We start from the raw sequence: 144,179 nt of genomic DNA, 5'->3' as shown, positions 1-144,179 counted from the left end.
TACATTGTTGGAGAAGCATGACTTTTGCACACAAAACAGTGACAGAAACTTAAAATCTTCTTCCAAATACAGTATAGAGGACACCGCTTGATAGTTAATCATCACATGCAATGTGACAGGAATAGAATCGCGAGAAACTCTTTCATTGTACTGTAGTATTTGGCGATTTATCGATCGGTTTGGGTGGTACATTTAATATCACTTCTTCTCATGACACAAATTGCATTGATTTCCATGGTTCTAAATATCAGGCGCAATATTCCTCAAATAAGATAATGAACAGCAAATGAAAAGTTTTATTGCAAAACGAGCTAACACCATTCTTGTAAAAAAGAATTGAAGTTTTTTTTTATAAAGTTGCTAAAAAAAGAAAATAATACGAAAATGTGGGATATTTTTAATCAAAACCTCTATAATATTTTTTGTAATGTTACAAGTGAGGTATCACCGGAAAGATTTTATTTTGCTCTATCTGACGATGAACATACTTGAAAATATTTTCAAATAGCGCCTAGCCCATTTTGCAATGAAACTCGTCAAATGTAGAAGCAATCCAATCAAAATTGGTTTGTTTAATTTCATGTCATTTTATAAAGTAAGTTTATTGAGTTTTCTACCAATTACATAATGTAAAATACATTTGCAGATAAAACAGTAGTGATAAGAAATTTGAAAATCTCGCGTATTCAGAGGCAACTTTGAATAGTAATTCAATTCCAGAATACACCTTAATCAGTTTGCAGTATGTAATATCCATACTTGAAGTAACAGGTGTGGAAACAGACAAACAAAAAGATACCTATAACAGTAGGTACCAAGAATAAAAGTTGGCACACACACACACACACCCCCCCCCCCCCCACAAACATACGTACACAGTTCGAACACGAAAGTGCATACCAACACATAGCATAGAAGAATTAAAGAGAGAGAAAAAAGGCAGCATTCAAAAATCATAAGGGCACCCACGCAAATGATAATAATGTGGGTAGTTTGGCTTTGAAGAAAACATGAAAAACTAGGAAATGGAGAAGAGACCAAAATGTACCTATTCAACAGCCATGTGAGGAGTATCTAAAGCATGTGATGGTTGCTTATTTTTTCTTGAATCGTTTGTCAATACAATATTCCCTCACTATAGACCGATTCGGGTTCGTTGAGGGCAGCAGACAATTTGTGGCACTTGGCGCAGCCATAAGCTCATTTTGAGGTGTATTAGCAGACCCCCCCCCCCCCTCCTTCCTCTCCCCCACCCCACGGGCAACATGTTTATCGCGCACTTGTAACAAAGGTTCGCGCACTAAGTAAGCATTCGCGCACTCAGTATGAGACGCACATTGGCTAAAACAACCATGCATTTTCGGTATATATATATGTAATTTACAATGTATTAATGTATTAATTAACTGATTTTATCTGTTACGGTGTTTATTTTTAATTTTCTTCAATACCCTGACGTTGGGTGACATAAAAAAAAAAAAAAAAACATTGTCAAACCATTGTCATTGTCATTGTCATCAGTTTTTCACTCCGCGCGCGTGAGAGGGGCGGGGAGAGAGGAGGGGGGGGGGGTCGGATGATACACCGCAGGTGGCGCTGCCCATGCCAAAAATACACATTGCGCGTCACAGAATCGGTCTATAGAGTACTGAGAAAGTATTTAATTTTGAAGCTCAAGTTATTGTGTGTATTCAATCTGGAAGCGTCTTTAATTCAATATTTCAAGTATTCCAGAGTTTGTACTCACAATATTTAAAATCATCTTACCATATACGTTCTCTATGTTTGTATACAATACACGGAAATTGTCTAATTGAATATTTATGTACTTTATAATTTTCTTGAATAAAGGTTGCAAAATTTCAGCACTTTAGAATCATTAGTTTTGAGAATCAATTTCAATAATTTGTTTGTTACTAAAACCTTTGTCCAAACTATCCGGTATCGCCTTAAAAGTGCGTTAGAAGCATGCGTGCGTACATTGCCACACCTTTTTCATTAATAGCAGAAGTAAAGATATATAATTACACTAATTATGATAATAGTAATGAATCAAAAGGAGAAAAAAATGAAATGATGACAGTTGAAATTATACAAGAAGAAGAATTATATAAGAAGATTGAAAATAAATAAGTAAAATGAAGAACGTAAAAGATAAGGGGGAAAAATAATGAACAAAATACACAAGAAGAGAACCATTTGAAGAAAAATCAGAAGCAAAAGAAAAAATGTTTATTTCGTATAATATTTTGAGTTTCTCTGAACTGCTTGAGCTCTTCGGGGTTTTTTCTAAATCATAATCTCAAATACTAGTACTATTATTACGTTGTTGTTGTTGTTATCTGCGCTGCTACTATTGCTGTTATTAACAATATTAAACAACAAAACATGTAAGCTGGCACTCTCCAAGAGCACTTGGGCGCGCAGACTCCTTTTCGAAGAATAAGGTCTTTTCGCAACTAAAATGGCCTGTAAAATTTTATTGATACCACAATTTGGAATCACATACTACCTAGGGGTGTTCCAGAGGGTCCAACCGACCACCCCGTGCAGTCAAACCTTTTCTGCGGGGTGGGTTGAACGAAGTCATTTTTTCTGGGTCCCTGCGCCTTGATTAGAGTGGGAGGATAGTGTGGGAGCCTTTGGCAAAGCAATGCTGCCTTTTGCAAAGGCAGCTCGCAATGGACTGGCACACAGCGAGCGGTTGTGGACTCGCACGCACACAGCGATGGGATCGGAGATCAGCACTCTCGCACCTCGGCGCTCGCGCGATGTGCGTGCGAGTCCACTGCTCTCTGTGTGCGTGTGCTGAAATTGTTATAGCGAGCTGCCTTTGCAAAAGGCTACAAGGCTAGGTGGGAGGGGGAGATTTTGCACTTTCAGGCCTGAAATTCAGTGATCTGGTGCAGACTTGTGGTGTATTTTGGTTTTTTTTTCTTATAAAAAAGGGGGAAATCAGCATTTACAGATATGTGAATGACTAAATTGGGGGATCTAAGCTCTTATTCCGCGTGTGCGACATCACTGTGCACGCCAACTAAGTATATGGAAGTTGACGGGGGGGGGGGGGGTAGCAAACTCCCACACGAGATTTTGCATTTTTAGAATTGAAATAGATAGATATAAAGGGAAACTTTTGAATTTATTTGAATTGAAGTGACAGCTCTGATGCACACTTTTTGATGAAATATTCTGAAATTTGTTAATCTCCCAAGTGAATTAAGTGTATGGAAGGTGTCCTTAAACGGTGGAGGGTGTGGACGGGGGCGAGAGAAATTTTGCATTTTCAGAATTGAAATATAACGATCTGGTGCGCAATCTATGGGTGAAAGTTTTGGCCAGGATTCCATCGAAAAAGGAAAAATATTTTCCTCACTTCGAGAATTATGCGGGAGACAAAGTGACATGTTTGCCTCCTTACTCTCCAGGATCAACGCCCCTGGATAAGAGGGAGCTTTTGCATTTTTAGAATTCATATGAAAATATCTCGAAAACATAATTTTGATGGAATTTGGGAAATTGTCAATCCCATAAATGTACTGAATCTATAGAGGAAACTAAGGGTATGATTGAAAGAAGATATTCCTCCCGTCAGACGAAACTGTTGCATTTTTTTTTTTATGAATTGACAGATTTGGTGCAACTTTTGATGAAATATTCGAAAATCTGAATATAAAAGACATGTAACTAGTGTACTAAGTCTATTGGGTAAAGGTTCGAACAAGGGAGAGTATGGGAGGGGAAGGAGATTTTGTATTTTTGGAATTCAGCAATCTGGTGCACACTTGTGCCGAATATTTGGACAGTTTTCTATCAAAAAAGGGAAAAAATTCCACATTATGGGAGGGGGGAGCAAAATTATATCTTTTCCTCCCCTCCCCCCATCGACGCTCAGAGTTCCCCCATGTGATGAACGAAAATAAAACAAAACAAAAGAAAAACAGACACGAATGCGCGCGTGAAGACAGATCCACAGCATACGCACGCACGCTCACAGACCCAAAAAAAAAAGAAAAAGAAAAGAAAAGAAAATTTTACATGCCATCTATGGGTGTAGTAACATTAGTGTTTTTCTCGTGTGTGTGTGTGTGTGTATGTGTGTGTGTAGTGTGTGTAAAAAGTCCTTGTGCCATTAATAAAGGAAACACCTAAATACCTCTGAGCTACCTTCAACGGGACGGACGGCTTTAAAACCCCTCCGGTGGACAAGGCCATGAAAATAAATTGCCTTGGAATCGGCTACCCACCGTCAGCGCACCCGAACCCAGAACCTTGCGGTTTCGATTCCGTCGCCGTATCAACTGCACCACATTCCTTCTTCATAATTATCTTGTTTGGTTTTTTTTTAAGCAAACGTGGGAAAAGCTGACATGTTGAGAGCTTTTTTGTCGCCCTATGTCCCTGTGTGACATTGTTTATCGCATTCAATACACAACAAAAGAACATTATTTCATGAAAATAAATACACAAGGTGTTGAATGGATATCCTCTGACTTTCAAAGTAGATAAACCTGCCATCTTGTCGTCACACATGGAATCTCGACGCTGACTCTCTCAACCCTTTCGTAGTTACACTTATGGTGACACGGCATTTGCTCCTGCGACAATTGCTCCGGTCTTATTTTCTCCATGGACTTGGGTTATCAGGGTTAGGGTTGTGACAGGATTTGAGGTTTAGTTTGAAGTGACAGAGTAAGGAGAGTAATAGACTTATGTTTGTTGGCAGAATTTATGTTTGGCTTAGCGTGCAAGTATTTCATTGCAGCAATTGTTGCAGGAGTAAATATCATAAAACCTACATTTATACAGTCCTCCTTTCTCTCCAACGTCGTCTTTCCCTTGGAATTTCGTTAAAGGGATCGTATAGTGTTGGTTGAGACCTACACTGTAACTTCAGGTTTCTAACATTTTTTGCTGAGATAATGAGAAACCTCTTGCAAAAATATGAAAGAGCATGTAACTCCAAGAGGAATTCAATGTTTTAGGCCTATTTGATGAAAATTGGTTTTGTAATGGTTTAGATATCAAAAACAGAGCGATCCTAATAAAAGGTGGGACCCACTTTTTATGAGGATCACTTTGTTTTACTTAGTTTTTGAATGTCTCAGCCATTCTAAATCCGATTTTCATCAAATAAACTTTGGATTCCTCCTAGAATGGTATGCTCTGTACTATTTCAAAAATGATTTCTTGGTATTTCGCAAAAAGTTAAAAGCCCAATCCTTATCTCCACCTTTATACCATCCCTTTAAACCCAAACATTGCAAATGGAATACTTCCTGCTTTCTGCACATCTGTGCATTGTACGAACGTAATTTACGCTCCCTGTGTTTTCCTTTCAGCCTCTTTAAAAGACCCTTTTTTTGGCTTAATAGGGATGTTTCTAGACTGAGGAAAAAAAAAACCCAAAGAAATAGAAGAACATAATACTACACCCACGTTATCAGATTAAAGGAACACTCTGCGTGCACACAGAAATAGGCATGATTCATTGAAACCCAGACCGAGCACGCAGAATGACAAGACTAAAGAGGTCAATGTACCTGTCAAACAATAATGGCATAACCTGTGATTTCAGTTAGTCCTTCAGTTTCTGTAATTATTCTGCTTTCATTGCCTTGGATGCCTGGTATCTCATATACATAAATAGGGCCTACTTGAAAACACTTTAAGTGTATTCTCTGGTGTAGCCAATCAACGAATTTCATACGCGATAATTGCAAACCCGTCCTCGCAATTTGAATTATAGTCTTTCGGTTTCTGTAATTCATTTGGCATAATCCTCTTGGCACTGTGGTATCACATACTTCAGGCAGACGATTTCAAACAAAGAGGTGCTTAATCAAATTTAACATGGACACTGTGCATCCAAGCAATGCAGTTTTCTTGTAACAAAATTCTTTAAAACCACGTAGGCAACCTTGCCTGTGGCATTTCATACGCAGCCTTCCTTGTCAACACACATGGTAAGTTCACATTGCCTTGATTGTGAATTAGCTGACTGTGCATTGCAAATACGAGTAAGTCATGTCGGGTACTATAATAGTTTTTTATAGTTTTCATGCTGAACGGAACTGAGAAAACTGCTTTTAACGTTTATGACATATTTCATAGATGTTTGTACTTGTCTGCTTGTCACAGCTCAATCGATTCAACAGTGCGACTAAACAGAATCTACCAGGGACATTCATAAAACCCAATTAAACTAGTTTATTGGAAATGAGCCTGTAATTAGTGTTGAAAAAACGAGCTCTATCCAAAGCTAAAACCGACGTTTGCCAAAACAGTTTGTTTTTAAAGAAAGTTCGAACTATATTATGTCCACCAATTCCAAATGAATGAAGAAAAGTAGCGTTCAAGTAGAACGACTTCTGCATTTCTGTATGCTGCATTTATAGTGTTTTATAGCCATATCACACCTTTTCCCCGCACAGTACATCTAGCTTTAGTGCTGTGGAGACTTGGATCAGGGAGTCTCTATACCCACACCTCCCTGCTTCGATAAAGTTTGTAAATGAAAAATGGTCATTCATGTCTTTCCCGAAGACGTGATTTCCAAGCGCTTATTGAAAGAACACCTGAAGGAGAGTTTTATACGGTGTTCTTTGTTGCAGCATGAATTTGAGTGTACAGGGCCGGAGGAACTGGAGGGGCTCGCCCCACCCCCACTTTTTTTTGCACCCGTACATAGGAATACATAGGGTGTCACCACTTTGGGCCCCCACCACTTTTTTTTTCTGGCTTGTTGGCAGAAGAAACACGGAAGTGGCACCAGAGAGGTTGCGCTGAAGGCTTTCTCTTTTCTTGTTAACTCATGAGACCCGGAAGTGCCCCCCACTTTTGAAAACGTGGCGCTGGCCACTTATATAGCAAACATTCGTCTTCACTGATCATTATCTTCTGACCATGTTGGAGGATTTCTTGTTATGTGGTGGCAACGTATAATATAAAATTGTATGTATGTCCCAGTATTGTTTGTATGTATTAAGCAGGAAGAGATAATTTATGTCGTCAGATATTACGACCTTCGTAATGAAACACCTGAGTGCACTCGTCCTGTCCGCCTGTCTCCTGGGCGTGTTCGGAGCCTTCGAGGAGGAATGGACGGCTTGGAAGCTGAAGTACGGCAAGATCTACGCTGACGACTTTGAGGAGTCGAAGAGATCTTCGATCTGGCGAGAGAACCTCGAGTTCATCACCAAGCACAACGTCCGATACGACCTCGGCGAATTCACGTACAAGCTTGGCATCAACGAATACTCTGACTTGGTGAGCTGTAGGGCCCCTTCAGTATTCAGTTCTGTCGCTTTTGATCGAATGTGAACACTTCGTGTAAAAGTCACGATTATTATGTAATTAACCTACACCAGATGCTCGAATGCAACTTCAAAGACAAGAATTCTGATTGAATTTTTCTACAAATATTTTTGGACTTATAACAAAAACTTCAAAATTTCCTTGAAATCACGGTATCGCCAATACCTAGGTGCCGTGCGCAGAGCAGCAATTAGATGAATTATGGGTTAGCTCAAGGGGGCAAACTTGTCCCGGTTTTGGCTGCATATGCACTCCGGTATCCAGATGTATTTTTTGATGAAGATTTCTTCACTTTCTATCATTTGACCAGCGCATTGAAGCATTGCAGTAGCGATCCATTACCTACTACTTTTTGACAAATCAAGTAGTTCGAATAATATTTGTACTGAAAATATCAGCCCTTGAGCGTTTCAAAACCTATGCCTGACCAGAACCGAAGACGTGAGTTGGTCTTCTTCTTTTATCACAGCATATTGTTAACTCTCACATTATACCCCCGAAAAATTCAAACAATTGCTGTTGTATTTGTTTCTGATAACATTTTGATTCAGTTTAATATTATCAAAAACAGTACTCTCCTCAGTAGTGGTGTTGCTGTTGGTTTTTCGAGTTTTCCGATCTTCGAGCAATGTGAAGACAGACTGCATTTTTAAACCAGCAATAACTGGTCAACAGAAGCAGGCCAGATTGTTTAGTGCCATGGACATCTCCGCCGAAACATTGTCATTGAAATCACTGAACAAATGGTGGAATCAAAGATCCCTGTGACAATAAACATTAAAATTCATGCAAATCAAGCCCCTGAAATTCCGTGTCTATGACCTTATCGTGTCAGTGTGGTGAAGGGAAAAACAACAACAACAACAACTCACTAACTCACTAAACTTGGGTCGTTTTGACACATTTCCCTTTTGGCCTTATCCATGGCATTTTGAAGTACTGCGCCTTTGCAAGCTCGTTCCATGGCATTTGCTCCAGTGCAGCAATGCTGCCATAATACATACACGCTAAGCCAAACAACCCACAAACATAACACTAACCCTTATCCTTATCCTCACATCAATCTAAACTTAAAGGGTGCTGTTCGTTATTCCGAAGGTTCGTTAATCCGAAACACACAAATTCCCTATGCCTAGAGGTTCGTTAATCCGAAAATGAAAAAGGGTTCGTTAATCCGAACATTTGTGGCGTTATTCCGAAGGTTCGTTATTCCGAAGATTTGTTAATCCGAAAATGAAATTCGGAAAAACGAACCTTCGGAATAACTAATCTTCGGACTGAAGAGCCTTCGGAATAACAAACCTTCGGAATAACGAGTTGTAACCAAACTTAAAGCCCTATGACAACCCTAACCCTAACCTTGGGGGAAACAAGACGAGAGCAATTGTCGCAAGAGCAAAATATGTCGTGTCACCATGTAAGCTATGATCAACACAAGTGGGGTAATATTTCACAGAATATTTGATAATACGTATTTCTGTTGGTAACAAACATGCGTCAAATGTTACTGAGATTAGAGAGAAATAATCGAGTAAACTCAGATTTGTCAACTTTTTTTTGGCGATGTGTATTCATATTTTCTTTTCTCCTCTCGGAGGTGATTGACACATGAATACAAACAACGACGTATATTGTATATTTGCTGACGTGGACTTTACGGCCTAGGCCCTACGTGTATGACAACGCTACTAATATTTTTCATAGCATGCTATTTCAAGCTTAGCGACATCAAATAACAAGAAACAAAGCATTATTTGATACTATGACCACTTCACTGCTTTAATTGCATGTGTGCTTAGATCATTTCAGATATCACAACGATTGCTTTGACCAAGATATCCATTTTGACAAGCAAGTTTTTAGCATTTGTTTTCCTTGTCCTCACATATAATGTGTAACAATTTTATTAACACACGGTGCCGCAGCTGTTCACCATAAACGTGTTCATGTTTTCACAGCAAAATAACGAATTTGTGGGACTGATGACTGGATACCGACGTAACATTTCCAGCAAGGCAACATCTGGTTCCGTTTTTCTGGCCCCAGAGAATGTTCACATTCCAGACTCCGTTGATTGGCGCACTAAAGGATACGTCACAGCCGTGAAGAACCAGGCAAGTTTTAGAGGCTTGTGTGTTGATGTAGGCCTATCATGTCTATTTGTCTATTTGTGTACGCGGTTAGATTGTTTTGGGATGTTCAGCCATTTCAAACGTTTTGTTTTGTTTTGTTTTGTTTTTTTGTTTTTTTTTTAAAATCAAAATACACTTTGAATTCCTCTTTGAATGGCATGCTCTGTACTATTTCATAAGTGGTTTCTTGGTAACTCGCTAAAGGTTAAAAGCCCAATCCTCATCTCCACCAATACTCTACCATCCCTAAAGATCTCTTTAATCTTTTGCTCATTACTTTGTCCTTGGATGAAATCTTTCTTTTCCATACCTCTCTTCACCTGGGTGTTCAAAAATGCGATGGAACGGTACTGGTGGTTACAACGACAGGGCCATACTTAGTTGGAGAGCATCGCTTGCACTGCAAATGCTCAACCCTGTAGCATGCCTATAGTAACATAATTATGATCATATTCATAGAATACTGGTATCATTTGTTCTGAGGTCTGTATCTTGCTGATTCTCTTTCTCTTCCTCTCTCTCTTCTTCTGTCTCCCACCCCCTTCTCTCTCTATGCATCTATCCATCTATCTCCTTATCAACGAGAAAACAAATTGTACTAGAAAAGCATTCGGAAAGACCAGACCTCCGCCAAGCGGCTCATTTCTACCCATACTCGCATGCTGAAAATCGCCCAATTTCCCAATATTGCAGCCTTTTGTTTTCCGTCATCAGCTTCAAGCTACCGTAAAGCCCCGGTCACACAGCACTCCACGTCCAAATCACGTACAAAAAGTTATGAAAATCTGGACGTGGTCGTAAGTGGTAATTTTTTGGTCAATTTTGGTTTGGCCGTGCTTTGTACGGGGTATGGCCGTTGGCGGCTGTTCCACTGCTGAAGCACTGCCCAAGCACGGCTAACCACGTCCAGCCACATGTGTGTACGCGGAAAAATCCATTTGTCAGCGATAAGCCGCTAAACACACGCTATTTCCCGTGATACCAACGCGTAACACGCGTCAGATGACCGTGCTCTGCCCGTGACAGACCGCTAAACTTTCCCATCTTTATCGCGTCTTCCCAAGTTTTAATCACTGCCGGAACACGGATTATCACGTGTGTTTCACGTGTGTTGCACGTCTTTATTACGTGTGCCGCCCGTGGTTGTTCGCGGAATAAAATTTTGAGCAGTTCAAAACTTTTTACCGCGTCCTGCCACGTCTATAAATCGACCGTAGCTCGTCTTAAACTCGACATCAACGCGAACAACATCGTCTGCTTCACGGGAGACCACTTTTTGACGTGTTTTGGCCGTGATTTAGCCGTAAAGAGCTGTGGGACCGAGGTTTTACCTGGTGCCTCCCCCGAGCAGAGCATGCGCTTTTATGCAAACCTCAAGCACGCGCAGCTCAAACTCACAATTTCATTGACCCTATCTGGCAGAAATTTTGGAAAATCCTTCAAAAATCCGTAAAAAGTCCTGTATCACTATCAAAATGTAATCATCTGTTCCTCGTGTCATTATCAATTTATCATTTATTTTCCTGCAAGTTTCATTCAAATCCATTCACATTTTTTTTTTCGAGCTGTTGTGCAAACAGACAACCAACCAACCAACCCTGATGATAACATAGCTTCCTCCCGGAGGTAATGAGGACTCAAAAAAGAAGAAGAATTGCTCTGGCTAGAAGTGACAGTGAAATGTCTCATTGCAATTCAAGTTGCCCGTCGAGAATCGAAAGTTGGTACTACAAAATAGGTCTTTATTCATGTGGTGAACAGAATACCAGGCCTGTTAAACACAACTAGAATCCACTGAGAAGAACAATACACAGGACAACAATAATCAATCGCCATAGTCATCAAGTGTCAAAGAAATTCAGGAACAATGGTCTAATATAAAGCACAAAGGGTTGTAATGTGGCAACAGATGTCAGTTATCAACAAACCATTTCAGTAGACCATTTTTTTCCACATTGGTGCTTGTGAATTAGAAAAGAAAAGATATGAGTGTGGTCATCGACCGTGGTAATCAGTGATGGCCTCCACCACAAAGGATTATAACAATGAACAGCTTTTCTTGTTAATTCCCTTCCAGCAACTTTGTGGGTCCTGTTGGGCATTCAGCGCCACCGGGTCCCTGGAGGGTCAGCAGTTCAGGAAGACTGGTAAGCTGGTCAGTCTCAGCGAGCAGAACCTGGTGGACTGTTCTAGCACCGAGGGCAACCACGGGTGCAATGGTGGTTTGCCGGTCCGCGCCTTTAAATACGTTATCGATAGCAATGGTATCGACACCGAGGAGAGTTACCCGTACGAGGGCCAGGTGAGCGCTACCCAGTCAGGTAACTGGGGGTGGGGGGGGGGGGGTCAGGGGGTTCCACGGAATCCCTCCCCTCCCCCGTTTGTCAGCAGCAAAAAATAAATAAATAAATAAAAGATAAGAGAAATAAAAATGAAATATGATAAGGGGCGTGTACGTCCCCTTTATTATTTGTTAAAGAAACCGTCTTTGTTTGTGAGGCCATTGTAGTTACCCTAGAAAACACTTTCATGGAGGAGCCTTTTTTTTTCTTTTTTTTGGCTTGTCACCTGATTAAACCCGGAAGTGGCGCATTTGCGCCCCAAATGTGTAGTATAACGGAACTGAACATAAACTCGAACTTTAAAGGTTCACTTTTTCTAATTCTGAACCCTTCCATAAAAAATAAAAAAAATCCTAGTTACGTGCCCTTCGTATTAGCCTGTCCCCATATCCTTTATCCCCACTCGTGAAAATGGGTAAGAATAGTTTAAAAAAAGGGTTTCTCATCTGTTTTATCAGTTTGTCCTTTTTTTTTCTCTCCATTAAAGTAATACTGAACGTGGAGTGCATCATTTCGTACACCAAAACACCTCTTTTTGTTTGTTTGTTTCTTTCTTTCTTCCCCCCCCCCCCCCCCACGCCTGCATTCTCCTTACAATAGGATGGTCAATGCCGCTTCAGCAAGTCGGGCGTGGGTGCGACTTGTACTGGCTACACACACATTGCATCTGGTAATGAGAGCGCACTGAAGGAGGCTGTCTCTACGGTGGGACCCATCTCAGTTGCCATTGATGCCAGTCAGGACTCTTTCCGGCATTACGAATCAGGTGCGGTTCCCGTAGGGTGATATTTTACACCAGTGACATCAATTTCGTCGTTAACCTGTGACATCAGTTTTTAGTATAATTATAATCTATTATATTCTAACTGATTAGTACCAAAGACAGTAAATTAATTTGTAAAAGTAGAGGTGGCAGTGATGCAAAAAGAGTGTTGCAAACTGTGTACGAAAAAAAAGCATTATCCTCCCGAATTAACACCATTCAGAGCCTTGAAACTGCATTGTTAGCTTCAATGTTCATGTTGTGGCATAGCACTCAAGCAAAATGCAAATGATTTTAAGACGCAGAATAAAAAGAACGTTTAATGTCTGCAGAATTTGAAAAAAAAAAGAAGATATACATTGTATGAATATCCACTGCGATCTCCATGGGCGGACGTCTTCAACCAAGTTCACTTACCGAGACTGTGCACATAAAGCAGATTATTGAACATTTTGATATGGCAAAGTGAAAGGAGTACAACTGAAATGCTTTATCGTTGTCATACCGTGTTTCTTGCGTTCTGATTGGTTAAAGCCTGACAGCCATCCCATGGCCGATGGCTGTACAGTTTGCAGCATCACTGTGTTATTTATGACACATTTTACCCGCCATATACCGTCTCCGTTGGTGGCGCAGAGCATTGAGACTAGACAAAGCCAGCCCATACCAACGTTCAGGTTCTAGATCTTTCGTAGGAAAAGTAGGCCGTGACGGATGATAATCTGTTGTAAAAGTATTTTGAGGAAAAAAAAAAACCCAGAAATTCAGAATGATCTGAGCTGACTTTGTCCTCATGACCACAGGCATTTACAACGAACCCGACTGCAGCTCAGAGACGCTTCATCACGCCGTGCTCGCCGTTGGTTACTCCTCCGACAGCGGCAATGACTACTGGATTGTCAAGAACAGGTGACGTCACGTCTTGACACCAGGGCTGAATTATTAATACCGCCGTTTCATCATGGGCAATCAATAATATAATTTTCTCTGTTGGTGGAAAGTAGCGCTGTTCTGAAAATCATGTAGTTAGTAATTTAATCACTAACTATATACATGATGAGGTTATGTCATGTATTGTACACTGGTACGTTTTCAGTCAGCAAAGAAAAGGGAAAAATGCTTTGGTAAAGAGCACATTGGTCATTCTCCTTCTTATTTAAAGGGATGGTATAGGATTTGGTTGAGATGGGGATTCAGGTCTTACATGTAACTTTTTGTGAGATAATAAGAAACTACTCATGTGAAATATTATAGAGCATACAATTTTAAGAGGAATTCAAAACTTATTTGACGATAATTGGTCTTGCAATGGCCAAGATATATAAAAACAGAGAGGTCCTAATAAAAGATGGGTATTAGGAACATTTGGTTCTACTTTGGTTTTAGATATCTCAGCCATTTCAAGCCCGATTTTCATCGAATAAACTTTTTCTTCTTCATTGTATGTTCTTCATTAAAGTGGTTTCTAATTATCTCACAAAAAAGAGTTATAATCTGAATCTCCCATCTCAACGAAACTAAACCATCTTTTTTTGAAAGGGTGTTGGTGTCGTTGTTCTTTATTTTTACCTACAACTTAACAGGCTTCTTTTTTTAGGTTCCATTAACTTTCTCTATTTCAAATAATAAGCAAGTGTAATCTTGAAGTTAAAGGACAAGTCCACCTTCATAGAAATTTGAATTGAGAGAATGCAGCAATATTAGTAGAACACATAGGTGACAGCTTGAGGAATATTGGACGATCCGTTTAAAAGTTATGAATTTTTCAAGTTTCAGTTCTGCGATCGCTGGATGTGAAGACTACTACAGCTTGTGATGTCATATTTATACAACGATATAAGGAAAATATAAGAAAATTCAACATATTTTCACTTTTCTCGCACAATAGAAGAGCACATGACTTGCCTCTTTCAGAAGGCAGGGGGGAGTAATAATATCTTTAACATATGTCAGTAACAAGTTGAGGGAATGTGTACTTTTTTCAAAAAAAAATACATTTTGTGGAATTCTCTTTATGTTTTCCTTATGTCGTTCTCCGCATGTGACATCATCCACTGCAGTAATCTTCTCATCCAGCAGTGACTGCACAGAAACATTAAAAATTCATAACTTTTGAATGGATTTTCCAATTTTCCTCAAACTTTCCCTGATGTGTTCCACCTATATTGCTGCATTATCTCAATCCACATGTATATGAAGGTGAACTTGTCCTTTAATCTTACTCCTTACATATCAAGCTATGTGTGGGTGTTGTTATTTTTTTGGGGGCCTATCACTGCATACTTCAGAAATATGAAAAAATATTAAAATTGAATACAAAACAAAATCGAAATGGCAACTGAGCTTTAAGGACTTCCTGTCATCAGGGAGCACAGTGGTGTGGTCTTTATTTTTTTCTCTGTATCACTTCACAACAAATTCTAGGTTCAAAATTTCCAGTGAGGTTACCTTTGGACAAGATTTCTTAATCATTATTTTATTATCCCTATAGTGACCTTTTCCGCTCAGGCGAATAGAAATGTGTGTATCTGGCAGTCCTGGAGTAAAACATGATGACTGACTCCTCTGGTGGACCAGTAGAAACACTGGTTTTGTATAAAAGTTTTATAGGTGATTCAAGGACAGCGTTTTCATTCATTATTCTCCGTCACAGCTGGGGCACAAGCTGGGGAATGGACGGTTACATCTTGATGTCAAGGAACAAGCATAACCAGTGTGGTATAGCCACCGACGCCACCTACCCCCTTGTGTAATAAAGAATGAAAGACCCTCCGTCTCGCCTCCGTGATGAATGCCGATAAAGATGACTTCTCCAACTTTTTAATATGTCTCATTTCACCGTGGTTAAGTAGAGGGAAGAAAGATTGATTGAAAGATTATAGATGGAGAGGACTTGACACTGTTCATCGCATTGTGGTACTGATTTCCTGACATCTGTGTATACGAGTGTTTCATTGTATTTCTAATTATTTGTTTGTTTGAAATGAAATAAATCAACTTGAAACTTGAAACTTGACATGAAATAGAGAACTGTCCATGTTGATGTTTACCTGTCACTTGCACACACCAATACTTCTATCTAATAGTAATCAATGGTGCTGCGTGTGTTTTTCCCCTTTAAAACTGGTTTTGTTTTGTTTTGTTTTTAGGAATGCTAGTCAGTGGTGCTGCATGTGTTTTTTCCCCTTTAAAACTGGTTTTGTTTTGTTTTGTTTTTAGGAATGCATGTTCGGTATGCAGCGTTTGGATTAAGATTTTTTTTTATATATATATGTAGGTTTATTGGTGTTGTAACAGTAATGTATGATGGGGTCGCCTGTACGTCAAGCTCTGCTTATGATGACGGTCCATTGGGGTACTGATTTCTTTTTTGTTCACATAATGATTTAACATGTTAATTCATATGTTATTGATAGATATAATGTTGTTACGAAATTGACAATTCTCGTATAGATTTGTGTGTTTTACTCTCCTTTTTTTTTTTTTTTTGCATGCTTGGTCTGTTTCATTTTATTTTCATTTTTTTTTTTTTTGTTGTATTTGGAGAAAAAATGCAGAAATAAAACCAAACCCATACAAACCCAACCAAAATCGCATCCAATAGGCAAAATTTACGCAATTCATATCTTGGTAAAAAGAAAGGCCGTTGTCATCTAAACGTTCATTTCTTAAATTTTTGTTTCCACCAATCTGATTTTTTTCCATAATGTTTACAGCAGTCAGGAGAATGTGAAACTCTGTGACATTGAAAGAACAATTCAATGTTGTTTGGCTTATATCCGTGTTTATGTAATTTATGTCATTTTCATTCTATGAATTTTATGTTAGTGCGATACTTCAGGAAGGCTTGAATTATTTTTGTTTTCGTACAGTAGCTTTGTTCAATTAATATTGTCTTGTTTACATTATTTCTATCACTTGAAGTGAGATGTAAATTCTCCTCGAATAAAGGAAATAATCTTGAACATGAACTGGAAATCGAGAAAGAGTAGTTCAATGTGGAGTTAAAATGGCATTTTGTTGTCTTGTTGCGTAAATAAACGTGTACGGTTGTATAAATGCATAACACATTATCTATGATTACATGTGTTACGGCACATTTTGGTAAATCGGCACATTTTGGTAATTTACCAAAATGTGCCGATAGTCCACCTATACCTGACGGGATCAACTGTTACCAAACTGTGCAGTTAAAAGTGGATTTGTCTGCACATTTTGGACAATCTGCACATTTTGGTACCCGAACTAAAAACCCATGGATGCGCTTGACAGTTATTATACGGTCAAGGAGTTAAGGTGATAATTCCTATGGTCCTACAGTAAAGACAGGCAAGACACTTATTTAGCTCACCCGAGCCGAAGGCTCGAGTGAGCTATTGCGACTGCTTTTCGTCTGTCGTCAGTCGTGCGTCGTGCGTCGTGCGTCGTGCGTCGTGCATAAACTGTTTACATTTTCATCTTCTCTTACACAACCAGTGGGCAGATTTCAATCAAACTTGCTGGGAATCATCCTTACGGGGTAAGGACCCACAGTTGTTCATGTAAAATACGTGGGGCCCAGGGAGGCCAGGGGGAGGGCTCCCAAGGGAAAGGGGGTAAATTCTAAAAATCTTCTTCTCCAAACCCCAAAGCAGTACAGTCTAGGTAATATCTTATGTTGTATGTAGATACTTTTATATAATGAAGAATTTAGTTTGTTTATGGCAAGACCCAAGATGGCCCCTTGGGTCCTAGAGGGGGTGAAAGTTTGAGGGATGGGGGCCAAGGGGGGAAAACACGTTTTTAACTTCTTCTTCAGAACCAGTGAGCGAATTTCAATCAAACTTGGTGGGGATCATCCTTAGGGGGTAGGGTCCTAAGGTTGTTCATGTAGGGCATGTGGCCTCCATGCGGAGCCCCCCCCCCCCCCCCCATCATGATAGATATCTAGAAATAAATAGATATAAAAATAGATAGATAGAAATGTGTGCTCCAGACCAAAAAGCATAACACTCAAGATATGTTGTACGTGGACATCTTTATAGCTGAAGAATATAAGTTGTTTATGGGAATACCTAGGGTATCTCCCTTGCAGACTGGGGGGGGGGGAACACATTCTCATCTTCAGAACCAGTTGGCCGATTTCATACAATCAAACTTGGTGAGAATCATTATAAGGGGGTAGGGGCCAAAGTTGTAAGTGTGGGTCAAGTGCCCCCCTTCCCCCTGCCCCCTCCCCCCACCGGGGGGGGGGTGGGGGGCAAGGGAAGAGGTACATATCTTATACATGTAGATACCTTAATAGATGAGGAATATAATCAGTTCATGGCAATATTTAGGATGGGCCCCTTGGGTTCCTATAGAGGGGTGAAAGTTTGGAGGGGGAACAAACAAGGGGGAGGGGAAGAGAATCACATTTCCATATTCTTCAGAACCAATGGACAGATTTGCGGACCAACGGCGGAGAGCTCAGGGTAGCAAATTTGCTTCCCCGCAAGTCAAACTTCCCCAGATACGGTATGGCAAGGACTTGAGCATGTTCAAAATATGTGAGTCGCGGGAGTACACGCAGAACACCAGTAGGAAAAAACTTACCGGCAGCACCTTGCAGACAACTCCAACGCAGGTACTTCGCAGTACCCGTAAGTCGCTCGTCACAGAAAACGGATCGGTTTCAAAGTTTCAAAGGTCAAACGGAATACACGCAAGTAGAAGGTAAGTAGCACGCGTCTAGCAAATAAGACACAAGTGCGAAACTCGCAAACATTCTTGTCGGCTCGCAGAAAATTTTCCTGCGTGCTGAAAAATCCCTACTCGCAACAAGCCCGCGTAGCTTGTCCGGAAAGGTGTGATACGGCCTTACAGGCCGTGTCACATCTTTCCAGGCAAGCCTCTCGTGCGACTTGCGAAGAACAATTTTTACTACCCGGAGGTCCCCGCAGATGACCTGCACATAACAGTACCTAGCACGAATCTCACCCGTAGTCCCCCATACCGGACAATATTATTTCTGAGGGCGGACAAGGATTTGGGCGAGTTGTGCATGTGTCTTACTTGCTGGATGCGTGCTACTTATGTTCTTCTTGCGGGTATTCTGTGTGACCTGCGTGCCAGGCGCGTGGGGGCTGACAACTCAGAAATCCATCTGAAGGAATGGCAGAAATCCAACAGAAATGACGGAATGTCATTATCTTGGCCGCGCTGATCGCATACGGGGACTGCGAAGTACCTGCGTTGGAGTTGCCGGCGAGGTGCAGCTCAAAACTTGGCGTAGCTTGCGCGGAAAGGTGTGACACGGCCTTTAGGCTACCGAACTCATTCGGTGGGTACAAAAACCAACAGCACTTACAATTGTTTTTGTGATGATTGTGGAGGTTCCTTAATCCCTTGCTGGTTCCTGAGAACAAAAGAAAGTTGACAGTCTTTCCTTTCAGACTCACTGATTTAGTTCTTAATTTCCATATCAAAATATACTTTTTCTTCATTAATATGTCACATTTTTTTCTGATTTTTGGTGCAACAGATTACTAAAATACATCTCTTTCACATATCAAAAAATATTTTTTTGACCAAAGATACACTTTAATAGAGCGTATGTATTACAGTGCAGCAATTGTCGCAGGAGCAAATGTCATGGAAACTATACATTAAGTGCTCCTTTCCCTCCGTTCAGTTCCTTTTTTGAAAACCAACGTCGGCTTTCCCTTGGAATTTCGTAACCCAAACATTGTCAAACGAAATATATATTTTTTTTTAAATCTGCGCTCTTTGTATTTCACTTTCTGCCTTGCTGAAATACTCTTTTTGGCTTGATAGGGACGTTTATAGATTAAAGGGACGGGGATAGTGTTGGTGGAGATGAGGATTGGGGTTTTAACTTTCTGCGAGATATCAAGAAACCACTTATGAAATAGTACAGAGCATGCCATTCTAAGAGGAATTCAAAGTTTATAGTGATGAATATATGTTTGGGAATTAATGGCTGAGACAGTCAAAAACAAAGCAAAACAAAGCGATTCTAATAAAAGGTGGGTCCCTCCTTTTATTAGAATTGCTCTGTTTTGGATATCTCAGCCATTTAAAAACCAAGTTCCGTCACATAAACATTGAATCCCTCTTGGAATTATATACATGCTCTTTATTTCATAATAATAAGGTTTCTCATTATCTCACCAAAAACGTAAGAAACCTGAAGTTAGGTCTCAACCAAAACAACACGATCCCTTCAAGGAAAAAAAACAAAAAACAGAAGAACATACTTTTACCACGCCCTCGTTATATATCAGATCAAAGGAACATTCGGAGTGTACACAGAAATAAGCATGATTCATTGAAACTTAGACCAAACACCGCCAAACAGAATAACAAGACTATTAGGTCGTCTCTTTACGCGTCAAAAGATAATTATGGCAAAACCCGTGATCGCAATTAGTCCTTCAGTTTCTGTAATCCATCTGCTTTCATTGCCTCGGATGCCTGGTATCTCATACACACAAATAGGGCCTACTTGAAAACACTTTAAGTGTATTCTCTGGTGTAGCCAATCAACGAATTTCATACGCGATAATTGCAAACCCGTCCCAGCAATTATAGTCTCTCAGTTTCTGTAATTCATTTGGCATAATCCTCTTGGCACTGTGGTATCACATACTTCAGGCAGACGATTTCAAACAAAGAGGTGCTTAATCAAACTTAACATGGACATTGTGTAGCCAAGCAATGCAGTTGTCTTGTAACAAAATTCGTTAAAACCACGTAGGCAACCTTGCCTGTGCCATTTCATACGCAGCCTTCCTTGTCAACACACACGGTAAGTTCACTAGCTGACTGTGCATTACAAATAAGTCATGTCGGGTACTATAATATTTTTTTTTAATAGTTTTCATGCTGAACGGAACTGAGAAAACTGCTTTTAACGTTTTGTTTGTTTAATAGATACTTTATTTTCTGCAAATCATAAAATCAATCAACATATCAAGATACATAAGGCTGTAAGGTACATAATCATGAACATGTGGGAAATATACAAAGTAAATTCAAAACAGGGTCGTTTGACTTGCATAAACAAAGATATAAAAGGAAATTAATGATATAATATACTGTATGCATGTCTATGCAGCGGGGATTACAACAACAATTGTAGTTAAGAAGCGATTATGCAGAGGGCCGCCATTGTAAACATAGCTTGAAAAGATGGCCGGCCCGAGGAAAAGGTAGGGACGTACTAGATTCGTAACAGTACAAATTCTGCTGCGAAGATAGCAGGGGAAAATAAACTCTATGTGTGATGGTGGTGAATGTGCGTGCAAGTGCTTGAAAGTGCACAAGGGCAGATAGGCTGGAATTTAGAATAATAGAAATGGTTTGCTGGAAGAGGGAACGATATGCGATGTTGCTATCGGGAGACCAACATTAGTCATATGAATTATTTGTTTTTAGTTCGTATTTGAAGTATACTGTAATAAAATGTGCTTCTTTAAGTTTGCTTTGAATGAAAACAAGGAGGCAAACTGTTTCAACTCCTCACGAAGAGTGTTCCATGTATCCGGACCGTGATGTCTGATCGACTTTTGAGCAAGTTAAAGCTTTGGATTACTTAAATGAAAATCTTGGGAACGACGGGTTGGGTATGAGTGAATATGGTCATTGGTTACTAAGACATTATGAAAAAATGGTAATAAATTTCGAGTGTGTTTATACATAAATATGGCAGGTAGATATAAATGTATTTCATGGGCCTCTAGAGTTTTTAAGCGATAAAATATGGGATCAGTGTGAGCCAAGAAATTTGAGTGTGTGCATATACGAAGATTATTCACATAATACGTTTTATGACATATGACATTATAGTAACGTTTATGATTATTTCATAGATGTTTGTACTTGTCATAAACTCAATCGATTCAACAGTGCGACTAAACAGAATCTACCAGTGACACTCATAAAACCCAATTAAACTAGTTTATTGGAGATTAAAAAAAAAATAAAAAACGAGCTCTATCCAATGCCATAACCGACGTTTGTCAAAACAGTTTGTTTTTAAAGAAAGTTCGAACTATATCATGTCCACCAATTCTAAATGAATGAAGAAAAGTAGCGTTCAAGTAGAACGACTTCTGCATTTCTGTATGCTGCATTTAAAGGCCTAGTGTTAGAGCCATATCACATGTACCTTTTCCCCGCATAGTACGTCTATAAGCTTTAGTGCTGTGGAGACTTGGATCAGTGAGTCTCTACCCACCCCCCTGCTTGGATAAAGTTTGTAAAGGGGTCATTCACGTCCTCCTCGACGACGTGATTTACAAGCGCTTAGTGAAAGAACACCTGAAGGAGAGTTTTATACGGTGTTTTGTTGAAGCATGAATTTGAGTACCCTGTATACTCAAATTCAGTGCACCCGTACATAGGAATACATAGGGTGTCACCACTTTGGGCCCCCATCACTTTTGTTGTTTGTTTTTTATTTTTGTTTTTGTTTTTGTTTTTGTTTTCTGCTTGTCAGCTGAAGAAACCCGAAAGTGGCACCAGAGAAGTTGCGCTGAAGGCTTTTCTTTTTTCTTGTTAACTCATGAGACCCGGAAGTGCCCCCCACTTTTGAAAACGTGGCGCTGGCCACTTATATAGCAAACATTCGTCTTCACTGATCATTATCTCCTGACCATGTTTACGTTGTTAGAGGATTTCTTGTTATGTGGTGGCAACGTATAATATAAAAATGTATGTATGTCCCAGTATTATTTGTATGTATTAAGCATGAAGAGATAATTTATGTCGTCAGATATTACGGCCTTCGTAATGAAATACCTGTGTGCACTCGTCCTGTCCGCCTGTCTCCTGGGCGTGTTCGGAGCCTTCGAGGAGGAATGGACGGCTTGGAAGCTGAAGTACGGCAAGATATACGCTGACGACTTTGAGGAGTCGAAGAGATCTTCGATCTGGCGAGAGAACCTCGAGTTCATCACCAAGCACAACGTCCGATACGACCTCGGCGAATTCACGTACAAGCTTGGCATCAACGAATACTCTGACTTGGTGAGCTAGGGCCCCTTCAGTATTCAGTTCTGTCGCTTTTGATCGAATGTGAACACTTTGTGTAAAAGTCACGATTATTATATAATTAACCTACACCAGATGCTCGAATGCAACTTTAAAGACAAGAATTTTTATTGAACTTTTCTACAAATATTTTGGACTTATAACAAAAACTTCAAAATTTCCTTGAATTCACGGTATCGCCAATACCTAGGTGCCGTGCGCAGAGCAGCATTTAGATGAATTATGGGTTAGCTCAAGGGGGCAAACTTGTCCCGGTTTTGGCTGCATATGCACTCCGGTATCCAGAGGTATTTTTTGATGAAGATTTCTTCACTTTCTATCATTTGACCAGCACATTGAAGCATTGCAATAGTGATCCATTACCTACTACTTTTTGACAGATCAAGTAGTTCGAATAATTTTTGTACTGAAAATATCAGCCCTTGAGCGTTTCAAAACCTATACCTGCCCAGAAGACGTGAGTTGGTCTTTTTCTTTTATCACAGCATATTGTTAACACTCACATTATACCCCCGAAAAATTCAAACAATTGCTGTTGTATTTGTTTCTGATAACATTTTGATTCAGTTTAATATTGTCAAAAACAGTGCTCTCCTCAGTAGTGGGGATGCTGTTGGTTTTCGAGTTTTCCGATCTTCGAGCAATGCGAGGACAGACTGCATTTTTAAACCAGCAATAACTGGTCAACAGAAGCAGGCCAGATTGTTTAGTGCCATGGACATTTCCGCCGAAACATTGTCATTGAAATCACTGAACAAATGGTGGAATCAAAGATCCCTGTGACAATAAACATTAAAATTCATGCAAATCAAGCCCCTGAAATTCCGTGTCTATGACCTTATCGTGTCAGTGTGGTGAAGGGAAAAAAAAACAACAACAACAACTCACTAACTCACTAAACTTGGGTCGTTTTGACACATTTCCCTTTTGGCATTATCCATGGCATTTTGAAGTACTGCGCCTTTGCAAGCTCGTTCCATGGCATTTGCTCCTGCAGCAATGCTGCGATAATACATGCACGCTAAGCCAAACAACCCACAAACATAACACTAACCCTTATCCTTATCCTCACATCAATCTAAACTTAAGGGGTGCTGTTCGTTATTCCGAAGGTTCGATATTCCGAAGGTTCGTTATTCCGAAGGTTCGTTAATCCGAAACACACAAATTCCCTATAACTAGAGGTTCGTTAATCCGAAAATGAAAAAGGGTTCGTTAATCCGAACATTTGTGGCGTTATTCCGAAGGTTCGTTACTCCGAAGATTTGTTAATCCGAAAATGAAATTCGGAAAAACGAACCTCTCGGAATAACTAATCTTCGGACTGAAGAGCCTTCGGAATAACAAACCTTCGGAATAACGAGCTGTAACCAAACTTAAAGCCCTATGACAACCCTAACCCTAACCTTGGGGGAAACAAGACGAGAGCAATTGTCGCAGGAGCAAAATATGTCGTGTCACCATGTAAGCTATGATCAACACAAGTGGGGTAATATTTCACAGAATATTTGATAATACGTATTTCTGTCGATAACAAACATGCGTCAAATGTTACTGAGATTAGAGAGAAATAGTCGAATAAACTCAGATTTGTCAACTTTTTTTGGCGATGTGTATTCATATTTTCTTTTCTCCTCTCAGAGGTGATTGACACATGACTATAAACAACGACGTGTATTATATATTTGCTGACGTGGACTTTACGGCCTACCCATAGGCCCTACGTGTATGACAACGCTACTAATATTCTTGATAGCATGCTATTTCAAGCTTAACGACATCAAAAACAAGAACCAAAGCATTATTTGATACTATGACCACTTCACTGCTTTAATTGCATGTGTGCTTAGATCATTTCAGATATCACAACGATTGCTTTGACCAAGATGTCCATTTTGACAAGCAAGTTTTTAGCATTTGCTTTATAGACCGGGGGCCCAGAGCATTTATTCAGCTGAAAAGGGTCACACTTTTTGATGGTCTCATCATGTAAGGATGTGGCCAAGGGTCAATAAAATGAATTGCTGGCAAGTCACATCCTGTACCGTAAGCCTAGGGACCACAAAAAGGGACCCCGAACGATTGATTTATTCAGCCAAAGGGGGTCACGGACAAAAGTTGGTGGATATTGTTCCTTTGGGTGTACTTATCATCAAAACAGCAATGCCAGCTATTTTATCCTGTACGGGGCCCCAGACAGTAGCCCCAAAGGGCCCCAGAAATATGGTGTTATTCAGCTGAAAAGGGTCACGGCTAATTTCTTTTGCAATGGAAGTAGTTCCCATCAGAGATATCCAAAACACCAATGCCAGCTATTTTATCCCGTACGGGGCCCTAGACAGTAGCCCCAAAGGGCCCCACCCCCCATAGGCCTACGTATAAACACACACAAACATTGATTTTATTCAATTAAAAAGAGTCAGGGCTAATTTCTTTTGCAATGGAAGGAGTACCAATCAGAGATATCCAAAACACCGAAGCCAGCTATTTTATTCTGCACGGGGCCCCAGACAGTAGCCCCAAAGTGCCCCACCCCCTATAAGCCCTACGTACAAACACACACACACACACACACATTGACTTTATTTAGCTGATAAGAGTAACGGCTAATTTCATTTGCAATGGAAGTAGTACCCATCAGAGACATACAAAACACCAAATCCAGTTATTTTGTCCTGTACGGGGCCCTAGACAGTAGCCCCAAAGTGCCCCCCCCCCCCAACACACATACTCACACAATAGTTTCATTCACCTGAAAAAGGGTCACGGCTAATTTCTTTTGCAATGGAATTAGTACCCATAAGAGAAATCCAAAATACCAAAGCCAGTTATTTTATCCTGCATGGGGCCCCAGACAGTAGCCCCAAATTGCCCCCTTACCCCCTCCCCTCCCCCCCCCCCCCCCCCACACACACACATTGATTTTATTCTGCTGAAAAGGGTCACGGCTACTTGCTTTTGCAATCGGAAGTAGTACTCATCAGAGATATCCAAAAATCACTAAAGCCAGTTATTTCTTCCTGTACGGCCGGGCCCCAGACAGTAGCCCCAAAGTGCCCCCTTACACACACACACACACACACACACACACACACACACACACACACACACACACACACACACACACACATATATTGGTTTCATTCAGCCGAAAAGGGTCACGGCTAATTTCTTTTGCAATGGAAGTAAAATACCAAAGTCAGATATATCTTATCCTGCACAGGGTCCCGTACAGTAGCTCCAAAGTGTTTTGCTTTATTATCTTTATTGTGTGCATCTCTTCTTCTTAAATATGCGCTCTCTTCGTCTTCATTTTCGCGACAACGACAACGCGTCCTCCTCATCATCATCAGTTTTGCTGTTCTGGCAAACATTTTCCAGCGTATCGGCTACGTTCGATTTTAGAGCGGCGAGAGCGGAAGACGTGCATAATTGAGTCTGGGAAAGCGTAGGAACAGCGTAGCTAAAGCGGCCAACAGCGTTATCGAAGCAGGAATGAAGCGTCGTAGGAACAGGCCTTGATTTTATACGAGAGTAGAGAACTTAGTGAGAGCGTCGTTAAAGGGGGAAGGTCGTGCTTTGATCAAGAAAGCGGCGCAGCAGCGGGACCATGTCGTCGGTGTCTAGTTTAGACTATATTTCCCGTTCTTGTGCCGCTGTTACTACGGTCAGAAAAACCTGGAATTGTTACGCTCATCCCGCGGTATTTACACTGTCACTGCCCTCTCCCCGTTTGAGCTACGATTCAAAATAGGTCAATCTTGATGGGGAGATGAGGAAGAAATTTTGAACCAGTTCAAAATTTCTTCCCGATCTGTAAAATTGCCAGATCCAACCCCATCACCCAAACGCTGCTGCTACGATGCTCCCGGTCTCCGTACACTTTTGCCGCTCTCTCCCGATCTGACAGATTGAATAGATCGGGATGCAGATCTTGATAGTGGAATTACATGTGGGGACACTTTAGGAACACTCCGTGGGGCCCCGTACAGCTACATAACTGGTTTCGGTGTTTTTGATACCTCCTTGAGTACTACTTCCATTGCAAAAGAAATTATAGCAATGATTCTTTTCACTTAGAATAAAATAATGCGGGAGCACTTTCCAGCTACTGGCTGGGGGCCCCTTAACTGGATGGGTTTGTGTTTTACGTATCTCAGCTGTTAATTCCACTGCCAAGGAAAATAGGCATACATGACTGTTTTCACCTAAAAACAATTAATTCATATGGGGTGGGAATACCTTTGGGCTATACCTGTCAAGGGCCCTGCATCCGGGCCAATATCGCACCTCTTTTAATCGAATTCTTTAATGTTGAATTAAATTTAGCAAAAATTTCGCCTAGATGACATGGTAGTTCAATGTCATATTAATCTCTTCATTCAAATTTATTTTGAAACATTCACATTAACTCTAACCTTATTCTAAATAACACTTTTTCAACTGAAATCCATATATAAGACAAGTACCATTCCACTATCCGTTCATTCATATATTCATAATGATATAGTCACGTGATTACATGCCGCGCTCGTTCATTCAAATTGATTTCTGGCCATCTAATTTAACATGTTCTGCAGTCAATTAAACAGATATGTTCATGCTTGGCCTCTTTCCTTATTTTCTTTCGTCGTAGTTATTGTTTTGTAAGCATCATAGCATTTCATGTTTTCGTATTCGTTTAAGAGACTTTGACACCATTTTTTAACGTGCTTTTTGAATCCAAAGAAGTAAGAAGCCACAAATTATCTGGCCGTTACGAGCGCTTTATTACGAGTGGTCGGCCAGTTATTCAAGAAGTCAAGGTTATGATCCTCAAATGATTGTTTTTTTTTAAATAATTCTTTCTATGTCTTCTAGAGATATACGTCTGTATATATTGTGCTGTCATGACTATAAAAAATGAAGTTAAGCTGCATTACTGGTACACGTATAGGCCTATAATGACATGTATATGAAAGAGAAGGAGCGTTACCAGTCTGGTTACAGAACAACCAAATCCAGTTATACTAGATAAGAAATATGACACTTTTACTGCCTTATAACAGTAATTTATAGATGAAACGAAAACACACATAGAAAGACATGTTAAAAAGATCTGAAACAAAGAAATAGCATGATTTGAATTTGAATGAACACGTTTGGAATTTGACTGTCTTTCGCGAAATTTAATGACTGAAATAGACTTTTCGGCAAGTCAAGGCGAATTCGAATGAACGTAGGGTACCAGCCAATTTGAATACCCATTTTACGAATTCGAACCTTCTATCAAAATTGATGAACCAACAAAAGTGCGAAATTGGCTGGGAAAACCTAACTGGCTTTGATGTTTTGGGTATGATGTAAACTAAGGCCTACTTCGATTGTAAAAGAAAAACAACTATGACTCTTTTCAGCTAAATGATGTCATAATAATTATGTGGGGGAGGGGCACTTTATGGCTACTGTAACCTGGGCCCAGTACAAGATGAAATGACTGGTTTTCGTAATATGGTCATCTTGGTTGTGCACTATACAGAAGTATGCTTCCTTTGCAAATTTCTTGAGTGTTTTGCTACTGTAACCTATGGGACCCCGTATACAGGATAAGATGACTTGCTTTAGTGTTTGTGATATCTCTGTTCAGTAGGCCCTGATATTAACGTTACAAAAGAATTTGTAAGACCATTTTCAGCGGATTCACAGTACATGTATAATGGATGGGACACTGTGGAGCTACTGTCTAGGGCTCTGTGCAGGATGAAATAACTAGCCTTGGTGTGTTGAATATCTCTGATAGGTACTTCTTCCAGTGTAAAAGAAATTACCCATGTTTGGGGCTATACTGTGCGGGGCCCCATACAGGATAAAATAACTGGCTTTGGTATTTTGGATAATATTTTGGATATCTCTGATGGGTACTACTTCCATTGCAAAAGAAATTAGCCGTGACCATTTTCAGCTGAATGAAACTAGTGTGTGTGTGCGTGTGTGTGTGTGAGGGTGTGTGTGTGTGTGTATGTGTGTGTATGTGGAGAGGGGGGGGGGCACTTTGGGGCTACTGTCTGGGGCCCCGTTCAGGATAAAATAACTGGCTTTGGTGCTTTGGATATCTTTGATGGGAATACTTCCATTGCAAAAGAAATAAGCCGTGACCCATTTTGGCTGAATGAAACTAATGTGTGTGTGTGTGTGTGTGTGTGTGTGTGTGTGTGTGTGTGTGTGTGTATGAGTGTGTGTGTGTGTGAGTGTGTGTGTGTGTGTGTGTGTGTGTGTGTGTGTGTGTGTGTGTGTGTGTGCGTGCGTGTGTGTGTGTGTGTGTGTGTGGGGTGCACTTCGGGGCTACTGTCTGGGACCCCGTACAGGATAAAATAACTGGCTTTAGTATTTTGGATATCTCTGATGAGTATGCCTACTACCAATTGCAAAAGAAAGTAGCCATGACCCTTTTCAGCTGAACAAAATCAATGTGTGTGTGGGGGGGGGAGCAATTTGGGGCTACTGACTGGAGCCCCGTGCAGGATAAAATAGCTGGCTTTGGTATTTTGGATATCTCTGATGGGTACTACTTCCATTGCAAAAGAAATTAGCCGTGACTCTTTTCAGCTGAATGAAACTAGTGTGGGTGTGTGTGTCGGGGGGGGGGGGGGGAGCTCCTTTGGGGTTATTGTCCGGGGCCCCGTACTGGATAACATAGCTGACTTTGGTGTTTTTGATATCTCTGATGGGTAATCCTTCCATTGCAAATGAAATTAGCCGTGACTCTTCTCAGCTGCACGAATGAAATCAATGTTTGTGTGTGTTTGTACGTATGGCCTATGGGGGGTGGGGCACTTTGGGGCTACTGTCTGGGGCCCCGTACAGGATAAAATAGCTGGTATTGGTGTTTTGAATATCTCTGATGGGAACTACTTCAATTGCAAAAGAAATTAGCCCTGACTCTTTTCAACTGAATAAAATCAATGTTTGTGTGTGTTTGTACGTAGGCCTATGGGGGGTGGGGCCCTTTGGGGCTACTGTCTAGGGCCCCGTACAGGATAAAATAGCTGGCATTGGTGTTTTGGATATCTCTGATGAACGACTTCCATTGCAAAAGAAATTAGCCGTGACCCTTTTCAGCTGAATAACACCATATTTCTGGGGCCCTTTGGGGCTACTGTCTGGGGCCCCGTACAGGATAAAATAGCTGGCATTGCTGTTTTGATGATAAGTACACCCAAAGGAACAATATCCACCAACTTTTGTCCGTGACCCCCTTTGGCTGAATAAATCCATTTTTCGGGGTCCCTTTTTGTGGTCCCTAGGCTTACGGTACAGGATGTGACTTGCCAGCAATGCATTTTATTGACCCTTGGACACATCCCTATATGATGAGACCATTAAAAAGTGTGACCCTTTTCAGCTGAATAAATCTTCTGGGCCCCCGGTCTATTACTTGTCCTCACATAATAATGATGAATATTGTGTAACAATTTTATCAACACATGGTGCCGCAGCTGTTTACCATAAACGTGTTCATGTTTTCACAGCAAAATAACGAATTTGTGGGACTGATGACTGGATACCGACGTAACATTTCCAGCAAGGCAACATCTGGTTCCGTTTTTCTGGCCCCAGAGAATGTTCACATTCCAGACTCCGTTGATTGGCGCACTAAAGGTTACGTCACAGCCGTGAAGAACCAGGCAAGTTTTAGAGGCTTGTGTGTTGATGTAGGCCTATCATGTCTATTTATTGTCTATTTGTGTACGCGGCTGAATTGTTTTTTCATGTCTCAGCCATTCCCAAACGGATTTTTATCAAATACACTTTGATTCCCTCGTAGAATGGCATGCTCTGTACTCTTTCGTAAGTGGTCTCTTGGTATCTCGCTCAAGGTTAAATACCTAATCCTTATCTCCACCAATACTAATACCATCCCTTTAATCTTTGCTCATTACTTTGTCCTTGGATAAAATGTTTATTTCCCATACCTCTCTTCACCTGGGTGTTCAAAAAATGCAATGGAAAGGTACTCGTGGTTATAACGACAGGGCCATACCTAGTTGGAGAGCATCGCTTGAAATGCAAAGGCTCACCCCAATAGCATGCCTATAGTAACATAATTATGATCATGTTCAAAGAATATTGGAATCATTTGTTCTGAGGTCTGTATCTTGCTGATTCTCTTTCTCTTCTTCTCTGTCTTCCTCTGTCTCCCACCCCTTCTCTCTCTATCCATTTATCCATCTATCTCCTTATCAACGAGAATACAAATTGTACTAGAAAAGCATTCGGAGAGAGCAGACCTCCGCCAAGCGGCTCATTTCTACCCATACGCGCATGCCGAAGATCGCCCAATTTCCCAATATTGAAGCCTTTTGTTTTACGTCATCAGTTTCAAGCTACCGTAAAGTGGCGCCTCGCCCGAGCAGAGCATGCGCTTTTATGCAAACCTCAAGCACGCGCAGCTCAAGCTCACGATTTCATTGACCCTGACAGAAATTTTGGAAAATCCTTCAAAAATCCATAAAAATTCCCGTATCACTATCAAAATGTAATTATCTGCTCCTCGTGTCATCATCAACTTTTACCTGCAAGTTTCGTTTAAGTCCGTTCACAGCTTTTCGCGCTGTTGTGCAAACAGACAAACCAACCAACCAACCAACCCTGATGATAACATAACTTCCTCCCTTGGCGGAGGTAATCAGAGCTCAAAAAAGAAGAAGAAGAATTGCTCTGGTTAGGGGTGATAGTGAAATGTCTCATTGCAATTTAAGTTGCCCGTCGAAAATCGAAAGTTGCTACTACAAAATAGGCCTTTATCAACGTGGTGAACAGAACACCAGGCCTATTACACACAACTAGAATCCACTGAGAAGGACAATGCACAGGACAACAATAATCAATCGCCATAATTATCAAGTGTCAAAGAAATTCAGGAACAGTGGTCTAATATAAAGCACAAAGGGCTGCAATGTGGCAACAGATGTCAGTTATCAACAAACCATTTCAGTAGACCATTTTTTCCACATTGGTGCTTGTGAATTACAAAAGAAAAGATATGAGTTTGGTCATTGACCGTGGTAATCAGTGATGGCCTCCACCACAAAGGATTATAACAATGAACAGCTTTTCATGTTAATTCCCTTCCAGCAACATTGTGGGTCCTGTTGGGCATTTAGTGCCACCGGGTCCCTGGAGGGGCAACACTTCAAGAAGACTGGTAAGCTGGTCAGTCTCAGCGAGCAGAACCTAGTGGACTGTTCTGACCCCGAGGGCAACCACGGGTGCAATGGTGGTTTGCCGGACTGGGCCTTTCAATACGTTATCGATAGCAATGGTATCGACACCGAGGAGAGTTACCCGTACGAGGGCCAGGTGAGCGCTACTCAGGGAGGTAAGGGGGGGGGGGGGGGGAAGGGGGTGTCAGGGGTTTCCCCGGAAACATAAAAAAAAAATGAAAGGGGCGTGTGCGTCCCCCTTGAATTTTTGTTAAAGAAACCATCTTTGTTTGTGAGGCCATTGTAGTTGCCCCATTGCGCTGAAGCTTGAAACCCGGAAGTGGCACCAAAACAAAAAGAGAAACAAAAAACTCTCACAGAGGAGCCTTTCACTTTTTTTTTTTTTTTTTTTTTTTTGCTTGTCAGCTGATTAAGCCCGGAAGTGTCACCATTTTAATTTGTCACCAATGTTTAAAATAAATAAACTGAACATAAACTTGAACTTTTAAGGTCAATTTTTTTTCTTATTCTGAACGCTCCAATTAAAATTGTAGTTACGGGTCTGCTACCATTCATATTTGCAAGTTCCTCTATCCTTCATCCCCTCTCTTAAAAATGGGCCAGAATAGTAAAAAAAAAAAAAAAAAGACTTTCTTGTGTGTTCGTTTGTTGTTGTTGTTTTTTTTTTTGGGGGGGTCTGATTTTATCGAAACTGTTTTTGATCAGTTTGTTCCGTTTTCTCTGTCCATTATTGAATATGGAGTGGATATTAACTTTGCAACAATTCTGAAAAAAAAAATTAACTCTCAAATTGGAACGTCATCAGTTTCAAGCTACCGTAACGTGGCGCCTCGCCCGAGCAGAGCATGCGCTTTTATGCAAACCTCAAGCACGCGCAGCTCAAGCTCACGATTTCATTGACCCTGACAGAAATTTTGGAAAATCCTTCAAAAATCCATAAAAATTCCCGTATCACTATCAAAATGTAATTATCTGCTCCTCGTGTCATCATCAACTTTTACCTGCAAGTTTCGTTTAAGTCCGTTCACAGCTTTTCGCGCTGTTGTGCAAACAGACAAACCAACCAACCAACCCTGATGATAACATAACTTCCTCCCTTGGCGGAGGTAATCAGAGCTCAAAAAAGAAGAAGAAGAATTGCTCTGGTTAGGGGTGATAGTGAAATGTCTCATTGCAATTTAAGTTGCCCGTCGAAAATCGAAAGTTGCTACTACAAAATAGGCCTTTATCAACGTGGTGAACAGAACACCAAAAATGAAAAGGGGTTTTTGATCAGTTTGTTCCGTTTTCTCTGTCCATTATTGAATATGGAGTGGATATTAACTTTGCAACAATTCTGAAAAAAAAAATTAACTCTCAAATTGGAACAAACTTCTTGTTTTTGTTTTGTTTTGTTTTTTCCCAACGCCTGCATTCTCCTTACAATAGGATGGTCCATGCCGCTTCAACAAGTCGGGCGTGGGTGCGACTTGTACTGGCTACACAAAAATTGCATCTGGTAATGAGAGCGCACTGAAGGAGGCTGTCGCTACGGTGGGACCCATCTCAGTTGCCATTGATGCCAGTCATGACTCTTTCCGGCATTACGAATCAGGTGCGGTTCCCTCCGCATGATAATCTGCCCCAGTAACATCAATTTGGTCGTAAACCTGTGATATCAAATTTTAGTGCAGTCTATTCTAACAGAATAGTACCACAGACAGTATGTTAACTTGTAAAAAGAGAGGTGGCAGTGAAGGAAAAGAGTTATAAGCCATGTAAGCTTTGCACGAAAGGATACATATTCTCCAGAACGAATCCCATCCAGAGCCTTGAGTTCCAATTTCTATGTTCCGGCATACTCAAGCAAAACACAAAATAAGTTCGAGCTGATTTAGCTAAAACACGCATTTCCCATAGACACATGCCCGAGTATACTCGGGACTCGTCTTCAACGGGTTAAGAAAAAGACTACAAGAACGTGGTCTGTCTGGAAATTTAAAGAATATGTGTATATAGGCGGACGTCCATTTACCAAGACAGTCACTGTCTTGGTACACTGTGTACACAAGGCATATCGAACATTTGTGTATGTCTTATTTGTGTATGTCTTATGTATGTGTATGTCTTATGTACATTTGTGTATGTCTTATGTATGTGTACATTTGTGTATGTACATTTATTTATGTACATTTGTGTATGTCTTATGTACATTTGTGTATGTACATTTGTGTATGTGTATGTCTTATGTACATTTGTGTATGTCTTATGTATGTGTATGTCTTATGTACATTTGTGTATGTCTTATTTGTGTATGTCTTATGTATGTGTATGTCTTATGTACATTTGTGTATGTCTTATTTGTGTATGTCTTATGTATGTGTATGTCTTATGTACACTGTGTACATAAGGCATATCGAACATTTTAATATCAGAAGATGACAAGATACAACTGAAATGTCTGAACGTTGTCAATGTTCGTCATACCATCGTCGCTGGTGGCGCATGTAGCATGAAACTAGATGAAGCCAGTGCATAGTCCCCTTCAGGTACTAGGTGCGGAAAGATCTTTATTTGTTTGTTTGTTTGTTTTTATTTCCGAAACAATAAATTCATATGCAGACAAACAGTGTTAAATATGATATAATTGAAACCTGAATCAAGGTTGAAGTATCAAAATACAATGAAAACAAATTGACTTGTGACAATGATGATAACATGTAACGGGGGATAGCCCATTTCAGATCTACCAACATGATAGATCTGTTCTTTCATGGGGTCCAAGATTATAAACCTTTATAACATGTCTTTAATTCATACCAAACATAATATCTACAATGATATCACAAAGCAAACAGTCAAAACACCCCCCCCCCCATTCGTCTTAAATCTCTGATGGTATATAGGGTAATATACATGTAAATTCGAGTACATACATAAAACATGTATTCATCGATTCATTTTGAATATTCTACTAATTAACGGTTCAAAAACTACATACACATTTTTTTTTATTTCTTTGTTGAAATCAGTAAGGCTGCTGGACTGTCTAATAGACAAAGGCAGATCATTGTATAATTTACTACCACGATCTTTCGTATATAGGAAAAGTAGGTCGTGGCGAAGATGTAAACTAGAATGACAGTGACGAATGCTGTAAAAGCATTTGGGGAAAAAACACAGAAATTTAGAATGATCTGAGCTAACCTTGTTCTCATGACGATAGGCATTTACAACGAACCCAACTGCAGTTCATTGATGCTAAGACATGCCGTGCTCGCCGTTGGCTACTCCTCTGACAAGGGCGACGACTATTGGATTGTCAAGAACAGGTGACGTCACTTTTTATACCATACCCCTCGATATCTCTTTTAGTATCTGTACACAGAAATTTAGTTTTCTGACAGTGTAGGTTATTGTACTGGTAATATCCCCATGAAATATAAGAGTGCAACGCTACTGTCATACAGAGATATAGCAATGTATAGAGAGACATAGAGCAATCTCTAAAATGCCAGAAATGATACACGCGCCTTGATCTAAGAGTCAAATCGTGTTAGTCGTCTGGCGTTATCGACTGCATTCGATTGCGTAGTTCGATAATTTTCTGTACGATCAGTGCACTACGATACTCTCAAAACACGCAAACCAAACGCACGCAAACCAAACGCACGCAAAATGTCCTCGTACGCAGCCAGACCAGTTAGGCAGCCGCGGCAGAATCTACTCATGCGGATGCATATGGCTCGATGAGGCGATACCGATAGACAGTATTCGATATAGCTGTGTGCAGACGGAGTCGAACGAAAGAAACGTGCACACACCGATGGTCTACGGGTGGCTACTATTTTCAGATCTGGCTACTATTGCAGCGTGCACTAGTGCGTGCTGATTTATGAAGATTAATATTTCACAGTTTTGAGCATTTTTTGTGATGGGATAGAATTTTCTCTAGAGTTCTTAGGACATGCTCTCACACCTCTCAAATTTAAATTCTAGGGGAGAGTACTGGTTGAGGTGGGGATTCATGTTTTGAACATTCCTAAGTGAGACAATGAGAAACCTCTTAAGAAATATGAAAGAGCATGTAATTTTAAGAAGGATTCAATGTTTGTTTGATGAAAATTGGTTTTCAAATGGCTGAGATATTCAAAAAAGTTATAATAATAAAAGGCGACAGACCACGCCTTTTATTAGGATCTCTTTGTTTCACCTTGTTTTTGGATATCTCAGCCATTTCAAAACCGATTTTCATCAAATAAACTTTTGATACCCCTTAGAATTGCATGCTCTTTTACATCTCATAGAGTGGTTTCTGAATATCTCCCAAAACATTAAAAGCTAAATCCTCACCTCAACCACAACTGTACACACCCTTTTAAGGGCTGAATTATTAATACTGCCTCTTCATTATGGACAATCAATAATACAATTTTCTCTGCTGGTGGAAAGTAGCGCTGTTCTGAAAATTACTACATTATTAACTACATGATGAAGTTATAGCATGTATTGTGCACTTGTACGTTTTCAGTCAGCAAAGAAAAGGGAAATGCTTTGATCAAGAGCACATTGTTCATTCTCCCTCCTATTCAAATGGATGATAGTTTTGGTTGAGATGGGGATTCAGGTTTTAACTTTTTGCGAAATGCGAGATAAGAAACTACTTATGGGAAATATAGAGCATACATTCTAAGAGGAATTCAAAACTTATTTTATGATAATTGGTTTTGAAATGGCAGAGATATGTAAAAAAAAAAAATAGAGAGGTCCTAATAAAAGATGGGTATCACGAACACTTTGTTCTACTTTTTTTTGATATCTCAGCCACTTAAAACCCGAATTTCATCGAATAAACTTTGAATTCTCCTTCATTGAATGCTCTTTAAAATTTCATAAGTGATTTCTATTTATCTCGCAAAAAAGGGTGTTTTATGTTGTTGTTGTTTATTTTTACCTGCAACTCAACAAGATACCTTTCTTTAGGTTCCATTATCTTGCTCTATTTCAAATGATAAGCAAATATAATCCTGAAGTTCGTACCACTTACATATTAAGCAATGTGTGGTGTTTGTGTGTGTGTGTGTTTGTGTTGTTGTGTTGCTGTTGTTGTTTTTTTGCTTATCATTGCATACTTCAGAAATCTGAAACAAATCTTGAAATTGAATTCAAAACGAAATCGAAATTGCAACTGAGCTTTCGTATGAGACTTCTAGTCATCAGGGAGCACAGTGGTATGGTGATTATTTTTCCTGCATCTCCTAACAGTAAATTCTAGGTCCAAAATTTCCCGATGAGGTTACCTTTGGACAAGATTTATTTATCATTAGTTCATTATCCCTAGTGACCATTTCCACTCAGCCGCATAGAAATGTGTGTCTTGCAGTTCTGGAGAAAAAAAAAAGAAGTGATTGCTGAGCCCTCCATGCCAGTGGATCAGTAGAAACGCTGGTATTTTATAAAAGCTTTACAGTTTATCTATTCATTATGTTTTCTTCATTTCAGCTGGGGCACAAGCTGGGGAATGGACGGTTACATCTGGATGTCAAGGAACAAGCACAACCAGTGTGGTATAGCCACCGAAGCCGTCTACCCCCTTGTGTAAAAAAGAATGAAAGGCCCTCCGTCTCGCCTCCGTGATGAATGCCGATAAAGATGACTTTTCCAACTTTTTGATATGTCTCATTTTACCGTGATTGACTAGGGGGAAGCGCATGGCTTGAAAGATTGTAGATGGAGAGGATTTGAAATGAGAGTGAGAACTGTCAATTTTATCCATGTTAAACTGTCACTTGCACACACAAACACTTCTATTTACCGGTAGTTAGTGGTGCTGCGCTTTCATTGTCTTTAAAACACGTAGTCACTGTTTTTTGAAAGGAATACGTGGTCGGTATACAACGTGCAAATCAAGAGTTTTATCGGTAGGTTAATTTGTGTTATAGTATATTCGTCTATGATGGGGCTTCATCCACGTCAAGCTCTACTTATGATGACGGTCCCCCGATGTACTGATTTCTCTTTTGTTTGTTTGTTCAATTCATATGTTATACAGAAGATGATGTTACGAAATTGACAATGGTTTATTCTCGTATTGATTTTTGTCTTTTACTCTCCTTTCTTTTTTTGTTGCATGCATGCTCTGTTTCATGCACTTTATTTCAATTTGCTAATTTAAACCACTATTTGGAGAAGAAAAAATGCAGAAATAAAACCAAACTCATACAAACCAAACCAAAGCGCATCCCATTGGCAAAAAGCAGACTGTAATCCTCACATACTATACGCAATCGATATCTTGGTAAAAAAAAAAAATGTCGTTATCATCTTACGTTTTTACCTTTGTATCCACCAATCAGAAATTTCTTCAGTAGGTTTCTATGGTCAGAAGAACTCGGAAAGAACAATTCAGTGCTGTAAAGCGTATTTTTGTGTTTATATTTGTTTTTGTAACATATGCAATTTGTATCTCATGCAATTTTAATACTTCACGAGGTTTTAAATAATTGTTGTTTAGTCTGTTCAACTCACATTGTCTTGTTGACACTTCTGTCACAAAACAAAAATGGTATGTTCTTGTCGAAAAAATGGAAATAAACTTAAACTGGAACTGGAACTTTCAGAAATAGCTCGATGTGAAGTTTTTCAATGAATAAAGGATACAGTTGTATAAGTATAAACGCATCAGACATATTTATAACTACATGCATGCTTGATCGCTGATTTTGTAGGGCAATTCTTCGTAACTGTTATTACGTGTACCAGCATCTTCACTGGAAAAAGATAATACATGTATTCAGTACATAGCCTACATCACATGTGTATGCTTCTGAAACTCGTTACGTCAGCGATTAATGATTCAATCCTCCACTAAAAAGTAACTCCTCGTTAATTAATGTGATAGTAAAGTAAGAACAACAACCTGTTCTTGTTTGTGTGTGTGTGTATAGTATATAAGATATGTATAAGATACATGACATTGATTTATATATAGATTTGATCCCGATTTAACATTCAGATATGATTTGCTATGATTCCATTTATCATGACCGAGAAATTCGGAAAGAGTGATAAAAAGGAAAAACAATAGAATCGGGGAAGTCACGTCATCGCATGTAGCGCCCATTATTCACCAACTACGAACGACATCCACCTTCTCACACTTGTATCATCATTACACTAAAAAATCTCGCATTCTTTTAAAATAGCTAACGATCGGGGCTCCTCGAAGACAGTCCTCCGTTCAGACGGTGATCATTGTCGCACGGTCGATTTTGTCGACGAAATGATTAATCATAGTTGACAATAGAAATATCCTACTGCAATTCAAGGTGATACATGAAGAACATTACTACGGTGATCCACTAGCGAAAATTCTAATGAGAGTCCAAGTAAAGCGCTAAGCGCGTAGCTCTGCCTAGTGTTTCCCCTACGTCCGCATTAAGTCAATAAGTTGTGCAGACTTTTCGGAATCTGGGGGAGACTCTTAAGATCCCTATATAAGTCGAAACATAGGAACAAAAAACTCGTAAGAATACCTTTTTTTCCAACCTTATAATAACAAAATTCTGTAGGCCTTTATAAGTTATAAGAACATGAAGTGTAACGGTGAATATGGAAATGGCCTTCGATGTAATAGTGCCGAAATAGAAACTCTGTGTGATTGTGAAAATTTAACTTGGATTTTTGCTTTTCCCTGAACTTGAAATCTTTCTTATGAAAAAAAAAAACACACACACCAAAAAACAAACAAACAAACTAATTAACTAACGTGTGTCCTTTTGTTTCTGTACAACTGGCATATATATATATATATATATATATATATATGCCCCTACCACTTAGATTCCATCTAACTTCCATTGTCATGTATTTTAACCAAAAGAACTCTTCCCCGGGTCAAGACTAAATGTTCCTGAACTAATACTTAATCTTGCACTGTTTCACCGCTCGGACTTTGGGTTCAGCTGAACACCTCGCCCACAATTAAGTCCAATTCAATTCAGTTCAATTCCATATGTCATTTACTTCCATCGAACCAAAGCTGTAACAAAATACAAAGCATACATTTCTCAAGTAGTATCGTTAGGTTATTTTGTAAGAAAACAACTTGTAAGGATCATAAAGTATATATAGTAAGATATGCTAACTTTTATGCAACTGCGTAAAATGACCAAGAATAACAATGCACATTTTGAAAGGCTGATAGAAAGTAAGTATAACAATGGAAAGAATGTGGTCCACTAGAAAATAAATCTTATGTAACGTGAATCAAACACGTAATATGTAACTTAATATTATCTAGAGCTGATTCATGTATAATACAGACATCATCATTTATACAACATGTCATTTTGGGGTAAAAGAAAAATACAATTAAGACTATAATAACAGTGCTACCACCTACAGACACTACAGGAATTGAGCCATGTGTACCCAGAAAAGACAAACTGATTAGGAAATTGATGGCAATCTAGGTTCACGTCTACCTGATGATTCATATCAGGAGGTTGTTGTTTTTTTTGACAAATGAATGTTTACTTCAGAAAAGCAATTATGTTTCATTGTTTAAATAAAAGTTTCCACGACGATATCATCAATATCAATATCATTAAGACTAGTGCTAAGAGTCTGGTCTTGCCTTTTTATTTACAAAATGATAAAAACTTGAGCATGGACTAGAAGATTATTTGAACCATACTCCATTACAAATACTATCATAATCATCATTCCATGAACATTGTGAGGTAACTAGAACGGCACGTGGATGACACTGCTTCGAAGTAGTTGAGCGCATCTCAATAGTGTACTGCCATCTACTTCTCCGTGACTGTAAAGGATCCAGGCAAGACAGGCTCCTTAACTCAAAATGGCAGCTCCCTTGCGCGGCCGCCTCCACCTTGGACTCCTTCCATTTGTGCCTATAAAATCTCTTCGCTTTACATCACGTTTGCGCGGGGCCGTCACACTTTTATCACGTTGGTGATATCATCAATATTGCATGTTTGCTGTAATAAAGCGTGAATTAATCTCTTGATTTACTTAAGTTATGATGGCCCAACGTTTCAGATAATTCCTGTTTATTATCATTCTGGCAATATAAATGAATAATGATATTCAAACGTGCATATTGTCCCTAGTAAAGCGTATAATCCAAGAAACCCTGTGATATATTGTGTGCTAATTTTCACGGAAGCATTGGCACCGCTGTCGCCGAACAGAACTACCAGGAACATAGTTATGTTGGCACCTAAGTTCCTGTCTATTGTGTGCCTTTGCGGTAAGAACATAATACCTGACAAAATGCCTGAAGACAATCGTCGGTACAACGTCGTGATACACGTAGTTGACCTGACATTTGTTAAGTTAACTTACAGAAGATTACGGTGTTAATCGGAAGTTTAGCATTTGTATTTGTGCATCACAGGAGTCCAAATACAATAATACAGCGTTCTTCTGAATTGTTTACCTTTCATATCTCTTTCCTTTTGGAGGGGGGGGGAACACAAATTGTCATAACATACGAACAAATTCATCTCGATTGCCGTATTCCGGAAACTAATGCAAATGTCTGGAAAGATTCATGGTACGCTCTTTACTGTTAGGCGGCCTTTATCAGATCAAGTTCTTCCAAGTACAGTTTGTACTTACATGAATGGACATTGCGTTTTTACCCATGATGTCCATCTTAAAGGAGGTTTTCGCATGATCGATCTTACAAGCATTTGAACATCTATAGCTTCGTCATGCAGTGTACAGAGTTTGAGAATTTGCAGTGTTTGGAATGAGGAATAGGAATGTTTTCAAAATATATTACAAATCACAATGAACGAGGATGATGATGAAACAGTGTTCTCGATGAACCTCCTTAAATTATGTATAGTTATTGCCCTTCGAGACTTTCCTTACAAATAGGCCTAAATGAAATAAAAATCAATATAAAAATGATATAGAATTCAAGAAAGCTTCAGGAAGGTTTTCTTTCATTGTCATTTTTGTTAACCTTTGGTCATGACCATCAAATATAATAGGATCTTGAATGGAAACATTGAATTGTGTGATTAAAACCTATGATCTACTAGGATTTAGCAAAAGTGGATGGAGACAATTTTGCAAGAAAACTCTCTATGCCTTTTTTTCCTGCATTGCACGTCTTGCGAAGTCGTCACTTCGGTGGCCGGCAGCACGCAGAGCTTCACACGTTTGACAGTCTGGACTGAGTTTGCACACGCTGAAGTTCAACCGGTTCAGACAACTACAACGTCGACCGTCCCAGCGGCGATGCTGCGATCTTTCAACCTGACGACGTCACCAGAAGCGATAGCTTGTGTGAAACCCTGTACGTAGGGGGACTTCGAATCGATAGATTTTACAAAACAGGAATAGACAGAAAGTAGCGCTGAAAGGAAGTTAATATACAAATTAAAGAATAATCATAGTTATGATTGTTAATCATCACTGACGAGAATGGAAATTCGTATTCAGCAAAGAAGACATTATCATAGAAGTATGGGGGTAGGATAACTTTCCTGAGGTTTTTACCAACAATTTTACCCACTGCATTTGGAAATTTTGTTACTTTCGTATTTCGTAAAACAGGAAATACGTGTAAATGATATAACCTTATCCGTCTGTCGGTCTGTCGAATGAGTTCTTTGTTGCTAACAAGCTTGAAGGCACTGAATCAGTCAGGAATCAATAATGCTAACAAGTGGATAGTGTGGCACGTTAATCATAAGTTTCAGTTTTGCTAAAATGCTTCTTCTGTGTCTCAAGATCCTTGCCACCTTGGAGGAACACGGCCTGCAGACGACCGAGTTTACCGCTTCATTTGTACCTCTCCCTACACAGGAAGGTATTACCAGTGTGAGTTGAACAGCTGATCAGTTGACTAAAACGAACAACATGACAACAAGAACAATTATTAATCAGATGCAGGGGATTAACGAATTGTTTTTAGCAAAACACAACAACTCCCACATAGCAAACATAAATGATTTCCACCGTTTACTTTTCGAATATTATCATGGCACACTGCTCCTGCTAAGGGCATCATTTTGATTGTTTTGCTTTAATGATATGCATTTTTGAGACATCATTGTCATTTGAAGAAATGCTCTTAGTAAAACATGTAGAGAAAATGTGACAACTTATTTAATTTGTAAATCCTCCTCCTGATCAATTCTAACCTTCACTGATCTCGTGAGTTTAACTGTGCAAGAGAAGGGCAAATAATATTAGGGTAGGCCTAATTAGAGGCTAAAATCGTCACTATTACAATTTGTTCGTTTGTATCTTTTTTGAACAATACACTGATCCATAAGTACATGATGGATATACTGAACATTTCACTTTACTTGAATTTATATACTCGTTTGTGTAGGCTATTTTCCCATTATACTCTATTCTACACAAATATACTTTGCCTTGATAGTTTCTGATTAAAGCAATGGGAGGAAGTGACTCCAAGAATATAATTTTTGGATGCACGGGAGACCCAAAGGCAGTGATAGGTTTAATAAGAAGCTCCCAAGTTAGGCATTGTAGGCCTATACGCCCTATTTGTTTTACATTCAGGTACAACAATTTAAACAAAAGAGGAAGATGATATGACGAGAGGCAAGAAGTGGTGCGGTGGATGCGACGTTGTGGACGGACACTTTACAGTGACCGCTTGAAGCCGGTTGCAATGCCACAATTGCTTTGACGAAGCAGAATACAAATTATTGCTTTGTGATGTCCCAAATTTTATGATATACACTCCGCAAGATTATAGGTTTGTGAACGGTCACTTAATAGGGACTTTTCTATTTCACCTCGTGGACGTGGCCGTCGAGGAATTGACGTCATTTTAAGGAACTCCGCACGCTAAAGGTTCTCCAGCACGTCCAACGCCGGAATCGCTAAAATGTGTTCGAGGGATTTCACGGCCACAGCGGATTCATGACGTGATGACGTCATTGCGTGGCGCAACCAATCGCCAGCCCGCTGGCGTGTTTTTTTTAGACGGCACAGATTGGGGAAACTAAAAATTTATCGGGGACCCTATCCCTAAACCTAACCCTAATCCTAACCCTAACCATCAAACCCTAACCCTAACCCTAACCCTAACCATAACCCCAACCCTAACCCTAACCATAACCATAACCATAACCAAAAACCCTAACCCAACGTTTTTCCCATAGGTTTAACACGCGCCATGCCCCAATCTGTGCCGTCTTTTAAAAAAAACGCAGCCCGCTGGAGGCCTGGGAAGGGGGCCATGACGTCATAGCAGTACGGCGCCAACGGCGTGCACTGAAAATCGGGTTATAACACGGCGGACGTGAAGAATGGACTGCAGCCATTTAGAGCCGCTCTCGTACGAGACTGGCGGCCACGTCCACACAATCTAAAAGTGCTTAGCGACCGTACGAGGAGGCGCGCTATGTTAGAATTGCTTTGTGACATCATTCCACCAATAGTGCGCTCTTTGGAAAATGCCGTCATAAACAATGACGAGATTTTCAAGTTTTTGAAACAGTATACCCCGGAGTGTCAAGTAGGCCAACATTCTGAAATAGTTAAACGTACATACAACCAGGTGAAACTTTTTCACCCAGTCACTAGGGCATTATTTTTTTTAATCCAAAGTACAATGTATAAATGCAAAAAAAAAAAAAATAATAATAATCATTATGCTTCTATCATCATATTTGTACTCGTTTTGCAAGGTTCCTTGTCACTATCACTTAGCCATTGTTAATCATTGGCCTTTCTTCCATTTCATTCAATTACAAACAGTCTGCCAGGTTTTTACCTCTCGGGGACCAATGACCAGTAGAATGAATAATGCTCTTGCTCATGTACCCGGCACAGTACGTCGCTTGAGATTCAGTGTGATGGGACGATGCTTTGCTGTGATGATGGATGTTGCACGACGACTTATTCTTCGTGCTAGTAAGATTTTGTCCCCAATGAACCCTAGTCCAGGGGTCCGTTTCATGAAAGTCTGATGACAGCCTGGTATACCAGGTTCCTAAGATGAAGACAAGAGTGCCTGCTTTCGTGGCCTAAATTCATGTTTATTTGTGTTAAAATGCCCAGAAAAGTGGGTTTGATTTGTTTATTCTATCAGCATTTAGGATTTTGTTCTCCTTCTGTTTGAAAAATGCGTATTTCACAGTATTATTTACCTTTTTCCTGATTTAGTTTGCGCTTGTACTACTGTAAACTCGTACGAACTTGCACATAGCGATCAAGGCAGCTGAGCTCAGTTAGATTTCTGCGTTCGCTGACCCCAGTCACCCCATTCAGGCGCCTGGTTTTGTGTAGAACAAAGGATTCTGTGAGCTCATCAGCGCACGCTCTATTCATACCTCGGACCCGATCGATATTTCCATTGTTCACTAGCATATTAAATGTAGTTGACCGTGGAAAGGGGGATACAATGTACCGCTTGACTGCCTTCACACAGGTCTGCCCGTCTGCCCGTCTGCCTCTGTCGACGGGCGAAAAGAATCTCGTTTGGGGGCACTAAAGGCGCTCAGAGAATTGCGGAAGGAAGGGGCTACTTACATGCTGGTTACGGACGACATAAGGGGACCGCGAAGTACCTGCGTTACTACTGTGCGTTACCTGCGTGGGAGTTACCTGCGAGGTGCGGCCGCTACGATCGAGCCTCCTACTGGTGTTTTGCGTGGACCTTTCCCAGCAATTCCCGCGGCACTTACCCGGAACAGGTTTATAGCATGCTCAAGGGTCTGTCACATCTCTCCGGGCAAGCCTTGCTTGTGACTTGCGGGGACAATTTTTGATACCAGCAGGACTGGTACCCGCAGATGACACGCAACCGACAGCACCTGCACGTATCTCACCCCTTGTGGCCAGGAGGTGCAAGTCGCAAGTCCGATTTACCCGCAGCGAAGTTTTGAGCATTCTCAAAACTTCTTCCGGTGGAGTCGCGGGGATTGCCCGCAGATCGAGGTCCACGCAGAACACCAGTAGGAAGCCCGTAGCTGCCGCAAGTCACAGGCTCGTGGATCTGTTCCTATGCTTCGGACGCGCGCGTAATCTGCGGGCATTCTACGAGCATAATTCCGGTGTTTTACTGGCAAGGAATAGTGTCGATACTGAAAACATCCGTGTAGTTGGTCAGTTCTGTGGGAGTAGAACGAGTTATACGAGCAGCATGCTGCATGGGGGTCAGTTACTGCTTTTCTGCTGGTTAGTTGTAATCTTATACCAAATTTTTACAGAAAGGGACAACTGATGAAATATCTCTCATGGCAAGTATTTACACTGCTACCCACGCGTCTGCCATGACATAACATGCTCACTTCTTTGAACAGATTCATACCGTGATCTCATCAGCTTGTATATGGTCATCCGTTCAATGATTTCCGAATGTGAATAAGCTGTTATTAAGCTTGGTATTGTGTCAGCAAATATAGGTAGTCTTTTCAACCAATGTGTACCCTCTGACAAGTCGTTAATATCCATGCTTAGTTTCTAATGTGTGACTTTGCAGCAGTTTAATGAAGATAACTTTTTTTATTCCAATCATAGACGCACGTGTACAGCAAATTAATGTGCAGAGAGATGGGGGTGGATACGTATGGAAAATCAGCTTCTTGACAACTTTTAAGGATTTAAGGGAAATCAACCAAATTTTCATTCTGGACAGATAAGTACTGAATTCACTATTGAAATAAGAACACAAAATTTTGACAGGCCGTCAGTAGACGTTTTCACATCAGCTCGATGTTTCGAAATAGAGCGCTATTTTCTGACTTGGGGAATTAACCCGATCACGAAATAGCGCGCTATTTGATAATGTGAACACAAATTAGCACGCTAATTGTATCGCTCTGCTCGAGAAAATTTCTCGAGTCCAACTCGGGAAATTTCTGAAATAGCGGGATGGTAGCGCGCTATTTGATAATGTGAAAACGACTCGAGAAATTAGCGCGATGCATCCCATCATGCCTAGCGTGTGTGACCCGATCGATCGAGGCAAACTGCACACAAATCATGAAGAATTTTTGAGAGGGCACACACATTACTGATGCTGTTTGCACATACTCAGCTGTCGAATTAGCTCGACAAAAATTCGGGCTAATTCTCTTCGGGCTGATGTGAATAAGAAATGAAATAGCGCGCTAATTCGCAATCGCGAAAAATATCTCGAGCTTGGATTTTTATCGGACTGATGTGAAAACGCCTAGTATGGAATATGCCACAATGTGCGTTCTGATGTTAAAATCTCCCGTATTTTAAATGAATAAACCGAATCAGGCTGTGGAACTGACAATGACTGACGGAAATGTCTTACAACATGTGAATTCTGCCTAGGCATCTGCGTCTCACAATCGTCGGTGGGGTCGGATAGGCATATCTTGTGGGAGTGGCCCTACGTGTGTCCCACTGGAAACAGAAATTGCGGCCGGAAACACTGGTTTGATCATCCCAACGTGTGCAGTGAGTCGAGCTTCGTCCACTTTTGGCTCGATTTTGAAGACCGCCGTTTGGTGTTGGGAATACAAGAGCGGCAGCGGCCAGTTCTGAGCCTTACGTATCAAATGGAAGTCGATCCGACGGCAGTCATAAATGTGCAACCTCTAAAGAAGTATGACTGCGCGGCTGAGTGGTTGTGGGAATGGTCATGTGGAAAGAGTATAAACTAGGTCCTATGATACCCGTTAAAGTTCAATTCTATAACATGTTAAAGGAGACTTCGATGAACAGACAGAATGTTTGTAATCCAAGGGAGCAATGGTGTTTTAAAGATTCACTTGTTTCATCTTCAATAGCGGCAAAATATGCAACCAAATGTCATCACATCAAAACCTTCCCTTCAGAAGTTGCGATTTTTTAAAAGTTTGGTGTTTACCCGTTTGCATTCATTGCTGGATTAAGCCAAATCGGTCCATAAAGTGAACCTAGGCATTCGATGGAATGACAATATACATAACAAATGTAAAGAATGTTATTGTCATTTCATCAAGAAAAATGCATATTCCATGATCGTTTTGTCACTGATACATGCTAATTTTGACATTGTTCCCCCGCCCTGTGAATTTTCTGTATACTGTTTCCCTACTACGACATCACATATTCAAAGTTTGCCCGGCCCGAATATTCTAAACTGAAGCTCAGATGCTTTGATTAACGTCTGGGTAAAATCCCTCAAGATTAAAGGTATCAAAAAATCACTGAAAGTGTAGCAAAAGTAGAGTTTTTCAGTTGTGAATTTATCTAGAAATTTCCAGTGACGTTACAAGTAGCTAGAAATGGTAATACAAATCGTGTGTTTAAAATAATGGTGGTGAAAAGTAAATGAACATAGAGGCCCGAATTCACGAAGGTGGTACAAAATAATGAAACCATGGTTTAAACCATGGACAAAAACCACGGAGCGCCAAGTGTCGCGCGGAATATTTCGTTACGAAATTGGTCATTTCGTCGACAAAATGACCGTTTCGTTAACGAAATTATCATTTCGTGGACGAAATGGTGTCATTTCGTTACAAGATAATAATTTTATCGACAAAATGACTGATTTCGTAAAGAAATATTGCATGCGACAATTGGCGCTCCATGGTTTTTGTCCATGGTTTAAACCATGGTTTCATTTGTACCACCTTCGTGAATTCGGGCCAAAAAGAAAAAGAAAAAAATTGGACCAAGACATAGCTGAGAATGATGAGTGCACAAGCAAACTTTACGGCATAATAAGAAAATAGAAGAGACTCTCTGTTGTAACTATATACAAGTCCATTATGCCTGTAAACTTACAGTAGTTAGAAGATCTAAAAAAAAAAACAAAAAAAAAACAGTTGTCGTAACATAAGGAAGCCAGATCCCATGTTTTATCTTCAGGGGTACATAAGGTAAGTAGGCTATGTAATTTGTTAGTGATAGTTGGGAAATCCTACATTTTTTATGAATTCAAAATTAATTTGACATCTTACTGAGAAATTGGATTCCATTCCCTGATAAGCATATAGGCCTACCTGTACATACATTCACTTAAATATCAGGCATTTTTAAACACATATTTTGTTTTTCTTGTAAAATTTGAATGGCAAAGGTTGTTTGTTTGTTGTTGTTGTTGTTTTTTCACTTGCAAAGGCTGTAAGAATGATGACGCAGTCTGCAGATTATTTTTGTTTCAACTTGATGTCAATCTAAACGTGCCAAATTGAGATGTCTCTATACAACTAATAAAAGCCTTTACACTGTCTCCCGCTTCAAACTACCTTCACTTTATATGGTTATATTCTGTGCCCATAATTTGTCGATCTGCGCTAACGTCTTTTTTTATTGACTCGTTTGAGACTTTTTGACGGTTTGACGACACGGTCTTATTCCTTCACTTTACTGCTTCGGTCCCATTGCAAGTGTTCAGTGCGAGAAAAATACCAACGAATATAAGTAGAATCGTATTTTTTTTCTGCTTGTTGTTGATAGAGTGGGCGGCATTGAGTGAGAGACATAAATTTCAGGATATGATGAAATTGTTCTGCCCCTGAGATACTGGTAAATAGCCTCCGCGGCTGAAGCCACTTTTGTTTTCAAATCATCGAAAGTCACGTTCCACGTTTGATTACGAGCGCCCTCTTACGTTCCTGTTCCGGCATGTTCGTGTCTGGACGGAGCCACACTGATCTCTTGAATGCAACCATCTTATGTAGATAGTAACATAGAATCAGTCGTGGTCGAGGCGTATGGAAATTCAAGGTTAGAAGCAATTAAAATTGGAAGTTCGCACAGACTTTTGAGAAGCTGTTAATGATTTGATTCTATATATTTATCACTGTCTATCTTCTGTTAATCTGTCTATCTCTCTATCTTTAGTCTATATCCAAGACTATAATCTTCTACCTATCTTTCTGTTTGTATAGTTTGTTTGTGTAATCTAAAAATATTTTCTCTTTGATAGGCAGTGTACTGGTAGACGTGGGGTTCCTGTTTGAAGGATACACCATTGGTATTTATGTTTTGTGCTGCCCAGACGGGCCAATGCTAGGGATCTCTTTTTAAAAGGATAAAGCAACGCATTAAACATAATTACTAACTGCATGGACGCGTGGAAAAAAAAAGCGGAAGAAAGGACTGGTCGGAAAGAACATTTATTAAAGAAAATATAATATATTCAAATTCTAGTGAAAAAAAATGAAATCTTGAGAATGGCATTTAACAAGATTTGCAGTCAAACTCTTTATTTATTATGTATGCATTATATATATATATATATATATATATATATATATATTATTTGAACGTGTATATATGAATATTGCAATTGAGCTAAGCGCCATTTTTAAACATTTCAAAATAATTCCATCGTCAGACAGAGGAAAAACGTTTCCAGTAACACCTCACTCGTAACATAACGTTAAATATTCTAGAAGTTATGAGTAAAAAATATCCTGTATTTTCTTATTATTTTCATTGTTTTCAGCAGCTTTAATCACAAATATCTCAACTTTTAATAACAAGAAAGGATTTATCTCGTTTTTGCGATAAAACTCTTCTTATTATAATAGGTTATAATAGCTAGCGATAAACTTTTGAGGTCGTATAGTAGGCCTACTTATGTGATCCTACTAAATAAGTAACCATTGATTGCCACAGAATTGCCCTAATTACCCATTGTTTCGTACAGCGTTACCCCAAACACCTATTTTTTTTTTTATTTAATACAACCTGGACTTATATGACTTGTTGAGATATGCCATGATTCAAACTTTGTTACCGTATATTATGAATATTTTGAAATACTTTGTATTCAGACGATCATGTTGTGTTTATGACTGAGTCAAATTTTTGTTAGAAATAAGAAAAATAAATGAAATGACATGAAACGAAATCATTCATGTATGATAGTTCATTTTTACAAAATCCTATTAATTCCTTCATTCATTCAAAGTTTATTTCATTTTTCGACAAAACATATGTTTCACTTCCTTTGATAACAGAGAATAAGGTAAATAGAACATTGTGAAATGAAAAGACTATACAACAATGGAGGACCTATAGTAATTATACATTGTATAGCAAAAGAGAAACAGAAGTAATCGAAGTGAAGTACATGTATACAGTTGCTTAAAGTGCGAAAAATGGAGGGATCCACTAAAAAGACAGAGCTGGTAGTATTTGGGCCCCTCTGGAAAAGAACATCGGTGGACAGAATAAATTGAAGCATCGTAGGTACAAAAATAAAGAAGAGGAAGCAGTCTGGATTTAATTGAATTGATTGATTCGTCAATGAGTGCGAGATGAATATTCATGAGCTTCTATGAACGGAAAATGTATTTCCTGTCTCTCACTGTTGTGCGTGTATGTGTACAGTTTATTTACATGGTATGTCCAATTGGTATACCACCATGTGATATTTTTTTTTTCTGAAGTGCAGTGCAATAGTAATATGATACCAATGATATATAGTGCTGAAAGTTGATTTGATATCAGGTTAGTAGATTGTCTGTTTGCTTGTTTTGTGAAGGATATGAACTGTTGTATTTTCGTTTTTTAAAACTGATTTTTAATACATGGTATTATACATCGGCTGATTTAACGTTGTTTTTTATTCGTTATGCTGCATGTGGAAATTTATTCTGCTCTAGCTATAGTACATGTATATTGTGTATTTTTGAATGTCTACATCTACATGTTGTATATGTATGTTTTCAGCAATATCACCACAGGTGTATCCAGTTTTGACCTTGTGTAAATGTAATGTTTAATTATAGGACTGTAAGGAATATGATATTGGTATGGCTGAATAATTTGATAGGTTTTTAATTATTTTTTTTATTTAAATGTGATTAATGTTCTGTAATCACGCATATAATGTACTTTTATTTTGTACGCATGACACTATTAGTCTGCGAACTTACTGTTATGCCTCTTTTGGATTTGAAATAAAATCGAATTGAATTGAATTGAATTGAATTGAATTGAAAAAAAAAAAAAACTCTGCTGGATGGTTGTGAGTTTTGCTGCCCGGCACTACAACACATACTTTGGGAAGCTCTCAAAACTGAAGAAGCCCTCTCTATATAACTCTGTCCTCTTCCTTCTAATTTTTACTACATCGAGGGGGAGATTTATACCGGAACAAATCCTGATCATTATAATTTTTTAATTTTAAGTCTGCAATTCCTCAAGCGTGCCGCTTGCCGTGTGATGTGTAGATGCAGCGAAATGGCTACAGATAAAACATAGCCTCTTCATATAATTAATTAGCTTTGCATGCCTTAAAAATACATATCTATTCACAGAGTCATGATACGGAGTGAGAGATAGAGGAGAAGAGAAGGGAGAGATAGGGTGAGAGAGAGATAGAGGGAGAGAGAGGGAGAGAGAGAGAAAGAGAGAGACGAGAACCCACAGAATACATCTCTGTTGAGCACGTGTACTCATTTTCCAGTTTTTCTCACTTTTTTCGGGGTGGGGGAGGTACAGCTGCTCTTTAAAACTTTCCATCTTCTATTTTAGTACTTCCTTTGTCGTGCTAGCAACCCAAACGTGATGCGACATAGTTTCTCTAGAACCTTGCCAAATGCTTGCCTGACATAACAACGACGAATGCATTAAAAAACTATGTCCATATGAGAAGTATCCATGAAAATACAATGAGCATATACCTTGAAAAAAATACAATAATGTTGTTACTCATGATCACATGTATTTTATTAATTGACATTTTTGAAATTATCACAAATATGTTTTGCTAATGCATTTTATTTAATGGAAATGAAAATAAAGTTTAATTGAATTGAATCGAACATATAAATTGGTGGCATATTTGGCACGCGTTTACAAACATGTATAAAATCACCACAATACTTCAGTTTCCAAAGGCACCACTCTCCTATATATCCACTGACACCCCACAAACATATATATATATATATATATATATATATATATATATATATATATATATATATATATATATGTGTGTGTGTGTGTGTGTGTGTGTGTGTGTGTGTGTGTGTGTGTGTGTGTGTGTGTATACAGGTCTAGAAGAAGTAATTAGAGAGTGATCACATAATTTGCAACCTTTCCTGAAGAAGTCTTGTGAAGGTCCGCGAGTAGAATATATATATTTTTAATAGCAATTACATTATTTCCACCATTTCCCATACAAAATGCACGTTATCTGCATCTGAGGTAAAAAGCGATGACAGATTCTGAAGATCACCAGATGCTTTGGGCATGCGCAATTCCTCGCGGTCTCCGGATGGATATAAATTACCCTCACAAAATGTAACGTTGCTGATGAACGTCGGACTGAGTGTACCGTGGCTACATTGTGCTTGGAAGTATCATTAAAACCCATCATCCGTGCTGAACATCGAGAGCTCCTGCTATACCTTCCCGGCAGACTTACCGGAGGCCGTGCGTCCAGAGAGGGTTTTACACCTGAACCCTGGCGACTTAAAGTAAGAAATGCTATCAATTACTCGAATGCATTCAAATACGTTCGTACAGATTTATTCCGTTAAATTATCATCGTCGGCAGCTTATTTTTATACCTTGTCATCTGCTTGTTGATGACATTTTGAGTTGGTGGTCCTGAAAAGGGGGATATTATTTCCAAATGGCACCCTACATCTAAAAATGTGCATCGTATTTCCTCGTCCTAAGTATTAACAGATATTTTTTTTTTGTCTTTATACTGGTTTACTGTTTTTTTCATAGTTCATAGTCCCCTAATCGAGCTTGTTTAAACACGTTTGATCATTTTGTAAAATAAATTTCATTTTTGACAAACCAATGCATATCAATATATCACGCAAGTATAGGCCTATCGATTTTAGAAGCTTAATAGTATCTTCAGATCTTTTTGAACACCACAGCTACCATTTTCTCACAGTTTATAAAACTTCCGAAAACGTGAATCTACATCATTATCATTGATTATGTAATCAGCTATTGTTCAGAAAATGATGAATCTTGACTATGCGTTTTGAATCTTGGAAAGTGTTGTAGGTCATGTAAAAAAAAAAAAAAAAAAATCGGTCATGAGAACGTAATCAGTCATTGGTCAGAAACTGTTGAATCTTGAATTTGAATTTGAAATCTTGCGAAGTGTTGCTCGCTCCGTTTTTTTTTTCCCTTTTTGTTCTTTAATCAGACTAGGTTTCATTGTCGACGGCGATTAAACGCCGCATGGTTTCACTTTGATTTGATCACGGACCTACTGCACATTACATGGACATTTATCAATCTATGCAACTTTTTTGTCAAAAGCGTCACAATATTTCAAGTAGGCGATTCTGTATTGATCTCAACATCACCGTCAATCCTACAGCCAGCCTAAAAACAAGATTGCGCTTTGAGAAATCTAATAACTACATTGTGCAGAAGATAATAAATCTATTAAATCAAGAAAATGCATAAACCATGTGCAGTTGAAGTGTATGTTGGAAGATTATTGCTCAGGCAATTTCATTTGCGAAATGCACGTACTTTACCAGAAAATGGTATTTTGGAAGGTTGATTGTGATTTGTTATTTGATTTTCCCCTTTTTTGAGAATTGTTTCAGAGTAATCATGGATAGAAACAGTAAGACGACATGTATGTCTAAGACTTACCATTAGGCAACGTTAAATGCGTGTCCATACACAAGTGTTCACTTCAGTAACTACCAATTTTGTGACACAAAATTTGTCACTTTGAGGTTTGCTGCTCCCCATCATTAGTATTTATTCAAAGGCAGTTGAGTTTGAATAGGCACCTCGGCCAAATAAGACCGAAATGAGGGAATCGGTTCTTTTGACAGTGACGATGCACGATTACACGATCATCACTGTCCAACATTGAATGCATTCATTATCAAGATGAACATAATCAGGTGGCGACGGTGACGATGGGATGAAATAAAGACCTGCCTTAATAGTCCATACTTATGTGTTGTACGTCCATGATTTGATAAACTGATAGCATGACAGGTTATTGATAGCGAGAGATGACTAATATGATTAACTCTCCCTGCGCTGTTCATGAGAGGTCATCGAATGAACATCCAAATTATTAACTTAGAGCAGCACTACATAATGCGCTGTTAGAGTGGGAAGCGACGAACGCAGATAAATGAAGCTTAGTGCCTAGTGTGGACCATTACCATACTACATTAACTGTATGCTTGGTAAAAATCCGGGGAGCTTCCCCCCCCCCCCCCCTTGTAACAGACTTTCTTTCGTTCTTTATTCTTAGATCTCCTCAGACATTATAAGGTGGCCGAATGAAATAGAACATCGATAATTTCTCCACGACCATGGTGTGCGCACACCACCACTCACTAACGTTTACGGAAGATCTTTTTGAATTATAATCTTCAGTATCAATAGACTGACATCCGCAGGTGATATTTTTCATCAGGCTGTATTTTTTGATTGGTCATCGGTCTTCATCAAATTTTGCTCTACAATGAGAAATACATCTTTTAAGGCTTGAACTGGAGAAATGTGTGCGCCAGGGATGCCCTGCATTGAGTAGAAATCGAAAGGAAGATAATTACACTTTCATGCGTTGTTTATATTCTGATTTGAAGCATCAGATCATTAATTATGCTACCCTACAGCATGCACTCTCAGACACGGACACTCACGCAGACAAGTGAAAGGTTCATGAATGATTCCTTTCCGTGCCGACGAGTAAATTGTCCACAGCATAACACACATGCCTATGAACAGGAAAAATGAAATTCGGCACACAGGGTTAAAGCGACATTAGATAACGGGACGCATACAGTCAACGCAATTGATATTGACTCGCCAATAAAGGAGACAGGTCAATAGATAATGTATGAGCATTTGTGTGCGCATGTCTTTGTCGTTCGTACATTACTGCTCGTTAGTAACCCATCCCAACGGACCATTACAAAATAATGGTCTGTCATCGCGAGATCCTATGTCTGTCAAATCAATGAATGGTGTTTGACTAGTCCATATGATTCATTATATCTACATGTACCTTGGTAAACTATGTAAATATCGGCACGAGGGAGCTCTTGGATGTCATACACTTTCACGCGAATTTCATGTACACAAACACAACTTTGAATGTAATGTTTTGCCCTTCGCAGTGGTTAGGAGGAAGGTTTGTATTCTTAGCAATTTATGGCTATTCAGTTACCATGACAAAGTAGTGACGGAAATTGCTTTGTACAATATACTCTGTTTTTGAAGCATGGCCATGAAAAGCCATCAGCCGTCAGAACACCAATGATGATCAGTGGCGTATCTAGGGGGGGGGGGGCAAGGGGGGCACGTGCCCAGGGCGCCACTCCTTGGGGGCGCAAAAAAAAAGAGAAAAAAACGAAGAAGAAGAAAAAAAAGAAAAAAGAAAAGAAGAAGAAGAAGAAGAAGAAGAAGAAGAAGAAGAAGAAGAAGAAATCGCCCGGAAAGGGGGGGGGGTGGGGGGGGGGGAGGAGGGAGAATGGTGGGGGGGGAGGGGCAGAAAACCAAATAAAAGAAGATAAAAACAAAACATGATGACGCGGACAAAATGACAAAGTTTATTGCGTTCACACAAGAATTCCATGTTCTGTAAGCTGATATACAAAAATTTTCGGCTCCCTCCCTGCGCTCGCTCGCCAAAATTTATATATACATAAAAAAACAAGAAGATAAGAACAAAACGTGATGATGACGCGGACAAAATGACACTCTCTATTGTGTTCACACATGTCATTTTATATTTAGCAGACAAAATGTTTCACGGAGCAGCGACTGCAATTTCATTCGTTCTGAAGCGATCGCCGATTGGATGAAAAGAGGACGCCAACGGTGGGGGGGGGGGCAAATTAAAAACAAATAAAAAAAAAGATAAGAACAAAAACGTAATGATGACGCGGAACTATACAAATTTCGGCTCACTCGCTCGTACTAATTTAGAGTATTTTTTCGAGTCCTCAGTTTGTTGGTATAAATCGTTATCTATAAGGTCGTCACTATATCTTAGTTAGAATTGTAAGATTTCATAAGCAAAAAATGAAAAAAAAAATCCATTTTTGTAAGCTGAAATACAAAAATTTTCGGCTCGCTCTCTGCGCTCGCTCGCCAAAATTTATCAAATAAAAAAAGAGATAAGAACAAAACGTCATGATGACGCGGAAGTAAACAAATTTCGGCTCACTCGCGCGTACTAATCTAGAGTACTAGTATTTTTTAAAGTCCTCAGTTTTTTGGTATAAATCGTTATCTATAAGGCCGTCACTATATCTTAATTAGAATTCTAAGATTTGATAAGCAAAATATGACAAGAATTCCATGTTTTGTAAGCTGAAATACAAAAATTTTCGGCTCGCTCGCTGCGCTCGCTCGCAAAAGTTTATCAAAATTCATTATACATTTAAATCACCCTTCGAAAGACCCCTTTTAAGGGCTTGGATAAGCATATTATGTGGACTTTGTTTAAAATCCCTACCGGGATGGGGTTGGGGTTGAACGTTTGCCCCGGGCTTGCCCCGGACGCCGTTTTCCTTATAAACAGATACGCCACTGATGATGATCGAAACGTTTTAATCAGATTATCGTTGTTTGGATCGCTTGAAGATACATTATACACCACTCTAGAGATATCCTGGCCGATGACACACACACACGCACACACCCATCCACACACACACGCACACACACGCACGCACACACACACACACACACACACACACACACACAAGTTACTTTATCCATTTCTGTGAGTTCTCAGACGATGTGTAAGAACCATGTTCATCTATTTAAGCAGCACAACGGAAGAAAGATGAGAGTGCCCATGACATTTGTATATATGTGACCGTGCATCACAAAAACGAACAAAGAGTCGCACCCCTTCATTTTACGTGAGGACTCAAAAAAGGTGAAATGGTCGGGTCAACCAAGTCAATATTGGGTTTTTCATATTTTCTGAAAGAACCACCCTTCTTCTACATTATTCTTAAGTTTGGGATCATAAAATGAATGGAAAATGGCATTTTCAGTAATTTTTGTATGACCCTTTTTTGTAGAGTAGTGAGATCAGATATGTCTTACAGTCTTAGAGGCCCCTTTTCATTTCTTAAAAACCATTTGCACAATCTTCACTTTCAAGTCTAATAACTTTTGAAGGGATAATGATAATGCTTTGAAAGTTAGCATTAATCATGGACAGAATGTGTTAATAGAGCATTTTTAATTTCAGCCTAATGTGATAATCTCTTCATTGTTGTTGCTCCAGTGGTTTACATCCTGTTGTTGTCCCATTCATCGCACAGCTAGCGCGGTTTGGTAAGGATTAAACGCTTAAATAGACCCTGTACTTCTGAGCCTCTTTTCTCCGTTCACACTTTTCCAGAGTGTGCGCTTTCTTTCCAATATTTAGATAGGTTAGGAGAGTCCATTTCAATTGAGCTATACATCATTTTAAAGCTTAGAGTCTGTTCTTTCAGAAACTACTCTTAACTAAAAATCTATACCTGGCGACTTTTTGTTGGTTTTGTGATGCAGGGTCACATATACTGAAGAGATACTTGTGTGTTCTAATTCGGTGTAATGTCATGCATTTTCTTTCATAATTATGTTTTCTATTTCAATGACACCCCTTCCATAGCGACACTGTAAATATTGCATCTCTGTTACCTCAATCTATAAAAATGTTATCCCGCTGCAGCTTTATGCAAACTCTCTTACTCCTCCTCCCATTCGTGTAGAAAGGCGGCAAATGCGTGTACAGGTAAAAAAAAAAAAAAATGGCAGGGCAAGTTGCTATGTAATCGAATCCACAACCCAATAACGAGACATCATCCTTCAGTGTCTCTGCTGTGATAAAGATCGCAAATCAGAGACCGGACAGGGAAAGAACGTTGATGCTTCTGTCCTTGGATGGTTCATTTCGGAAAGGATGAGACTTCAACAAGGCGTCACTTTAGTCACCATCATTATCGGCGCTGCGCTGGGCTTGGGGCTGAACAGCGCCGCTGCCTCGACAACACTCGAGCGATGGCGGAACTGCACACTTTACAAGGACATCTGGCCCGACGCAGCCCGCTGGTCCGATGACGCGGGCGATGGGCGCGAAGAAAGTGCCGGCAAAATTCCGCTGTACATTGCCGGATTCCTCCCGTTCTCTGCCACGTACTATGACAAGCTGGTGTGTACGGTTCTCCTTGCCGTCGAACACGTAAACGCTGAACCAAATCTCCTGGAGGACTACGAGCTACGAATTATTTGGAACTGGACTCAGGTATTAGGGCTTGTTTGCCATTTTATGTTTGACTTTGATAAGCAATTATCGTAAAGAATAATTATTCCTTTAAATAAGTTGCATGCAAAAGAGGTTTTAACGAATTACAAATAATGACAGACAACTTCGTAGATCGCTGGAAATTATGTCCTCAAAGCATTATTTATCTGAACATAGACTCCCAAAGACAATGAAATAAAAGCCCTCTTGTTTCCTCTTTTCTGACATGGATTAGGTGTGGGGTCATTTCACCAAACTTGATTGACTCCACAGAAATTATGCTTAATAAAATGCTGACGCTTTATTAAGTGATAACAATGACATCCACATGACAAGACCAGTCCCCTTTCAAGTCTTCTAGAGATATGGCATTACATGACTATCCGTTTACCATTTACTCATGGCTTAAAATTCCGTTCGAGATGGCTTTATCAGGGCATTCATATCTTCTTTTGATTACGGTATCTGAGACTGCTTAAACCGTTCATCAGTGCAATCTTTTGAATAAGAAGCTACAGTTCATTGTTACCAACGCCTTCACTTTACAAACGGGAAAATGATATTGAACATTGCATACTCTATTGGGCATCCCATGTAGGCTCGGCCAGGCCCTGCTCTCCGATATCTTTATGACGTCATCTATAATTCTCCCCAAGTTGTGATGGCTTGGGGACCGACCTACTCTAGCGTGGGGGAGGTGATCAACAGGGTGGCGGCTCAGTACCATCTCGTGCAGGTGAGCACTGTGTTGTTTTTCTTTTTCTCACTATTATAGCTACTGCTTCGTCTATTGTCTTTACCATACTTCCAATTATAATCATAGTTCTCATTGTTATCATTATGTGGGGGAAATAGTGAAAATTACATCCTGAGCCTGAAGTCTAGCATAATGAACATAATGAAAACTGTCCAGTATCTACATCGGTTTATTGACGTGAAAAAAAAAAAGCAAGAGGCCTCAAATGTCCATGATTTCATCTCCATCAAACATCAATATTAACTTTCGTCACCATCATCACCGGCGAGCGACAAATTTGCATTTCTCCTCACTTTGTAAATAGCACCTACCATCATGAACGTGCAGATTTGAAAGTGATAGAGCACTTACGCGACATCAAATTGACAGTTAATCAATGCATCTGTCAATAGGTTGGAATAGCTCAGTTCCAAGCAGACGACAGGCTGCTGGAATATTACCCCTACACGGTGCAGATCTACCCGGCCAACTCGGTCTTCAACCCAGCCAGGGTGGCCCTCCTGAAGGCCATGGATTGGAAAAAGGCTGCGATCGTCTACCAAGACGTCAACCTTTTTAGAGACGTATGTATGATTAGACATGATTACTAAAATACTGTATATTTTATTTTATGTTTTTGTCTATGTATACTGCTCAATGCAATCACTTATGTGTATTTATTTGTGTACTGTTATCGATTTATTTCACTGCACTTGCTATTCTTTGTCTTTGTACTTTTGAAATTTGTATCTAATTTGTATCTGATTGAATGCAGAAATAAATCAAATCAAACAAATTGTGATGGCAAAGAGAGTTTATTCCTCCTGTCCACGAGATTAATGCACCTGACATGACCTCTGACCTCACTGTAGTCAGTAAGAATCGCGCTTGCAGGTGACTGGTACAATCCAAGGAGCTTGCGCAACACACATCGTACCATGTGACATACAATCTCCCCGCAAAGAACAAGACAACATTCCATAACCATGAAGCCAAGATACAGAATAATATGAGTGAGTGAATGGGAGAGAGGAGGGGATGAGATGGGAGAGATAGGGACATATGATGGGAATCGACTGTCGAGACGTCAACCTCTTTCATGTCTTTTGATACATCATATTCCAGTGGACCAGTGTTAAATTTGAAATTTGTTTAAAGAGGAGACTTCAAAAAAAAAAAAAGATTTTTAGAATTGTGCATCTAAACACCTATGAAGTGGTTATACTTAATCACTGTTAATAGGCCTACAGAGTTTTAGAATTTATAGTGATTAGAATGAGGAATACAAATGTTTTCAAAATTTATAACATACCACAATGAACGGGGATGATGATATGGAGCTTCACATATTACAGTAGAATGCATGATTGGGTGATCAAGGAAGCAGAGCAAAAGAAGAAAACATTCATAAATTCTACACAAGTGAACTTGTTAAGGAAGTGGTATTATAATGGAATGGCTTTGCCACATTACTGGAATATGTGAGCCTCCTATGTCATCAGCCTTGTTCCGGGTATTATGATTTGTGTTTTTTTAAGTATTGGCTTATCTGCTCAAGGACTACAATAGAGTCAACAAACCTTTACATGACACTGTCCCTGGATTTATGTACTACATGATATGAAAAGATTTAAGTCATCCGGAATGCCCCTTTAATAATGTCCAAATCAAACGTCGTGCATCATTATGTATTCAAACAAGTCTTCCTTTTGTATTTGATTACCTATCAAGGGCCTTCATTCATCAAACAACACCCAACACGCTATACAGCGGCTGTTCCATTAGAGTCCATTGTGTGTCAATCACACGCCCAAATCTTAATACGCTTTTAGGTATACAGATACATGTATGCTAACACCATGATGAAGTTCTAATGATGAAGGTCTAATAAAGTTAAACTCTAGCTCATTAGTGAGTTGTTTTATCACATGTCTTAACTTGCCTTTTCAGGGGTCTTGTTATACAAGCTTGCTTTTCTAAGACCCCTCCACTTTACATATATAATGCATCTACATGCGTTGTCAATTTATATTCAAATATTCTGCAAATTGTTTTAATCGCATAATTATATTCAGCAATGTATTCCTTGTTACATATTATTGTTTTTATGTAAATTTTTGTATTGTGGAAACTTTGAATAAACTTGAAACTTGAAACTTGAAACTCTCTAATGTTCCAGAGCTGAAAAGGAACTTCGTTCAAAGAGAAATCTAAAATTCCGCAGTCTGCGTTTGCCATGTATATCAAATGCCACATTTTCATGGAACGTAGACAATTACGTATGTGTGTACATTTTATATATATGTTTGTTTTGGCGTGTGTGTTATTATTGTGTGTTTTCGCCGTGTTTCAGCTCTGACATAATGATGATTGGTTGTCAATTATGCCAAATGACAGGTCTGGCCTCGTCGTTCTTTTTTTTTAAATATATTTCGCATTACGGAGTAGAGAAGACGGTATATGCACTCGCTCCTGCGGGCAATTACGTTAATCATTCAGAACTTAATGCACAATTATACCCCCAAATAGATCAAAATTACATTGGACGTTAGAGCAGCGGAGAGTGTTACCTTGCGGTAACAGTGAGACCTTCCACACTTCCGCTATATACAATTTCCCCCTGTCAGTTATTGCTTTCCGCTAGAGGGTCACATATTATACCCCAACCACTTTGACAAACAGGCTCTTTTTATTATAGCAGCGTGCATACACCGTGGGCTTATATTTATACTGCGTTCATGAATTCCTGATCGCCACTTCGCTGGTGTATACCAGAACCAAGGATGATCGGAGGGGGCAGGATCATCACGTTGGGAGTAGGTGGTGCCATTCAACTTTGCCTCCCAGCGCACCCCCCCCCCCCCCCCCCACGGAAAACGTTCCGCGGCCCCTGATCAAAGTCTTGATAAATACTTATACTCCGCTATTTCAACTTTCTGAATTCTAATCCAGGAGATGATAGAGTTTGCTACGATGATGAAAGAGGAAGGAATGCACACCATTGCCATAGAAACCATTAATGATGACCCGCGCACCAATATCGAGAGTCTAAAGGTAAAGTCCAGACAAACCTGTAACGATGGCAACGCAGAGATATCAGCATTTTCCCAGGTCACAAATTGCTTTCTAATTGACAATTAAGGAAATGGCTTACTGATTGTGTCAACAGGAAATTGAAATATATATATATATATATATATATACATATGATCTAAAATAACTTATGATTATGCTGGAACTGTTCATGACAATATATTACACACGAATGATGAATGATATGACTTTCTCTAAGAATTATGGATGTATGTGATATTTTGGCTCAATGTGCTTTTTTTTTTCATTTTAGTCTCTACAGTCTATCGGATTATTGTGTTCTTGTTTGACAGGTGCATTAGTGTGCTGTGATTTCTTTTTCATTTAAAATCTTTATATGATGTGCTCTCTTTGTGCCAATGAAGTTGCTTTTAGGAAGAATATTAGATGAACGCTGAGAGGTATTGCATCAATACATTTAAATTTTATGTAGTGATAAAGAACTTCACTCCTGATCAATATTTGTTACGGGGAACTTTTGCATGCGTTTATCCGCGCTGCATTGCTCTGAGCCTTGGCCAGATATGAGGGTTTTTTTTTCCTTCAGACAAGGTTGCACATGCGGAAAAAAAAAAACTCTGAATACATTTGTGATTTCGCGTTCTACTTACATCTAATTCCGACTGACAAAGACGAAGGCAGAAATATCTGAGGTCCGTCTAAACTTACTTTCATCTCTGCAATATATATATATATATATATATATATATATATATATATATATATATATATGTGTGTGTGTGTGTGTGTGTGTGTGTGTGTGTGTTAAAACGTTCCGACGTTAAACGTTACATATATACATATATATATATATATATATATATATATATATATATATATATAAGAAAATTGGTCTGCTCGGCATCTTGATGATAATATGTTAAGGAATCAGTAGAAGAAGAACGCCGTAAAAAATAAATAAATAAATAAATAAAAAATAAATAAATAAATCCTAGATCTTGAAGATCTTAAAAACGGAGCATAGCTCTCAAATACTGAAAGGCAAGGTCACACTCTTCATCAGTGCCCATGGTGTGACAAAAGATCTTAATCAAACCCGTTTTCAGAAACGGGTTTTATTTTTTTATTTTTTACGGCGTTCTATATATATATATATATATATATATATATATATACATGTACATATTAAAACGCCACCTCAAATTGCCACTCGCACATAGCACAGAGATAAGGTGACAAATAGTAGTGAAAGAATTGATTGGTGCTGAAAGAGTTAATCGGGGCTACGGAGTGTAATCGAAATAGCACTTATAACCCTTCGACGAAGATGATAACTAGTCAATTGCACGCGACAAACAAGACAATGAAAACGCAAACATGTTATATAACTAAGAATAACGTTACGTCGTAGACAGGTAGATATCAGCGGCTTATAAAAGAAATCAGAAAAGGAGAATTAAAGCAACATAGACAGACAGATGGACAGTTGGACGGACAGACAGAATTACATGATTACCTCTCTCTATTTTTTGTCTATATATATTATATATCCTATACGTCATCACAAATGGTATGTTTTAATCTAAATGAATGTAATAATGTATTAATGTATATCGATTAGGGTACTATTCAAAATATAACATAAAATCAATTTGATGCATGCTCACAAACTATGTATGCACGGCACTCAGGAGAGAGAGAAAAAATGGAAGCTTTTAATGCTTGTAATTATTTTAGAGATATCTATTTACACCAAAAGTGTTATCCATAAATTCAGCACTGTACACCCTTCAATAGGAAGGATTTCAGGGTTCATGAAAGTAGCTGCTATTATAAAGCATTATCATTGTAACTAATTAAGCTATCTAGCGATATTGAATATGTAAACAAATCTAAACGAACCAGTTCAAACTTTTCGACGTACTCATTTTTTGTGTGTGCGTGTGTGAATTACCCAATTTTATGATTGTGTTTAAATATTGATCGATATATCAGAAATTGAAAAAAGATTCGTTGTTCTCCATGTCGCCTGCCTGATATCACATTTTGATTTAGAGAAGACGATGTTTTCATATATATATATATATATATATATATATATATATATATATACATATGTATACAAATATATATATATATACATATATATATATATGTTATATATATATATATATATATATATATAATTTCATATACATATATTCATATAATTGTATATATATATATATATATATATATATATATACATATATATTAATTTATAATTGAGCGGTGCGGTGACAGTCAACACTTTAGATCCTGTGGATATTCCCGCACAAAGTATGATGCCTACTTCAAATTGAATTTGAAAAAAGAAATCATAATATTAGTAGTAGTAGTAATAATAATTATGATAATGATAATATTTATAATAATAATGATAAAATAATAATGATAAACAAAAATGATAAAGCATGAGACAAAAAACGAAATTACAAATCTCGTTTTAAGTGAAATATGATTCATATGAGATACTTCAGCAATATTTAGTTGGTACATTAAAAGTGATCCTTTGCTTTTGAATTTTACGTTTCATTCTAATAAGATGCGTTTCCATTTATCAGCTCAAATCCTTTTTTCATCGAGAAGAAAATGTTTGATTTCGATTTTCTTTTACTTTCTAAATCAATAAAATCAGTCGAACTGACGTTTTCTTGAGAAACCTTGCTAATTCAGCCTACACTATATTCCAATCACTATACGTTAACTGCATAACAAATCGATGTCCATTACATGCTTATAAGAAGCTAGTACTTCTTTGTAGCATTGATAATGGACCTACTGTGGGTTAAACAAGAATCAAACATTTACAGCAAGATTTTTACCTGAAAAAAAAATGATATCCCTTCCCCCACAATATTAGCCTTGATTTCTGTCTGTGTCAAAATGAAAAAAAAAAAAAACTGGTGAAAATTATTTTAATCGTAGCATCCATGGCGGTGTTTCTTTAATCTATCTAAAAATACCTTTTTAAAAGTATGCAGTCCAATGTTGTTTACACATTCATTTATTCATACCGTCTTGTATACGTATATATATATATACAACTTGCATTATATGCGTAATTGTGTTTAAGACCGCTCAACTTCCCTTCGTATTATCCTTTCGTTCCTATCAAATGAATCAGTAGCTTTTTGACAACAAAAAATGAGAAAGAAACAACCTACACTTACTAGGAAATACCATGACAGACCAAATGTTTTGAGAAAAGAGAAAGAAGACATGAGACTCATAAAATATAGAAGATATACAGTCAGAGCAGGGGCAGTAGAAAGGGTTTCCTGTTTTCCCCCTTTTTTCAAATCGATAATTTCTTCAATGACGCCTATTTCTCAATAAAAAAAAAAAAACACCCGCTGTCATTTTTGTTACATAAAAGTCTGGCGGCCCTATCTAACGAAGCTTTCCCCTGAAGAAATACTACAAAAATCGATTTTTAGGAAAAAGAAATATGAAGTGAATAGACTGGCGATCTTTTACCTGCATGAACCAACGAATCTCTCCATAAGTCTTAGAATTGCTTCTAGTTGCTTAAGTTATTGAATTGAAACTAGAAACACAAATCTCAAGTTAAAATGTAAAGGATATTTGTCTTTGTTGTCGTTGTGCCTTAAATCTTTGAGTCCCGTCGGAATTATGTTTATGTACAAAGTCCATAGAATAACAAGCTTGTGGTATACTGTGAGAGGGCTTATTTTGTATAGATGGCACGCGACGTCGAACTTTGCGCTTGTAATGCACTCTGCATACATAGAGAGACAATTATTCGAATTGAAAGTAGCTTTGAAATATACTCGTTAAATTCTGGTCTTCCGAAAACATCATGAGGAATAAGCTTCTAAGATGGTCATAATCTTTCAAACAATCTTATCGAGTTTCTCTTAATTCAAGTTTAAAGAATTCTGTCACCAGTCTCCGTTATCAAGACCTTTAAGAAGTTTCGCCTGTCTAAAACTGTCATTTTAAAAAGAACATTTCATGATATCTGCCTTAGATAATCTAAGTTCATCTCTGTAGAAACTTCCATAGCGTTCATGTCAAACTTGTGTGTACTCATAAGTCCATATTAAAGTGCACCCACTGACAGACATGGAACGTAGATTTAGAACTGCAATGATTTTGATGTTTTCAGTTTACACATGACAGTGTTCGAATATCGCTATTTCATAGGGAGGTAAATGTGATACTGTTCTACCCCAAAGTCTAAAATATAGTAAATGTTGCGACACAGTCACTTATGCTCAATTGGGAGTTACGTGTACACCCCACAGTCTACAATAATATACCTATTCATACAGGGTGCGGGACTTCAAACAAACTTTCTGAAATAGCATTTTGAAGCAAATGTCCGTCCTCCTGAAAGTGAGATTCAAATAGTTGTATTTCCCAAAGAAAATAATGATGCTAAAAATGATGATATAAGATGTTCTTTCGATGAAACTACTTATATGACTCCTTCAAAAAAGAAAGGAACCCTCAAAATCTATTCAGCTCACAAACTTATTCAGAGGTGAAGATTACAGATATAGGCCTATTTGTCATCTATTGCAGAAGATATGCCGTTAAACTTTATTACAATGATTACATCATCTCTATTGGTACTTCTGATAAATCAGAAATTCTTCAAAAAGCTAATCACATGAAATTTCAAAATGTTAATCTCCCTTTCGATTTTTTTTTTTACTTATATACAGCGGCACGATGCGCGGATCATATTTCTCAGTGTGTACACCGACACCGCCACACGAGTCTTCTGCGAGGTATATAACAATGATAATAATTATGGTATATCACAAGGGATAGGGAAGAGGATGCCTCGTTATTAATCCGTTGCTGAATTGTTACAATTTCCCGAGGATTTGATACATGGAAGAACGAATGAAACATCCTTTATTCTGTCTTGTCATGAATCATCAAATCATTCATTTATTCATAGTAATATAATGAATTATTGTCGCAATTAATAGAGACAGATGCCCTATTATTTTTACTATCTTTATGGTTTTATGTCTCGAGGAAGGCGTGTGAGTGCTTTTACTCCTAAAGTTTTCTTAATACACGTACACTTCTTAAAAGCATATCGAATCCAATCTGAACTCAGAGTTTGCTATAATTTAATTACCCCAACCTCAACAAATGTCTATACATTAATCAATTAATAAATGAAATTATTAATTCATTCTTCATTCATTCATCCAATCACTTGATAGAGTATCTATTTGTTTCATTGACTTTTGATTTCTTTGCTTAAAAAATGTCTTGTTTTGTTTGAATATCACTTGATTATAGTTAAATGATTTGGGACTTGGCAATTGGTGGAAAAGGTACATGAGGGGACGAAATTATCAGTCGCTTCAGATGTCAGCTGAAATCAGTCATTAACGAATATACTAGTATTATCACTATTGTATATCAGAATATCATCACAGGATAAGATGAATCTGAGTTTAATTGGTAACGTGGATTCTGATTTACAGTGTTTTGGTCTCATGTAGCAAACTTCTTGAAAGATACGAGCCGTCCATAATTACATTTAGTATGCGATGAGGAATGCTATGGGAAAACTTTTGATTATATAGATTATGCTGAATCATATGGTATTATTTCAAGTCAAGTCAAGTTGTTTTATTTCATCTCCAACAAAGTCAGGATACACTGAAATGTTTGAGTATACTTTCTCTAATCAACATTGGTTTTTTTTTTCCAATCAACAGGTTTACAGGCAGGGTTTGTATGGTAAAAAGTATGTCTGGGTGTTGATGGGTTGGTACCACGCCAACTGGTGGGTGATAGAGACCAATAAAATTCTGGCCAGAGGTGAAGATTTCTGCTTGGTGGAAGAAGTGGGCGAAGCCATCGACGGATATCTGAGCATGCGCGGCTTTGAGGTTCAGGAAGACCTATCAACGATCAACTTCAATGGAATAGTAGGTCCTTCTAGTCTGTCTGATTATTAATTACAGTAAATAGGTCAACTATGATATGGGTTGTGATTGGTTAGACTGCATCACGTGATCATGTAAAAATTTCGGTATATGACCTTGTAGGTCTAGTAGGGCCTAGACCTATGGAAAATGCATGTAGGTAGAGGAGTCTATTTATTATAAAAGTTAGCGCATATTCTATTGATGCACAAGCACTGGACTATAGAACTTCAAAAAACTAAATTATTCAGTTGTATTTCACCATGGCCTGCAGCCTCGGTGAAACAAAACGGGACTCGGGATAATTTATTACTTGTCGTTCTATAATCCACTTTAATATATTAATTGCATGAACAAATTGTATAATGGTATATTCCTTAACCTTAATAGTCAAATTGTAGTTCGGACTACATAGAGATAAGTGTAGCTTTCAAAAAATGAAAATAGAAGTTATTTTGAGGATCGTTATATATGGAACATAAATGATATCTAACATCTACTTTGATGGAACACGTCGAAAATTCGGGCCTTGAGTGTGACTTTACAATCCAGGATTTGTTTGTCGGTAGAAATAATGATGTAAATATAATGATAATAATCATGTAAACTGAGTATTATCAATAATTTGGTATTGGTATCTTCCTATGCTCTGATCTTGTGCTTCAGTTTTTTACTGTATACTTATTTCATTTCTCGATATCGTGAACAAAATTAATGACTTTTTGATTTTTGTTCCCGTCTATTATTTTTCAAACTCAAAGTACCCGGACGAGGATCGCTTGGAGTTTTTCGAGTTTCTTCAGGGGCAGCTCGTCACCACTGGTGCATGCGACTCCTATGGTTACGATCAGGTATGAAAATAATATATACAAGTCAGGATTATGATACTTAATATTATTTAGAAGATATGAATTGCAAATGTTTTCATCTAATCCATCCCTTAAAGTAATTGCTTGATAAGAATAGCATTACAATCAATACAATTTCCCGCCTTCTGAAGGAGGAGATAAGTCAAGTGCTCTTTCATTATCCTAGAAACATATATTCTTTCAGTGCCCTGCCACTTCTATGACGTCATCGGCTGTTTTAGCATTCTCGTCAAACGATGACGGCACAATAACTTTATATTTTCTTTTTGGGAACAGATTGCCCAATATTTCCTCAAACTTCTTTGATGTGTCCTTTTCATACAGTATTACTCTATTCATTGAATCCATGCATACATCTGGGATAAATTTCCCCTTTAAGTTTTCCTCTTGTAACTAACATTAAACTGTTATAATGGTACACATTTATTGGACGCCGACTTATATCTGCCAATCCTACTTTGCTTCCCGTCCGTATACATAAAATACAAAATCTAGACACTCGTTTCGTTCTGTGCATTGATTTCCTGGCCTAGATCATGACCATAGCCCTGGCCCTGAACGCTTCTAGTCACGTGATATCCTCTCAGTATCCCGGCCTCTCACTGGCTGACTTTACTTACGACAACAAGATCCTAGCAGACATCATGGTGGAGGAGACCAAGAAAACACGATTTGTCGGTCTGACGGTGAGTCTAGCTGAGTGACAAGGCCATGATTGTTGACATGATAACACAAACTACACATATGTCATTTCATATCCGACAAAGGTGTAGAGTACAATATGACAATAAACGGTGATTGCATATTCAAAGAATAGATGTAGAAGTTCAATTACATTATAGAAAATTAAAGATGCTCAAAATTATTCTAATTTCAAATAGTATTATCTCAACAGTATCGAACCTACATTAAATTATTGCAGACATCTTCATCAACTTCATTGTTCTTTATTGTAGACATTTTTGTCAAACTTTATCATTTCTGCCATCGCTATCAAAATTTGTGAGAAGTCCCATTAGATTATAGGTTTATCGGCATCCTAATTCAAACATTTTGTCCTCAAGTTTGACCCGTTATCTGTTAGTCCTTGTTCATATGATCGCAACCCTTTATTCGTGTTTCCCGTTCAGGGACCAGGGACTTTCGATGAGTATGGGAGTAGGGAGAGTGACGCAGTAATCCAACAAATACAAGGTAAAAAACAACAACAATGTAATTGTTTGGTGGTGGACTGTGGACGTTTGTTTGTTTCGTCTGTTTGTTTGTTTGTTTGTTTGTTTGTTCATTTGGGGTTTTTTATATTTGAATGAATTTGAAAAGTAATAAAAGAGTATAGTATCTTAGGATTTCCAAACGAATTATACGTCTGGATAAATTGTAATTGACTCAAGTTTCATCTTAAAAGTTTTGCTTAAAATTTGTTGAGACAGATCGTCTATATATTTGCAATCGCAATAGAAAAAAAAAACAACGTACGCTTACAGGTTAATCTTGTAGAAAGACTATTGAAAGACGTTGGAATCAAGATGGTTTTTTGATTGTTACTGAACTATTTATTATGCTGTTATGATTAGAATGATATACTCTGCATCACAAAATTAACAGAAAGTCCCGCGCCCTTATTTCAGATGAAGACTCAAAATAAGTGAAATGGGTCAACCCTGTCAACTTCAGTGTTTTATATGTTCTGAAAGAGCATTTTGTCTTATACATATAATTGTAACGTTTCTGATCAAGATACAAATATAGAGCACCTTTTTCGACAATAATGTGATGGGTATAGTCTGAGAGGCCCCTTTTTATTTCCTAAAAACTATATACACACTCCTAACTTTTAACTCTGATAACGTTTGAAAAGATAACACTATTCCATTTGAAACTAGTATTAATCATAAATAGAATGTGTTGAATAAAATGTAGAAAATTATGCCTAAATTTGATAACCCCTTTATTGTGGCTGCTACGGAGATTTACATCCTCTTTTTTTTTTTCTTTTTTTTTAGGGGGGGGGGGGGCATTCGTTGCCCAGAGCACAGCCTGGTATGATCGATGATTAAGCACTTGAATAGACCCTGAAGCTCTTTTCCTTACAAAGATTTTTTCCAGGATGCGTTATTTCCGTTGTGTGTGTGTGTTTGTGTGTGTGTGTGTGTGTGTTTTAGATAAGTTATAGTAAAGTTCATATGTATTGACTCATACGTCATTATACAGCTTAGACTCGAGCCTACTCTTTACGAATCTCCCCTTTAACTAAAAGTCATTTTCTGGCGACGTTTTGGTATTTTTGTAATCTCATATCATGAACAAAACACCTTGATGTATTTCAAGTTACTTACATGAAATTGTGGTTTCACTTTTTTTTTTTAATCTCATCATTCCCCGAACACAGACGGCGTGGTGTGGCAAATCTTTGTCTATGATCGCAAGACGGATGGCATTCGATGGAAACAAGAATTTAAGTGGGAAGGTATTACTATTTCATCGACAATTTCGAATGAATGTTTCCTGCTAATTTTACATCTAAAGATATAAACAATCATTTGACCATAAAATTGGTAAAGGGCCGTTTTTAAACATTTTAAATTAATTTCATCATCAACTATAGTAAAATGAAATATTTCCAAGGATATCTCACTGTCTTGCTGCATAACAAGGAGCGTTCTTCAAGTTATGGTAAAAGATGCACTATTTTTTATTATTTCATCTGTTTGTTACTAGGTTTAGTCGTTTATATCTTTAATTGACAACAATGTGAATAAATCGTTTTGCGATCAAGCTCTTCATCTTAATGAATCACGAAGGTCAAATAAGATATATATAAGAAGATGTCACTCCGAAATGCACTGCGTTATTAACCGTCACCTTACATGCTTGAAACGGACTTTGGAAAGTATCCTTTACAAACGAAAACTTATCCAGTGCAGATCTTTTCCCCTCTTTTTCATTGGTGTTGATGATATTTCAAATATTTCGAAGTGCATTAAGGGTGATTTGTTATCTATATACATCACTGTGTTAGCGACTTAGTAATGATAAGCTGGTGGATCATATATATATATATATATATATATATATATATATATATATATATATATATATATATATATATATATATATATATATAAAACATTTGTTCTTAATTGCTATGCCAAAATACGCGGACAGAAACATTCCAGATTTATTATGATGCGCATCATGCAAGAAATGTCGGGAAAAAAGCCCGAATCAAAACAGAACAATACCAAAAAACAAAACAAAACGAAGATTCTTTGTTGCGTTAATCGACCTAGCTTTCAGGTTTGTTTTTTTTTTCAACATGGATCTTCCATGCATCTTTTTAAATCTCGAGTGTGTGTTTGTCGCTCTTTTCCATTCAAGGTTCCTTCGTACCAGTGGATGGTCCAACAGAGATCAAAGTCGATGTTGCTATTGGCAACACCAATAAAATCATCATCCTAACCGCTGCTTCACTTGGAATTCTACTTGCCATTGCCTTCTTGGCCATTAACGTTTGCCACAGGAACAAGAAGTAAATGTTTACTTTGTAATTTTGTCAGAGTTCGTTAGATAATTTGTTAAAACCGTTAGCTAAGAAAGGTTATGCCCTTCCTTCCATATACTTTCTAATTGTAAAACTAAAGAGATCAATATTGTTAAGTGGTCAAAGAAACATCAAGCTAGAAAAATCAATTTGTAATATTTTTGATCACGCAAGTCCCACCTTTGTTAGATTGTGTTATGAGTGCAATACATACAGCGGGGTTCTGTAACTCTCGTTTCTTTGGTATACTCCACGCAATTCGCCGTTAAAAGCAATGTCATATGAAATACTAATTAATTACCAAAACTGCATCAAAGTGGTGACCTAATTTAGAATATCAAATTAGAAAGCTTTAACTTGAAATACCTCTGTCCGCCTTTTACGCTTGAAAACACCTATCTATCTAATCAACACATTTCGTGGATGGATGAGCGCTTGATAGGCCTATTTATAATCTAGTAGGATGTCAAGGTCACGACTTTTTGTTCTGTTTTGAATCATTGTACTTCTCTTGAAACGTTTGCGCGATTTGGCAGACTTTACTTCACATTTTGAGCAACCTTTGTGACTTTATGAAAAAAAAAAAAACAACAACAACAAAGCCACTCTCAACAAGACTTCTTAATCCTGATTCGAAGCAGCGGTTGTGCTCAAAGGCAAGGCCCACTCCATCTTCCTTGCATTCCCCATGATCCTTTGGAAGAGACTTGAAAGTTCACCCAAATATATCGCTGATTTGAGTAAAATTGATTTTTACTCATTTATTCATGTCATACGCTTGAATGAATGAGAAAAAAATAAATGCATGATAATTGGCCAATCAGATTGCAGAGATTTTGTAGCCCATTTAATAATACATTGTACCTTTCACGTTGGGTAACAAACGTCCGTCTACCTCTTCTCCTAGAGCCCTGAAGATATCGAGTCCCATGTTGAACAACGTGATCGCCGCTGGTGGCGTGCTTCTCTACTCCTCCATATTTTTAACCAGCGAAGCCCTCCAAGTCACAGACGGAGGCGACCCAATCGCCCTTGCACTGCGATGCCAGGTAAGCCGTCAGAAACGGGGTCATTCCATTGTATTGAGATCGACACCCACGAGTCATACGGCCCACGAGTTCAACACTATAGGCAAATAAGGCCTATGAGTTCTATAGCATTGACAGTAGGCAAACAAGGTTCACGACCCGACACTACGCAAAAAAAGGCCCACGATTAGGACACTATTGAAAGCAAAGAAGGCCCACGAGACTGACACATTTAAGCCCCGTGATGTAATGTCCGTCTCGTGGGCCTTGTTTGCCTTGTCAAAGGTCCTCTGAACAATGATAATTTCACTGTCATGGCAGTCAAAAGGTAACATCCGGGCTCCTGCCACAAGGTACCTAGCGATCGATCACGGTACCCTTTAACTCATTCCTTGTTTACTATTTCGTAATGCCCTAATACATTGTACTCAATTTAGATTATTGAAGAGTTTGTTCGCAAAAACCGATAAGTCCATTTTTGAAGATTTTGAAGTATGGTCTCTGTCATAAAGTACAAAATAATACCTTTCAAATGATATATTGGTCACTACATATAAAGGTATATTTTTGAAGTTATGGTCAAAATAAGCAAAAAATTTCTTATTATTCTCTTTATTTTTCTTGACCTTTAATCGCAAATATCTCCATTTGGCAAATATTTGACTTCATTTGTTAATATCACACAGATTCTGATGCGATGTTTCTGTGTATATTTTGAATTATATTATTCAGGATAGCATCCTTTTAATTCTTTTCATTTTGCCTTTGTGTTTCTTGAAAAGATACTGAAATAATCCTTGTTTGAAATATCAATGATTTTGTGCAACCCTTTCCAGTTATCTAGCTGAATCAAATAAAAGACGACAGCTTAGTTTTAACATTTATTGAATTGATAATTTGTACACGTCTCGACGTAAAATGATATCGCACTGATATCAATATCATTCGCGACTTTTGCCGAAATTCAGACTAATATTTGTCTCTCCTTTAGTTAATAATTACTAATTTTGTCTCTCCTTTCCTTACTATATGTCTATTTCTCTATATATTATACATCTGTTTATCCTATTCATTGAATTCATCCCATTTAAGCCATCCGTCTATCTTTTAACCAATTAATTTATCAATAAATCCATCCCTCAGCCCATCACGTATATCTAGTTATCTACCTATACATCTGTCTGTCAGTAGAGTCATCTATCTTTTTGTCTCCTTTCCAATTCATTTACCAATTTCTCTTCCCTATCCAGAGTGTTCTCTTAGTCGTCAGTGTGGGACTCTCTTTATCATTTGGGGCCCTTTTCATGAAGACTTATCGTATTCATCAAATCTACACCAGTGCCATGAAAGCAAGGAAAGTGCTGGTAAAGAGACTAAAAATAAGACACTCCCCCTTGAAACTTGATCTACATGGCAATATTGTGTTATTATAAAATGCAGTAAATGCTTTACATTCTACATTATAACAATAGAGATTTTTTTCTTGCTTGAGTAGGTATTATAGTGTACGTGCGCAATCATCATTTTGGACATTTGCATATTGGGTGTGAGTTAATTGTTATGTAATTTTGTAATTAAGTGGATAAGACATTTTCTTTGAAAGGAGAATAAGTATAAAATAAAATAAAATGAAATCACTTTTTTTTTCTAAACCTTGTGTGAAGTGCTCTTACAGATTACATTTTCGGTCGGTACAGCTGCACGTTTGTGAAATTGTGTAAAATGTCGTAGAACAGTGTCGATTAATAGTCCTAGATTGATTTAATTAATTCAGACAAGTGCAAGTGATTGAGCAAGTTCCTGACCAAAAAGAAAGATGGCAGAACTGCGAGGCTTTCGGTGGAAACGAATACTACTTTATAGTGTATAAGATTAACTTTTCCTTTTATGTAAGATCTTTTCTATCAATGATGTAATAATTCAATTGATGAAAAACATGCATGACTTATCATTTTTATCATTCTTTTTAATAAAGAAGGAGTAAGGTTAGATAAGTTCAGTTTAAAATGTCATTTCATTTATTTCTTTTTTGTTTTCAACAAAGAATTTGAGTGTACAAAATTCTACTTTCGTTTTGTATCTGTCATTCCATCTCCTTCGCATTTTGCTTATCATCATTGCTTTTCTAGAAAGGTTTAACAGACTCTCGTCTCCTGATGACGATCTTCTGCTTCGTGGTCATCGACCTCGTTTTCTTTGCCCTCTGGCTGAGTTACGACCCGATGACGATACGGACGGTGACTTTCACACCAATCGTGAGCATGTAGTAATTTTCCTATGTGATGATAAGCCACGAAGTATGGATTAAAATTTTGGTTCCATCTTATATATTTTGCGACATACATTATCATAATTGTATTTACGATTTCCAAAAAATATAAAAGTGACAGAATATCCTTTAATACTGCTAGTAAATCTACCATGACTGGAAACTTCCCCCTTAATCAAATAATTGTGTTTATGATAGTGGTGCTGATGATGATGTTGGTGGTGATGACAGTGATAATGAATGGTGATAATGACGGTGATGATGCTGAAGATAGCAGTGATGATGACATTGATAATGATTATGATAATGATGCTGATGATGACAGTAATGATGATGTTGATAATGATGATGGTGATTATAATGTTTATGATGTCGATGTTGATGTTGATAAAAATGTTGATGTTGATGTTGAAGTTGAGGTTGATAATGATGATGGTGTTGATATTATATGATGGTAGTGGTGATAGTTTTGATGATGTTCATGTTCATGTTCATGTTGAGGTTGATAGCGATGATGACCAAGATAGTGATGATTGTAATGTTCAAATTATAAGTGATTATAGGTATTGTTGTTGTTCCTGCCATCACAATCGATATCATGTACCGCTGTAGTGATCAGAATGATTATATTATAACCATCGTTACTTATTGCGATAGTAGTCGCAGTGCTAGTATCGTCGTTGTCACCACCACCGCCACCATCAATATTGTTTTTACTTCCGCTGGAATACTCATTTTAGCAAGAACATCTATCAATTTATTCTCAATAAATATATGCAGCTAAACATTTCGAAAATGCAAAATGATGCAACGAACAGTCTCATAATGCTTTTGCAAATGTTTCAAAATGACCAGATTTAATGTTATTCTCCAGTACTAACTACACAAAATAGCATCATGTATATCGTGATGATGATGATGATGATGACCATTTATTTTCATCTTTGATAGTGCAAATTAAAAAACACACATATAAATTCAGGATCTTTGCAGAAATGATCTACTGTTCTGAGTACCAAATTCCTTTTATTTCGCAGTTTGACGAGACGGAGCCCGAAAAAGAGATTTTTAAGGTGCCAACTCTTAACACGTGTACTTCAGACCACATGATTCCCTTCTTGGGAGCTCTAGGAGTGTACAAGGGTGGATTGCTTGTGTTTGGCGTCTTTCTAGCCTGGTCTGTGAGGAACATTCGCATCATGGAACTCAATGACAGTATGTAATCAACCAAAGATATCTTCTAACCTAACCTTTTGATATTGCCTTTTGATATTACACATGCGTTAAAAGAGTTGAAGATGGATCTTTGGATAGGTTCAGATACGCCTAATTGACTTGCTATGAATATCTTTACGCTCTCACTGACGAAGCCCATGAATTGCAAAAACAGCTGTATTATCTTACGTGTATATCTCTCTTTGCCAGGTAAATTTATTGCTCTGTCGGTGTATACTGTCTGTTTGACGTGTGTGATCAGCGTCCCCTTCGCCTACGTACACTACAGCCAAGGAAACATCAACTTTGTCTTCACGTTTGTTGGATGCGCCATCTCCATAGCGACCACTGTCGTCCTTTGCCTGGTTTTCGTACCGAAGGTAAAGAAGCACTCTGGAATCTTGGTATCCTGCCCACAGGGGCTGGGATTGGGGGAGGAACTTACGGGGTTGTTGCACCTGGTTCTTCAACTAGCAGCATATCGTAGTAGTAGTAACACAGCAGTAGTAACTATGCTACAGTAATCGCAGCAGTAGAAGCAACGAGAGTTTATAATGCTGTAATAATTTTTACAAGGGTAGCATCACACTATCCAGAAATATTGACGCAAGATAGCAATCCGAAAATGAAATTTTCAGTTTTATGAGAAGTTCGCCCATCAAACTTGGTTAAAATCCAATCAACAGCCGAATCAGGTACAGTGCCCATAGAAGGTCAAACGACGGGGCCACAAACGAAGACTCATACACTATGTACACGAAGATGGGAATCCTTATTAAGAAGTTTTCCAGAAGGAAACAAGAAGGAAGCACAACGGCCGCACGAAGATGTTGCCACCACTCACGAGGTTGTTGCTGGAGCCTGAGAAACTCCATCATGATGGCATAAGATGCCCTCATGGATGACCCGATGTTAATACAATCAGAGCAGAATTTGAACACTTCTTTTATCTTGTGTCCATTTCTGCTCAATTTCGAAACAGTGTGATGCCTGTAATCGAGATTACCTACCCAGCTCGTGAAAGGGTTTCCTTTTGCTCAATCGTTTTATTGACCATTTTACCATGCATTTTTTTTTAATTCTAAAGACATGGTAAGCATGGAAAATTTATTGCAAAACTTCTTTTTGCTGATCTCAGATTATAGCTCTTAGTAACCCGGATGACGTGGGTACACAGCAACGCGTTGGCATGGGAACTTCGACGGACGACACTTTCAAGGATAAGGACGCCGTGTTGGTGCATCTTCATAGCAAGCTGCAACAGGTATCACAGAGGCTTCATAGGCTACAGTAGATACACTACCCCTCTGAATTTAGATAGCGCCCCCCCCCCCCACACACACACACAATCAGGTGCCGCGGAGCTATTTTTTAAAGTTTTGTTTTGTTTTGTTTTGTTTCTTAAAAGGTGGGGTGGAGGATGGGTCGGGAAAGGGGGAGTTGGATGGGCTGCAGCGGATCAATAGTAACCCCCCCCCCCCCCCCATTAGACGGGAAGAATCTATGGACGGATCCTTCAAAAAATTGGGTGTTGTAATTTTTTTCAGTTTTTTGTTTTCTATAGGGGGATTTTGTTTTCATGTAATCATTTTTCTTTTACAAGCCAAAATGCCTTCCTCCCCCCCCCCCCAGTTCCTGCCCTGCCATTATCATTACCCCCAGCGTTGCCAGGTATCCATTTATACACCTGGGTCGAGAGGGACATGTTAAGTACAATGTAGTGGGTAAAAACATCTTGTTCAAGGACGCATGGACCTTAGGTCCATGAAGGACGTAAGCATTGCGAGGGAATCAAACTCGGGTCCTCCGATTGGGAGTCGGGAGTCTTATCCCCCATGCCACAGCGCCCCCACAGCTCTCTTCAAGAGAGAGAGAGAGAGAGAGAGAGAGAGAGAGAGAATCTTTCCCAGTAAGCAGAATAATTGATTAGTCGAGTAAAATTTAATGTATCGTTGTTTTCAGTGAAAAGAAACAAAAGCAAGGGGGAAATCGACAAAGAAATTATGGACCTGTTGTCTCTGATAGAGGTGTATCTATTACTCAAAATCGCTGAAAAATCGATAGTATGTATTTACTTCAATGAAGGTCGATGTGTCAATCAGTCGTAATTTAGCGCTTAACGCTTAATGTAACGATTAATGGCGTTTTGCCTCGTTTCTCTTTATTCTCTTTTTTTTTTCGTCGTAGAAACTACAAGAACGGAAGGAGCTGGAGGAGGAGTTGGCAACACTTGATCGACTCTGTCTCCTTGGTGATTAATAGATGACATCCGTTTCATTCTCGATGACATCCGGGTCATCCTCAGAAATGACGCAAGTTGTCATTCTTGCCTTACATTTTTACCTCGGAGTCTGCAATTATCTTCAGGAATTTAATATGTTCACGTATACAAATTGCAGCTGCACATAAGTGACAAAAAGAAGATGAGCACAAGTTACTCATTTTTTTTTTCACTATGGCTTTCCATACACCAAACAAACACAAGATGATATTTTGCTGTTTGCATTTCACTCTTTTAGTTTAATTTCATTCATTTCATAAGCTCTCGAAGACCAGTCATCTCTAACGCTCGCCCATTGAAATAATTGATTAACAGATGGATGTACAGTCATTTACTTACATAGATATGAAGATACCTGCATACATGAGTACAGCAATATAATAATGAATCATTAAAAGACCCTGCAATCAAACACTGTCCACTGAAACGCTAAGTTTTATTTTGCCATCTTTAGAAACAGTGTCGAGGATTTTTACCATCATAGGTCCTTTTCGCCATATCATTTTGTCTTGGTCATCCTTGTCTGTAAAATACTCGCAAAAGTGGCAATGATTACACGCTATTCATTTGTCTTACTTTTGTATTACTTAATGTATTACCCTTTAAAGGGAAGGTAAACCCAAAGAGCAATGTGGATTGAGTGAAAGCAGCAACATTAGTAGAACACATCAGTGAAAGTTTGAGGAAAATCGGACAATCGATGCAAAAGTTATGAATTTTTAAAGTTTTGGTGTTGAAACCGCTGGATGAGGAGACTACTAGAGGATATGACGTGTGAGTGGACAACAATACAAAGAAAATATAAAGGAAATTCAACAAAAATTCACTTTTCTAGAATTATGAAAGAGCAATGGACCAACCTCTTTCAGAAAGCAGGGGGAATAATTGCTATCCCTAACATATGTCAATATCAAGTTGATGGAATTTGTAATTTTCATGAAAAATTGATTTTTGTAGAATTTTCTTTATATTTTCTTGGTATTGTTGTCCACTCATACGTCATAACCTCTAGCAGTCTCCTCGTCCAGCGGTTCCAACACCAAAACTTTAAAAATTCATAACTTTTGCATCGATTGTCCGATTTTCTTCAAACTTTCACTGATGTGTTCTACTAATGTTGCTGCTTTCACTCAATCCACATTGCTCTTGGGGTTTATCTTCCCTTTAAATAACTATGTTTTGTCCGGGTCATTCATCAATTAGCACCTTAAAATGTTGATATAGTTATGATACAGTTTTGTTATTATCGTTGCTACCATTTTCTCTTATACAATGACTCTGACGGAGTTTGATGATATTCTTATCCTTATGACACATGGGAAGAGTCATCAATTTCAGAATGAATTCTGGAGAAAAAGTGTTTCATGGTAAGCAGGCTGTATCATGAGTTACGAAATGCAAAGCAAATAACGGAATCTGAAAATAGGGAAATTTCAACTTTCCTCTTTTGTTTATACAGTACTTCATAGTGAGATCGAGCAAAGGTCATATTAAACATGTCATACGCATTGTCACAACTGGCTAGAAGCAAGTTTTTTTCACTATATTCTATGCATCCACCTTAAGATAGTTTGTTACAAGTTGCATTACAAGTGATGTGATTTTTTTCGCCGCAATCTGTCAATAATGCACGGGACTCGAATAGTACCATCATAGTATACAACGATATCAAAGCTTTAAAACGTGAAAAGGCCCCGTATTGTCATTGAAAAAATTGAGAATTAGTTCTTGCTCTCAGCGTATAGAAAAATAATGTGACCTCAATTTCACAGCTTATTACTCTCGGGTAATCGTATTCTAATATTCGTCTATGATGTACCGTCATTCAAGGCTGAATTACTACGAAGTCCTAATTGGGTCAATTAGATGTATTCAGTATATTCAGGGTCATTTCGCTGTTATATGACGAATAAAAGCACGGTTAGTTTTGCATTTGATTATTGCCTTGGATACGACTCCGACCTTATGGAGAGCAGATTATACTCTGAGTGATGAGTGGTCAAGTTTCCCTATGCTTGTCAATGAAAACATCAGTTGATGGTATACACACACACACACACACGAATATACTATTATATATTATGTTACATATTATATATCATATATTATATATTATGTATTTTATATTATATATTATATATTATATATCATACATTATATAATATATATTATATATTATGTATTAAATATTATATATTATATATTACATATCATATATTATATATTATATATTATATATTATATATTATATATTACATATCATATATTATATATTATATATTATATATTATATATTACATATCATATATTATATATTATATATTATATATTATATATTATATATTATATATTATATATTATATATTATATATATGTATATAGTATTATTATTCGCTATGATAATACACGTAGATGTAAATATGTTATGCGTGATTCTGTATATGTGTACGTGTACCTGTATGTGTCAGTGAATATCTGACTCCGGACCAGAATTTTTATGAGGTTTCTTCGGAAATTATTGCTCTTGGGGTGGCAAGTTACCTGTCCTGTTTCATATTTTTCCAGTGAGAAAAAGGATTGAACTGATGAATCTCGGAGCATCGCTAAATCGACCTTCAGAAAAAATTTGGACATTTAAAGGCTTCGACGCATTGTATGTTTTGTTATATCATGCATAGAGGGATAATAAATTATAGATTGTTTTGCGGACAGACTTTTTTTATTCTCTTCATTGTCTGCTACAAAACATGATTGTTATTACTTTCTTCTTTATGAAGACGGGTCAGAAGTCTGATACCCTCTTTATATTCAAATTGTTGCATTTTATTTGTTACAGATATTTTGGCATGTAATCTACTCCAAATTTTGTATGACCTCCCTGAAAAGCAGTTTAAAAGCTGAAATCAGGCTTTTTACCGTATCGAAATGAATACAAATCAAGTCAAATTACATCAAATCGTTTGTTCAATCTAATCAATCAACATTGTACACTTTTTCTGTGAATCTATACAGCATTTAGGTAAATTTAATAATTTTCACTATATTGCATTTGAAGATCATCAAAATATATGCACAATACCGCACAGAATGAATGCAACAAACTATACAGGTACATATTATATAAAGAGTTTTATCACAAAAACAAGTTAACTTTATTCATGTCAATTCGAGACATTTGCTGTTAAAACTGCTATAAAAAAGAAATATATGGGACTTTTATCGTATCTTATATTCCTCGAAAAGCAACAAGTGGGTACTGATGTTCGATTTTGCTCTATCTGATAATGGACTTATTTTAAAATGTTTAAAGATGGCGCTCAATCCCGTTTGAGGCAAAACTCTTCATAATATAGACCACTCTACATGCCAATAATTACACTACGACTGAATGCAGAAGGAATAATAGCTGAGTTCCGAATAATGACTGCAGTGAAATCGTGCAGCTTTACTCTCCGTTAATGCAGATTCGATCCAAGCGGGTCAATTCTTCTTGCAGAGTCTGCCTCTCCTGCAATTTCTTTTCAACGAAAAACACAAAATGAACCAAACCAAATAAACAGGATACAAGGAGCCATGCGACATTAATAAACACCATTGTTGCTGTCGTTGCTAATAATCTTGCGATGATATAGGGGCAGAAAAAGATAGGAGAGAGAGCGAGCTGAGAATTAAAAAAGAAAAAGCTGAGGAAGAAGATGACAGGCTTGAGAATTTATTGTACTTCGGCTTACAAAAGATTTTGCTTCAACATGAAGAACGTGATATCCAAGATAATTCATTGTACTTCAGCTAACAAAAGATTTTGCTTCAACATCATGACATGAAGAATATAGTGTATAACAACAAATAGAATGCACAAAGTGTATGGAATGATATCTTCTATTTATTATATTATAAGCACGTCAACATGATGGACAAAAAATGAGACAGTCTGGTATAAATTGCAAGTGAAATTCAGATGAATGGAGACCACTATTATGAGTCTGAAACATCGTCATCGAAAGTGCCTTACCTGTTGCAAAGTGTTCTGCAGGCGTTGAATAACGGCTTCTTTGTCGTCAAATATGGTATCGGTCCCCGTTGCCATGGGAACGTGATGTTGCTTTCGGTCACTCTGGGGTTGATTCAGTGCAACCAACTGATAAAGAGACAACAGAAAAATAAATTTTGCCACTGAAGATATAGTCGACATAATGCAAAATGCAATTCAAGAAGTATAAAGAAATTAACGTCGTTAATCAGCAACTGAACTACAAAACTGGACGATAAAAGCAAGCTATAAAATAAAGTATATTTTGCTGATGGATTGGACGCATTTCTTTTTAACCTAAGGTAGGGATAAAGTGTACGAATTTCTTAATAGGATAAGATGGCATTTGAAGGCCAATACGACTGCGTCTTGCAGTTTTCACCGAAATAATGGTATTAACTTTAAGTTGCATTTCTAATAATAACTTCGACCCCAAACAATAAATTAGACTATTATACTGTTATTAGTTCTTACGAAAAAAAAAAAAAATCTAGTTCAGTCTGATACACATCTGGTCTTTCAGAAGATCAAAAATTGACCTACGTCTCAATATCCACGCTAAGCGCGCATTGATACGATGTAATGCCTGACCTTGGGCACAAACACGAGACAGAGTACGATCGTCGTGGCGACCACTATAGCGCCCCCAGCGAACGAAAAGACGAAATCGATGTCTCCCAAACCGTAGTAAATGTAGGCAAAAGGAATTATGATGACGCAGGTGATAGAGACTGTGTACACTGACAAGGCGATGTATTTACCTTGGTAAAAACGAAAACACAAACCATGCGTATGATTATAAAATAGTAAGGAAAATAAACAACACAAAAGGTAATGAAATGATAGAAGAAGTGAAAGCAATGCGAACAAAAATCTCAGCATGAAATTATAGAATTGATGAAGACCAGAATTTCATTATCTCTGTATTATTTATTGTTACTAAAATGGTCAATTAATATGCATTTGCCATCCTTACAACAAGCATTATTACATCACTCTTTAATATTGTAATCACCTATACATGAGTTTCATCACTTAGTACATAATACTGTCATCATCATCAAAATTACGTTTTCATCGAATTCATAGTCGTGATAATGACATACATGCAATCAATCCGTGTATTTAAATGCACAGTAACTCACTATCATTGAGTTCCATGATGCGGATGTTCCTCACGGACCAGGCTAGAAATACGCCAAAAATAAGCAGTCCACCTTTGTACACCCCAAGAGCTCCCAAAAATGGAAACATGTGGTCTGACGTACAAGTGTTTAGCGTTGGCACCTTAAAAACCTCCTTTTCGGGCTCCGTCTCGTCAAACTAGAATACAAAGAGGAAATGCTGCAGTCGATAATGTTGATCGAAGTATCGTTTTTCTGCAAGTATAGCATAATTGCAAGTTATTATCATTAATCCATGCAGTTAGATGAGGGTAACAGTAGGTGTTATAAAGTTAAATGTAGCACAAATAAATTTAGATTAATGATAACTATTACGTCATTGTGATAGATCCTTTTGTAAATGCGGACACAAGAAACATTGGCTATTATCAAACTAACGTGCGATTTCAAAGGTTTGCGACAAAGTCTTTCTCGAAGTTGATAAAGTGATGTATTTGCATTTACATTATAATAGTATTGACACAAGTTATTGTCCATTCAAAAGGACATCTCCATTTCCATTTCAAAGTTTATAACTTTTTGCAAAATGATGTTTCTACACATTTTCCTCTTATTTTTGTAAGCATGCTGCAACATTCTCGATTCATCCAATAACGTTGTTAATTGTGTCGAAATACATGGCTGTAAGAATTTTCATTCAAGTCGGTCCTTTCTCCACAGAGACAGATATCCTCGTTTTTAATCTCTATTTTTTTTTTATTTATTGTCAATCTTCCAATATAGATCTCTATATCTATCAATTACTATTATTATATATCTAATCTGTTTGTCTATCTATCTTTTGAGCTGTCTATCTATATTATCTATTTCTTGGGAAACATAACATGATAATACACAACACAAAATCCCATTCTCTCTTTCTTCCTCTGCTTGTGAAACTGTCCGATCATTACGTACTATGGGCGTGTACGTTTCCGATTGCGTCGTCATCGGATCATAGATCATCCACAGCGCGAAGAAAGCGATGTCGATGACCACGAAGCAGGAGATCGCAATCAAGAGACGGGAGTCAGTTAGCCCTCTCTGAAGACACAAAACAGAAAAGTGAGGCTTCACGGGGAAGGGACCAAGGTCAAAGGTCACACTACTTTAGGGGTAAGGGATCGAAACCTCGCAAGCATTGTCATGGATCTAAGGAGTAATTAAATAATATGATTATGTAAAAAAACAAAACAAACAAACAAACAAACAAACATGACGAGATTAAGTTACCTGCATTCTACTAATAGTAACTGAGGCGTATATTTCATATTCATTTTACTTTTTTTTTACGTGAACAATAATTCTTTATTGATTTCGGTCAACTTAGAATTCTTTTTTTTTTTGAGATGTCATATTAATACTCATGCTTGCATACGTGGTTTAATGGAGTATGCGATGCCCTTTCGATATGTAAATTTCTGGTGCGAACCTCCCTGAGCTGGATCTTTCTTCTTTTTTTTTTCATCTGCAAGGCCTCCTGCTATATCATTTTAAAAGGCACCATATGAAACGTGCATGGCTAGATTAAATATAAACATTGTTTATACTGGAACATATCTAACAAACTATCCAACTGAATCATGGCGTCATCAATTTTAATGCAACTTTGGAACAGGATTTACTCATGAGTATTTTTCTTTTTATTGCAAACAACCAAACTTACCAGCACTTTCCTGGCTTTCATGGCGTTCGTGTAGATCTGATGAATACGGTACGTCTTCATGAAAAGGGCGCCAAATGTCAGGGAAAGTCCCACGCTTGCAACTAGTATAGCGCCCTCATAAAACATCACAAGAAAAATTGAACCATTAAACTGTTTCCGTCATGTTTCATTGCTCATTCAAAATAGAAGCATTAGAGAATCAATTTCACTGTATATCCACCAACAGTCAAGCATTTTACAATTTCAGTTAATGCTCTATTAACATGCTTTTAAGCATTTACCAGTCACAAAGGTAGCATTGTTTTCTAGTTGTTCATCTTGGTATCATTTCACAAAATACCCTACATAATGATCATCCTTTCAAAGAAAAATATAATATAAAAGTCGCTTATCCGACCGACTCTATGGAAAATGACGATAGCAATACATGGTTGCACTTCGTTGCTATTAGATGATTTTCAGACTTTTACATTTGAATAACTATAAATTATTTATACTGAGTACAGAGTTTCAGAATTTATGGTGATTGGGACGAGAAATAAGAATGCTTTCAAAATTCATAACAAATTGCAATGAACAAGGGTGATGTCATGGCAGCCTAACCATTAATGAACGAGCCGGGGCTCAAGGAAGCAAAACAAAGGAAGAAGGTATGCAAAGATTCTACACAGGTGAACTTCCTATGCAAGCGGTATTCTAATGGCATTACACTGCCACCTTTCTGAAATATGTGAGGCTCTATGTTATCAACACTGTTCAGTGGGATTTGTTTAAGATTTGTCAGACAGGTGTCAGAGCTGTAATGGACCCCGTTTACAGTGCGGGGCCGGGTTAGGGTTAGGGTTAGGGTTAGGCCTCAATTGCGCGGCCGAGCCTCGCAATTTTGTCCGTTTACACTGCTGGGCTCGGCCGCGCTTTTGATTCAAACCTTTCAATATTTTGTCGTAGTGGCGCTCTGCTTGTAAACAAACGCAATTTGGTATTGTCTGGTTTTCAGACCCTTTGCCAAATGAATTCCGTGGCGACGAAGTCGCCGTTCGGGCAAAGGCCTTTGCCGAAGGAAAAAAATCCTTTGCAGGACAAAACCACCTTAAACTATACTAGTTTTCGACGTTGAGGGGGTTAATATCCTGAATAGCGAAAGATACAGGCAGAGGGTTTGGAAGCCAGACTAAAATTGGCCGCACAATTGGCCGCGCATTTGGCCCAGTTTGCGTTTACACTAGGACCCCGTTTACAGTGCGAGGCTCGGCCGCGGCCGAGCCGCGGCCGAGCCCAGCCCCGCTTCAGTGTAAACGCGCAAAAGGCCAAATGCGAGGCCAAAATTGGCCTCGCATTTGGCCTCGCTCTGGAGGTGGTCTCGGCCGCGGCCGAGCCCGGCCTCTTCTTGGTGTAAACGCAAACTGGGCCAAATGCGCGGCCAATTGCGCGGCCAATTTTAGTCTGGCTTCCAAACCCTCTGCCTGTATCTTTCGCTATTCAGGATATCAACCCCCTCAACGTCGAAAACTAGTATAGTTTAAGGTGGTTTTGTCCTGCAAAGGATTTTTTCCTTCGGCAAAGGCCTTTGCCCGAACGGCGACGAACACGGAATTCATTTGGCAAAGGGTCTGAAAACCAGACAATACCAAATTGCGTTTGTTTATAAGCAGAGCGCCACTACGACAAAATATTGAAAGGTTTGAATCAAAAGCGCGGCCGAGCCCAGCAGTGTAAACGGACAAAATTGCGAGGCTCGGCCGCGCAATTGAGGCCGGACTGTAAACGGGGTCCAAGAAGAGGCCGGGCTCGGCCGCGGCCGAGACCACCTCCAGAGCGAGGCCAAATGCGAGGCCAATTTTGGCCTCGCATTTGGCCTTTTGCGCGTTTACACTGAAGCGGGGCTGGGCTCGGCCGCGGCTCGGCCGCGGCCGAGCCTCGCACTGTAAACGGGGTCCTAGTTTCTCTTCTCACGGGCCACAACAAATTCTACAAAATTTATACATGGAGCTTTCGATTTATGTTCTACATGATGTGTGTCTGGAAAGTTTTGGCTGTGCTATATAGACATTTACCTGACACTGAAAGTTGACGTAGACTGGACTTCCCTGGCTCCTTGCCTCCAGTGACGCGCTCAGCAAGAACGTGGAACAGTAGAGGAAGATTCCACCGACAGCAATCACATTATTTAGTACAGGACTCGAGATCTTCACGGCTCTGTTTTGTTCAAATGAAAAAAAAAGGTATCTTAAAAGTCACCTTCAAATTTTAGAGGCAACAAAAGAAATTAAGAGGAAAGGAAGTGGAAGAAAGTATTTCAGTCGGACAGCTCTTCTATTGAAAATGTTTACTTGGAAAGTGTTTTATTCTTTGTTGTTGTTGTTATTGTTGTTGTCTTTCTTACAGTTGTTCCTTGTGCAGGAAACTCCAATGTCCATACAAGACTTCGATGTATAACAGCCGTTAGCTGATTGTCTTTTTTTATCCTGTTTAAATATGTTCAAGTACATAATAATAAAATATAATAAATGAATGAATGAATGAATGAATGAATGAATGAATAATGAATGAATAAATAAATATATAGATATTTGTTTTCTTTTTAGAGTAATTTCTGCCTTTGTCCAGCCAACAGTCAAATTTTTATCTTGAATATCATTGCTGCTGCAAGTGAGCACAATATTTACAACGTTTTTTTTTTTTCTTTCTTAATCTAATCTGTGTCAAACTCTGCAGGAGGAGGGGATTTTACCTTTTGTTTCTATAAGTGATATTGATGGCCAGGAACACAACTGCCAGAACGATGCCACACGAAGCGAGGGCGAAGATAGTGGTGCGAGCTGCACCCGAAATCTTGATGTCGAGTCTTACTTCCGTTGGGCCGTCCACGGGGACAAAAGAACCTTAAAGAGGGTGGAATATTTACGTAGATGTTCTCATTTTATAGACTTTTTCACAAGTCTGTGTTGTGGGTTTGATTCAATTCATCATGAATTTATTATTTCAGGGGGAGGAAAAGTGTCTGGAGAAAACTTCTCGATGTCAAAATCAAAATTAAAACAAAAATGAGGGGAAAAGTATCCGAAGGGCTACCCGTAAATAGTCTAGAGAGGGCGCCGTGTCACTTTACCGCATGTCATCCTCAAAATCGAAATCCTTGCACTATTATGCCCTGCGTTTCTTGTGTATTTTTTTTTCAAACGTTGACATTGTATTGACTGTGTATGTATGTATCTAGCCCAATAGATTCTCTCCCCATTTTTTCCAGGTATATCACGTTTTACAGTTTTCCCGTGTACAATGTGAATTAGACTGGAGTGTTATGAAACGATAATTCACATAGTGTTATTGGGATACTAATGATCAACAATTATGCTGTACATAATTTCGTTTGATTCATTCAGTCTTATTCAAAAGTACAAAAATTTGCCCATATCATAATCTCAGCCGAAATGACATGCATGTTGCCGTGTTGCACTTCACACACATCAATTAATGTTCATGTTCTTGTGGCGCACTATCTGAATCAGAACTGATAGTCCATTTTGTTTTATCTTTGTTGTTTTTTTTTTGTTATCATATTATACACCTTCTGCATAAAGACATCTCAACCGCAGATAAGAGATCTGTGTGTGATATTATACTGAGTCCACAGCTTATATTTTCTGTCAGTGTTAAAATGATGTCCGAGATGTCTTACAATGTTCATAATTTAAATTTCATGTAAGTATTCACTTTGAATTAGCTTCGGGAAATATACGCCTTCCAAGCAATGCTTCTATTATGTTGCTCCTTACATTCTGCACTTATTTTATTTGTTGTATTCGACCATTTTGCACATTCAGTTTATTGATACATTCATTATTTACTTGTAACAAAAGAAAACATACGAAACAAAAACAAAAATCTCACCTTTCCACCGGAAGTTGTTTTTCCATCGAATTCTGTCTGTCTTCCGGTCATACACAAATATTTGCTGTACAATTCCATCTGCGTAGATGCATCATATAATATAAAAACCTTTACCACGATGATATCATGCTATCATCCTCTTGACGGAATTAATATACATATTAAGGAATTTTCAGCAAAACCTTTCTTATTTCAACCCTAATAAGATGGCATTTCGATTGCTTCCATTTCACTGAAACATTACAAAACATTCGCAAAATCAAAAATGAAAACACAGTCACGCACAGGACACAACAAATAACAAGATACTTTTTCATATCAAATTGCTGGCATTCATGCTTCTTTATGATTATTTTTCACCCGATTCATGAGAGAATCTTTGGTTGATCTGTGGCAAAATGATGTTTCATAGAATTGTCCATTTCTCCGAAGGTTGTGGCACATTCAAAGATATAATAATAGTTACTACAAAAAATAGAGAAATTTCCTGGGCACACTGTTTACCTTGATTTTGCTGTATCACAGCATCGCTCTCTCTACTGCCGAATGAATCAAATGCTCCTTGTCCCTATAATAGATTTTAACAATCAGTCAAGTCATCTTTAAAAGTTCAGCATCTTCCTGTACGCAGATCTGAAATAGTCACACACCCATCTCATCCAAATAACACTTTCTGTCAAAAAAAAAGTCCAGATCTTTACATGTAAGGAAAAACAAGATCTGCAAAATACAACAATAACATAATAAATGATCTCACTACCATTAAAAGGACGAGTCAAAACTAGATATTGGAAATAAAAGACACCAAATGGAACAAGGTCACCCTGATAGCAATAATTGGTATTGGTTCTAAATACGTTAAGCCTGCTTTGAGAAGATTGTTTTATTATGATTTAATTGCAAGACGAGTCAGCCTCATTTTTGTCATAATTTATTGAGATATATGCAATGGCACCAGCTAAAAACAAAAAAGAATAAAAACACGAGTTTTTTTAAATCATAATTGAAGAATATTCATTGATGTGCAACATGTGAGGCATCATTGGAGATGTGTTATTTTGCTCTATATCTGATGATGGACTTATAGTGAAATTATTGAAAATGGCGCTTAACCCATTTTGCGACGGAACTCTAATTGCCTATCATTGACAACATAATTGTAGGATGTACCGACTAAAAGGTCGAAATACATTATAAGATCCAATAAAAAGAGTTGAGGCTTACAGACGTCTGTGGAAAGATAGCTGCTCACCGTCAGACCAACAAATCGTGTTTTCTTGGTCTCCTCCACCATGATGTCTGCCAGGATCTTGTTGTCGTAAGTGAAGTCAGCCAATGAGAGGCCAGGATACTGAGAGGAGATCACGTGACTAGAAGCGTTCAGGGCGAGGGCTATGGTCATGATCTGAGCAAAGACAACATGCAGGGCACGTTCCAATGAATAAACAAACAAACTAATAAAGCACAATGATGACGTTCAATATGCAATTGCTTTCAAAGTCTCGGGTCAAACTCTCTTCAAACTGAATTTACTGGACGTGTAGTATAGTGATAGATCAAACATGTATGCCAATCACCTGTTACACGTCCTTTCTAATAATTATTTGGGCTGAGGAGATTCTTTTGACCGTGACAGCTATTCTTTTCTTTGATGATCCTGCTCTATTTTCATTATCATGTATTGGTACAGCAAATAGTTGTGGGAATGACTGATTTTTGCTCATGTTATTGTCGTCACAATCACACTTTTGTTATCTAAGCAATTGTTGTTGTCACGTTGATTCTAATCACTGCAACAAATGGAATTCCAACATTGATTACCGACTGCGCACGAACGCCTTGGGTTCTTACCCTGTTTGTTGCTCAAAGACAGCATCATTGATATTCACAGGTGTGTTTCAGTCAAAAAGTAAAATGAATATGAGCCTCCTCATTCTTTCCATAGGCGTCTTTTCTCATCCCACCACCCAGTTAACTTGGATGGAGCTGCAATAATTGTTTTTTTGAAATGCCTACCTGATCGTACCCATACGAATCGCACGCTCCAGCCATGACGAGTTCATTCTGGAGGTGGCGATAGAATTCCAAACGATCGCTGTCAGGGTACTAATAGAGAGGGAGAAAGGGCGGGAAAAGGACACCTCGTTACTGCGAAAGCATAGGGCGGTGTGGATGGGGGTGGTGGTGGGATTGCTATAGCTTATTGGTGAGGCGCACGTTAGGGATACACAACTGTACACTTTGCTTTTTATTCATATTCTCATTGCATGTATCTTGTTTTGTATCTGTAAAATCACGACATAAATTTGTAGGTAACTAACGTATGCATGGACTGAATTGCTGCAAAGATAACGAGAATAAATATCAAAGCTATCATTATTATCATTTTTATATCAATTACTATTATATAACTCATATATAGATTCCTCTCATCTGATTGGTTAAAAGTGGAGTCATGAAAATAGCTGTACCCCATTTTTGATCAAAATGACGTCATGATTTACTGTGCCCGGGGCATAGAATCAACTGTGCCCTGTAAATAGGTTTGGAGACAGTCGCAACCCCGTGCACATACCAATGATACGACCGCCGCGCTGTCGATCAGCGTTGATTACGAGTCCTTGTTTAATTCAGGTAACCCTTTAACCAATCAGATAAGAAGAATCTATATTTTCGGTATATAAAACAAATAATGACAGCTTGAAATTCGGGGCACAGTTGAAATTATGTAGGCCCTCGGTGATGTGAAAACTATAACTATGCCCTCAGCTTCGCTTCGGGCATAGTTATGGTTTTGACATCACCATGGGCCCATAATTTTCACTGTGCCCCTCATAGCAGTCATTATTTGTATATTATATACTTTTTGATCAGTATATATAATAGCAATCCTCCCATTATTATCAATATCATTTTTTACCTTCCATTACTACTGTCTTTTTCATCACTGAAACTATTATCATTACTATATTTACAAGAGCTCGTAGTATTATTGATACGAAGGATAATATATCGTTCTCAACAAACAGAGGACGTTATCAGTTCATACAGTCAGAATGAAAAAAAAGGCGGGAGCTATACTCTTGTGAAGTATATGATTATAAATTTAAAACGTGTTTTTAGCCTCTGTCGTTATCGGAAGAACTATCATTATTTTTCTCTTGTCGTCATGTGTCTTCCATATAAAGGGTTTGTTTGCAAAAACCGATAAGTCCATGTTTGAAGATTTTGAAGTGCGATCTCTGTCATAAAGTTCAAAATAATACCTTTTAAGTGATATATTGGTCACTACATATAATGGTATATTTTTAAAGTTATGGTCAAAAGAAGCAAAAATGTTCTTATTATTCTCATTATTTTTCTTGACCTTTAATCGCAAATATCTCCATTTGACAAATATGGACTTATCGGTTTTTGCAAACAAACTCTTCAATAAATTATTACTGTCTTCTTTGGAGATGCATTCGCCAACGAATAAAGTTTTTTGTTTGCAACTGATTGACAAATTGCCCTACATCGACGTAAATAAGCACTGAATTGATCAGTGTCTTAGTAGTAGCCATGATAAAAAATCATGGGCGTACATACTCGAGCAGGATTCGAACCTACGACCTCCTGATCACCGGACAGGCGTCATCTCCACTAGACCACCGAGCTTTCGCCCGACAGCAAGTGTTGGTTCTAATCCTTATAGCATGCAGCGGGTACTGCTTTGTTATTCAAATTCATGAAATTCTTCCGTCGAGATGTTTTCATTGCAACTGATTGACAAATTGCCCTACATCGACGTAAATAAGCACTGAATTGATCAGTGTCTTAGTAGTAGCCATGATAAAAAATCATGGGCGTACATACTCGAGCAGGATTCGAACCTACGACCTCCTGATCACCGGACAGGCGTCATCTCCACTAGACCACCGAGCTTTCGCCCGACAGCAAGTGTTGGTTCTAATCCTTATAGCATGCAGCGGGTACTGCTTTGTTATTCAAATTCATGAAATTCTTCCGTCGAGATGTTTTCATTGCAACTGATTGACAAATTGCCCTACATCGACGTAAATAAGCACTGAATTGATCAGTGTCTTAGTAGTAGCCATGATAAAAAATCATGGGCGTACATACTCGAGCAGGATTCGAACCTACGACCTCCTGATCACCGGACAGGCGTCATCTCCACTAGACCACCGAGCTTTCGCCCGACAGCAAGTGTTGGTTCTAATCCTTATAGCATGCAGCGGGTACTGCTTTGTTATTCAAATTCATGAAATTCTTCCGTCGAGATGTTTTCATTGCAACTGATTGACAAATTGCCCTACATCGACGTAAATAAGCACTGAATTGATCAGTGTCTTAGTAGTAGCCATGATAAAAAATCATGGGCGTACATACTCGAGCAGGATTCGAACCTACGACCTCCTGATCACCGGACAGGCGTCATCTCCACTAGACCACCGAGCTTTCGCCCGACAGCAAGTGTTGGTTCTAATCCTTATAGCATGCAGCGGGTACTGCTTTGTTATTCAAATTCATGAAATTCTTCCGTCGAGATGTTTTCATTGCAACTGATTGACAAATTGCCCTACATCGACGTAAATAAGCACTGAATTGATCAGTGTCTTAGTAGTAGCCATGATAAAAAATCATGGGCGTACATACTCGAGCAGGATTCGAACCTACGACCTCCTGATCACCGGACAGGCGTCATCTCCACTAGACCACCGAGCTTTCGCCCGACAGCAAGTGTTGGTTCTAATCCTTATAGCATGCAGCGGGTACTGCTTTGTTATTCAAATTCATGAAATTCTTCCGTCGAGATGTTTTCATTGCAACTGATTGACAAATTGCCCTACATCGACGTAAATAAGCACTGAATTGATCAGTGTCTTAGTAGTAGCCATGATAAAAAATCATGGGCGTACATACTCGAGCAGGATTCGAACCTACGACCTCCTGATCACCGGACAGGCGTCATCTCCACTAGACCACCGAGCTTTCGCCCGACAGCAAGTGTTGGTTCTAATCCTTATAGCATGCTGCTCGAGTATGTACGCCCATGATTTTTTATCATGGCTACTACTAAGACACTGATCAATTCAGTGCTTATTTACGTCGATGTAGGGCAATTTGTCAATCAGTTGCAATGAAAACATCTCGACGGAAGAATTTCATGAATTTGAATAAGTTTTTTGTTGTTGTTGTTGTAATCATATCTCCAATGGTAAACAAAAACAAAGAGCATGGTAACATGATACCAGGTTTTACATCTAAGTAATGGGTGTTTTCAGGACATATTAATGCCACCATTAACGCGCAATCAACATAATAAATGTCCCTCCGACTGACTTACCACTCCATTGAAATTAATTGTAGACAAATCTTCCTGCACCTCAAAGCCGCGCATGCTCAGATATCCATCTACCGCTTCGAATACTTGTTGCACGGAGCAGAACAAATCTTCACCCCTGTCCAAGATCGCGTTGGTCTCCGTGCGCCACCAGTGGGCGTGGTACCATCCCATCAGCACCCACACGTACTTGGGACCGTAGAGTTTCTGGCGGTACACCTATTCGGACCACATGATTTATCCGACATTTCATTCTTAAACAGAAAATATGGTATTTTTATATGACAAAGCTAACATCACAAACTATCGAGATTGGCGGAGAAAAAAAAAATCAAACAACGGACAGTAAACAACAACGAGTCACGATTGCGCAAGTAAACAGAGAATATCGTCATGGCAATAAAATAATCCAATAACGTAAACCTTAATTTTGCAAAGTCTCGCCGTATCTGCCACTAATCATTTTGTGAACTAGGAAATCAAATCTCAGCTTGTGTCTTTTAAAGGTACTGTTTAACATTGGGAGCAAAGATTTAAAGAATGTTTAAGATATCATATTTTATGCATATGTGTAGGTCAGTTGTATGACAAAACATCCTACCATACAAAAATGCTGTAATAAAGCGTAAAATATATCACTTTTTTTCTCAATAAACCATAACTGTAGACAGTTTAGCATAGGAACATTTTATTATAACTATTGTTCACATATATTTTAACAATACTTAACATTGATTATACTGATTTAGATTTTTACATTGGTTGTTTCTGTCCCCAACTCACATTGTAGAACTATTTTAAAGCACTAAAGCTGGGTTTTTGTTTCACCTACAAGTGATAAATTATGCCTTTAAAAGAAAATGAACGTCCTTAAAATAACAGTGCAATTTACCTCGCAAAAGACTTTCGCAGCCATGTCTGTGTACACACTGAGGAAAATGATTCGCGCATCGTGTCGCTGAGATAAGGAAAAGATTCAAACTATGTTGTTATAAAACACAATTATAACAATTATATGAACAAGGCACACGTACAAGATGATTATAAGACTATTTTCCAGTTCGAAATTGAGTTTCAAAGCAATTCAATTTTTTATAGCAGATTTCTCTAAACGAAAATATAAATCACAAAAAAGAAAATGATATTGAAATATGTCCTCAAGATAGTTCGAGATAGGGTGACTTCACTGTAGGCCTAATAGTAAAATGTAAACGCTGAGGGCAGCCTCGCGAAAATGAATAAATTGATGAGCAATGTTACTGTCAGTGCAGCCTTTCCGGAAGTTAATAGTAATTGTCACTTTATATTATGTAGGAAGATGATTTTTCGAATTCAATGTGTCACGCACATACATTCAGCTTTAGTGATGAAGGATTAATATGAATATTTGGGAGATGCATAAGCTCCATTAGATTAAGCATAAAACAAAACAAAACAAATGAATATATCATTATTTCTTTTATTTCCTTCAGAAGGGAGAATTTTGCTGCATAAATAGCTCTCACATCACATACCAGAATATGAACAAATGCCGCCTAACAAAAGACATGAAACAGACCGATGCTATTGATGCGAGTCTGTGATACTTTGCTGTTTTTCCGGAGAAAGAGAAGTAGAAATTGACGGAGAGAGGGGGCACAGAACACAGCGCAGATGAAATAATAATATATTCTTAAGGTTCTATTCATTTAGAATTATGGCATGATGAAACTATAAAAAAAAGAAAAAAACTGTCGATATTTTTGCCCTCCATATTTACATCGTGCAGTACATAATCCAAATGTTTTGATTTTCTTCCAGTGGATTTTTGTTTCTCAGAATATATAAGTGCGTCTGTATATGCCTCTACTTTTGTTGATCACAGACATGAGCATATAAATACTGTTATTTTAGTGTACGACATGTATTCAAAAGCATGCCCTATTTCAATCATTGCTTTTTATATTCTATTGAAAAAAAAAAACAAACAACCCGATGAAAGTAAAGTTTGACCTCGAACTGAATCACACAATCATTCTCATAAGGGTTGAATATATTTTAAGGCTATGAAAAGAAGAATGAAGTTTGTTTGTTTGTTTGTTCGTTTGTTGTTGATTTCTGTTTTTATTTTGTTTTGTTTTTTTTCTGGGAAAGGAAAACGCGTCTTGCATTAAGATGCTGTCAGTAGGACCTACATATAATAAGTACTGTAAATTGAAATCTTTGACTTTCGTCGTCCCCTAATCGGTCATGTATTTCTACTCTTTTTCAATTTCTTTCCCTGCAAATAAATGATTCTATGGTTTCTTTGAGAGTACAATAAAAAGCTCTTACAGAGCACAATAACATTCCGCAGTCCATAAGAGCCAATCAATATCGGGTAGGCATTTGATGTTATAACTGCAAACTAACCAGTTGATATCAAGGGCTTGCTCTGGCAAGAAATCAATATTTTGCATTAACGTGACATTTTTTTTTTTTCAATTGCATTCCTCAAGATCCGGATATTTCCCAGCGATTTTTTTTTCTCTCTATTTTGCTCTTCTAGACTGCCTCTACCTTGATGTTTCTTCCGGCTCATAGATTGCTCAATTGAAAGCTTTTACTTCGAGCGAAGAGTTCATATTCATATAACTTTTTATATAACGTTTCATGTTTTATTTCTTATTAAGTTATTTATTTTATTTTATTTTTTGTGTCGAAGGGAAAGACGGGGGTAACGATCTGACATCAAGTGCAATCAAATAAAAGTGAGGCAGCAAAATATTTTTCAATATTAAAAAAAAAAAAAGGCATTGGTGAAGACGAAGTTTGGCATTTCACTTGTGTATAAAGCAAGGCTGACTTTGGATTTGCAGCATTACTAGTGGATTTCACTTCAAGAGGACAAAAAAAAAAAGATGTACCACAAGATCATAGTGTGAATACTGCAGTCATAAATACATAGATGTGTATCTCTCTGTGTGTGTCTGTGTCTGTGTGTGTGTGTGTGTGTGTGTGTGTGTGTGTGTGTGAATAAAAATACCTTCAAGCTCTCAATATTCACGCGCGGGTCATCGTTGACTGTTTCCACGGCAACGGCATTCAACCCTTCAGCCTGCATCATCGTTGCCAACTCGATCATCTCCTGGAGCAAAATAAGAGAAAAGTAGGATGGGGCATGGCAAACATCTTCCAATACTATAATATCAGTACTTTCGATGATACCGTGGATAATAGGCATTTAAATTTTGAAAACATATTTGCCTCTTGTTGACATCTGGGCACCATTTCATGAAAACTGTCAGCCCTGACAAGTTGTCAGTCTCTGACAATTTCAGTTTTGATTGGTTAGGAAGCACTAGTAACTGACTGTTACTATGGCAATTGTCATGAAACGGTGCCGAGGTCGGAATCTCGAAACATTTTTGTTTAGTGTCGCAGAACAGCAGTAGAACATGAACAGGAACATATTCTTCTGGAATAAATCTATCTTTTTCTTTTTTTTAATGCCCGATACTTCATCAAATTGGATTTGAAGGTGTTTGTTGCATTCTTGCAGGACATGGCTGAATGTACGTGTGACTAACCAATACTTTGTGTGTTTAATATGTGAACTCCAAGAGTCGACGCATATCTATTCCCCGAGCTCCCCCCCCCCCCAAAAAAAAAACAACAACACAACAACAACAACAACGGCAACAACAAAACAAAACCACCAACCAACGGACCAATAGATGCGATGATGTACGAGCAGGTAGATAACACAAGATTATGAATGACAGCACGAAAGCTTTTAGGCCATTACGAATAAGAATGTGGAATATGACAGAACAAACTAAATAATGCTTATAAGCCATGCTAGTCGGTTTCTTGTTGAATGCTTTCATAAATTTGATGACAAAGAACAAAATCCTTGAAGTAACATAAGTTATTCAAGAATTGAAGATATTCAAGTTTTGCTTATTTTACCTGAGAATAACAAAAACCGGAAAAGAGAAAAAATGAGGTAAGATTTACCATGTTTAACTTACTTGGTAGGAAGCACCCATTAAATTTCGGGTTGAAGAAAAAGAATATAGACATGTCAAACTGAATCTTGATATGACTGAAAACCAGATGAAGAGACAATGTTGTTATTTACAAGTAGCTGATGACATGGTTCCGTTGCCATATACCTTTTTGACAATAAAGATTTTAATCAGCTTTGGAAAATGAGGAGACGGTTTTATACCCAGGGGTCGGGAGTCATCCGCAGTCACATCGTGGAATGACCGCACTACGAGAAATCTACGCTAAAAGTCTTGCAACGATACGTACGAGTTATTTCACGATTGTATCATTATGAATGTAGTGGGTAAAGCATTTGGTTCAATGATACGTACACGTCGTGCCATGCAGCACTCGAATCTGGAATCTCTTCTTTAATCGTCCAAAAGTTTATCCACGATACTACTATTACCACTAAACTCTCAGTAACTGTGATGATTAATGGTCTTTTTCAACGGAAATGAAATGATTGCCATTAAAAAAAAGGTAAAGCATGATCAAATCGATAAAACAACACCAAAATAATAAAAAATTTTACGTATATAAGCACAAGTACAATCATCTTTCACATGGGCGTGTGGGAAGTCCATATTAATGCATATATTATCAAATTCGTTGTATTGAAATATTCAAATGATTTGAAGGAAGGACCTGTTTTTGGTTTGTGTGTGTGTGTGTGTTTTGTTTTGTTGTTGTTGTTGTTGTTGTTTTTCGGGGGTGCTATGTAGTCTTGTGGTGTGATTGGTTCAGCAATTTATCGTCTAGCCACTGAATACGGAGCCAAAATGAAGGGGAAAATATTTCCTTGACTTTAGTGCCATAAACTCTGAACAATAGATACTTCTTCAAAGATAAACACTTTGCTATTGACAGAAGAGAATTAATGGTAGACTTATTCACTGTATTTCATTACTCACTAAAACCACCGACTGATGAACGAGAAAGAAAACTCAAGTCTATTCATACATACGTCTCTAAAAAGGTTGACGTCTTGGTAGACGATGGCAGCCCTCTTCCAATCCATGGCCTTCAGGAGGGCCACCCTGGCTGGGTTGAAGACCGAGTTGGCCGGGTAGATCTGCACCGTGTAGGGGTAACGTTCCACCAGCTTGTCGTCTGCTTGAAACTGAGCTATTCCAACCTGTCGAACAGATAAAGTGACCAAACTTCATCCATCTATATTCTGGCTAAAATCCTTGACCTACAATAGTGTCGATGTGTTTTTCCTGTTTACAGAAAGTAACAATGTTAGCAGTAGTGTTGTTGAAGGTATTGTTTACCATCGGTGCAGTGATTTAGAAGTGTACGAGTTATCACGTTTGATGCATATGTGTAGGTCAGTTGTACCATAAATCATCGTACCATATGTTCAATGTTACATAACATTGATCATACTGATTAACATTTTTACATTGGTAACGTGTTGTTGTTTCAATCCCTTACTCACATTTTAGAACTATTTTGAAGCACTAAAGCTGGGTTCTTGTTCCATCTACAAAAGATGAATAATGCTTTTAAAGATTGACTTTAAAATAAAGAAAGCGAAATAGTGTAGGCCTATTTCTTAACGCCGCAACGGTATTGAAACATAATTGATGTCTCTGAAGATCCATAACTCCTTTACAAGACAAAATGATGACTTCGTGAATTTGTGAACATCATAATTACTTATTTCTTAACCCTATTCCACTTTTTTTTTATCCATCACCTGTACGAGATGGTACTGAGCCGCCACCCGGTTGATCACCTCCCCCACGCTGGAGTAGGTCGGCCCCCAAGCCATCACCACTTGGGGAGAATTATAGATGACGTCATAAAGATATCGGAGAGCAGGGCCTGGCCGAGCCTATGCACAAAATTATTTATCGTTAATTTGTTATACATGAATATATTTGTTTCTGTTGAATAAGATTAACAGGGGTTATGAAAGCACAGGACTATCCCAAAAAGCTTGTGAAACAATCAGGTCCCGTTTGTGAGTTAGCCACGACTAAAGCAAGTATAAGATCCCACTTCATTCATGAATTGCAAAGAGGAGGGTGCTAACCCGGTGAAGTGGTCCCCCTACCTATATCCAGTCAAGAAAATATTGTTCGCCCAGGACTGGTGACAAGCATAGTCAACAAACGGTATCAACCAGGCACATTGTGCTATACACACGCTTGAATGAATATATTCATGTTCCTGTTTTTTGACACTTTAGAATTATATATGTTTTATTGTGTTGAAAATGAAATGTAGAAATTAAACTTAACTGAAAATAAAAATTTTAAGACAAGAAAAATGACCTCATGATACTAAAACAGATTAATGTAACTTATTGATACATTATTATTCTAACATAATCCGATGATTAAGTTACATATTGATGAAACTTATGTTGTTGAATACTCGGAATCAAAACTAAAAGTTTAACTGAATTGTTACCACGCCACGACGACTTATGAGCATACCTGAGTCCAATTCCAAATGATTCGCAGCTCGTAGTCGTTCAGGAGGTTTGGCTCGGCGTTCACGTGGTCGACGGCAATAAGAACGGTACAAACCAGCTTGTCGAAGTAGACTTCGCTGTAGGGTAGGAAGCCAGCGATGTAGAGCGGGATCTTCACCTTCGGCTGCCCCGTTTCTTCCCCTTCGTCAGTGGGCTCGATCGACGATGGCTCGGCGGACCATCGAGCTGCGTCAGGCCAGAGGTCCTTGTACATAGTGCAATTTCGCCATCGCTCCAACGTGGTCGAAGCGGTAGTCGAAGTCGGTGTCGAAGCAGCATTGATCTGTCCAGTGCAAGTGACGACAAGGAGAAGGGCGATCTCGCAGATGAGTAGATGTCCCAGCATAGCTCTGGCTGACAGACGATCGTTTCAGTTATAAAAAATGATAGAGTTTGAAATTTAATCATTGTTAGATAAACTATGGTGAATTAATATTTCACCAACTTTCATTTTGTGCAGACGAACAAGATATCTGTCTTCTTCTTCTTCTTCTTCATTTTTTTTTGTCTCTCTGCATGGACCGCATGTTGTTGAAGTAATCTACAAAAAGAGATGAAATCATATTCTAAAACCTAATCGTCGTGGTGTAACAACCAATGCATCTTGCTCATACAATTTATTTCGTACCCTTTTCACTCTTAACACTGTGATCAAGATATGAATCATTCAGCTACCGCGAGTGATGCACTGCACCTAAACTCTTACTAAATCTGCAAAGCTTTTCCCGCTTTCTCCATGCACTTAAATTTTGAAACAGTGATTCCACCAATTGGGGTTTTCCACATACTGAATTCTTAACTGTGAATTCCCGTCGTCGTCGTCATGATTTGATTTATTCTCCTTATGGCATTGCTTTGCTGTTGCATTGATTTTCAACCACTTTTTAAATATCATACTCAAGTGGAAGTTTATTCCAAATATCGGGACCAGCATGTCTTGCGGATTTATGGGCTCTGAGAGTGTTATGGGGTTACTTAAGTGTACATCTCTTGCAAACACGCATACACGTATAAACACGTGAGATGCCTCATTTCGGTGTTTTGTTCTTCAAAGATTAATACAATATTTTACGAGTCACGTTTATTTCAAGTGTTGCCTGTCCAGAGCTATGAAACAAATTGCAAGACTATCACGTGACTATGATATATGGAGAATGCAGGTTCGTTGGATGAATGAGGAAACAGTCTGTGAAAACATTATTGTTTAAGGAGGCTTTTGAATTTCATTGTTGAAGGTAGAGAATTCGATGTGAATAGTTACCCACTTATTTGACATGTCTTTATTCCTCAATCCTGAGCGCATAGAGGTTGAAGTGATGTGCGAGTTATAATTGTATGTCATCGTCTTATGATTAACATTGGTGGTATTGTTAAAAGAATAGTGGGTTTTGTGTGCTATTGTTAATCACCAATATTAATCTAGTGAATTCATTGTTTGTTGTCAATCATTCATTTCTCCTAGCCTGTCAGACATGAATTTCATTGTTGTAGATGTCTCTTGACTTAAACAATGCAAATATCAGTCGGAGCAATACATCGATGCAAATTAAAAAAATTCTGAAGCGCAGCGCGCACAGCTATACCGTACTGATCCTCTGTACACATGATAAACTTAATGTAATATAGACCGTTTCCCTGGTAACATCCTTCCACCATGATGTCCATTGTCTCCTTGTCTGTGTCCCTCTCTTCTTTTTTTTTTTCAAATCAGATTAGAGGACTCTGGTAAAAAAAAAAAAAAAAAAAAAACTGGTTTAAAAAAAAAACTGGTAATGCTTATGATTACTCATTCAAATAGGATTTACCTTGGTTTACTATTCAGTTCGTCGGTCATGTCGGTAACCGATTAAAAGAAAAAAAAAGAAATTGTTATACTGAGTTCATTGTTCGTCGCATTCACGCGCGAGATTTTGAGGTTGTTGTTGTTGTTGTTGTTGTTTTGCATATAAATCATGATTGTCTCGGAATCTCGCTTAATATCATGTTAATATATTTCCACCTTTTTTATTCAACTTAGATTTAACTCAAATGATATATTTTACAGGTTGATTTTTAAAGAAGATTTTTTTTTTTTTTAAGATGCCCTTTAAAACACCTATATAGTGTCGTGGGTTAATATTGTGTTCATAATTATCACCATGCCTGTTGAAAACATCTAGCTAAATATACCATTATGATTATCGCCCTCAGTCAATTTTCATCTATCGACACAAAAATCTCCAGATCATTGCAGATCTGTTTACATGACAGATTTGTTCTTTCATGGGGTTCATAATTGTTCATTTACTTTACGTGCTTCGCCTGACCAATGAGTGATGCGATATGTCATTACCTTCAAATAAACATTGCAAGTTCTGGCAACTCAAATGCATTCATTACATGCTGGCATAATGCGCAGTCACAAACTGAAATAAAGGGAAATGTGAAAGACAAAATCACCAAAGATGAAATGAAAATTTCAACTTCAATTTTCTTTACATTTCAAACCTGTCGAAATACTAATTATCCCTTGACATTGTGAAATAGCTAAAGTTAACAAACGTATTAAAGGGAAGTTCCAAATGTTTTCATAATTTCACATCGTATAATTCGAGGGACATGTATAGATGTGTGAAATTTATCGTTGCCCTCTAGCAGATAAAATTATAATCTGACGAAAAAATAAATACACTGAACAAGGATGATGACATAGGGTGCTCACGTACTCAAGTAGCTATGTAATTCCATTATCATACCACATATTGAAGAAGTACAGAATCACCTGTGTAGAATTTATGCATACGAAATTGTACTTTCTTTTTTTGTTCTGTTCCCTTGAGCATGAAATCATGCATTTTTTTAAAGCTGCTATGTCATCATCCTCGTTCATTGTGATTAGTTAATGACTTTTGAAAGTATTCTTATTCCTCGTCGCAATCACTATAAATTCTGAAGCTCTGTACCTGGTATAACCAATAAAGTCATGTTCAAATGCTAATGCCTGAAAGTCAATGACATCTGGGAAGTCTCCTTTAAACCTCCCTGCTTTTATAGGCGCCTTGGCAGATTACATGTTGCAGCTAAACCACTGGACTGGGCGCATGCAGTAGGCCTATATATGAGATGTAAAGTGTCAATTTCTATTGCGTTGCACGACATTTAGACAGGCTCTATTGAACTAGTCATTGGGCAGTTGGCACTTATTGCTTAGCATTATTAACAGGGTGTTTGCATTTGCTGGACTCACCAAAACAACCGTCAATCATGTTTCACCCACTAACAGACTTTACATCTTCTCTGGCGTCTTGACAAGACCTCAGTTGCGGAGCCATCAACTGACCAAAACTCATGTCGTATAGAAATATGCAATGTCGACTGAACGTTGTTTTGTTCGAGCTTTCAATCATCCTGCGCCTTGGATTAGCCTGCGTGGTCTTTCTCAAGATACGCATATCATTATGTGCATTTTAGAGCAGCACACACATTCATTTCTCATGAAGGGGCCGTGGAACGATTTTAGTGTGTTCGGCGCTTCGGCTCCGGCTCCGGCTCCAGCTTGGGGGGGGGGGGGGCAATTCATTTATTTCTTTTTTACTTCTCAATAAGAGATTCATAAAATATAACAAAATGTGATGATTCATAATGTCCACCTTGGATAAACAATACAAAATTACTGACATCGAACATGTGTCACAGTTTCGTTCAAAGGAAAAATCCTGTAGCGAAATGCAATGGAACCTACTTAAAAACGAGCTCTTTAAAGCCCCAACAGAAGCCTAATGTGAAGAACAGAATTAAGAGCTCGGGTACATCTTAAAGAGGAAATCCATCCCAAAAATACATACACTTCAAAAGAAAGAGAAAATATTCCCTACAGAATGGTACAAATATGAAAAAATCGGATAAGAAATAAGGAAGATATGACATTTTGAAATTTCACACTTTTCTGAAAACATTTCCTGACTAGTCCTTATGAATATTAAAAATCAGCAAGTTGACGATATCATGTTCTCACAATTTCGTATTCATTTCATATACAGAAATGACAAAAATCCCATATTTCAGCTGTATAGATATAAAAACTTGTCTTAAAACCACCCAAAATTAAAAAAATAAAAATAGATAAATGTTAACTCTGATGTATCTTGGTATGGGAACATGTTTTTACTTGTATCAGCTAAAAATAAAAAATTTTCCGAATTTGAAAAAAAAAAATCATGGAAATTGTAAGGGTATGACATCATCAACTCGCTCATTTGAATATTCATAAGGACTGGTCAAGAAATGCTTTCCGAAAAAAAATGTGACATTTCAAAATGTCCTATCTTCCTTATAATATTTCTTATCCAATTTCTTTTGTATCATTCTGTAGAAGATACTTTTATCTGTCTTTTGAAGTTTATATATTTTTAGGTGGATTTCTTCTTTAAGTCCAAACTAAAGGGAAAAAAGAACATTCATACTCGGAGTATAGAAGATTCTTCTCAAATACAACCAAAGGAGAAGAGATAAAGCAAATGCTAGACACAAATTAGCAGTTGCTGTGGCTGTGATAGCAGTATTGACAGTTAAGTGCTCATGGTTGCGTCAAGTCCCCTCTCCCCCCCCCCCCCCCCCCAAGAATCTCTGGGTGGAACCCTTTGATTCCATGGGGTTATATTATGTTTTCTGCGTGTTTTTTTTTTTCTTATTTCAAAATGCAAAGAGTGCGGGGGGAGGGGGAGGGGCGTGCAATCCCGATCTCCCCACCCCCCCCCCTTACGTGGTCCCTGTCTTACACCAGTTTATGACCCCAAATTTACCTATTTACCTAATGCTCTCATTATCAGTATTTAAAGTCCAAGTTCACCTTCATAGACATGTGGGTCGAGAGAATGCAGCAATATTAGTAGAACACATCAGTGAGAGTTTGAAATTTGCAACATGCTGTTTTAAAGTTTACAGAAATCTGGACGAATAAACATTCTAAATGTGGACCTGTGTTTTGTTACTCTATATATTTACTGCGGTGATGAAAATGATCTTGAATATTATTCTGGAATATGTACCCTACTTCCGTTGGGTACTCCCTATTATTGTCATATCTGTGTCCTCAGAATAGATGAGAATGCGTTAAGAAATTACTATCATTGACTATGTCACTAAATAATGCTCGGGTAAGTGGAAATCCGTAAATAGAAGAACCGAAAAGGCACAAGTTGATAACACTAAAAATGTTATGTTACAAGCTTTTTATGGGAGGCTTACAACATGCCCACTTAGAATCTGCAGTATACTCTCTCCACCAACATTGGTTAACATAATAATAGCATTGAAATTGTGAAGAACCAACAAATCTGAAAAAAAAAAAAATATATATATATATATATATTTGCTGTTGACAGTGTTAGATAGAGATTACAAAGAATTTATCTAAATATATGTCTAAAAAAGCACGTTAAGGAATTTCTAGTTTCCTTTGTGCACTCATGAAGCCAGATTATGTGATTACGGGCATTCTAAATACCCTGTAAAATTGTTGTCATCATTATCATTTTTTTTAAATCACAAGTTGGTACAAAAATGAAAAAAAAAAGAGATAACCGCAAGAATGAGAATCTATGTATTAGGTGTGAGGGGATATTCAGTGCGAGAAGGTTTTTACCTACCTTGTGATGCTTATACTGCGAGCAAACTTAGAGGCAGTGATGGTGAGAGCTGCTTAAAATGTAAACCTCCAGCCCACTTGATACATACACGAATGATATCCACTCTCCGTATTGGTAGCATACTATATAGGACGTGGGGTTGAAGACAGCCGGATAGTATTCATATGAACTCTTTCTTAATCTGATCCCCCCCCCCCCCTCTCTCTCACTCTCTCTCTTTCTCTCAGGCTGTGACAATTTCCTTCAAAAACATAAATATTGACAAGCGGACGGACACGCACGCAATAACCATCGTACACGCACACTAGCGTGTACCCACACATGTCATAATTATTCACATGAATGCACCCGCGCACACTTACATGTAAAAGGGGACACTAACATTATAATCACCATTTTAACCTGGTGCACAAGGCTTGTGCCGAAAGGGTGGGTTGGGTGGTGGCGCGTCGCGTTAATGGGAACATCACCCTTCGTCCAAATCCCCCCCCCCCCCCCGGTTTTGCCGAAAGGGTGCGTTGGGAGCGTTGGGTCGCGTCGCGTTGACTGGAACCCCACCCTTCGTCCAAAGCCCCCCCCCCCCCCCCTGTTTTGCCGAAAGGGTGCGTTGGTACTTTTTCTCATGTAATATTAAAAGACGAGTTTTGAATTTATATTTAACCTTCAAACAACCATTTCAAAGAGGCTATTTTCCGGATCGGTTTACACTCTATTACCACTTGGTCTACAGCCAGTTGGTCTAGTAGACTGTTTAATATCAGTTGGTCTAATAACCAGTTGGTCTAGTCATCATTTCGTCCAATTACTGTTTGGTCTAATTGTTATTTGGTTTAACTACTATTTGGTCTACAGTCAATTCGTCTAATAATAGCCATTTGGTCTATTTTTGGTCTATTATGAGTTGGTCTAATTCCATTTCGTCTAATCATCAAATGGTCTAAAATAAAACCAAATTTGTCCAATATAAATTTGGTGTACACATCAATAAAAAGGTCCCCCCCCCCCAAAAAAAAAAAGCCCAGTTTGTCATATAGACGAAACGATGATTGGATCAAATGGTACCTGATTAGACCAGGAGGCTGCCTATTAGACCAAATGACAATAAGATCAATGGTTATTAGACTAAATGGGTGTAGACTAAATGATGATAGACAGAGGCTAGACCAACTGGGCAATGGACCAAAATTAATGATGTAGTAATAATGACGTAATGATGTGTAGACAACCAAAGAAAGTACAAGAAACGTTCCACAAGAATTCATTTTTCATAAAAGTATACATTCCATTGACTTGTTACCGACAATGATGTTAAGAGAAGTACGATTTCTCCTGCTTCATGAAAGAGGTAAGTCAAGTATTCTTTTATTTTGCTGCAGAAAAGTTAACAAATGATATGTTGATTGTTTTAATTCGATTTTGCTCTATGTTGTTGTCCATACACGACGTCATGAACTGTAGTAGTCTTCTTATCCAGGGAAAACGCCACTGAAACTTCATAGATTTTGAATAGATTGTTCGATTTTTCTCAAATTTTCTAATACTGCTGCTTTCACTCAATCCACATTTTTATTTGGATTTTGATTTTCTTTAACATTAAAGGGCCCCTGAAATGAAAAATGTATGTTGATTTGTATTGATTTATGAATATCTAGAAACATTCCACATATTTGTTACGATTTTTTTTCTTCTACATATATTTTTCTTCAGATTACTTGCGAAGGCCCACAAAAAAAAAATCCTTCCAAACCAATATTCCTATTGTGACCTCATCTGTCAATCATTGCGAAAGTACTGATATGTTTATCAAAAGACATTGGAATGCACCTACCCCTCGGCTCAGCATAACGTGCGTGATAATGTGACTAACAAAAGACATGGCGAGGGAACATGCAAGTTATGCTCAGTCGAGGGATGGAGGAAGGTGGCATGCACATTAAAAGAAAAAAATGCACGTTTGGTGAAACTCTATTGAATACCGGTATTATGGTCATATGATTCTTAGAAGGAGCTAGAAATGTGACAGTTTTGTCACCTTTATCACCTTTATCCCTTTTGGTTCTAGAAAAAAAAAAAAAAATCCATGGTTTTGGGACTCGGAGGCGCCACCCACTCCCCTTTCACGGGGGAGGGGGTGGGGGGAGATGCTCATTTCTTCTTCACAAGAAATTGAGATCCCATCACCCGAGGAATGCTGCCTGCCAAAAAAATCTGTCAAGGGATTTTCAAGAAATAAAATTACAATTATTGGTTTATTCATACGCGGTTTTAAAAAATGTGTGCCCCTCTCTATCCCCCTCGCGTTCACTCGTTCACTCGCAGCCCCTCTTTTTGTGTGCGCTTCTGTTGTTTCCAACCACTGATTCAAGCTAGCAGACTAGCGCAGCTAGCTAGCTACCGCTGATCAATCTTGCGTGGTGCTGCAGTGCTGAATGCATGCGTGCGTCTGCGTCGTCCATCGCCATCAACATCGTCAGGTCAGTGGGTGTACTCCAACCAGTCGTCTACTGAAAATAAGTCTACAGGATGCAGTCATGAGCAAAAGTACAAAGAAACCGGATAAATCCTTCGAGACTCCGAGGCCATTCAGATTATAAGTATCAAATGCTCGTCCCGAGATATTAATTATCCCGTTTTGTGTGGTAGATTCGAGTTGTGGCACGGCCTGAATGAGTGTGTAGTCCCATACATAGAAATTTGTGGTTGATGGTTGTGGAACTAAAATTGTTTGTAGATTCTACGACGCTGTGTTGTAAAATTAAGTTATTTTTCTAGTCTTTTTATACTGCTTGAAAGGCAGTCTCATACTTGTAGTCTCGACCCCCTCCTATTGTTTTTGGTTCCTCTTCTGTTCAGCTTAAAAACTACATCGTTCATAGCCGAAGATCAATGCATTTAATCTAGGCCTACAATGACAATGTAAATGCGCTAAACTAAAATTTTACATCTAGGCCTACAATAACTAAACTATAATAGGTTCCTATATCTATAATTTACACAGCCCTGTCGCTGTACACAAGTGTCGCGTCTGGTCAGGCTACATCTAACGTTACAAGTAATTCACGAGTGCAAGCACTGCCAAGTGTGGCTGTATCCGTCCATCCAGATCCAGCAATGACCATGATGTATTGATGGATTCAACCACACACTTGTGGCTGTAGGGCCTATACTTTAAAACGAGGAATGTCCGAGCCGTGTGCATTCTAATTTCGCGAGAGCCGAGTTTCACAAAATTAAAATGCACGCTAAAAATCTTGTCTACACTATTAAGCATGGAATGTTGGAGGCAACTCGCGAAAATTTCATGCCGCTTAAAATATTACCGGTACACTAGCTGCCTTTGACAGTAACAATCTAACATAGGCCCCCTATGTCCAAAATGTATTGTAGGATAGGGGTAGTCTAGTCAGGGGTAGTCCAAATGGGACTGTCTATGCATCTGATAGAGAGGGGCTTATTTAATTAAACACATTGATATAAATTTAGATCTCTAGAATAATGTGGAACTGAGTGAGTCTATTAAATCACGCACTTTGGAGTTATCTCTGTACGTTCTTATGCAACATGACATGGTTACACACTTCCAACCCCCCCCCCCTTTTATTTTGAGATACAAATAGCCAGGAGGAAAGAGATCAGTCACAATATCTTTGAGCATGTGGGATGACTTGTTTTTTCTGATATTCACAATGATATTATTTTGTGGTTTTAATGCAAACTTATTGGCACTTTATTACGTAGGAAGCACAATTTTGCTTTTAAAATCTAACGTGTTAATTCATGAATCTCTTTTCTCCCATTTGTTTTTTCTGGAACACGAGTCACCAGATACTATGCATCACTGCAATCAACTTCTCTAAGAAGTCTATGGTGGTAAGTACTGCATTCACAGGTCTCAAATTTCATCAAATTTGGATCAAGGCGGAGCTGCCATCTACAGTATTACTGATTATTTCAGTAATTTCTACTGCAATTGGAGAGGAATACTGAAGGTTACAAGCAAATTACTGATTATAGAAATTATTTTCTTTGATATATTCTATTACACTGTTGAGGATTACTGATTTCGACTCAAAAAAGATAGGCAAATTACTTATTTTCAGCCATCAAAGTACCGAAAGGCATTTACAAAAGTTGGCAACTCTGTCAAGGCCACTTTTTTTAACGAGGGCACAAATCCAGTCAAAGTGGCACAAGGTAGTAACAAGATGTTGTGGCCATGAACAGTTTGATTTTGAAAGGGGCTTTCAGCCAGGTACAGGGTCATGGTGGGAAGTTGCCAATGGCCAGTGCATATTTCGAGCATTGCATTCATTAGGATTACAAGTTTTGCTTTATTCTGCATGAAGATTTTTAAGACATATGCAAAGTGAAAGGACGTCTCAGTACTTCTTGCTACCAGCAGTGTATTACACAACCCGTTGAGGACAAGTCCCGAGTACACTCAGGCAGGGGTCTATGGGAAATGTGTGTTGTAGCAAAATCAGCCCATCCTCAATGGGTTAAAAGTAAGCAGTGAAGGACAATTTGACATTCACCCTAGATGCATTTGGTTGATTGTGTTGTTCATTTTGGAGAGGATGTGATCAATTTTTCTGCAAAATTTATCTTTGTTTGTTGGTCTGTCTGTCTTTTTATGCCTCCGCCACGAAGTGGTGCCGGAGGCATTATGTTTTCGGGTTGTCCGTCCGTCCGTACGTCCGTCCGCTTTCGTTTACGCGATAACTTGAGTAATATTTACTGGAATTTTACCAAACTTGGTCCAAGTATGAAGTATGATGGGGCAACGATTTGATAAGATTTTGGGTGAAATCGGCTAAAGGTCAAAGGTCAAGGTCAAATCATGAAATTGTATCCGTTTACGCGATAACTCAAGACTGTATGGAGCAAATTTCACCAAACTTTGTTGGAGGATGATGTATGATGGGACAATTACTTGATTAGTTTTTCAGTGAAATCGGACAGAGGTCAAAGGTCAAAGATCATGGTCAAATCCTAAAATTTATCTGTTTATGTGATAACTCAAAACTGGATGAAGCAGCTTTCACCAAACTTGGTCCAAGGATGATGTATGATGGGACAATTAATTGAGTAGATTCTAGTGACATTGACAAGAGGTCAAAGGTCAAAGGTCATACATGTATACTAGTATATGCAATGATTGCATTATTAGTTTTAAAAGTGTTTAATATATGTACATTTATTACTTGATGGAGATTCTCTTGGAAATTTCCAGCCAGAAGGTCAAAGGTCAGGTTTAAATGAAAAAAAAAATATATTTTGTACTGTAATTACACTCTTTCTTCATACCTTGAAAATCATACTCAATGCATAAACTTATAATAAGGTCGGTCAGAAGTCAAGTAAAAATTTTCAATTCCCCAAATATGTGTACCTGCACTCTTTAATAGACAATTATAGCAAACCCAGTTCGTGGAAAGTGAACATTCAAGATATTTCTGACAAACCTGTTATTTCGATATTTTGCCAGTTATGTGAAACTGTCATCACACATTGTCAAGACATTGTACTATACACCTATTGGGAGAATCATGCATTATGGCGGAGGCATCAGTCGCCGTAGCGACATTTCTAGTTAATAGATGTTATTCTTATTACAGAAAACCAGCATCTGTAAAAGAGAATCAAGACATTTCTTAACCTGTTGAGGACGACTCCCAAGTATATTCGGACAGGTGTCTATGGGAAATGTGTGTTGCAGCAAAATCAGTCCATCCCCAACGGGTTAAGATATTTTTTGTCATGTACATGCTACGTCTGCCAGTTGTTAGTACTGGTAGCAGACTTTGCAATTATTTTATATTCTATTGACTATTTTAGATTAATTGTCAAAGTTGATAGCTGCCTCTCTGTATTTACGATAAATGTGCTGAAATCACATATCCAAACGAAGCTTACACTAACCCTTGATTATTCATTTGGGAAGAGGTGAACCTACAGTGTAGATTGATTGTATTTGGATTATCTGTTAATCTTTTGACAGGGATACACCGAGCTGCATCTGCTGCCTCTCAGGTCAAATGTCAACAGGATCAAGCTGAACTGCAAACAATGCAATATCCTTTGCAGATAAAGTGCATTGCCATTATAACGGTCACTACTATGAGGAAATTTCATTATAATACTCAATTTGTTTGTTTTTGTTTTGTTTTTGGGTTTTTTTTTTGTTTTTTTTTGGGGGGGGGGGGCTTGAATGAAATTTTGGTATAACAAAAGAAAGCTGCCAATCCTGAGGACTTGGTTATGATCGAGGTTGCCTGTATTGTTCTCCTGTACTAGATACAAATTTGTATGTTTTAGAGAGGATTATACAGTATGTCCCCTCCCCCCCCCCAAAAAAAAAAAGAAAAAAAAAGCAATGATAACTTTAGAAAAGTGAATCAATTAAAATGAAATCTAAGGATATAAAACCATAACTTATTATACCTTCATCCAGCAGAAAACTCCATTCATTTAGCTTCAGTAGTCACAGAGAAATCAGGCTCATTTTGAGCATGCCAGAAGTACCCTCCAAGTTTTGTAAGGAGGCACGTTGTCTGTTGTGTTAACGCCTTCCAATATCATAAGGTATTCATTACGTTCTCGCAAAAAAATATCTCTTTTGTTGAGGTGTACTTGAACACTATGTGTTATTTGGATCATTGGTATTAAATGAAAGAAAAGGGCTCAAATAGAATGGATGACAGCATTTGTCCCTAGAGGTTTAATTATTCAACTCCTTGACCGTGCACTGACCATCCACGAGTCTATCGAATCCTGATTAATGACCAATGGGATGCCCAGTTTGTCTACAGCGACCCCACCCTGGCTATCTGTCAGCATGAAATGAAGCAGTAAGTATTAGACAAACCTTTGCACATTCCAGTGGAAGGTCGCTTTCTTTTTTTTGCAGATGGTTTTGAACAAAAGAAAAATAAAATGTAGACAACATGATAAAGGAAACGAACAGCAACCATTTGTTGCTTTTAAGTTGGATCTTTTATTCATGAGTTGAAATGATCTATTTATGGATAGTTGATAATGGACCGTGTGAGGTTGTTCTGTTATAGACTGGGAGAGTGTTCTTTCTGGGAAAAGTTTTGAAAGAAGAAGAAAATAAATTGATGTACTGCTTGTTATGCTAGTCATTCTAGATCAACATATCATCCACATTTGCTGATGAGAAGTGTTGGGCAAGTGGCGCCAACAAATAACATTACTTGCTTTGAAGTTGGTTCTTTTAATTTTATTCATGAGATGTAATCTATTTTTATTATGGATAGTTGGTAAGGGATCCTGTGTGGTTTTCCTGCTATAAACTGGGAGAATGTTCTCTCTGGGACAAGTTTTGAAAGAAGAAGAAAATAATTGATGTACTGCTCGTCATGTTAGTCATTCTACATCAACATAATATCCAGATTTCCTGATGAGAAGTATACAAATAACATGACTGTACCCACAGAAGAGAGCACCCTTGCCATCACCTGGTAATGACATTTTCTTTTGCTGCTCTTCCTCCTGCAGACGGAATCTCGTCTTCTTCTCCAACCGCCACCAGGAGTCGGTGGCATCTGTCGATGGAGACCAGGGATGCGGGGAACTCGTCATCAAGATACCAAAGGCAGCCATGCACCTTGTGAACGGTGAGACCAAAGGGGCATTTTATGACAACTTTTTGCAATGACAGCAACTTTAATGCAACCACTGCAGTTACCGTAACTAGAGCTAGAAGGCTTCTAGATGATTGACTGTTGCCTGGCTGAAGGCTGTGGTGACTGCAACTAAATGCAAGTTGCAATTGTTGAACAACATTTTATGAATTGGGCCCAAGAATGCTGTGACTTTAGCCTACTCAAATGTCCAGTCACTAAAGCAAGTATGGTCCATATTTGCTGACTTGGTGAACCGTGAAATGGATGGATGATTAATGCAGCAATATGAAAAACTATCATTGATGACACAGGTTGATGATTTGATGTCATGTCATTTGTAAATGCAGATTTGCTGTCATCATTGTTATCAACCTTGTATGGTCTTCATTATCATCACTTTTTTGTTAACTCTTTAAGTGCTCAGGCACTTAACCCATTGAGGACAGGCTGATTTTGCTACAACACGCATTTCCCACAGACACTTGCCCGAGTATACTCGGGACTCGGCCTCATTGGGTTAAACTTGTCGACCTTTTCATTTGCATTCAGTAATCCCTTCAAACTTGATCTGTTTGTAAAGTTAGGGAGCCCACTCAGTTGTAGCAGTGTGCCTCAGTACAACATGAAGACCATTCAGATACAGTAGGAATTAGGGGGATGAGGTGATCCGTATTCATTAACGATTAGTTTCTGAACATTTGTGCCTAATACTGGGGAAGAAGGCATTCCAGCTTGCATACCAAACTGCAAACAAAGCACAGTAAATGTTTTGTGTATAGCATGTGACATCCCAGAAATGGTTGCAGCGCCATCTGTGGGACCTTCCATAATCAACTGGGGGTTGATAACAGTGCTGAGTCTTTGTCCCTCCTGTCTGCTTTTCATGTACTTGTAAATATTTTGTAAATAAACTGCAGTATAATGTAAGTGTAACACTGGAAGGGACCTTGCTTGCGGTAAAGAAGCAGGAACTTGCAAGACGTAAATTGCATTGAATTGCATGGGAACAAAGACGCGCAAGACCACCGGAAGCTACAGGAATCCCACAGTGTATCTGTGACAGCACTTTTTAGCATGTGCAGAAGTTCTCTGCACTTTGATGATACCGAGAATTGCTGGAGACAGATTTAACTAGAAGAAGCAGCAGAAAGGTTAATCAACCATTGATAACTGAGTCTGCTGGACTCTGCTTAAAAGTCTAATGAGAAACATTTTTGAAGAGAGGTGGCATTATGTTTCTTGTTTTCAGAACAAAAGACGATGAGACTGAGCATTGAATTTTCTTTGGAGAAGCCAGCAGGAGGAATTCACTTTGTGGTATCTGACCCGGAAGAATTTGCCAACATGCCTGAGGTATGCTGTGCAAATATTAGTTATGTTCAGATGGCAATCCCTAACCTTGAGGATAAGCTACCTTTAAGTATAAGCGTCAAGTGTCACACGGTCTCGTTCATCACGAAATGACTGATTATGTGACGAAATGGATCATTTTGTTGACCAAAGGACTGAATTTGTAATGCAGAGCTGCACACTAGCCCATTTTTCTCTACTGGTCTGACCTTGCTGTCAGACCAGCAGGTACCCAGTTTTTCTATTTTGTACTGGTCCATTCCTGAAAAAAAATTTACTGGTCTGGCAGTGATTTTCACTGGTCAGGGGCCGTCAGACTAGTGCCAGTTTGCAGCGTTGCGTAATGAAATTGACCCGTGTGACACTTGCCGCTCCATGGAGCGTATATCCTTGAGGTTAGCTTTTCCTTGAGGTTAAAGATCGTCGTCTGAATGTAACAAATGAATGGTACTGGATGGAATCCCGTATACTCACATCAAACATTTCACCATATTGTCATGATTTGCCAAGGAAAAGTAAGTTTATGAAATAATAATCACAAGATTTGATAACCTGTCTAATGGGGTTGTTGTTGTGTTTGGGTGTTGAAGAAAAATGAGAAAGTTATGTCAGTGCTATGCCCTGATAATATTCCAGTCTAACCAAAGTGGATAGGTGACAGTGAATGTATAATAGGTGGTAACACTCTTGTACATTATCCTATCAATGGACATGTTTTTTTTTTCCTTTTTTTAATGCAGTTGGGGGGGGGGCAATGTTTGCTTTTAAGGTTCAGAAACTGACAAAAGCACTTAGTATCGAGTGGATAGAAATCAAAATGCAAAGGAGTACAGATGACTGGAAGGAATCACCATTAAATGTCCAAGACGAATAAAGAAAAGAAAATGTAAAGGTCCAAAGTATGAATGGTCAGAATGAATTATCAAAGCCATGGAAAGTAATGTACAGGTGCCATGGTAGCAAAGACCTACTGCAAATGAAATTATCCAGAAATGCTATGACGGGGGGACCTCACTATCAAAGCTGCTTGGTACAGCTGAAGTATCTTCATTGTATAGGAGATCTTATATCAGGTATAAAAACAATAGAATTTGAAATACATGGGACCTGCAAAATTACCTTGTTATGTTTGGTACAATGTATCTCACCATGTTTGACATTATGATGAGGTTCCACTCTAATTTGGACAAACAATGAGGATTTTTATTTTCTTATATTGAAATGAATTACGAAGCCAATAACAGCGATGAAAACAAAAAGGTGAATTTTTTTTTCTTGGGTTACAGACAGCGGCGCACATGTTCACCTACAACCATGAGAACTCTTCCCGCCTTTGGTTTCCTTGCATCGACTCCTTCTCCGAGCCGTGCACCTGGAAACTGGAGTTCACCGTGGATGCCCAGATGGTCGCTGTGTCCAGCGGCGAGCTCATTGAGACGGTTTACACACCAGACATGTCCAAGAAGACATATCACTACATCCTGAACATTCCCACCTCAGCCTCCAATATTGCCCTGGCTGTTGGGTAGGTTGTCAAAATGCTCTCCATTATGCAAGTAGTTACAGGACAAGTTCACCTTCATAGACATGTGGATTGAGTGAATGCAGCAATATTAATTGAACACATCAGCGAGAGTTTGAGGAAAATCGGACAATCCGTTTAAAAGTTATGAATTTTTGAAGTTTCTGCTTCATCACTGCTGGATGAGAAGACTACTACAGTTTGTGAGGTCACATGTGTACAATGATATAAAGAAAATATAAAGAAAATTTAAGATATTTTTACTTTTCTCACATAATAAGAGAACACTTGACTTCCCTCTTTCAAGAGGCAAGGGGAATAATATTACCCTTAGAATATGTCAGTGACGAGTCAAGGAAATGCGCACTTTTTTCAAAAAGTAAAATTTTGTGAAATTCTCTTTATATTTTCCTTATATCTTTGTATGCATGTGACATCATACACTGTGGTAGTCTTCTCATCCAGGGGTAACTGTGCAGATACTTTAAAAAATCATAACTTTTGAATGCATTGTCCGATTTTCCCCAAACTTTCACTGATGTGTTCTACTAATATTGCTGCATTCACTCAATCCACATGTACAGTATGTGAAGGTGGACTTATCCTTTAATATGTAATAATAGGGAATGTGGACATACTGCTCTCTAGTTTTTTACTTTGATGGAAGAGAAGAAGAAGGAATTTGTACGGATTTGAATGAAGAAATTGAAAAACCTTTCACGAAAGAGGGGGATTGATTATGCAATCATCATGGTCACTTCTCAGGAATAAAATGACACAACTGACACAGTCAAATATTGAGCATACCTTTTCTAGCAAAGGTTGACTGTGACAACCGATAAGCTTACTTAAAACTTGCCCAACATTGTAACAACTTAATACTGCTTGTCCACTCGATTTCAAGCCTGGAGTATGTCCATATCATTTGTCTGTATGTATTGAATATGTACAGTTGGAAGGAGTATTTTGTTACCAGATCCGGAGAGAAAAAATATTTATGAATTTTAATATGTTTTACAGTGAACTTTTCCATTCAGCAGTAGGTGGTAAACAAAGGACAGAAAAGATGCTTCTTCCCCCTCCAATGACATGTTATGTTTTTGTGAAAGCAGAGCTTAGGTGTTACAGAGTTTCAAAAATTAAAGAATGGTTAATCACTAACTGAAGCTGTACAGTGGTTTCTCAATAGCTATATTTTCCTTTCTACCATTTTCTTCCCAGTCCCTTTGAGATAGTGGTTGATCCCACCATGCATGAGTTCACCTACTTCTGTCTGCCGAAGCTCAAGCCTCTCCTCGAGCACACCACAGCCTTTTTCCACGAGGTAAACATGATGTTGATTTGATTTGAATTGATCTTGTTTTGCGTGATTGCTTGGGAAGCATAGAATGCTTCTAAGCAAGCAGGCATGGGATCAATGGTACTCCAAAGAACAAGGCAATATTCGTTGCCCAGGGGTGCAGTGGCAGAAGCCATAACTCTAACCAGGGATGTAATGTTTGAAAATATGTGACCTCCTTATTGAGCTGCAACGGCTACATTTATGCAATTCAATTTGCTATAATCAAAATTCTAGAAATGTGATTACAGTAATTTGCTTTCAAACCCATGAAATATCTCCATGAAAATCGCAATTCTTCAAACTAGTGATAATAATCTTTATTGCAAGAGAGATTTTTCTACCATCTGAAAGGGGGGAATGTTATTTAAGCACTGTTATGTTTCGAGGGTAAATGTTTTCATACCTTCTTTTTTTTTTCTTCCAGGTTGTAGAGTTCTATGAAGAGACGCTTGGAACATGCTTTCCGTACACTTGCTACAAACAGGTGTTTGTCGACGAGGCCTACGATGACAGCACCATCTATGCATCCATGGCTGTGTTTAGGTATCAACCCATTGAAGACGAGCTGATTTGCTACAACATGCATTTTCCATAGACACCTGCTAGAGTATACTTGGGACAAGGCTTTAATGGGTTAAAGAAGGTTGATCTTCTTGTTGAAAAATGCTGGAATATACAGTCAGAGTGAAAATCATCAATTATTACAAACTAATGTTGTTGATTATGAGTGGTTAGATGGCACATGCCAAAGACACTCAGTGATTTGCCTCACAGTTTTAGAATAAAGCTAAAATGATAAGACATGATTTTGCGACAGAGATTTCTTCACATCAATGATAATTGCTAAGAAAGAGGGAAATAGCCATGGTATAATCAAGTTTGCACCAAACAATCTGATAGTAGTGATCGTATCAGTGTACAGGTGCGAAGAACAGGTATAGCAGACATAAGATGAATTTGTATCCTGGATAAGAGTAATGACCGAGGATACCTACGTACCTCTTCTCCTCCTTCCCTAGCCCCCGCCCCAAGAAAAAAAAAATCTTAACATAAGTTCTGGATTAACATTGCTTTTTCAGCTTAAAAAAGAGTGTCATACAGTATGTAGCTATTCATTTCGACATTATCAGGTTATGGGGGGGGGGGGGTATCTCTCACATTCGTTTTATCAATTTAAAAAAAAGTTTTTTCTCTTCAAGTAATCTATTATTTTATGCCAACATCAAAACTCTTCAACTAACTTGAGTACAAAATGAAGATTACCTGGAGGAAAAATGCAAATAGGGAAGAATAGAGCAAAATTTTTGTGATACTGCACATTAGAGAATTATATATAAAGCACAAGAAAACTGCACCAAGCACTCTCTTTATTTATCCCCCTGCAGCACTAATCTCTTACACTCGGCCCAGATCATTGACCAGACGTTTGAGACACGGCGTCTGCTCTCCGAGGCCCTGGCTGCACAGTTCTTTGGCTGCTACATCTGCCCAGAGTACTGGGACGACACCTGGCTGACGAAGGGAATCTCCCGCTACCTGACTGGCCTTTGCCTAAAGAAGATGTTCGGCACGAATGAGTACAGAGCACAGATATATGAGGTAAAAACAGACCTCAGGTAAAAAGATACCGTCAATTCTGCACAGAAAGGCCGCTCAAGGGAAATCATTGGAGCTTTCTGCGCAGAATTCTGGCAGCCATTTTGAATTTGCACAGATATATTCATGCACAATGATATCAAGCATTGCCTGTAAGATATCCTGTAGATTTGGAAATTACGTTTTTGAGGGTTGATGTTTATCAGCAATTATGAGAATCTTATCTACACAGTATCTCTATATTGCTGACAGGACGGTATCTCCTTTTTGTGATATTTTCATCTGACTCTTTTGTGTAATGAACTTTTAAAAAGTTGACGTTGTTTATTGGGAAAATGTAGACCAGCCATTTGTATCTTTGTTGCCATAGGAACTGACCAAACTCTGCAAGTATGAGCAGGAGACAGGTGGCATCGTGCTCCACCCCACCCCGATGGAGGAACACTCCACCTCCACCGACCACACCAGGACTCCCGGGGGCACCACCACCGGCTCTGGGGGGGACAAGACCGCCACGCCCAGTGCCTCCACCACGGCCCAGTCCACCGCCAAGCCCCGCTCGTGGGGCGCAAACCTGCACTTCCCATGTGCCAACCCCCACACTGTCTCCTGGAGACACTGGAAGATGATCATGCTCAAGTCACACCTCATCATGAGGCTGATTGAGATCAGGGTGGGGCAGGAACTCCTCTTAAAGGTACACTCTCATCCAAAGTCATCTTAACCCTATTCTAACTGGGCTATTTGAGACCAAGTTTTTACTGAGGGGGGGTCAATTTGACCCCCCCTTCAGATCTCGGCCGCCGATCGTGCGATCGCCGCGAAATTTTGCCTGAAGATAGAGCTGGATGTCAACTACAAGATAACATGGTCATACAATAGAAAATATTGCCTTTCTATTTTTAATAAATTAATTATGCAAATTTGTGCATGAAATCATATTTTCACCTATAACTCCATTAAAAAGACTGGAGGATTGCTAAATTTTTGTGTCAGAATTCCTCAAGACACATCAAACAATTCTCTTGTAAAAAATTAGCACAATCGAAATCAATTTCTTTTGTTTTTTATTGTTTTGTTAATTTCTTATGTATTTTATTGTTTTTTCGACCTTTTGTTTTCTATTGTTTTTTTGCCAAAATTTGTTGCAGGCACTTTTTCAGGCTTATCTACACTAGAATTGATTAATTTCAATGCTTAAAAGTTGAAATAATCTAATTTATATCAATTTAACCAAAAAAACACAATATGCATTGGATTTGCACACGATATCATGAATTTTAGCTGTTTTTTGGTTGACTTGCATATGCAAAACATTACGTAACTTCAAAATGGTGTACCCGGACGTCGCAAATTTGGTCTCAAAATATGCGGGAGACTTCAATGAATAAAGTTGTGAAACGACGCGGCAAAATCTTTGCGCGTTGCGAAATCGTGGCGCGAAACGTCGTGGGGGGGGGTCAATTTGACCCCCCCACCTCAGTTAGAATAGGGTTAAAGGTCTCTTGATAACTTTGTCGCCAAAAATCTAAACAAGACTAAGGATTGAATCTCTAATGTACAGTGTACCACTGAACCTTTTTTTTTCATGCATTTGTTTACTTTATTTTTTTCTGTATATGTACACGTGTATGAAAGTGCATGTATGTCAAATTTTTGCCTATTCTGAGATAAAGTGTCATTGATGCGTGCTAGACATATTATTCACTTAATTCTATATTTGTAATGAGTACTCTTGTTTCATGTTTTCATGACTTGTGAAAAATTTTTGATTTTGTCATTCTGATTTCTTTTGCTCAAGTGTAGAAATAAAACTGTGAAATGAAATGAAAGTGTGTGTGGGGGGGGGGGGGGAGGGGGGAGGGAAATTGTCATATTACCGAGTTCCGTGTAACCAAATAAGCGTATTATCCCTTCAAGGTATTCAACAAGCTGCTATCATTGGCCACACAAGCTTCCCATCAGAAGTTCATGAGCAATGCCTGGAGCAACATGCTGGTGTCTACCACTGGGGTGAGTTCTCTTCAAACTGTGTGACAAAATTTTTATGTCACTCCTGTAATGTCGGGTGTTACAAATGCACTTTCCTACATGATTGTATCTGAGGCAAGAGAGGCTTTACTGTGGGGCTTGTGAAATAAATGGGTACGTGCCTGTTAACCCATTGAGTGCACAATGTTTCTAAATCAATCAATGTTTGTTCATAGAAACAGCACAGCAAGCAGTGCGCCTCTTCTGTATTGCTGATGCATGATGAGTAGTTGTCGCTTCATGTTTGCTACCACACTGTCTCTTCACCAACCCAGTTCCTGAAGTCGATATCGACGGTGTCGGGAAAGGACCTGAGGCTGTTCATTGACCGCTGGGTGTGCCAGGGCGGGATGGCCCAGTTCCACGGCAACTTCCACTTCAACCGCAAGAGGAACATCGTGGAGCTGGAGCTGAGGCAGGACCCGGGCCGGCCTGGGATCATGAAGTATGTGGTGAGTATGAACACAACCCTTGTCCCTCCCTACCTTTCATGCATTAAAGTGGAAAATAGAACTTTCTCATATGCTTGCAAAAACTGTTGGTATTTGCTCTAGAATGTACTCATATGTCTATAAAGAAATGTGTAAAATGATGCTGTGATTACACAGTTTCAATTTGGTAGTGACGAAAATGTGAAATATTAGCCGTCAATATCAACCACAGAAAGTTGTGTCGAAATTAGCACATGAAATAAGAATGAGTGAGTAGAGCATTGGACACGTAGCTTAGCAAATGACAATGTGTTAATACTCACATTTTACTCACCCTATAACGATTCTGTGTGGAATATGAACAATTTGGAAAAACTTTAAATGCTTTCAGTGTTTTAGACCCGCTACTGTTCTCCATACTGCAGGGTCCCCTAAAAGTGACGATTCAGGAGCTGGATGGATCCTTTGAGCACACATTACAGGTGGAGGATAATATGACCAAAGGAGAAATAACATGTCATTCCAAGAGTAGAAGGTGATTATATGTACAGTATATTTCATATGAAGTCTTCTTTTCAAGAGAGAACGTATGAATGTATGATATGTCTAACTGTTTTTCTGTTTATATATCTTTATGTCTGAGTGTTTATCAATCTGTCTTTATGTCTGTCTATCTACCTTGTCTGTCTTTCTGTCAGTCTGTCTTTCTGTCAGTCTTTTGACCTATCTATCTATGTATCTATCTATCTATCTGTTCATCCTTATCTATCTGGTTTGAATCTAGCTGTTAAAAACAAAATAGATATATTGTAGTATGTTTGTCATTCTTTGGGGAAATATTCATATGATTATGAATCTATCTGTGTATCTACACTACATGTAGCTATTGAAAAACAAATGTATAGGAATACGTTTGTCATACTTGTATGATTATTATGTGTAATACTAAATTGCCACACTTTTTGACTTTATGTTCCGATCACTACACCATTATACCCCTTCTTTATGCTGTAAAGTGAAACCTTTAAATCGCATGTATTATGATGCTGTCATCACATTATACAACACTGCCCTTATACTGTATGAGCCCAATACAATTATACACATACTTTATATGCCCCCTTCGCTACTTTGATAGGGAACAATGAAATTCAGTCTGATTTTATGGGCCAAGAGTGACCAAAAATCTTCAAAAATCTGGTCTATCAATATTGTTCTTTCAATTTTCTCTCATGATATTATGTAGACACAAGAAGAAGAAGATTCCACTCAAGAATGGGGAGGAGGTTGACATGGACCTGAGTAAAATGGAGTAAGTACCAGTTATTCCCTTTCTGCATTGATTCTGCTGAAAGTCTCATACTTGTAGTTCTATTCAGCAGGAAAAGTCTTCCTATTCACATAGAAAATTGAAAACTGTAGCATGCTTGTTTTGTCATTGGATCTGAATTGTCGCTTATCAGTACATCACTCAACTTGTATATCCATACGTCGTGTGAATATTATTGGTGTGTCTGAAAGCCCTGTTAGATAGTTTGTGAAATGCATTGTCTTTAATATTAGGTTGTGTCTGCTGACAGTACAGTGGACTGAATTCTACAAAAATTAATTTTTCCAGCATAATAAAAGAGCACTTGACTAACCGCTTTCAGAAAGCAGCGGGAATAATTACTACCGTTAAGATACTTTTGTCAGTATCAAGTTGATGGAATGTGTAATTTTCATGAAAAATTTATTTTTGTGGAATTCCTTTTATATTTTCTTTTAATATATCGTTGTCCAAACATACGTCATAACCTCTAGTAGTCTCCTCATCCAGAGGTTCCAACACCAAAACATATAAAATTCATAACAATCGATTGTCCAATTTTCCTCAACATTTCACTGATGTGTTTTACTAATGTTGCTGCTATTACTCAATCCACATTTCTCTTCGGGTTTGGGTTTCCTTTAATAAATGCAGTCAACAAGCATTTTTTTAAAATTTATTCAGCAAGTTAGTCTGGCCAGATTCCTCCAAGGTTTCTCTCTCTTTTGTTCTGTCCGTGTGTCCAGCCCTGACTCCCCGGTGCTTTGGATCCGTGTCGACACGGAGATGACCCTTCTGAGGGAGGTCATCTTTGACCAGCCGGACTACCAGTTCCAGTGCCAGCTCCGGTACGAGAGGGACGTGGTGGCACAGCTGGAGGTAAGATTTTCCGGTCATTTATGAATTCCATTAAAGTCATTATTTACCATTTCCAGATGAAACAAAAACCCAGCTTTTACTGCTTAAAAGGGCATTGTACCGGTTTTTAATTTTTTTATATGTTGTTCTTTTAATTCTAAAAGACCCAGCGGTGCAAACAGAATCAAAATTTCATAACGATTAAGTCCGTAATTTAATGTTAAAAATGGAACTTTTTGGGTGAGAATTATGCTAATGATGTCACAGGTGCTCTCTCTATTACTGATTACAAGTGCTCGCATATGCGTGTGTTAATTCGTATCGAGTAGCAGACGACGCTTAGGCCTAATTTAGCTAGCAGGCGGCGCTTGTGTACTGTTCTATCCATGTAGATATCTCAAATTTCACTAAACCAAATCGCACCAAAATTACAGGATATACTTCATAGCATATTTCAAAGTATTTTCTTATATTTGAACAAAATCAGTAATCGAAAAGTATCAATATTGACGTCGACTTTCAAGTCGTCACTCAAAAAAAACTCACTCTTCGCGAGAGATCTTGGCGAACGCAAGATGCACAATCTAGAACTGAAGTTAGCTGACTAGTACTGTGCGAACGGGGAATTTACGCGAAAACTAAACTCAAAAGTGTGATGATTTTTGCGACTTGTGTGATATAGGAACTACATTTTTCATTCAACTTACCACAAATAATTTGTAAATTTATTTATTGCCCCCGATTACTTGAAAGATTTGTCTCATGATATTAAATGGCTAACTTCAGTCTGTGCGTGCGCAGCAGGTAGGGAGGGCCTGGCCGCAATCACTCGTGTTAGTCGTAGAGCAGATTATTTTTAGCGACGCCGACAGGAAAGTCGACATCTCCACTTACGCTTCCCGACATGTGATTTGTTTCCAATTAACGTGAGCTGTTGGATATGAATCATAAAGTATTTCCTGTGAGTTTGGTGCCATTTGGCAAGGTGAATTTTGAGATACAGTATCTACATGGATACGGAAGTACGCTAGCACTATACCTACACCAGCGCTGGGATCGCAAAGCGGTGACACTGTGTTAGAATCTACGTGGTCAGGCCACTCTTCCGAGATATGGGTCCTAGTAGGCCTACTGAAACAAACTGTTAGATCTAACATTAGTCCTTGGTGTAAATAACACCACTATGAGATTTATCTTGACTACAAAACATCGGAAATCCATAAAGCAGATACCTTACCTGAAAAATCCAGCACAGGAACAACAGTGCCTGCAGGACAAGGGTCCAGATCTAGATCTGGAGTCTGGACTTTCATCTGGACTTTCTTCAAGTTCTGGCAGCAGGGGTATGTAACGTTACGCTGTGCCTTATTAGCGCTGTGCACATAGGGCCTACAGCTGCAATGTCGACAGTAAGTGAGTGTAGGGCCTACTCATCAAAACTTGGACTGCCACGTAGAACCTACTCCTTGACTGCTCAGTAGTCCTAGTCCTAGTTCTAGTATTTCAGAGTCTATGTGTACAGGGTACCGTTTTCATCTTACTAAGCGTAAATCGTGCGTGGCGTTGAAGAGAGTCTATCTACATTTGGATTTAGATTCACTCAGCCCTCATCTACGTTAGATAGTTTGAACTGGCGAACCATCGCTCGATCATGATCATCAATGCGTAACGTTACTTACACACAGTCTTCTATGGGCAGCACATTCGGATAACAATGCCAATTTAATTTTGCATATCTGGAATTTCCCCACAAGTTTTATCTAAATAAAAAGCTGTTGAAGAGATTGCTTTTAAAGATTAATAGATATTGTTTAACATGTTTATTATAGCTCCATATTGCAATTATACTAAATAACAGCTTTTGCAGTACTTCGTGTGAGATTTCATCAGTAAATTGGCATTATGTAGTTCGTCTTGCCTAAGTTGGAGTTGTTCACCAAGAGCACCCATGACGTAGGCCAAATTGTGTGGATCATTCCATGGCTTGCTCGTTTTCATGTTTTTCAAAAATTCATCACAGACTTATCCTGGGTTATAGAATCCTCTCTTTCCAGTAGTAGGCATCAAAAAATGTAGATTAGAATTATCAGACAATTAGAAAATGTCAGTACAGTTTTCTTTTAAAAATACTTGTAAAATGTGAGTTAGGAATAGAAACAACGAATGTAAAAAATTGAATCAGTATAATTAAATCGTTTACCATTAGGAGCAGTGATTTAAAAATGTTCAAGTTATCACATTTGATGCTTATGTGTATAGGTCAGTTGTATGACAAAACATCCTACCATGTAATAATTTTGCTATAGCGCCCAAATATAAGGAGATGTCACTATTTTTTCGTGATAAACCGTAACTGTAGACACTTTATTCTGGAAAAAATTTTATTATTACTACAAGGTTGTATTGTTCACAGTTTGTACATAACAATATTTAACATTGATTACATTTTTGCATTGGTGGTTTCTATCCCTAACTCACATTTTAGAACTGTTTCGAAAGCACTTAAGTTGGGTTTTGGTTTCATCTGCAAATGGTGCTAGAACAGAGCGTGCCCTGATGGGCTCACAAACTCTTTTGTTGTACACTATAAGGGCACCCTAATGGGGTCACCGAAAGCCAAAATCTAGTGAGCTCAGCCTTGATTGCTACATCACGTCTTCATACGAGTTTGATAGCAACAATAAAAAGTGCACTACCAAGTTGGAAAAAGGTAAATTAGATAAATATACATGCAGTTTTGACACAAAGAACAGATATTGATAGAAGAAAAAAAAAGTAACTTTTCTGGTCATAATACAAATTAAACATGAATTTAGGCCATGAATGCAGACATTCTTGTCTTCATTTTGGGAATCTGGTATACCAAAAATGTTCGGTAAGAACAAAACACTACTTCTTTGACAAAGAAATTTGTTGAAGTTGAAAAATACACGCATAGTACCATGGATCCCAACTTTATAGAAAGACCCATATATGTTTATAGATGGGTTGTGATATCATATCTTCAAGTAAGCATGAATTTTTGGTAATAATTCCCACCTACCATTGAACTTGCCTTCAGGCCCTGGAATGCCTCCGCAAATTCCCCAGTCTGGATACGACAAATGCTCTGAGTGATATCATCCTCAACCCCTGCTGCTTCTACAAAGTGAGAATAAACGCCTCCTTCTGCTACGCACAGGTGAGCAGTTTGTTCCTATTCCTCTCTATATGACTACACGCCCTCCACTTTACCCACGGATATCCGAGGTCATCCAGACAGTTTGTGTGGAGACATTAAGCCATTGAAGACTAGTCCCGAGTATACATAGGCAGGTGTCTATGGGAAATGCATGTTATAGCATAAATCAGCCCATCCTCAATGGGTTAAGACTGTAAATATAGCTGTAAATCCTTGCTCTTTCTATTAGTCTGGAGCACTGATGTCTTAAAGATAATATAAAGTTTTGGTACCCTGAATTTCCTTGTCTTAGTTTGTGTTTCAGGTTAAAGTACCTTTCATATAACTAACACTGTGAGACTTACTCGCTCCAAAGTGCTCTCATGTCTTAGTAATCATGCAATAATGGTTTCGTACCAGAGCCGCCGCCATACGGCGGCGAGGTAGTACACATATTGTACGAAACCATTATTGCATGATAACTGCGACCAGCAGCCCCATACGCATAGCCAACTGCGACCAGAAGCCCCATACGCATAGCTAAATGGATCATGGATCATGACAGATATAGTATCGCGAGTTATTATCAACTTAAAATCCAAAAATTTCTTCAATTTGAAGACTTACCAGTTAAGTTGAAGTATTGAAAACAGGCTTCGGACAACGTTTGGTTCTGTCAATAGTCCCTTTCTGTTCGAATTGATGACTGAATGTGACTCGGTCGAGAGGACCTTGGGAGAGCTACACTGAATTGACGGCCAGCGCATGCACACACAGACATCTTATCCGTTCATGGATTTGAAATTTGTGCGCATGTGATGTGTGCGCATACGCTGGCTGTAGTATTCAGTGTATGTAGCTCTCCTAAGGTCCTCTCGATCGAGTCACATTCAGTCATCAATTCGAACAGAAAGGGACTACTGACAGAACCAAACGTTGTCCGAAGCCTGTTTTCAATACTTCAACTTAATTGGTAAGTCCTCAAATTGAAGAAATTTTTGGATTTTAAGTTGATATTTACCCGCGATACTAAATCTGTCATGATCCTGAATGCTACAATGCGAAGCCCCATTACGCTATGCGTATGGGGCTGCTGGTCGCAGTTAATTGCATGATTACTAAGACATGAGAGCACTTTGGGGCGAGTAAGTCTCACAGTGTTAGTTATATGAAAGGTACTTTAACCTGAAACACAAACTAAGACAAGAAAATTCAAGGAAACTTTTGAGGTACCAAAACTTTATATTATCTTTAAATGGTGAATGTGTGTTTGTTTGTTTTCCTGAGTACTTTAGATTGTTACAGATGTTGAAAGTTGTGACCTCTCGTTTATTGTACCGATGTTTCCTCTTTGTGCACTGAGATTTTTGAGGCACTATTTCAATTTTCATTCATCTATTTCCTGTGAGAGTCTTGTTTTCATGGTCTCTTCTTCCCATACTGTGTCCACCAAATCCTCATTCCATCTGCTGTACTGTTTAGTATTAGCATGCTGATTTTGCTGTTTATGCTCATTCTTGTGCTTGAGCTGCCACTCAATTCATTTTCCTGGAATAAAACAAAGTAAAAAAAAAAATGCATGTTTTGTAGCATTTGTCTACATCACTGCCTGCATATTCTGCTTTTTCATATAGGAGTTCAATCTTTCTTTTTTTTTGACATGAAGCTTCAAAACTTTTAATAATTATGTGGTCTGTATAGATTAAATTTGCAAAATCTTTTTCACGTAATAGGTGATATTACTGTGAATTTGATCCTGTGATAAATGTAAAGATGTAACTCGTCTTCTTAAGAGTCTGTATATTTCTGTTCGATCTCCCCATGAAGTTTTTGACAGACCGGCCAGTGTGCATTCAAAGGCACGACATCGAATCTACACGACATCATCTCTCACTTGTTCAGAGAGCACAGTTTATTTGATCTGTTTTCCGGGGCTGCAACTTTAAAATTCCTGAAACACATTAGTATGGAATTGGTGTCAACGACAGTAAGATAGTTTATAGCTTATCACTTCTCCCACATGCGTCAACAGGTGTCCAACGAGATGGCAGAGTCCTTCAGTGGTCATACCGCCCTTATTGCCATGTTTAGGAAACTCTACAGCTCGTATTCTTGCGAGGACATTGTCAAGAGGAACAAGTTCTCTGACTTCAGGGCCTACTTCATGCAGAAGGTAAATCCCTTGCTCTACAAATTGTGAATAGTACTGTCCCTACCAGGATGAGCATATTACTAGACTATATAAAGTCAGGTTATTTTATTCCTGTTCATGATATTATGAGAAGTCATTTTTCTGTAAGTTTGTTGTTTTTTTTTAATGAAAAGGCAGTGTGAAATGGTTGAGATAAAATGAAATGTGCATAAGGCTTTACTCAATTTTGCATGTGCAGTATATATAAAAAGTATGCTGAATAGTCAAGGACCACAGTATCAATGTGAAAAATAAAGTGTGATCCTTTTATAGGAGAAAGTTAAGTGATTACCACCTTGAGGTTGGGGCATTTGCATTTTGGGTTGTAAGACTTCTGTACTTTTATTTGGGATTATAACATTTGATTTGCAAAATGTATGAAATTAAAAATGCAGAGAGGTATGCCACATATACAGGGGCTGAATATAGAGAATGGTGAATGGATTCCATTCCGTCTTTTCAATAGGCAGATGCCAGCTGCCTATCCAGTAGGACATCAGACAGAGAAAATTTGGTATAATCATCTATCATCCAAAGCATACATTCTCCAAGTTTTCTACAAAACATTGTAAGCATTTAAAGTACTTCTTGTTATCAAGTCATGCCTTCTGTTTGTTCTTTTACCAGGTGATCCCTCAAGCAGTTGGTTTGATTCGCAACAACCACTCTCTCTGTCCGAGGGAGAGCCTCTGTTTCCTGGTTGATCTCATTAAGTACAACGACAATGCCAAGAATAAGGTAAGATGACAAGACTTGTAGGCTTCTCCATTTATCAGTCCATATGTTTGTTTGTTTGTTTGTTTGTTTGTTGTTTTTGTATGCCAGAGTCTATATAACACTGTGTCTTTGCCTGTCCGCTTTGGAATTATTTTGGAGTCAAAAGGGTCCTGAATTTTCGATCCTAGCAGAATCTTCATCAGAGGCAAAATGACAAACAGGCAGGGAAAGCAATCACGTATATGGACTTCACACAACAAGAACAGTCAGGGACAGGCTAGGGACACAGAACAAAGAAAACAAAAGGAGAGGGTAGGAGGTCATGGGCAAGGAGCCCAACAGGTAAAGGGAGGGGATTAGAGCAGGAGGGTGGACAGACAAAAGGCAGAGGAGGGTCAGTAATGGTCCTGAGGACCATGGGGGCAACCATTGAAGGAAAAGGATGAATAGGGAGGCAACATCCAACAAGATAAGGAACAATGGAGGGATAAAGAAAGGAAAAAAGTAAATAGGCAACAGCAAGGGGAAGGGGGGGGGGGTCTGAGCAAACAGCAAGCCCTGATAAGGTGTACCAAGAAGAGGCAACAAAATGAAAGTGAGAGTCAACCAACAAATGCAAGTAATCAAACATATCAATGTATATATATACACAATAATGATGATAATAATTTTTCTTTGCTACGCTTGGAATTATTTTGTGATACCACAATTCAAGTTTCAAGTTTATTTCCACAAATTCAGTTAAAAAACACATACAGAGAGACAATCAATCAAAGTATACATAAACAAACCAAAATTATTTTAGGTAAATACATACATAATTATAGTCATAATTAAAAAGTGTGTGATGGAGATTGACATGAACAATTTGAGTAATGGTGATGGAAATCAGCAGTAGGCCATTGGCCTTTCAATAAATCAGTAACAATTCAAGGTAATACTTTGTTGGAAAAAAAAAAGATTTGATGTTAAACAAAGAAAGAGAGAGAGAGGGAGAGAGAGAGGAGAGAAGAAATATCAGTAATGATATACTCATACTTCTCCTGTGTTTCAGTGAAAAATTGGTATGAGTATCTTTGCATTTTCAGTCATCGGAACAGTTCGTTTTTTGTGCAAGTGGATAAGCTGTTGTATGCTTGTTGTGGTTCTTGCAGTCCCAGTTTGGTTCAAAGGGTGTGTGATATGTAGGATGTGATTTACAGTGTAGTATATGTCCACTCCTTCTCATTGCACGTTTCAGTTTTCTGACTGCTACTACCGTGCCAGCTTGATTGATGCTCTATCAAACACCATCACCCCGGCCGTTGCCATGGTGAACACCAGCGTGGAAAACCTCTCCCCGGAGACAAAGGTGAGAAATCTCAGATGTTAAATTCTCAAATTAGTGTTTGTGGCATACAGATGTCACCTCTAATCTACTCACAGAAAGTATACAGTTGTGTGCCATCTTTTACTTTCTTGATGCTATGCAAGAAATTTGGAGCAATTTAAATAATGTTTTTATGGCTTTGAATGACAGGGCTGTAATCATGAAAGATGTATATGAAGCAAAGCATCTGAGGTGATTATTTTGCTTGTCACGACTCTTTTAAAATGGTTGATATTTAGAATAGTGAAATTCTTGAGTCAAATTGCTTTTATTGCAATTTCAATTGAACTGATTGATGTAAGATGATAAAGATGATAATGATGATCGTGTTTAATGATCACGATGGGGAAAATGGTGAAGATGATGATGACAACAACGACGATGACAATAACAACGGTGAATAACAATGGTGATGGTGATCACCATGATAAGGATCATGATCATGACAATGATGATGCCAATAGCCATGATAATTATGATGATAACAATGACCACCTCACTCACCGAGATCCATTCCGTGAAGATGGTGATGGTGACATTGAAGATGATGATAATGATAAAGATGACGCTTGTGATGATGATGATGATGATGAAAACAGTGTTGGTGATGATGATGATGATGACGATGATGATGAAAACAGTGTTGGTGATGATGATGATGATGACGATGATGATGATGAAAATGGTGTTAGTGATGATGATGATGATGAAAATGGTGTTGGTGATGGTGATGATGATGATGATGATGATGAAAACGGTGGTGGTGATGATGATGATGATGATGATGATAACCATAATGATTATGATGATAAAAATGACCACCTTGCCCACCCAGATGGTGCTGGAGGAGGTAACAAGATGCCTAAACCTTGAGAAGCTGCTCCCCTGCTACCAGCATACCGTTACCATCAGCTGCCTCCGGGCCATCCGTCTACTCCAGAAGAACAGCCATCTCCCCAGCGAGCCCACCCTCTTCCAGGCCTACGCCCAATATGGCCACTTCATCAAGGTCCGGCTGGCTGCCCTGGAGGCTCTCGTGGACTATGTCAAAGGTAGGCATTGTGTGTGCTGAGCTTGCAGATTCTTTCTTTTGGAGTTACCAACTTTTATGTCCTTGGGCCCTCGTAATTCCGTCTTGATAGTTATGCACGTACCTCTGGCAGCCATATGTACTCTATAAGATGTAACTAGGTTGTTGTTGTTTTTTAAGAGGGAGTGAGATTTAGAACATTTGTATTTTTGTACATTGACAAAGTGTGCCAACAGAATTGGGGGGGGGATACTCAAATTTAAGAAAACAAAACAAAAAGTGTACTGTATGATGAACTGGCAATATAGATCTGAAAGGGCACTGATTTTTTTTTTTTTTTTTTTTTTTTTTTTTTAAACAGGTCTAGTGTAATATTGAACCATTTTCACATACCATTTAGAATTGTTCTTCTAGAACAATGGTATGCATGGTCTAATCACAATTTTAGTTGAAAATAGCTGGGCTTTCACAGAAAAACTAAATGAGCACAGACTCATATTTTTTTTCCACGTAAAAGGTCATCGGCTCCAATTCACGGCAGTTTCATGCAGCCATAACATCATGTTTTACAGAATATAAACCATTCCATTTTTCATCCCCTCCCCCAGTGGAAGCGAGTGCAGACATCTTTTCATGGCTCCTGGACACTGTAGAGCAGGACCCTGTACCAGTCATCAAGTGAGTTGGTTGAATGTCTTTCCTTCTTTCTTTCCTTCCTCCCAAACCTAGGAAGAAATTCATTCCTGTATATTTGTCAGTGTGTCTGTCGCACTTTCAAACTTGACGTCACTTGTGAGAATAAAATGGATGTGTGCATGTGTTTTGTACATCTTGGTACCTCCCCTTCAGGAGGTACATGTATGCTTTGGCCAGCATTTTTTTAGTTTGCTTGTTGGCAATATTTGTGTGCTACTTGAAAAGTTATGAATGGATCTTGATGACATTTTTCAACTAAATCCAATGTGATTAAAAGAAAAGGTAATCAGTTGTAGTTGGTAATCGTGGATGCGCAATTTTGTTTCTTGAATGATGCATGCATAGTTCAGTGGTGTTACTAACTCTGTGGCCTTAGCAGAGGTTTGCACTATTTCAGTGCTTCTATTTTTAGCATGGAACAATGTTAATTTTGACAGAGGAGCGTGGATTGTTGCCAATGGTTGGTTGATCGAGATTTTGTTAGTTAATAATTGTTTTCTCTGCCCCCAGACATAAGCTCCTCAGGATGCTGATAGACAACCCTCCATTCAGATACCGAGATGACTCCAAACTCAGTACCGATGAGCTGGTGGAGAGACTCTGGGCCTACATGAAGTAAGCCTCCTCATCTATCTCTCCTAGTTTTGAGCATTTGTCTTCCAGAACTGTACCTTGTAGCTTCCTTTTTTTTTTTCTTTTTCTTTTTTTTGGCCATGTACCATAAAGGTAAAAGGGGAAATTCCCCCAATATATTAGAGGATTCAGTGAATGAAGGAAGTTGAGTGCGACATGCATTGAAAGATTGAGGAAAATCAGACAATGTATTCAACCGTTAAGGATTTGTAATACATGTATGTTGCTTATTCCCATATGGTCGTTGGGGCGACAAGACCTCATATCTACAAAATGTCAAATGTTCAGGAGAGCCAAAAAACATGGCGGCCAAAGCACTATAGCAAATGGGATAGCCTTTCCTTTGACTTGCCGCGGTGGCTTCATTTTTTGAGTAAGACAGTTGGGATTTGGACAGGACATCACTTAACCCATTATTTGACTATTTATCCAAAAAAGTCATTTTCACCAAAATTGCAGATACAAGGTCTTGTCACCCCAGCAACGAATTATGCTTGTGTATCTTCATATCCTATAGTATTTGAGAAAAAGGAAAATTTGTGGACAAAACCAAATGGTGAGCTGTTCAACGCATACACAGGGTTGCCAATTTCTCTTACTCTCTAAACTGTTACAGATCAAAACTTTTTTGCTGGTATCTATTTTTTTTTTTTAGTGATTCTACTTCGATCTCATTTTCTGTTTTCATACAAAGCAACATAAAATCAGGATGGACTTTCGCTTCAGAATATGGAAAGAATCTTACTACTGATGAATGAACAATGATGCCATTTTTATTCTACTCATGCTTTTGTCTTTTGAAGAAGTCTGGTATCATAAAATGTGTATCTTACTAGAGTCTGCTTATTTAGCACTTTAACACTGATCACTATGAGGAGATTGCATCTGCCTAGAATCAGAAGTCATTCCTCATTTGTTTGTTTTTGTTTTTATTCTCTTCTTGTTGCTAGTTCTGGCACGTCACACGACTCGAGGCTTCGCTGTGATGTGGTGGATTTCTTCTTTACGCTGTATGGCAAGACCAGGCCGGCTTGTCTCCCACTACCAGAGGTACAACCTCTTTATAACTCTTTGCTTCACGTGGGTCAGGTTCTATCCATGCAGAAAGCTATTTGTGGGTTAATCAATGCATGAGAAATGGAAAACCATAAAAACATAAGAGATATATATATATATATACAATGCAAAACATTAGAACAAAAGTGACAAGTTTATTGTTGTGAGCAGGAAATTGAGTAGTTATAATAACAGAGATGATTCCTGTAATTTTTTTAAATTCTCATTTGAGAAACATTCTTCATTTTTACACAGTTTCCATATGTTTTATACTTCTTTAGGTTGAAATTATGGACACATTTCATATATGCATAATAAATTATTAATTGCAAATCATTAAAAGGAAATGCATAAATACATACGATAGATGGCAAAACAAAGGTTTCAGAATGCCTTTAGATAAAACACATTTTGGAAAATGGTCATTAAAATCAAATTGACTTAAATTGAATTGTATATATTTGACTCAAAGCTTTGTGTGTCTGGTCACTTCACTCTTCAATTTCAGCTTGGCTTTGTAGTCAACCTGAAAGAGAGAACGACTGCCGTGAACCCGTCCATCATCCCAGACGAACCGACGGAACGAGACGGTGGGGAAACCGGGGTGAGTAGGAGATGTCATATATTTCATTTCTCCTTTTGAGGCGTCATCCAGTTGTTGTAAGACAGGAACGCTTAAAGGGGCTGTACAGTACTGGTTGAGGTGGGGATTCATGATTTGAACATTCCTCAGTGAGATAATGAGAAACCTCTTTTGAAATATGAAAGAGCATGTAATTTTAAGAAGGATTCAATGTTTATTTGATGAAAATTGGTTTTCAAATGGCTGAGATGTCAAAAAAAAAGTGATGATAATAAAAGACTACAGGCCACGCCTTTTATTAGGATCTCTTTGTTTCACCTTGTTTTTGGATATCTCAGCCATTTCAAAACCTATTTTCATCAAATAAACTTTTGATACCCCTTATAATTGCATGCTCTCTGACATCTCATAGAGTGGTTTCTGAATATCTCGCAAAACGCTAAAAGCTAAATCCTCACCTCGACCAGAACTGTACACACCCTTTAATTTCACTGCCCTTCTGCGCTTTCTCGCAAAAAAGAAGAATGCCTCAGAGGTAGGGTGATCAACCTTTAAAGTACACCGTAAAATTTAGTTTGCGCAAATAGAAGCAAAACTTTGAAACAGTTTGATCAAATTCTGAGCAATACTAAAAGAATTATGGTTTTTAGGGGTTTTGATCAATCAAGCACAATTTGGAAAAAAAAACAACCAATTGTAATTGATGACAGAATATATTTTTTGCAAGGAGGAGTTGTCAAGAAAAATATTCACAATGATTGCTATATGGATGCATGCACTATTGGAAATTTACTTGATTGGAAAATGAACTGTTCTTACTTCAGAGTACATAGAGTATTAATACAAAGTAAACGGGAAGGGGGCGGGAATGAAGGCGTGTGTCACATGACAGCATTACCAATGTTTATTTGATCTAGATTTCAGAAAATCATGACTTTTTCAGTTTTGATCAGAGTATGCTCAAACTTTCACTGTCATGTTCGTCAATATTCCCTGCTTCTGTTCACAGAAACAAATTTCGATATGGTAGAATTCCCCTTTAAGTTTTGGATCATTACTCAGCATATCTCAAGCATCGCTCGTTTTGAAAAGAAAACCAGCCTTCAAGAAACTTCATTGTACAGTAATCAGAACAGTAAACAGATGTAACAAAACATACCATTTTTGGTCTGTAAAACTGATTACAAAACATACCATTTTGGGTCTGTAAAACTGATTGATAACAACCTACAACGTACGTAGACACTGAATCTTGTCCATACTTCTTCTTTTTTTCTGCACCAGGTGTTTCAGGGAGATGCCTATGTTGATGCGGACAGTGACAGCGACCAGGAGAATACCCCGAGAAACCATTCCTCCTCGTCGCCGGGCGTCGCCTCACCTCGGGTTGCCAAGCGGGAAATGTCCTCGCCAATTGATGTTGAGATGGAGGTGGAGACTGTCCTGCCAGTAAAGGTGGGTGATATCTTTTCCCACCTCCCCCCACATATGTGACCGTGCATCACAAAACCAACAAAAAGTCACATGCCTTGATTTTATGCAACGATTCAAAATAGTTGAAACAGGTCAACCAAGTCAATCTTTAATTTTTCATATTTTCTGAAAGAGCTGTTCTTCATCTTCATTTCTTCTTAGTTTAGGACCATAAAAGGAACGGGAAAGTGTGTTTTCAGCATTTTTTCTACAACCCTTTTTTCTATGAAGTAGCGAGATCAGGTATGTCTTAGAGGCCCCTTTTCATTTCCTGAAAATCCTGTGCACACTCTTCACTTTCAACTCTCAAAACTTTTGAAAGGATAATTCTAATGCTTTGAAAGTTGCTTTAATCATGGAGAGAATGTGTTAATAAAGCATGGTCAATTTCAGCCTTAATCTTATAATCCCTTCATTGTTGTTGCTCTGATGGTTTACATCCTGGTTTTTGTGCCATTCATCCCACAGCTAGCATGGCTTGGTAAAGATTAAGTGCTTGAATAAACCTTTTATTTCAGAGCCTCCTTTCTCAGTTTACACTCTCCAGAGTGTGCGCTTTCTTTCCAGTATTAGGATGGATTAGGAGAGTCCATTTGAATTGAGTTATACATCATTTTAAAGCGTGGATTTTAGGCACTATCACAAACTGATATGAATCCTTCCTTCCCACACACCAGAGAGAGAGGTTGGACAGCGAGGAACGTGACCCTCTGATGTCAAGTCTAGGTCAGACTGAGGTCAAGATGGAGGTCAGGGAGAGGTCACCATCATCTCCTCTTGAACCAGGTGAGCTTCTTTAATCCTTCTCCACCCTAAGAATACAGAGGACATGTGTCATGGAATAATTAAAGGGGAAATCCAGTCCAAACATAAGTTATTCTAATAAGAAAGAGTAAAAAATTGCGAGTTCAATAGTAAAGTTTTGATCGAAATCGGATGAAAAAAAAGGAAGTTATGACATTTTGAAGTTTCGCTGATTTTTGTTTCTTTCAGGAAACAGTTCTTGAACAATCAATATGAATTATGCAAATGACAAAGTGAGCATGGCATCCCCGCACAACTTACAATTGTACTATATAGTTTGTACATAAAATTTTGGAAATTTCCAGTTTTTCATTCAAACATAATTATGCCTGAGGCTCAAATCCTCGTATATCCATATACTGATCACTATTCTGAAGTTATTCAACCAGGAATAACATCATATTTCAGACTTCAGTGAAGAAACATTGAATTTTTGTCTTTGTCTTTTTTTTTTTTTGTACACCATCAATGGAAAATTGTGAGGTTATGACATGGTTAGCTCACTCATTTGCATATTCATATCAACTGTACAAGAACCGTTTTGCAGAAATTAGCAAAACTTCAAAATGTCATAACTTCTTTACTTTTCATCCGATTTCAGTCAAATTTTTACCATTAAACTCGTAAGATTTTACTCTTTTTTTTATCTGATTAATAATCTTATATTTAGACTAGATTTCCCCCTTGATCTTGAAATCACACTTCAGATGATAGGTTGCGACGTAAGATTTTTTTTTTTTAAAGCTCTGCTCAGATGTTGAAAGAGAATATTCTTAGCTTTAGCACGATGTAATAATGATGATAATGATACATGTATCGCATAGTGCATTTTCTATACGCATACACTCTAGAGTGAGAAATGTGACCCGTCATTGACTATGATAGATCAATATTGAAGTGCATGTATTTATGAAGTAAAACTGAAACCACATCTTAACATGTAAGTAGTTTGTTTTGCTCTGTACTGTTTATTTGTATGCATTGTTCTCTATTTGTATCATTTTCCATTTTCATTTCTTTTGAGCACTGTGAGCATTTGTGTGGATATAGCACTCTAAAAGCATAGCCAGTATTATTAGTGGATATTCCATATGAATGGAATGAATGATAAAACTTCTGACTTCTGGGAATGTGACTAATGAAAAGACTGTCTGAGTTTAAAGGGACTGTACCGTACTGGTTGAGGTGGGGATTCAGGTTTATAACATTCCTAAATGAGATAATGAGAAACCTCTTAAGAAATATGAAAGAGCAACTGTACATGTAATTTTAAGAAGGATTCAACGTTTATTTGATGAAAAATTGGTTTTCAAATGGCTGAGATATCAAAAAAAAAAAGTGATGATAATAAAAGGGGACAGGCAACGCCTTTTATTAGGATCGCTTTGTTTCTCCTTGTTCTTGGATATCTCAGCCATTTCAAAACCGATTTTCATCAAATAAACTTTTGATACCCCTTAGAATTGCATGCTCTTTGACATCTCATAGAGTGGTTTCTGAATATCTCGCAAAACGTTAAAGGAGACCTCCGGATGATTTCCAGATTTTTACATTTGAACAACTATAAATTAGTTATACTGAGGACACAGTTTCAGAATTTGTGATAATTGGGATAAAGAATAAGAATATTTTCAAAATTTAGAACAACTTGCAATGAACAAGGTTGATGACATGGCAGAGTCACCATAAGAATGCATGAGTTGGGGCTCGAGGAAGCAGAACAAAAGAAGAATGCATGCATAGATTATACACAGTTGAACTCGCAAGCAAGCGGTATTGTAATGGAATTACACTGCTACATTTCTGAAATATGTGAACCTCCTATGTCATCATCCTTGTTCAGTGTAATTTGTTTAAGGTTTTTCAAATTATTGTTTCTCTGCTCAAGAACCACAATAAATTTCACAAATCTATACATGGAGTTGTCGATTTATGTACTACATGATGTGGAATTATGAAAATCGTCTCGAATGTCCCTTTAAAAGCTAAATCCTCACCTCAAACAGAACTGTACACACCCTTTGATATTTGTTGACATGCATAACTTGTGCATAAATCATGGCCACTATTTCTCAAATATGTTTAGTAGTTGCTGGTGACTATGAGAATCAAATGTGCCCAGGCTAAAATGAAATGAAGGTGAAAGATTGCCATTTCTTTCTGGTCAAGATGAACTCAAAATTATCAAAAACCCATTCAGTTGTCCATCCTTGATGCCTCTTGTAATAAGGCTTATGTGTTCTCTCTCTCTTTTCTCCTACACCAGGAGAGCTGGATGACAGTTCCCGGGACAGCTTCACTGCCGTCGCCAAGGCAACCCCTCAGCCCAGCTCCCCCTCCTCCTCCTCCATACACAGCCTCCACCGGGACGACTCGCGCTCGTCCCTCGCCAGCGACCCCGGCAAGGGCGCCGCCGGTCACCACTACCACCACAAGAAGAAGAAGAGTAAGCACCACAAGCACCGCCACAAACACCGACACGACAGGCCGGACAGGCAGGACCAGTCATCTCCGATCCCTCACATGTTTGACTGATCTGAAGAAACATGGGATATGCATTTGAGTTCGAATTCTGCATCCAACAGCTCCAGCTATAGTACCAGACAGTAACTATTTTGTGTTGCTCATGCATCAGTGAGAGATTAATATTGCAGGAAAGGGACATTGTCGAGCTATAATGCCTGCAAACGGTTCATGAAGTCTTGCACCACAGGTGAAAAGAGGAAGGCTGTATGCGTCTGACTTTGTATCCTTCAATAAGTGAAACTCCAATCATCTCTTGGTTGACTTGAATCAGTATTTAATCAATAGAGTATTGTCAAACAGAGTGATACAATGCTTCAAAGACTTGACTTAAGGTGAGAAAGCTATGGATTTTAACCCGTTGAGGACAGGCTGATTTGCTATAAGTACGCATTTTCTGTAGACGCCTGCCCGAGTACGCTCGGGACTAGTCTTCAACAGATCAATAGTTTCACGTTTTCAAGACACAGAGATATTCAGGTGTGAGTTTCTTCAATTTGACTCCCTCTACAAATTAAATTTGTGAAGATCGCAACTGCTGATCTGTAAATTAGCAAACATGTTGGAAAAAGGAACCAGTGGGACTAGAACCTATCATCTACTGCTTTCCGGGCAGCGACACTATCACCAGCTGGCAGTGACACGATGAACATGGAACAAATACCCAAGCTCCGAAATTCCGACATTGTTAGGTTAAGTAGTCCAAGGCGGACGAGGCATAATAAATGCTTTGTTGTGATCTTAACAAATTTAATTTGTAGAGTGAGACAAAGAAACTCACACCTGAACCTTCACCCCTCTGAAAAATACCTTAATTTCTTTCACACAGAGATATTGTTCAAAATTACATATGCAAATTAGATGGCATGATGTAATCATGATTTACATAATATATCATCATGTTCACACCAATAGGAAGTTGTCAGGCAGTGACATGGACACCTCATCTAATTTGCATAATATGTGGTTGCTATGGAAAATACACCTTCATGAAGGCATGTGGACATCCGAAATTTCATTGCTTCTAATTTCATATTTCTGATTTTCGTGATTGATTTTTCTACTTTAATCAAAGCCAATGTGAGCCTGGATGATTAAAGCAGGGAGTAAAGCATGGGATGTTGGTAATTTTGTCTACTCAGCACACTGTTCTGGAGTCGCTTGCAAGATGTGAATGGCTTTCAAAGGCCAGTGACGAAAGTTGTATTATTTCTGGTGTACATTGTATTGTAAATATCCTTTTCTAGCAGTGCATATTAAATTGTTGGGCAGAAATCATCAGATTTCTACCAAACTGCAACATTGTGCAACTGATTTTGTCATGTAACTCTTCTAGCATATACAATGCATTTTGGTTTTGATATGTAACAAGTATTGCTTAGAGATGTGTGTGTGTAGGCCTTTGAGTGTATGACCATTGTACACGTGTATGTGTATCACTAGTACATTGTGAAAGAAATATGAATCTTGCTGTAGGTTGATACTGGAAAGGTAGTAGGAAAGTCGTAGTTTTGCTGCGATTCTTTGTAGTCGTGTCTTGGCATTGATTATCTTGCTTTTAATAAACCCGTTGGGGATGAGTCCCGAATACTCATGGGCAGGTGTCTATGGGAATTTTAGCAAAATCAAACCGTCCTCAACGGGTTGATAATTTCCTGTGGTAGTTCTTCCCACAGCAACATGGTCACAGCTGGT

General features: G+C 38.4%; 5 protein-coding genes across 5 annotated transcripts; 4 read left to right on the top strand and 1 right to left on the bottom strand.

The window, feature by feature from the left end:
• The first annotated feature begins 7,032 nt into the window (after window positions 1-7,032).
• Window positions 7,033-15,307, top strand: LOC140234523 (cathepsin L-like peptidase). Its single transcript, XM_072314565.1, has 6 exons — window positions 7,033-7,269; window positions 9,276-9,431; window positions 11,527-11,751; window positions 12,392-12,557; window positions 13,358-13,463; window positions 15,208-15,307. Exons 1-6 carry the CDS (start codon window positions 7,033-7,035, stop codon window positions 15,305-15,307), a joined length of 990 nt encoding a protein of 329 aa, XP_072170666.1.
• Window positions 15,308-22,328: 7,021 nt separating this feature from the next.
• LOC140234532 (cathepsin L-like peptidase) lies at window positions 22,329-37,458 on the top strand. Its single transcript, XM_072314573.1, has 6 exons — window positions 22,329-22,565; window positions 30,098-30,253; window positions 31,704-31,928; window positions 33,221-33,386; window positions 34,998-35,103; window positions 37,274-37,458. The coding sequence occupies exons 1-6, from the start codon at window positions 22,329-22,331 to the stop codon at window positions 37,371-37,373; spliced, it is 990 nt and encodes a 329-aa protein (XP_072170674.1). The 3' UTR covers window positions 37,374-37,458.
• Window positions 37,459-58,643: 21,185 nt separating this feature from the next.
• LOC140234447 (gamma-aminobutyric acid type B receptor subunit 1-like) lies at window positions 58,644-79,919 on the top strand. Its single transcript, XM_072314493.1, has 18 exons — window positions 58,644-58,985; window positions 59,584-59,721; window positions 60,135-60,305; window positions 62,674-62,775; window positions 67,509-67,574; window positions 68,529-68,741; window positions 69,500-69,589; window positions 70,141-70,293; window positions 70,738-70,801; window positions 71,997-72,074; window positions 72,986-73,136; window positions 74,056-74,197; window positions 75,427-75,540; window positions 76,306-76,431; window positions 77,483-77,660; window positions 77,871-78,040; window positions 78,799-78,924; window positions 79,848-79,919. The coding sequence occupies exons 1-18, from the start codon at window positions 58,644-58,646 to the stop codon at window positions 79,917-79,919; spliced, it is 2,496 nt and encodes an 831-aa protein (XP_072170594.1).
• A 3,427-nt stretch (window positions 79,920-83,346) lies between these two features.
• On the bottom strand, window positions 83,347-102,880 carry LOC140234446 (gamma-aminobutyric acid type B receptor subunit 1-like). Its single transcript, XM_072314492.1, has 18 exons — window positions 102,497-102,880; window positions 101,752-101,889; window positions 101,014-101,184; window positions 99,040-99,141; window positions 96,928-96,993; window positions 96,039-96,254; window positions 92,708-92,797; window positions 91,944-92,096; window positions 91,196-91,259; window positions 90,692-90,769; window positions 89,532-89,682; window positions 88,855-88,996; window positions 86,801-86,914; window positions 86,053-86,178; window positions 85,117-85,294; window positions 84,563-84,732; window positions 83,954-84,079; window positions 83,347-83,458 (listed from the first exon to the last, which is right to left on the bottom strand). Exons 1-18 carry the CDS (start codon window positions 102,878-102,880, stop codon window positions 83,387-83,389), a joined length of 2,541 nt encoding a protein of 846 aa, XP_072170593.1. The 3' UTR covers window positions 83,347-83,386.
• A 7,756-nt stretch (window positions 102,881-110,636) lies between these two features.
• LOC140234259 (transcription initiation factor TFIID subunit 2-like) lies at window positions 110,637-143,798 on the top strand. The gene is made up of 28 exons (XM_072314319.1): window positions 110,637-110,751; window positions 111,977-112,031; window positions 114,163-114,235; window positions 114,922-115,012; window positions 115,683-115,801; window positions 117,060-117,163; window positions 118,447-118,685; window positions 119,904-120,006; window positions 120,449-120,567; window positions 121,410-121,623; window positions 121,991-122,317; window positions 123,541-123,633; window positions 123,927-124,103; window positions 124,508-124,617; window positions 125,329-125,394; window positions 126,138-126,270; window positions 129,311-129,430; window positions 131,442-131,582; window positions 132,228-132,338; window positions 133,558-133,668; window positions 134,522-134,738; window positions 135,325-135,394; window positions 135,923-136,027; window positions 136,996-137,095; window positions 137,610-137,705; window positions 138,969-139,139; window positions 139,835-139,943; window positions 142,228-143,798. Exons 1-28 carry the CDS (start codon window positions 110,693-110,695, stop codon window positions 142,494-142,496), a joined length of 3,702 nt encoding a protein of 1,233 aa, XP_072170420.1. The 5' UTR covers window positions 110,637-110,692; the 3' UTR covers window positions 142,497-143,798.
• Window positions 143,799-144,179: the final 381 nt, after the last annotated feature.

Source organism: Diadema setosum, chromosome 10, assembly GCF_964275005.1.
Source record: "Diadema setosum chromosome 10, eeDiaSeto1, whole genome shotgun sequence".
Taxonomy (NCBI): Eukaryota; Metazoa; Echinodermata; class Echinoidea; order Diadematoida; family Diadematidae; genus Diadema; species Diadema setosum.
The sequence above is the reverse complement of the archived record's forward strand: the minus strand, read 5'-3'. Positions and strand labels throughout refer to the sequence as shown.

Coding starts and splice junctions, on each gene's coding strand:
- LOC140234523 (XM_072314565.1), top strand. CDS start 7,033: ATGAAACACCTGAGTGCACTCGTCCTGTCCGCCTGTCTCCTGGGCGTG. Junction 7,270..9,275: donor TCAACGAATACTCTGACTTG/GTGAGCTGTAGG, acceptor ATGTTTTCACAG/CAAAATAACGAATTTGTGGG. Junction 11,752..12,391: donor GTTACCCGTACGAGGGCCAG/GTGAGCGCTACC, acceptor TCCTTACAATAG/GATGGTCAATGCCGCTTCAG.
- LOC140234532 (XM_072314573.1), top strand. CDS start 22,329: ATGAAATACCTGTGTGCACTCGTCCTGTCCGCCTGTCTCCTGGGCGTG. Junction 33,387..34,997: donor TTTCCGGCATTACGAATCAG/GTGCGGTTCCCT, acceptor TCATGACGATAG/GCATTTACAACGAACCCAAC. Junction 35,104..37,273: donor TATTGGATTGTCAAGAACAG/GTGACGTCACTT, acceptor TCTTCATTTCAG/CTGGGGCACAAGCTGGGGAA.
- LOC140234447 (XM_072314493.1), top strand. CDS start 58,644: ATGAGACTTCAACAAGGCGTCACTTTAGTCACCATCATTATCGGCGCT. Junction 67,575..68,528: donor CCACACGAGTCTTCTGCGAG/GTATATAACAAT, acceptor TCCAATCAACAG/GTTTACAGGCAGGGTTTGTA. Junction 78,041..78,798: donor GCCTGGTTTTCGTACCGAAG/GTAAAGAAGCAC, acceptor TGCTGATCTCAG/ATTATAGCTCTTAGTAACCC.
- LOC140234446 (XM_072314492.1), bottom strand. CDS start 102,880: ATGCTGGGACATCTACTCATCTGCGAGATCGCCCTTCTCCTTGTCGTC. Junction 92,798..96,038: donor CAATTAATTTCAATGGAGTG/GTAAGTCAGTCG, acceptor CCTCTCTATTAG/TACCCTGACAGCGATCGTTT. Junction 90,770..91,195: donor TGTGATACAGCAAAATCAAG/GTAAACAGTGTG, acceptor GCATCTACGCAG/ATGGAATTGTACAGCAAATA.
- LOC140234259 (XM_072314319.1), top strand. CDS start 110,693: ATGAGCAAAAGTACAAAGAAACCGGATAAATCCTTCGAGACTCCGAGG. Junction 115,802..117,059: donor AGCCATGCACCTTGTGAACG/GTGAGACCAAAG, acceptor TCTTGTTTTCAG/AACAAAAGACGATGAGACTG. Junction 134,739..135,324: donor TCTCGTGGACTATGTCAAAG/GTAGGCATTGTG, acceptor CCCCTCCCCCAG/TGGAAGCGAGTGCAGACATC.